The following is a 131,756-nucleotide window of genomic DNA, read 5'->3' as shown; positions in this document are numbered from 1 at the left end:
TGTTTGAAAGTGCTTAATTTTTTGTACCAGTCGCGAAGCCGTGTATCTCTAAACGTTTAGGAGATATCGAAGGTTAAAGTTTCCAACATTTCTCCGTCGATAATCACAGCCTTCACTCGTCGAATATCTCCGCTTTCTATTGGGAGTAGAGGGTCGTCCATGTAGTCAAATCGTGGTTTTGAAAGGGGCTTTTTAATTTTTTGGACTGTCCGAAGCCTTATCTTAACCGTTTAGGAGATATCGAAGGTAAAGTTTTCATACCCTTTCTCCGTCGACACTTCATGGTATCTCCGCTTCTATGTGAGTGAGAGTCAGTAATGTCAGTCCAAAATGTGGGTTGAAAAGGGCTTTAATCGAAACCTCCGAAGCCTAAAGTATCATATAACCGTTTGAGAGAATATCAAGTTAAGTTTCTAACATTTCTCCGTCGAATCCAGCCTCATCACAGACAGAAATACTCCCTTCATAATTGGGAGGTTCAAGGTCTTGTACGTCCAAGTGGGGTTTTGAGAGCTTAATTCTCGTACTCGAGCCTGTACTCTACCGTTAGGAGCTAATCGAAGGTTAAAGTTTTCCAACCTTTCTCCTACGTTATCACCGTATCCTATCTCACGCTTCTATGGGAGTAGAGAGTAGTCATGTAGTCCATAAAGAGGTTTTGATAAGGGCCTTTAATTGTACCTTGTCCGAAGCCTGTATCTCTAACCGTTTGGAGAATCGAAGAGTAAAAGATATTTCACCTTCTCAGTCGAATCCAGCCATTCTATCACGATACACGATAATTCCCGCTTCATATTGGGAGTAGAGGTCCGTATGTGTAAGTCCAAATGTAGCGGGTCTTGAAAGGGCTTTAATTTGGCGTAACCTGTCCGAAGCCTGTCTCTAACCGTTTTTAGGAGATCATCGAAGGTTAAGTTTTCTAACCTTTCTCGTCAGAATGCACTTCAATTCCGACGATTACTCTCTCCGCTTTTATTGGGGAGTAGAGGAGTCGTCACATGTAGTTCCAAAAGTACGGTTATTTGTGAAAAGGGCTTTAAATTTCGTTACCTGTCGAAGCCTAGTAATCTAACCTTTAGGATATCGAAGGTTAAAGTTTTCTAACTTCTCTCCGTCCTCGAATACCCAGCCCTTCATATCCGTCGATATCTCCGCTTCTATTGGGAGTAGCAGTTCCGTCATTGTAGTCAAACATTGTAGGGTTTTGAAAGGGCTTTAATTTTGGTACCCTGTCCCGAGAGCCGCGTTCTCTAAACTCGTATTAGGAGATATCGAAGTGTTAAAGTTTTCAACTTCTCCGTCGATATAGCCTCCCGTCGATATCCCGCTTCTACTGGAGTAGAGAGGTCGTCCATTGTAGTGCAAAATGTAGGGTTTTGAAAGGGCTTTAAATTGGTACTGTCCGACAGCCTGATCGTATAACCCGTTAGGAGATATCAAAGGTAATTACAGTTTTCAACCTTTCTCCGTCGATAATCAACGCTTATCCGTCGATATCTCACGCTTCTATTGGAGCAGATGCGGTCGTCCATTGTAGTCACAAAATGTAGGCTTTGAAGGGCTTTTAATTGGACACTGTCCGAAGCCTGTATCTCTACAACCGTTAGGAGATATCGAGGTTAAAATTTCTAAGCCTTCGCTCATCGATATCCATATCTCACCGTCATATCCATTTCCGCATTCTACTGGGAGTTAGGAGTCTGTCCATGTAGTCCAAATGTAGGGTTTCTTGAATGGCTTATGGTACCTTCGAAGCCTGTTCCCTAACCCGTTTAGGAGATATCGAAGGTTAAATTTCCAACCTTTCCCGTCGTATCTCCGCTTCAGCTGGGAGTAAGAGTCGTCATGTAGTCCAAAATGTAGGCTTTTGGAAAAGGGCTTAATTGGACCAGCCGATCCATCGATATCCAGCCTGTATCTCTAACCGTTTAGGAGATATCGAAGGTTAAAGTTTTCTAACCTTTCTCCGTCGATATCCAGCCTTCATCCGTCGATATCTCCGCTTCTATTGGGAGTAGAGGGTCGTCCATGTAGTCCAAAATGTAGGGTTTTGAAAGGGCTTTAATTTGGTACCTGTCCGAAGCCTGTATCTCTAACCGTTTAGGAGATATCGAAGGTTAAAGTTTTCCAACCTTTCTCCGTCGATATCTCCGCTTCTATTGGGAGTAGAGGTCGTCATTGTAGTCCAAAATGTAGGGTTTTGAAAGGGCTTTAATTTGGTACCTGTCCGAAGCCTGTATCTCTAACCGTTTAGGAGATATCGAAGGTTAAAGTTTTCTAACCTTTCTCCGTCGATATCCAGCCTTCATCCGTCGATATCTCCGCTTCTATTGGGAGTAGAGGGTCGTCATTGTAGTCCAAAATGTAGGGTTTTGAAAGGGCTTTAATTTGGTACCTGTCCGAAGCCTGTATCTCTAACCGTTTAGGAGATATCGAAGGTTAAAGTTTTCTAACCTTTCTCCGTCGATATCCAGCCTTCATCCGTCGATATCTCCGCTTCTATTGGGAGTAGAGGTCGTCCATTGTAGTCCAAAATGTAGGGTTTTGAAAGGGCTTTAATTTGGTACCTGTCCGAAGCCTGTATCTCTAACCGTTTAGGAGATATCGAAGGTTAAAGTTTTCTAACCTTTCTCCGTCGATATCCAGCCTTCATCCGTCGATATCTCCGCTTCTATTGGGAGTAGAGGGTCCATTGTAGTCCAAAATGTAGGGTTTTGAAAGGGCTTTAATTTGGTACCTGTCCGAAGCCTGTATCTCTAACCGTTTAGGAGATATCGAAGGTTAAAGTTTTCTAACCTTTCTCCGTCGATATCCAGCCTTCATTCGTCGATATCTCCGCTTCTATTGGGAGTAGAGGGTCGTCATGTAGTCCAAAATGTAGGGTTTTGAAAGGGCTTTAATTTGGTACCTGTCCGAAGCCTGTATCTCTAACCGTTTAGGAGATATCGAAGGTTAAAGTTTTCTAACCTTTCTCCGTCGATATCCAGCCTTCATCCGTCGATATCTCCGCTTCTATTGGGAGTAGAGGGTCGTCCATGTAGTCCAAAATGTAGGGTTTTGAAAGGGCTTTAATTTGGTACCTGTCCGAAGCCTGTATCTCTAACCGTTTAGGAGATATCGAAGGTTAAAGTTTTCTAACCTTCTCCGTCGATATCCAGCTTCATCCGTCGATATCTCCGCTTCTATGGGAGTAGAGGGTCGTCATGTAGTCCAAAATGTAGGGTTTTGAAAGGGCTTTAATTTGGTACCTGTCCGAAGCCTGTATCCTAACCGTTTAGGAGATATCGAAGGTTAAAAGTTTTCTAACCTTTCTCCGTCGATATCCAGCCTTCATCCGTCGATATCTCCGCTTCTATTGGGAGTAGAGGGTGGTCCATTGTAGTCCAAAATGTAGGTTTTGAAGGGCTTTAATTTGGTACCTGTCCGAAGCCTGTATCTCTAACCGTTTAGGAGATATCGAAGGTTAAAGTTTTCTAACCTTTCTCCGTCGATATCCAGCCTTCATCCGTCGATATCTCCGCTTCTATTGGGAGTAGAGGGTCGTCATTGTAGTCCAAAATGTAGGGTTTTGAAGGGCTTTAATTTGGTACCTGTCCGAAGCCTGTATCTCTAACCGTTTAGGAGATATCGAAGGTTAAAGTTTTCAACCTTTCTCCGTCGATATCTCCGCTTGTACTGGGAGTAGAGAGTCGTCCATGTAGTCCAAAATGTAGGGTTTGAAAGGGCTTTAATTTGGTACCGTCGATTGTCCGAAGCCTGTATCTCTAACCGTTTAGGAGATATCGAAGGTTAAAGTTTTCCAACTTTCTCCGTCGATATCCAGCCTTCATCCGTCGATATCTCCGCTTCTATTGGGAGTAGAGGGTCGTCATGTAGTCCAAAATGTAGGGTTTTGAAAGGGCTTTAATTTGGTACCTGTCCGAAGCCTGTATCTCTAACCGTTTAGGAGATATCGAAGGTTAAAGTTTTCTAACCTTTCTCCGTCGATATCCAGCCTTCATTCGTCGATATCTCCGCTTCTATTGGGAGTAGAGGGTCGTACATGTAGTCCAAAATGTAGGGTTTTGAAAGGGCTTTAATTTGGTACCTGTCCGAAGCCTGTATCTCTAACCGTTTAGGAGATATCGAAGGTTAAAGTTTTCTAACCTTTCTCCGTCGATATCCAGCCTTCATCCGTCGATATCTCCGCTTCTATTGGGAGTAGAGGGTCGTATTGTAGTCCAAAATGTAGGGTTTTGAAAGGGCTTTAATTTGGTACCTGTCCGAAGCCTGTATCTCTAACCGTTTAGGAGATATCGAAGGTTAAAGTTTTCCAACCTTTCTCCGTCGATATCTCCGCTTCTACTGGGAGTAGAGAGTCGTCCATGTAGTCCAAAATGTAGGGTTTTGAAAGGGCTTTAATTTGGTACCTGTCCGAAGCCTGTATCTCTAACCGTTTAGGAGATATCGAAGGTTAAAGTTTTCTAACCTTTCTCCGTCGATATCCAGCCTTCATCCGTCGATATCTCCGCTTCTATTGGGAGTAGAGGGTCGTCATTGTAGTCCAAAATGTAGGGTTTTGAAAGGGCTTTAATTTGGTACCTGTCCGAAGCCTGTATCTCTAACCGTTTAGGAGATATCGAAGGTTAAAGTTTTCTAACCTTTCTCCGTCGATATCCAGCCTTCAGTCGTCGTCGATATCTCCGCTTCTATTGGGAGTAGAGGGTCGTCCATGTAGTCCAAAATGTAGGGTTTTGAAAGGGCTTTAATTTGGTACCTGTCCGAAGCCTGTATCTCTAACCGTTTAGGAGATATCGAAGGTTAAAGTTTTCTAACCTTTCTCCGTCGATATCCAGCCTTCATTCGTCGATATCTCCGCTTCTATTGGGAGTAGAGGGTCGTCATGTAGTCCAAAATGTAGGGTTTTGAAAGGGCTTTAATTTGGTACCTGTCCGAAGCCTGTATCTCTAACCGTTTAGGAGATATCGAAGGTTAAAGTTTTCCAACCTTTCTCCGTCGATATCTCCGCTTCTACTGGGAGTAGAGAGTCGTCCATGTAGTCCAAAATGTAGGGTTTTGAAAGGGCTTTAATCTGGTACCTGTCCGAAGCCTGTATCTCTAACCGTTTAGGAGATATCGAAGGTTTAAGTTTTCCAACCTTTCTCCGTCGATATCCAGCCTTCATCCGTCGATATCTCCGCTTCTATTGGGAGCAGAGGGTCGTCCATGTAGTCCAAAATGTAGGGTTTTGAAAGGGCTTTAATTTGGTACCTGTCCGAAGCCTGTATCTCTAACCGTTTAGGAGATATCGAAGGTTAAATTTTTCCAGCCTCGCTCTATCGATATCCAGACTTCATCCGTCGATATCTCCGCTTCTACTGGGAGTAGAGAGTCGTCCATGTAGTCCAAAATGTAGGGTTTTGAAAGGGCTCTAATTTGGTACCTGTCCGAAGCCTGTAACCGTTTAGGAGATATCGAAGGTTAAAGTTTTCCAACCTTTCTCCGTCGATATCTCCGCTTCCACTGGGAGTAGAGAGTCGTCCATGTAGTCCAAAATGTAGGGTTTTGAAAGGGCTTTAATTTGGTACCACTCCGAAGCCTGTATCTCTAACCGTTTAGGAGATATCGAGGGTTAAAGTTTTCCAACCTTTCTCCGTCGATATCCAGCCCTCCTCCGTCGATATCTCCGCTTCTACTGGGAGTAGAGAGTCGTCCATGTAGTCGAAAATGTAGGGTTTTGAGAGGACTTTAATTTGGTGCCAGACCGAGGCCTGTATCTCTAACCGTTTAGGAAATATCGAAGGTTAAAATTTTCCAACATTTCTCCGTTGATATCTCCGCTTCTACTGGGAATAGAGAGTCGCCATTTACGGCAAAATGTAGGGTTTTGAAAGGACTTTAATTTGGTACCAGAGCCAGGCCTGTATCTCTAACCGTTTAGGAGATATCGAAGGTTAAAGTTTTCCAGCCTTTCTCCGTCGATATGCAACCTTTCTCCGTTGATATCTCCGCTTCTACTGGGAGTAGAGAGTCGTCCATGTAGTCGAAAATGTTGGGTTTTGAGAGGACTTTAATTTGGTGCCAGACCGAGGCCTGTATCTCTAACCGTTTAGGAGATATCGAAGGTTAAAGTTTTCCAACCTTTCTCCGTTGATATCTCCGCTTCTACTGGGAGTAGAGAGTCGCCATTTACGGCAAAATGTAGGGTTTTGAGAGGACTTTAATTTGGTTCCAGAACAAGGCAGTATTTTATTGCAGCAAGCAGGCCAACGCGAAAACAAGCACCGTATGCCGCTGACTTTAGAGAAAGCAGAAATGTAACAAAAAGTTGATCTGTTCTTTTTAGCTGCACTGCTGAACTAATTAATTAACTGAATTCGTGCAGAGAGGAACGTGAGAGCGTCTAACACGGCGTTTTCGGCAACACCGACTTTCCGCATTGGGAAAGGGCGCAATCTGCATATATTTTGAGAGAGGAACTACGTTGCTACATCCACTTTCATGTTTCAGCGGTAAAACCTGCATGCGGTGACAGTCCGTGCTGCATCTACTTTCAGACGGTTTATGTCCGTGCTGCAACCATAATAGCGTACTTGACAAGCACGGTCCCGCACATTGTTACGCGTTTATATAACACTAGAACACTATGTAAGTGTTTTATGGTCGAGCTTTATAGGGTTTTTATGAGGATAGGGTTGATATAGGATTATATTGTGACAAAAGCGCGTTCCTGTATCTTGAGCCATTCCCGCGAAGAAACTAGTTGGTGGTGAAATTTAACGCAGCCGCAGTGAAATTTAATGCTCGCGTTCGGAAGTGCCTAACATTCTACTCGCGAAGGGACGCCATCGCCCCCCTCACCCTCTTTTCACAACGATGCGGATATTTAATTCCTTATAATTTTTCGCGACAACGCCTGCCGTGACGAGGCCCGAACGAGGCAAGTTCGTTTATATCAAGAGCGCTTCTCGAGAACATTCCGCTCGAGGGGTTAGTCCACGATAGAAAATTTCCTGCGACCGGAGGTCTGTGGTTTAAAATTAAATTGCAGCACGAGCATTATTATCGGGCAGCCCTGAGACGGGATGCTGTCATCCGTCCGTGACATTTGCCTCGCGCGCCTTTCCGATTATCGGTAAATTCAGTTTTCTCGATTGATTGCGCGATTTCAAGTGGCCATAATATATGGCGATAATACATGGCAATATGTAATAATAATATATGGCAATAATATGCGGCAACAATATATGACAACAATATATGGCAACAATATATGGCAACAATATATGGCAACAATATATGGCAACAATATATGGCAATAATATATGGCAATAATTCATGGAATATATTTTTCGTTACAAAAGTCAATGCAAATTTGCGGCATGCACAATGTAATAATAAAAGAGCTCTCTGCGAGCAAGTTTGAGTCAAACGCTCACCGATGATGATATTGATGATGTCCCGTTGCATCCAACTAGATTCACCGAAAGTCCGTCCATGTCCGCTACCGCTCTCCATGTCGCGCAGCATCCATCTTGCAGCGCGTCCCACGTTGATTGCTACACTTTCGCGACGCGGTCGATACGCGGTATTAGAGCGGCGATACTTGTGTCAATTAACGAACGTTTTACGTCGACATCGGTGGAAACTTTTTACGCGCTGCAAAATGTACTTTATAAACTCGATCGGCGAAGAGCAAGAACCGTGAAAATTTATCGACTCGTCCAACGGATTTTTACGGCGCTTTTCACGATCGCGTCTGAAAAGTCACGAAAATGCGGGAGTATCGATATCTACGAGAATATTCGCGAATATATGCGAGGAAAGATTAGACAATTAGAAACTGGTCGCTCCGAGGGAGCGCAAAGAGAGAGAGAGAGCGGGGCAAAATTTTCATACATGATAGTTCCATCACGACGAAGCTTACGTTCGCGATACTTTGGCGAAATGAGAATTTAAGCTTTCTTTGTTAGCAGCGCGGGTAAAAACGCGTATATTGATAACCGCGGTCACGATATTCAAAGGCACGCGAGCGAGGATACCTCAAGCTCGGCGTGCGCTGGCGCAATTTCTGCGCACATTATACGCTACTCGAGACAATAGGGATCGTGATGAATGGACAATATTGCCAAATAATTCCACAGCCTGTTTTGCAAATAAAAGAAAGGTAGCCAACCGTATCGGCATTTATGCGTATGAATATATTTTACACGGACAATTGAATATTGTCAAATAAATTAAATCGTTTAATAATTCTGCGGCCCGCTTGAAAAATAAAAATAAAGCAGCTGATGACGCGTATCGCGTTTGTACATATGAATATCTCTTATTCAGATGACTGAACATCAAAAGAGAATCATTCAGTATTTTAAATCTTGTATGTAATGCAGGCTGTCGATCAAGTAATGCCCTAATTGTTTCGAGCAATGTATTTTATTCAACGTCACAAACACACACATGCAAGAATCTATTTGCAATTCGCATTGACTCGAACGATATTTTTTAGTCCCACATCCGTCATGCAGAATTTTGTTTCTCTTTTTATTTTGACTCACCGAAACGACTTGCAGTGAGAGCCGGCCACGTTCCGCTTCAACTCTGTAACAAAACATTCACATTCGCTCATCAGATTTGTACCAACGAGTGCGGGCGAGTAAAAGAGTAGTTTACCCTCTGCGATCGTAATTCAAGTCGAGCCAGAAATTATATCCCAACTCTAGATCGTCAAAGGTCAAACAGAGGACTATAGTAAACTTGTAAACTTACCTTCAAGCCGACTCTGCTTGGCCCGAACCGGATCCTCCGGTGCGGCATCCGCGTTCGCCAGAATGCTGTTGCTTTCCGCAACAACTGAAACAGAAAAATAATTTTCCCAGTTAATAATCTGCGGGAGAGAGAAAATATCTCTGATCGGGACGAATCGAAAATACGGAAATATTTTGATACGGAATTTTTATCTTTACATTTTTGTTCCAATATTGAAAATTTAAATGAGACATGAAGCTTTCAAGAGAGCTGATGAGGAACAAGTTGCAAAGGCAAAGATTGTAAAGGGTTGAACACAGCTGTGTAGGAAACTTGTAAACTTTACCTTCCGGCCGACCCTGCTGTGCCCGAACCGGATCCTCCGGTGCGGCATCCGCGTCCGCTGGACTTGCTTCTCGCAACGTCTAAAACGAAAATTTAGCGTTCTTGGTTGGTAAGCTGCGGTAGAGAAAGAATGTTTGGTCGGGATGAGTGGAGGATATTCACTACGGTTTTTTTTCTTTATTGACATTGAAAGTCTAGATAAGACTTGGAGCTCTTGAAAGAGCTGACGAAAAAAAGATGACAACAAGAAGCGGAGACAACAGTTGTGTGCTCTCGAAAATACTCTTTTACGAATGGGCATTTAAATTTAAATCCCGTAACGAGAGTAAACAGACTTGAAAGAAGCGCTGACCGAAAACAAAAAGGTCACAGTCTAAGAAGCGATATGACGTTGAATAATATTCTACACAAGACCGGTATATTCATACAGTTCGGAATTATTCAGAATGTTTAATTGAGGACATAATGAATTAGAGATCCGCGTTCATGGACCGTTACCAGTCTCTGGCTGAATCAATATATCTCTTGTATACAACAACGCAATAAATAGACAGACAGAGATTGACGAGAGTAATTGCAAATTGCTGCATAAAGTCATGATTACTCGGATTAGTCGGATAATGACGGATTGTGAATGCCGAGCGCGAAATTCCGACTTCTTGTTCCCGGAAAATTCGTCAAACGTCCGCTCTCGTTATCGGAGACCTCCCACATAATAAATGATTCCACATACCTGGAAACGTATCGGTGCCGGCGTCCTGCTTCCCGGCTGCTGGAGTCCTCCGGATTGCACTCACTCACGCTTCTAATGCTGATACTCGCGATTCGATCGTGCGGTTAATCAACGCGACGCCGACGCGATGCCGATTGAGTATCTCGAGGACCGACGAGATACATTTCTTTGAATTACACGAGACGGAAGTGACGAGCGCGTCGCGCACGGCTGCTGTTGATGGAATGAGATCGAATACACGAGGTGCGCGAGTATTATAATACGAAGGGCAAAAAGTGTCGTCGCTCGCGAGCCGATCAACACAATCGGCTCGCGATGTAAACATTGCGGGCCCGCGTTGAGGCGAGAGAGACTTGCCCTTGGGCGTCTTTTCTCTTTCTTTTCTCGAAGGTTCCGGGACGACGAGGAGAATGCGAGGAGGCCTTTCAACTGTACGCGACATTGATTTACCATTTATTGATTACTGAAAATAATTTATTGATTACTGAAAATAAAGAAAATTATTCTGTCGAAGCATCGGACATTTGTTAGCTTTATGTTAATTAAAGAGGAATGTGTACGATTAGAAAATGTATTAGCAACTAATTGTACAGAGTGTCAAAGTTGTTGTGACGCCGTTTTCGGAGAATAATTAAAGGTCATGATAGCGTTAAAGAGTGAAATTTCATCCCATGCGAATTTTGTCTCGTTCTTATTAAATGTTAGATTATCCGCTGCGGACAATAAAACTCTTCTACTTTTCACCTAATATTCAATGATGATGAATAACATTTAATTGCATTCGTTTGGCTCTTTTTGTTTCGAAAATAAAAAAGATATATACCAGGGTGAGATTTCACCCATGACAACATCAACGTGATTTTCTTTGATACTTTTTTTAAAAGTTCAAATATTTCGTTGACTCGCGGGATACTTACAATCGGAGTCTCGTCGCGTTAATTAACATGTGCTCCTCCGAGCGGATCGAATGCTCACCGACGGCCATTGTCAGTGCCACGAGCGAATGTCCGGAGCGGACGGGATGCTGAATTGAGAAGCAGGAACGAAGAAGGGAACGGGACGCGGGCAACGATACATCATGCGTCTCCAGACGTATCAAATTATTTATTATTATAGGAGATTTTGATACAGCAACATGTATGTAGAGGATTTAATATTTAATATGTATTTAATATGTACTTTTATTTTTCCTGCTCCCCCCTTCCCGCTCTTTTCAGACCTTCGGGCATAGTCTGGCATAGAGATAGTAACTATGATTGCAGCACGGACATAAATCGCCTGAAAGTGGATGTAGCACGGACTTCCACCACATGCAGATTTTACCACCAAGACCTAAAAGTGGATGTAGCATCGTAGTTCTCCTCTCAAAATGGATGCAGATGGCGCCCATTTCCGGTGCGAAAAATCGGTGTCGCCGAAAACGCCGTGTTGGCCGCTCTCAGCTTCCTCTCTGCTTTAGTAAAAAATTGAGAACGTGATAAGAGTCAACTATAAGTCAAACGAATCTTACTTACCGAACAGTAAAACTTGAATAATAAAATAAAGTAATAATAAAATTTGTAATAATAAAATGTAATAACATCTAATTCAAAGATCTAAGTCAAAAATTAATATGCTGATTTGAAACATAATGCAAAAAGCTCGAAAATAAATACGAAGCAGAGAAGAGATTAACAATGAATGATTATTATTTAATATGCAACTTACATTAACATGGAATGTCTAATTGACTTAATGTCTCGAAGCTACTGAATATGAATTTCTGCTCAAATCTCTTCCTTTCTGTAGGAGGTTTTTAGCTGTTTCGGTTACTTTCCTCTACATTTATATTGATGAGTTGAAACACTTGTTTCTACGAGATGTTTAAAATTCAGCTGACTTTATGAGTGTTAACACTCGTAACTGGACCTAAGTAAGACTTACGTTTAAGCGAATGTTCTCTTGAAACTGAAAACATTAATAATAATAATAATGATAATTATATTTCTATTTATCTTTTTTTCTATACTATCTAACTATCTATCTATTTCTCTATATCTATCTATCCATCTATCTATTTATCTATCTATCTATCTATCTGTCTATCTATTTATCCATCTATATCTATCTATCTATCTATCTATCTATTTATCCATCTATCTTTTTTCTTCCTATGTATCATTGCAACCTATCTTGTTCTATCCATATTTCTTGCAAATGCAAACAATTAATATTACATTAATTTTTATATTAAAATATATTTTTTATACTATAACATGCTGAATTAATAATTAATAAAATTCAACAGGTTATACTATAAAAACAAACACTTACGTAAAAAAATTATTATATTATTAAAAAGTTTGCATTTATTTTTTGACGGAGATCACCATTTTCTCGCGGTTTCTGTCGAGCAACAATATGCACGTTATCTATTCGTAAAATTAAATAATAAAGTCGTAATTGAAATATGATAATAAAACTAATTTCTTTTTTTACTAGACTAAATTTATTTTTGCTACGAAAAGAAAAATGTAACAATGGAATATCTTTTACAAAACAAATAACATTTAATTTAATTTTTAATTAAAATTTATTAGCATAAATAAATTATTCTGTCATATACTTTAATAACAAATCATTTTTAAAAGATGTATATATTGGCTAAGAGTGGATTTCTATTAATTTTTCGTCTCTCATTATAATTCTCTCTTCTTTATTTGTGCATTAATACTAAATATTCTTTATATACATATACACTATATATGTGTCATTTATTTATATATATATTGTCATGTAATTAATATATTTAATCAAGCCGTAAGAACACGAGAAGAGAGGAAGTGCGAGCAAGTGCGCGAGAGAGAGAAAGAACGAGCGTGAGAGAGAAAGAGCGAGGTATAGGAGTAGCGAAAAAAATCTCGCGGCTCACGCAGTCAATAAGCTAGACGAGCGGGAAAGAAACAGATAATATGTCGACGCTCGTCTAGTCTCCCATGTGCTACCTCGCGTGCGTGAAAAATAATTCCTCGCTTCGCACGTTCCCTTGACACGAGACGCTACCGCGTCTTTTGATGTCTCTGGAGCGTGAAAGATGAAAAAAAAACGGAGAGATGTTCGCTTAGCGATAAGATCGCCGCTACCTCGTCTCGTGTTTACTGCCGCGCGCCGCTCAGTAGTGAGACAAAAACGGAACGATTGTCTGTCGTCTGTCTTTTTCTAATCTACTATCCATTGTATGGAAGTAGTACGGACACGAACCTAGGCGCATTTTAGTTTTATCACCGCGAAAGTGCGCCTAGCGGACGTAGTTTAGGCGCATTTTGGTCAGATGGCGTATCTAAAATGCGCCTAGCCGTCCCCCGAAATACGGCCGGTGGCCGCTCTCATTTTTCTCTCTGATTATAACCAGGAGAAATGGATTATAAAGTACGTTGTCGTCAGACGATTATTGCGGAAACGAGTGACTTTAAAGACAATTATGCTCATGATATTCAGATGTATGATGTGCCACCAATGGGTGAAATGTCATTGGAGGATTTTCAAGAGTTGGGATTTGACAGATTGAAAGGTATGCGATACTCTGGGCCCTTAAGTCATATACTGTATTAGAATTGTAATACAAGTGCAACTCCATTGCAGTACTACGTCTGATAGAGACAACAAATTGCAGAGGCGACTTGAAAACATTGGAGGATCGCAAAAAAGCTCTATATGATTCTTTGAAAAGTGATGGGCTGAAGTACTATGCGAATCTTTTGTTTGCTGATGGATCCAACTCACAATCCGAAGAACACTCACTGAGCAGAATGAAGGATCATATATCTCATTTTATTTTGAGACTTGTATATTGCCATGATCCAGAACAAAGTAAATGGTTTATGAATCAAGAAGTTGAATTCTTCAAGTTAAGATTTAGCTCGTTGGATAAGAAGGGTGTTGAACACTTGTTAAGCATCAACAACTTGGATTGTATACCAGTATGTCAAATTATAATGTACTTGATAAGGTTACAAGGTGCAAAATTATTTATCTTTGAATATATATCTTCAGATCTCGCTAGATGAAAAACTAGATTTGGTGGAAGAGCTTACTTCTTCATCAGGAAAGGTTACAAATATTGATATCATTGATATTTATAAAGTGAATTTTGAAAAAGTCATTGATTTAGTCAGAGGACGTAAAATATATCTCAAAGCAGGAATGGCTTATATCACCCATATGGACATAATCTCTGTATTTGTTTCATATTTTAGAGAAATTCTAGTTGCAGGACTAGAGGTATAAATCTCTTCCCATGATATTCCATCATTTCCATAGCACTTGTATAGTTTAAAACAGAGAAATTGAATTATACTCAATTGATTCTTGGTTTATGTTCTTTGCAGAGCGCAAAGAGCATGTATTATAACATATCTGATGATGAACGACTAACCAGATACCTGACAGGTCTTCCTTCAGCCTTCTCAGGGATGGCACGTGTCGTATGGTCGACCACAGCAACACCTATTGATAAACTAAATGATGTATGTATTGATTATCACTCTAATTGAAAATCTAATCCAAATCTTCATTGCTTTTGTTCTTTTTGTTTGATACATAAGCATTATAAACAAATTTTCAGTTGTCGAAATCGTCTTATCCTTTGTGCATGAGAACACTTCACGAGGCACTTTGCAATAATAGTCATCTAAAAAATTCAGGACGCATGCAGTATGGCTTATTCCTAAAAGGCATAGGTGTGACCTTGGAAGATGCTCTGCGTTTCTGGAGTCACGCATTCGCCAAGAAGATCGATGGAGTCGCGTTTGAGAAGAAATATGCGTACTCTATCAGGCATTATTTTGGTAAAGAGGGAAGACAAACGAATTATACGCCGTATGGCTGTCAGAAAATCATATCCAGTGCAGTCGGACCTGGAGAATATCATGGGTGTCCTTTTAGACACATGGATCGCGACTCGCTGTGCCAAAAGTTAACTAGTTATGGCATATTCGCCACTAGTAAGAGAATTAGTCTTTTCTTGTCTTTAAAAAGAACAATACACTGTTTGGACACTCAACTTACAATCAATAATGTACATTAGATACAACGGAGATATTGGACTTGGCCAAAGATGGACAATATCATTTAGCGTGCGCGAAGTACTTTGAAGTTGTGCATAACAAACCAGCCAGCAAGCCTCTTCTGCATCCAAATGCATACTTTGCTGAAAGTCGCGTAATTTTAACCGAAGACGATGATGCTAACAAAGGTAAAGGAAGAAAAGGAAATGGAAACTCTGGAAAAAAAAATAAACACAACACAGCGTTTATTTCATCACATACACATCATTTTTTCTTTTTTTTCAGACATAGATAAAGATAGATTCCCTCAAGGTACAACTGGAACTCCCAGTAATGGATCTTCAAGAAGGAACGACAGGTATTCGACACCTTCTAGAAACACAGACTTCACCGGCACACCAAAGAGAAACGACAGATACTCCACGCCGTCGAGAAATGCAGACGGTACAAACACACCTCTGAGAAAAGTTCAAAGAACGAATTACCAGACACCTTCGCGAGACATCAAAATGACTCCGGTGAATATCGCGGAGCTGCTGAACGACGACGATCTCGCGGAGTTCATGAACACGGAGTGAATAACAGTCAATGGATGACTACCTTTATACCGTCATGTAATAAGAATTTATTTATATTCCGCAGATTTGATCCACATGAAAGTTCAGCGTTTAAAATTAAGTCAAATAATGTGAAATAAATATTGCATTTGTTATTTGTAAGTACACGCTTACAATGCTGATTGTACAATGATACTAGCGGTTGATCTGTTTCAACTGTCTTAATTTCGGCAGATGATTCACGTTGACATCCCGCACCATCGATTCCACCAGCCTCTCCAAGTTGTACTTGTGTTGCCAGCCCCAGTCCCGTCGCGCCTCACTGTCGTCGAAGACCTGCGGCCAGTCCTCGGCTGGAAAAAAAACGGATAACGACGACATTTCCCATTTGATATATCCTCTCCTCCAATACTTCCTCTCTCATTGAGCGCGCGATAACATTACGCGGGATATATAAAGTGCACTTACCGATGTGTTGTCGCGCGTCTGGCTTGTAAGAGATCTTCAAGTCCGGAATATACTTGAGAACTTCGTTGAACAGCTCCTCAGGCGTGAAGCTCATGGCTGTGACATTGTACACCCGCCTTTGCAATAGCTCGTTAGGCGTGTTAAGAAATTGCAAGAGCGCTGACAGACAGTCCTCGATGTACATCATTGGTAGCCTGGTATTGGGCTCCAAGTAGCACTCGTATCTTTTATTTAACAGTCCTTCGTGGAACACCGCTACGGCATAATCTGCGATAATAGATGGATATTTTAAAATAGATATTTTAACGAGGGAAATCAAATCTTTCAAAAAAAAAAGTAAGATTAAAAATACATTTCAATCACAGTTCACATCATTCGCGGAAGAAGTCGCTAGTCTCTTTAACGACTTTTCAACTCGTTTTCTCTTTGGACTTTGGATTATTAAAATGAAGTCGGCGATATTTTCAACTTTTGAAACAAATTTTCCACTCTTAAACGCCGACTGAGATCTACAAGCTATTTTTCCTCATTAATATACTCGGTAATTATTCGGTAATTATACGAAAATTACTGTTTTTCTCGGATGAACATGAGACATGAGATGAGACATGAGGTTTTACCGACTGCTTTATGCATCAGAAGCTGAGGAAAATGCAAAAGTCGACCTCACGAACCGACGATCAAGGCTCGCCGCATTATTTGCCGGTAGCATTGTCCTTGAGAGAGACGATATATTCCGTCATTATGTAGTTACCTTAATCGCGGTTAGTGCTCCAGTTATTCGCGAAACGGGAGCCTACCTCCTCGCGACTCAAAGTGCACACATTGAAAGAGAAAGAAAAAAGGAGAAGGAGAAGAAAAAGAAGAAAAAGAAGAAAAGAAGAAGAAATAGCTCTATCAATTTTCAGTTGTCTGCCTATTTCCGTGGAAACCGTAGCGCGACATTAAGCGCTCCTCGAACACGAAGACGATCATCTCGCTTGCGTCAGGTTCAAGAAATTCCGCGAAACTCCTTCCGTGACAACGCGAACGCTCAGGACATAAAAGAAAAGAAGGTGCGTGATCATAATCGTACGAGAAAGAGAAAGAAGCGCGCATATACGGCGCGAGAAATCGAGTTTATGGAGAAATCCTTATGAGAAGGATAAAACTAATATGTAGACAGTCTGACGCCCGAATAGTTCAGAGAAATTAAAGATTATAGGCAATTTGTAATTGCCTATAGTAGGATAAATCACTCGGTTTCCGTTAGTCCCGCGCGAAGTTAATCGAGTGTTGAGACGTATGGGGGTTTACTAATTATTTTTAATTATCTATTAATTATCATTTATTTCTCTTTAAAGCCCACACATCTGAATACTCGATAAAATTCGAGCAAAGGTGCTCAAAACTGGCGACAAATGCAAAGAATACTGGCTACTGAATATTTTATCTTATCTTCACATTGGACAGTCGTATTTTACTAGCCGATAACAATAAGGAGCGGTGAGATGTAACAAGAAAGTCTTACCGGTTGTGCCACCGCCAGGTGGGTCACTACTGATTACTCCGGGGAATCGAAGGCATCGGAAGTCGAGGCCGAATCGATGGTGATAATATTCCCCTAAAAGCTCCGCGTGCACTTTGCTGACGCCGTAGATGGTGCGCGGTCGTTGCACCGTGACGTTCGGCGTGGGGTTCCTCGGCGAGTCCGGGCCGAATGCGCCGATTGTGGAAGGAATGAAAATCTTCAGCTTGTACTGCTTCGCCAGCTCGATGACATTGTGCATACCTGCGGCGAAGAGCAACAGCAGATTCTCAAATTGACGAACGGAAAATTGCAAGAGCGAAGAATGTTCTCGGTGGACATGCATTGTCGCGAAAATTGAAATATCGAAGCACGGATAGTTAAACGATTTCCTGAAAAGTAGTCTGAAGTTTGGATATTGCGGATATTCTCAAGTTTTCCAGAGTATTGAAAGCAATTTTCCTAATAAGATGTTACATTAGAATTGATACAACGACGCGATATCGACGGGAAACGATATTTCATTATATTATTATTTTATTTTATTTTATATATTTTTCTTATATATTTATATATTATATATATTTTTTGGGAAAGTTATACTTTTCTGTACTGACGTCGATATTACAATATTCCTCAGGATCTCGATATTCAGAATTTCATACTTTCAGACAATTATCTTTCTTTTCAAGGTTGAATATATTGTTTCTTGATACAAAGTCGCCGGAAGAAGCCCACAGAGCTTCAGAGGCAGATAAAAAGGTTGCGTTTACAACTTTGCTTCAAGATACAAGTATTAAGCAAATTAATCGACCACCACTAATTATTTTTCTTACTTAATTATTTTTCATTTTCCACGAATGAACGATTGTGATTGGTCAATTTGTTACTGCTTACGTCTCGAAGCAAAGTTGTGGACCCAGAGAAATTTATCTCCGACGGCACCTCGAAGCTCGTGCCGTTACTTTCCGACAGCTGCCGACAATCGCACATACAATCCTCATTTGCGTGAAAAAATCGCTCTGAATAAATTGAAGAAGAAAATTGGAAAACAAACGACACGACTGGTCGCAACGTTTCGACCGTATGACTCGTCTGCTTTCTCCCGAGCACTTTCTTCTCGAAGCGAGTAAGCGCGATTGCGACGTAATTATCAACGCAATAACCAAGCCACTGCCTGCCGACGCAGCATTCCATTTCACTCGGACGTAGTTTGCAGGAAAACGCGTGTTTTTGTATAGAACAGAATAAAAAAAGGACCACTACCGTTTCGTCAAACGCGTTGCACCGGCGTGCTCGTCAAAACGAGCATGACGAATGATTGCGAGCTCGAGGGTACCGCGGTGTTGCGGTGCACGTGGTAAAGATATGTAATTGAAGCTGGCACAACATCTAACGCGGATACCAACATGATCGTTTGGGAGGAGTATCAGGCGAGTATCAGGCACTTTCGCTCGCCTATGCGGACAAAATCCAAGGCTCCGTATAATTTTTGTAACGCAATATACAAACACGCACGTGTGCTTTGGTTTCTAGCAACAGTGACACGTTGAGAAATTCGTGATACGGCCGGAAAAACAAGTACTCTTCACGAAAAAGGGTCTTGATTGAAATAAATAAATTCGCCTCCCGCGAGGAAAGAAGTAACACAATCTCGATTTTTTCCTTACACGTTGACTATCACTGTGATCATCAGTGATCGCCATTATGATCACTGCGTTTCCACCAATAAAACTGGAAACGAATGCGTGTAACAAATATAACACATGGCCGGAGAATCTGTAGGACGAACTCCAACACGATCACGCATCGTGAATTGCATTTACCGTGTCTTCGGTGGTTCAAAGTTGAGTTGAGCATAATCAGTGGAAATAATGAGATCAGTGTCGAAGCAACCAGTGAAAATCGACGGTCCATGTGTCAGCTGACCAGCGATCGATATCATATAATAATATTAAACGCATTCGTACTTAAAACATGCCGGTTTATCAAGTTCGCCGTATAGAGGCTCGTTAATGCAATATTTCCACTCCTTTTGAAACGCAACGTTTCCCGATATGGCTGCCGATAATCATTTAGGCCACAGAGATACATAGCTTTATTGCCCTCCATTACCTTCGATATTAACTCTGACGGCCAACGGTACGTTCTGTTCGCCGACGGCGCTTAGCAGAGCGCTGAAGTGGATGAGCCAGTCGATTCTGTAGTCCACGACGATTTTTTGCAGGCCCTTGAAGTCGAGGATGTCGGCGAAGATGAAAGGCCCGTATGACAGGCTCTCCTCCGTCGGCTTGATGATGTCGGACAGTATGACGTTCTCGTTGCCGTAATGCCGTCGTAGCATTTTTGCGCACTCCGTGCCCAATTGTCCGAGGCCGCCTACACAGGAGAAAAGCGTGAGGAAAAATGTGAGAGTATTCATTGGACGGCGATGACGAAGAAGAGGCCCCGCAAGGGTCTCTCCCGCTGCGCTGAACGCGCGACGTATCATTATCCTTGTAACACTTTCCCACCCACTTTGCGATTGAACGATCTGCGAAGGATTTGCATACGATGTGTTGTTGGTACATTATGTAGCATTGCGAGTCGCGAGAAACGCGATCGAATTAGAAACTCGAGATGTGACTTAATAGCGCAGCGAGAAACGCCGCATCGAATGACTAATGAGGTAACCCGTCGTCCACTTTGTCGTAAACACCGTCGAGAATTCTGCAACTCATTCCCTGAATAAATTTCTGGAAAATTTTTTTGTAAGATTCCTCCCTTTCCGACTGTTTTAATAATCTCTAAATTTTAAATGAGGCGCGCCGTTAAATTAATCGCCGTTAAATTAGTCGATTAATATCGACCGGCGCCGATTTCTTAATTTGCCAATTCATCGAATCGTAAGAAAGGAAGAAACGACGAGAGCCGGTTTGAGTCGAATCGCTCACCTGTTATAAGAATCCGTGGCGATTTTATGTCTTCCTTGTTCAGCCTGGCATCCTCCCTGTTCGCCTTGCAGAGAGGATTAGCGGAGACTTGGTAGTTCCTGTGGACGTTCCTGGTGACAGATCGCGAAAACTGAATGATATTTTTAAACAGCATAGTGTCTGTCGCAAATTCGAGCACTGATTATCGATGAGCAGATGAGCGCGTTTCATGCGCCTGAAAAATACTTCACAGTGTATTATTCTTCTTTCTGACCGTTTTCTTCGCGAACGAAAGTTCTCAATGACGATGATTACAAGGGATGAAGGTAAAAAAAATAAGCGAAATTAAAATCGTTCACAGTGGTGCAAATTGTCACGAGTAAATGATGAGAGAATAACACAGAGTGCCTTCCTCTTTTCTTTCTCTCTCGAAGGACTCGATCCTTGCTTGCTCGTGGCTGATGAATAACTGATGGAGCTTCACCTGACAATTCTACATTATATCACAGTTCATTGGTAAAACCAGTTCGAGCACAGATGCGTGTCGATGTGTCGGTACGACCAACACAGACGGAACTCTGCTCGGAGTATATAGGCGCAATTACGATAAACTTTACGTAACGGGACGCGAAGTGACGTGGAACGTGAAGTGACGTAACGTGAATTTGGCGTTTGAAGTTATATTTTGGTCTGTTCTTTTCAGCTGCACTGCGGAACTAGTGCAATAAATTAGAATGAGACAACTATATTTTTTCTCACTTTAACTTATTGCAGCAGTTCAGTAGTGCAGCTGAAAAGAACAGACCATTTGATATTACGATCACCGTAACGTAATAATGAATTCTGCTGTGAGGCATTATCAATTTGTAAATTTAATTTTGGCCAGGTATTTGTATCTTCAACTGTGGAAGAGGAAACAAATACGAACCATTGCACAGTGGGCCAAGTGCTGGACAAAAAATCAATTTTTGCACTCATTTCCAAATTTGTTTTCTAATACATTTTTGTTTTCTTTACTTCTTGAAATAATAATTTGTATAAGCATAACGTCTTCTATAATGTTTTCCTTTTTATTTAATACTATTAACGTAGATTGAAACTCAAATTCTGTAACTTTCACATGGTATCTTATATAGAATATATATGTATGTACTTGACAATTAAATGCCTTGAAATTGATATTTAACAATATTTTCAATATAACTAAGTATTTTTAATATATAAAGTTATAACTTATGTGGTCATATTAAAAGAAAAACTTTAGTTTCTTAATGTAATACATAATAAAAAGAACATTTATCATTTTTCTTTTAATATATTTTGAGTATTCAACATCCTTCAATTTAGCGACCTTCAATTTATGCGCATTTTGTCAGGTGAGACCTAAAATCACGTCTTCAAAATCACGTCTTCGTTGCGTGCGTTTACGTGCGTTTTTAGAAATAACAATAATAACATGATAATTAATCCATTAGAGCCCATGACTAACTAGAATATCATGCAAATGACATATGAAATTCTCTAGTATGATAAGAATAACAAATTCGGCGAAAAAAAGTTGAAAAAAAAATTTGTTTATAACAAAATTGTTTAAATAATTTATTTAAAAAATGAGTTGTGAAAATCTAATGCTGCCAATCGATTCCGCTTTGGGAATTATGTTAAAAACAATCATTTTTTAAATAAATTGTTTAAACAATTTTGTTATAAACAAATTCTTTTTGTAACTTTTTCTGCCGAATTTGTTACTTTTATTATACTAGAGGATTCCATATATCATTTGAATGATATCCTAGCTGAGTTAGGCATAGGTTCAAATGGGCTAAGAAAGCGGTGAAAACAAACGGATGACTATCGGTCTCTATTGCCACTTGTTTTTTTTTCTTCAAAGTAGTCTCTGCCCACTACCTTTTTCTCACTATAAAGCTCATATGTACACAGCACGCGATTCATTTGGGTGACGAGAGAACCTCCTCTCCGCTTGATATAAATTCGTCAGAATTCGGCAGCTCTGAGGACGGCTCGTTGTATCTTGTTTTGTCTAAACAAGAATTCTGTCTGATGATATCTGATAGTACTCGCATATTTTTGTAAAACTCAATATCTCGAGAGCAGTATTCAATAGCTCTTGCACAATAACTCTTCAGCCGCAAGAGTCAAACGCTCAAGCTCATTGCACAGAACATAATTCCAGGTTCTGGCTCCTTGTATAGCCTACCGTTATTTTTAGTCGCGATTTTTAACTTTCACACGTTTTCCCATCCGTTAAAAGATAGCTTTATATAAAATGGACTTTAATCTTACAAGAAAAGATTTATTTCTATTTTTGTATTAAAAAAAAAAATCAGTCAACGTCATTTGATTTTAAGAAAAAGCAGTTACAAAATTATGTAATTAAAAATTTGAAGTTAGAAAATTCTCCTAAAGAGGTAAGAGAAAAGATTTTGCAAATTGTTAGAAATTTCTGTAGGGATATTTCTAAAAAATTACGTCAAACTGAAAGGGATTGGGATTTGGTTTCAAAATAGATTGAATCATGGTTAAATACAAAAATTCAATTTCCATCCATTAAAACTGATTCTATAGTTGAAACAACTTCTGTAAGTGCTTGTAAGAGAGGACGACCACAAAAAGCTTTTGACGACTCTTGCAATCGCACAAAACATAGAAAAACACTAGAATTACGAAAATCCAGTGGAACTGAATTAGCATATGCTGCATCAGTAAATCTTCGTTTAGAGGGAAACATTGCAAGTGTGAAGGGATAAGGGAAGTAGCATTTTCACTTTCTAAAAATATTGATGGCAATGTAAAACGTACATTGACATTTACACCTTACTCTGCTGATGAAGCATTAGCTATGATTGTTACTAACAAGTTGACTAAACATCAATATCTTAATATTAGATTAGGAGCAAAAGTAAGAGGAGTTAACTTATATCCTTCTTATCATAAAATAAGGGAAGTCAAAATAGAATGTTATCCTGAAAATATTACCCAAGTAGAGCTTAAAGTTTTAAAACAGCTGCGATAACGTTGTTACAGCTCAAATCGCAGCATTTTTGTCCAGCACAGTTACTGCCACAACGTTATTATAACGTTTTGACAACGTTGTACCAGCAAAAATGGGACAACATTTTTAAGCTTTAAAAATGTTGTTGCAGCTATTTGGCTGCACAGCTATTTTGCTGTAAAGAAGTTATGACAGCCTCTTTGAAAAAAAGATAAAAATAGCTAATAAACGGAGAACGTTTTTTTTTATACGTAAGTTAATATCTAATAAATTTAAATTTTAAGATTTGCTTAAATTTTAAAATATTAAAAAGAGAAAAAAAATTGTATTCAACTAGAATTGAACCTGTGACCGTACAGAATCTTTGTTACAATAAACTAAGATTAAATTTCGAGATTACCTAATCATTGCAAATTGTTACACTTTATGACATACAAGTATACTAGCGCGGACGCAAACTTATAAGTATACTTGATTATAGAACTACACGCAGATCTTTTAGTAATAATTTTAAAGCCATATAGCCTGACGCTTAGATCCGCTTGACCAATGCTGATACATGCTAAGCTTAATGTCAAATTAATAATCCTATTATTTCGTTGTAGCTGTGACATACAAATTACAGCAAGATTACAGCTATTTTGGCTGTTTCTAGCTTCATTCGATAGGCATGCGCGGTCACGACTCATGGTGCACGTGCGTGATAATTTTTCACCTCGTGCACATATACATACATTCGATTATGATATAATCTAAGAAACAGAGCTGACAAGTGGTGTGTAGTAAAGGAAAAATTTTAAGATGTTTGTAATAGTAGAAACGATTGAGGATGGCGAAATTAATTTATGTGTTGTGCCCGAGAGTTGGGAAAAAACGGCGTTTTATTTTGGCAACCAGGAAGAAAGGGATTGAACCTTCGCAAAAATGACAAAATTTTGCCAGACTTTAATAATTAGTCTAAACAAAAGTGTACTGTGAAGAGGAGGAATTTTACAACATTTTAAGCTGCTATTAAAGCTGAAAAATATTTGAGTCAGTTTGATGATACTGAAGACGAGCAAAAATAAGTAGCAAAATGCCCAAAGAAAATTTTGGTTTTTCTAGAAGCTGGTGCAACTTTACAGCTACAATAGTTGCGGCTGTATTTTGACTTTTTTATTAACTGTCACAACTACTTTACAGTTATTGATATAGCTAAAATAGGTAGGGCTGCATTTGGATTTTCTCATTAGCCATGGCAACGTTTTTACAGCTAAAAATCCAGCGAAATAGCTTTTGTTGTCAAATAGCTGTAATTAAGGTTGGTGGGACGTTATTCCAGCCACATTTTTGCTGTTACAGCGAATATTGCCAGACTGTGTTACTTGGGTATAATGACTGAGCAGAAAGCAGAAATAAATATATACACCTTCTAATTACATGTTGAGATATTCACTCGTGTGGACGTTACGTATATTGGATGGATTTCCTTTTCAACGAAGATTCCTACCGCAATTCTAGTTGTGCTCATTTCATTCTGATGCTGCAAAAGTTGCAACTTGATTTGGCTAAAAAGAATAGATTTTTGTTAAGAATCATACCGTGTTCACTCATTCGCATATTCGAAAAAACGAAAAAGACTGAGTCAAGGATCGACATAAATCGAGCGCAGGATATTGATGCGATGCGTGACGTCGACTAATGCGTTATATCGAGAGATTGTATTCCGAAATTCTCAAATAGGTTTTTATAACAAAGGCTAAACGAAAGGCTTTTATAACAAAGTTCTCATGTGCAACACGCAATAGTTTTACAAGGAAAAAGTTTCAACTTGGACAGGTTCATTTTCTAGATATATCTAAGGATCGACACAGTAATAAACTAATGGCTTGAGGATCGAAAGCAACAGTCTGATTCGAGAGTGAATTTGTTATTTATCATGAACGTCATTTTGCATGCTCGATCCTGATCCTGACCTTCGTTTCGTCCTCACTTCACGATTTATCGCTTAGCGCTGGAGAGATCTCGCCAATATATTTACGATACATATAGAGTGTTTTAGAAAGAGGGTTCAGGATTTTAAGGCAAATATTCACAAAATGGAAGAAAAAAGTTCTAACAAACATGGATCGAAAAATGAATAGTTATTTATTTTAATTAAAGCAACGTATTCGCTTCTAATGCTTAAAAAAAGAAGATTTTCTACATATCTTCCTTCCCACAAAAACGCCCAGGGGTTTTAAATCAGAAGAGCTGGGGATACTTTACACCAATAAATGACAGACGAATTACATCAGAGAATACAAAATGCTTGTAAAATAATTAGAGCAAAGCCGGGAATTTTTGAAAGAGTTAGCAATTTTATTGTACGAAGATGTAAAATGTATGCAGAAATAGGAGGAGGACATGTGTAGAAAATCTTCTGTAAACTTTATAAACAACAGAAGCGACTAGGTTGCTCACTTGCTTTAATTAAAATAAATAATTATTCATAATTCCGACAATATTAATTTTTCGACATATTTAGTACTTTTTTCTCTATTTTGTGAATATTATCTGTCCTTAAAATCTTGAATCCTTTTTTCTAAACACCCTGTGTACTTAAAAATATTCATTACACATTAATAAAAGCTGCCATGTTGTTATTGGAAACTTAGGATATAGTTCTTGCGTCATTTTATACATTCAAGTTTTTTATAGTCATCGAGGGCTTGATCACGCCAACCAATAGCGAGGCCGATTCCTTTCTCGTACGATCTCAAAACCGGTTATTACTAAATCCTTCATCTCAAGAGCGAATAGCTCAGAATATCATACAAATAATACTAGAAAATCTTATTTAGAGAAAAGAATTTTTTATAACGTAGTTACCCAGAATGCACATTGGCTCAAAATTGTTTTAAAAACGCCTATTATAAAAAAGAGAAAATTGTCAATGTTTTTAAGACATTGTAAAAAGACGTTATAAAGCCGTCCATTATGAAAACTATATTTATGATTATGAATACTGTTTACATTATCGAGATTAAACACTTATGCGTGCGTCACTATTGCAAATATTACGACACCTCTTAGTCTTTGTGAGCGTCGTGTATGCAAGATCTTGTGTGGAAGTTTGAAAATATTTTACAATTGGACGATGAATTTTTACGCACATCACCTGATTGATTTTCTGTTTGAGTTGCTGTGCCGTATATATTCTCTTCTATGTTACGTCCTGCGGACTCCGCGTACTCTAAATTCGTTATTAAGTAAGGCAAATTAAATTTTATATTATACGGCCAAATGTTCATGTTCCGCGACCCTCCGAGCACAGTGACATCACACACACACACACAGATTTCTCTTTTTTTCTCTCTGTTTTAATCAGCGAAGTTTCACTATTTCTGTCAGAAAGATCCGCTGAGTTATTTTAGCCAGATGTTTCCTCTCCAAATAACCTTGAATCCGAATATTGGAAATTAACCTTTCCAAAGAGTTTTCAATATTCGGAAACTCATGCGTTTTCCCACGTTTGTTCATAAATTTTTATTGCGCGCAATAAACCTCTGACTAGACCTAGCAAAACTTTGAAGATACTCGATCCTTTATAATATTAGACCTCCCTAAAACCCCACTTCCGAAAAGTTTTGCAACAAAATCCAATACCCATATTTGGACATAAACTTTAGAGCCCTGATGCAACTTCCAAAACCCCACCCTCTCGACCGAAGTGACGTTTTGAGTAAAATGAAAAGACTATGACACTTCTATTTCTCCTCCCGATCGACCCGCAGCCAGGACAGAATTTTCTTTTCAGCACCCCTTCAGGGTCTCTTAACAACCTAGTCTCCTATTGGCTTAGACAGATCAGAGTTTCGCCAGTTGTTAATTATTCCGTGCAACGACCTCGTGCATTTTTGGACCATCGTAAACAATCCAGCGGAAACCAGCTTCCTATTCTTGGCGCAAACTTGGGTCATCCATTCTCACCGACACGCAGTAATTACACTCTTCATTTTCGACAAATAGCATAGACCCAGCAGTAAGTTATTTATACTTTCTTTTGCCTGAGCGATCCCTGTCTTTTCATTTTCTTCTTTTCTTCTCTCTCTTTTCTTTTCCTTTCCTTTGCTTCCCTTTTTCTAGTCCTTTGGCATTCCGCCTCAATTGTTAAATCAGGTACCAGTGGCCCAATCTTTTCGATCACAGTCGGACATAACGAACACGGAATTTTGCTCAGACCACGATTGTTTATACATATATGTATACGTACACATTTATAAATCTTACAAATTCTCTTTCATTGTGAACTTCTGCTTAATCATCAATAAAACAAGTTATTTGTAATTGTAAGCCAATCACGTTTTCCAACTAATTATTCTCAACAAAAAATTCTCCCTTTCCTCAACTGTCGCTCACGGTCCTATCCCAGGTAAAAGGATTCAGTTCCTTGACCTAAATAAAGGACCACCGATGTACGTCCACGCCAGATAAAGCGGTCATTCCGATCCTTGATCTGCACCGTAGACTTGCGAGTACGTTGGAGCTTGTGGAAGCAAGCGTCAAGTTGCGTTCCTCCTCCAGGACGTAACATCTATATAGGTGCGGTTTTTCTAAACATATTCCACTCGCATTTGTCGTTTAATTTTAATCGGAAGAGGGCTGATGGATAAACGCTGGGACGATCTAATTATAATTTATCGCTGACTGCAGCTCGATAAATGGCACCAAACAAAGCATATTTTTCCTTGATGTTCAAATAATTTGAGGAATCTATACGAATATCGTACACGCACACACACACACACACTGAAACGTCTAAAAGTAGTCTAAGACGGGACATCTTAAAACAATATCTCAAAACGTCTCAAATCAGGATATAAGATCAGGATATTCTAAAAGCTCATCTTCCTCTGTGTGACGCCTTTTAGTTGTCTTTGCGACGTATAATGTTGCCTGCGTATTTGTTTTCTCGAGGCACCATGCAGTTTCTCATCGACTACCTCAACGATGACGTAACTTGCCTCGTAATGTGCATAAAGCGCAACAATACCGTGCGAGTTTAATTTTATGATTGATCGTTACCTCGATACGGTGTTAACACAATGCGATACGTTGAATTCTGGGTAATGATTTAACTCACGATTTAACGTCGCTTTACGATCGCCAAGCTCTCTCGCTTCTTTTCTCTTTTTTGCATTTATTCCCCCCCCCTTCCTTCCCCTCTCTCTCTTTCTCTCCCTCTGGATATCTATCACGACAAAAACTCGCCGCGATTTGATTCGAGTATTATTAGTTTATAACTAGATATGCTCGATCGCGAAGTCACTGATAGGCATGGATACGACAACGAGACGGCGCGCGTCGAGATTGCGCGGAGAATGCAATCCGCTGACTCCACAACGCGAGACACACAACGCGACCGCAACATTCCGCGATTAACATAGATGTATAAAATACTAATGCATTCCACGCTTTATCCCGCTTATTTTAGCTTTAAACTAGTTCGTTGTGGTGTAGCGCTGCTATTACACTATTATCGACAATATTACATTAAGCTATATTGCTGGTATAAAGTACCTGCAACGAACGGCGGCGAACAGCCGCCGTTTCATTGCCGTAAAATTTCATTGCTCTCGGAGATCCTCGACGTCATTATGAGAGATACGGCGGTTGAGAGAACGCCCAATCTCGTCCTTCTGCGTATCTTTCTTCAGTCGAGCGCGATTCGATCGGGACAATCGCGCCTAGACTCGCACTAGAGGCGAACGAAAGGGAGGCGAATCCTCGCCGACGCCGAATTACGTCGGTACCGCGGCGAGACTCGTGGGGAAAGGGAAGAGTATCCTGGAAGCGTGTCTTCACGGTGGTTGGCCACCGGCACTTCGCAATTCTCTCCTGCGTCCCACCCGCCATTGCCCAAGTCAGCCACCGTCGTCTTCTCCCCTCGGGTTTGTGCAGGCCACGCTTTTGCGAACAACTCCTTCGGTGCATTTAGTACGTGTCCGTAACGAGACCACGAAGAGTCGCGCGGCTGGGTGTCGGAAGAAAGAGCCGTGACGCGCGTTACTCGCCTTCGTGAAAAAAAAAAAGAAAGGAACAAACAGAGATATCGACGCCGTTGGTTTTACGCGCGGGAAAGTCGAGTGGAAGTAAATTTCCAGGAAGTCATCTCGCACAACCCCTGTGGATTTCGCCTTCGCCAGGAATCGTGCGAGGATCTCTTCAGGATCCCACGGGAGAGACTTTCGCTGGCTGGGTGAACGGCGCTCACGCAGAAGGTAAAGCTCCTACAAGGTCGGAAAGTGCAACCTTTCATCGAGTACCCTGAACGACACTCTTTCCACCCCCCTTGAACCCCTGCCGTTTCTTCTGATGTCCTTTTTCAATCTACTCTCGATAATTATACAATGTCGACAACGAAATTACCGGACGCTGGAAGAATCTCAGAAAGGTCACAAGGTAGATTTTCCCGAGGACAAACGCGGGAGCTGGTTTTTCGCGCACATGCTCAAGGTGAAACAGGGTGAAGTAAAATCGTCGGTCGCTTCAGAGTGAAAAGGAACCATCGAGGATCCATCAATCGCGCTCTTGGAGATCCGTTGCTCGATCCGCGCAGAGGTGCACGACCTTTCTCATTGTTGCACGTTGCATAACGACGCGCGGCCCGAAAATACTCGCGGCAGAAAATGAGATGTACGCGCACGGCATATCTGACTGACTGTCCGACTGACTGACGGCGAAACATCCAGGAAGTCGGAATCACTTTCACTGCAATCGCGTCTGGCCGCTCCGTCGGATCGTTCGGTCGGGACCGAGCCAGACGGCTGCGACCGCGACGACGACGATGATGACGGTAATGAAACTCGGGAGGCAATTAACGAGCGCTTCTCTCCGTAATATCGCCAAATGGGCCATTCCGTGAAGCAAGCATGTGCCGTATGTTAAGCGCTTAATTAAACGCGGCTCGAGCCGAGTGAAATCTCCCCGCACCGCCTGCGCGACTCCTCGCTCCGGTTTGCCGCTAAAGTTTTCTTTTACCTTCCATTCAGAATGTAGTTCCGAAGAAGAGAGATACCGTCGGAGCAATGAATGCGCTAATTTCCTAATATTACGAATAAATAAATAAACTTACGTGTTGGTGCAAAGCGATCCTTAAGATGTGTTGCACAGAGACCGACGTGTCCCGTTAATTAAATGAAGATTGCTTTTGACACGCGAAATAGATTATTTGAACTTATTTCAATTCTTTCACAGGCGTATCCTCTGCTGCAAAACGAGCGTGGTCTCATTTCTCGAAATTCCGAGTTATGAAAGGCGAAAAATTTGATCGATAAGTCAGAATCTCACGTAAAAATCCAGAGATTTTCTCAGACATTTATTCGCGTTATAGCAACACCGGGCGACGGGGGGGGCGGAGGGGAAAGGAGGGGGGAGGAGAGGGGAGGGGAGACTACTTGGCCGAGTTTCATGAGAATCGCAAGGATCTTGCCGGAACTTTATTTATCCCGGAGCAGTCTTTATCTTATCGATCGGTCTCGAGCGAGACGACACGGGACATGTAGGAGAGCGTGTCGCCTCCTTCAAGTGCCGTAATCCTTATCCGGAAGTGGAGCCGGCCGCACCGTTCCCCGGCGCACGTGTTCACCGCATCGCGCATCGTGCTTTCTCGCGAATCGCGGCTGTATCGACGTCACGTTCACGTGCGAATGACTTTTCAGGCCGGCCGATTGTTCGCTGCTCTCTTGCGGCCGCGCTGCGCCGCTTACGAAATCCACGTGTTTACGCGTGACAAGATCCCCGCGATCACGGTGAGCGCAAGGCGTTATCCTTGCGGGCGTCGCGCGTCGCGTAATTGCGACGAGCGCGCTCAGCCGCACGAATAATGAAGCGAATCGCAGGAGCGATCGCTCCTGCGAGACATACGCAAAAGTTTCGCAAACGAGAGCGTCGCGAGAAGGACGAAAGGCCGCGAGATCTCTCGCGTACTTTCTCGGCGGTGTGCGGCCGCCTCGCGCGCTCTGCGAATTTTTCATTTTGCCCGGCTCGCGTCCTGCGCCTCTCGTCCTTCCGGAGCACAAGCGCGCCCAGTGCGGCGGCAATTATTACGGACGACGATTGTCCTAGCGGTCTTTAGCTTTTGCTTACGGTACGGGGCATCAATTTTGTCGTCTGTGACCGTGACGTGCGCTACACGCGCGCACACAGATGGACACGTCTAGCCTGGCGTCAGGGTACGTACGTATCCTGACACCGCACCGTGACAAACCGTCCAAGGGCTCGCGAAATGCTCACGAGATCCGACCATCATCGGCCGCCTCGTTTCGTCCCGTTTCATCCCGAGCGGGTGCTCGTGCGACACGCCTCGTCACCTCCTCGCACGCGTCACCTCGCCCACGCGGAAGCGCGTGCAATTAGCTAGCTGCGGTTCGCGCGCTCGCGACCCTCATCTCGGCTCATGTGTCATGTGTCGAAACGAACGTACAACGCGGACTTGTTCTTGCGCTGGACAAGCATTGTTTCGACAAAAATGCAGGGAAATTTAAAAAGAGAGTCCGTTTCCTTGAGAAGTCCCCCGTATGATTTTTATTTTCTTTTTATTTTTAATCATTAATAATATTAATAATATACAGGGTCTGTGACCCCTTTGGTGTACAAGATTGAGACAGTGGTATACGAGTAAGAAAATTCTCATACAATGAAAAGTGAAAGAAAGTAATAAAAAAGAAGAAAAAGAAAGAAAAAGAAGGAAAGGAAGAAAGAAAGTAAGCGGGAAAAAGGATGATTATAATTTAAAATATTGAAGCTATCTCGTTGTTCATTTGGCTTGGTATTATCAGTGGAGGTGCACTGTCTCGAAGAGAAGCACCGAAATTTAACCCTTTGCGCTCGAGAGGAGAGCGACTTTCAGTCGCCACTGGGTTTTATGTTAGCTGTAAGAAGTTTGTCGAATATTCGCAAAATCGTCGAGAGTCAGCTCTCAAGTGCAAAAGGTTAAATTCTAGACAACTTTTTCGTTAAGGCGAAGTAGTAAGACGATTTAACGATTTAACTCTAGACGATTTTACGAATATTTGACGAACTTCCTGGAGCTAACATAAAACCAGCAGAGTCGCCTCTTGAGCGCAAAAGATTAATTTGAAATTGTCTTATTGCTCAGCTGGATCTTTCAGGGCGACACGTGTCCAGTCGTTTACAGAAAGTTTATGACGTTAATGACTGGTGTTAATTCTGCTCGTGAATAGCTTCTGTACATGTCGTATTTCAAGGTGTGACAGTTCTCTCGAAAACTGCTCGAGAATGCGCAAACTCAACGCTCAGATTCGCGCAATCTCGTTAACTTCCCGCGGGCTCACTATCTCGTCAGCCGAGAAAAAGAAAATGTAGCGAGCTTTGTGCCTAATAACATTGCCGACGCGCGTCATTCAGCGACGATAAATCACGCACGGCGCTGCGCGGCACGACGCTCAGAGCCGCGCAGCGCCGCGCAGCGGGCTGTTGTCGGCCGGCTGAAGGAAATGAGGAAAGTCCGGATATGCTCCTGAGTATCGGCCTACCTAATCTAGAAAAGGACGGTCTGAAAAAGCTTCGAATGTGGACGCTTAATTGCATGACTTTCGGTGCTTGCGTGCACGATCGAAGCGATACTCTCTAGTTGACGAGCGTTAGTTGACGAACGCTCCTGTTCTCCTGGCTCTCCTTCAGATTCGCACCCCCGCCACGCGCGGCGGGATACATGTTGCAGAAGATGTGGAAGTGCTGCTCGTGCTGGTCGTAAACTACGGTCCAAATGCGCGATGGTCAGGCCATCGGAAGGCGGTGGGCTTCTGATAGTCGGCTGGCTTCTGGCGTTGCGCTCCATCGGCGCCGGCGCCCAACTGGACCCCGATTACGGATGTCCGCCTCAGGAGAGGATACTGCCATGCAGGTGCTCGACGCGCGACATGGAGGTTCAGATATGGCAAGTGGACAAACGCGCACGAGACGAGTCGAGCGTCTTCTTATTTTTTTTTTAGGATCCTATAAAAGAGCAAATTTCATTGTAATTTTGGAAGCATTTATTTCTTGATATTATCTTATTACGACAAATTACTGACACGTCAATGGAGACTCGTATTCACTCGGCTTCACGTATGACTTCACGTAGGTGTAGTCATAGCGAGCTACCGAAGGTACTGGAGGGTCTCAAGGCGGTGAGCCACTACGTGGACCGACCGGTGGATGAGCTGATCCTGGAGAACAACAACTTGCCGAGTCTACCCGGCAAAGTGTTCGCGACCCTGCGCGTCTTGCGCCTGATGTTGCGTAACAATCGTCTCGAAAGGGTGTCGTCCGGCTGGCTGGAGGGACTGCACGACTCGCTGCTGGAGCTCTTCATCGTCGAGCCAGACTTACGGTCCTTGCCCGTGGACAGTCTGGAGAACCTGCAGGGTCTCGAGGCGGTGACGCTGCAGAGCCGCGTAATGAAGCGGCTGCCAAGGTTTTCCAGTCTACCAAAGCTCAGGTACTTGCAGATCAACTCGCCCGCCTTGCTGGAGCTCGCGCCCAGGAACTTCCGTGACATCCCAAATCTGGAGCAGCTGCACGTGTTTGGTAGTCCAAGGCTGACCAGGCTGGAAGCCGGTCTCCTTCGAAGTCTACCGCGGCTGGAACTGATCAACGTCACCGACTCCGGCATCCACTGGATCCACCCGCGGGCGGCGATCGATCTGCCGGACCTGAAGGAGGTCTCCTTGGCGGGCAACGCGATAGTCGACGCCGCCATGGTCGGTCGTGCGTGCGTCGACCTGCCGTCGTTGTCGATCATACGTCTGGACCGTAACCGTATCAATCGCCTCGGTGAAGGCTCGTTCGTCGATCTGCCGGTGTTGTCGCGCCTCTACCTGTCGCGCAACGTCATCACGGAGATATTCGCCGGAGCGTTCCAACGGGTGCCGCTCCTCAAATCGGTGGACTTGAATCACAACCTGATTCACCGGATCCACCCGGAGTTCTTCCCGCGCCGTGCGGTGAACGTGCTGGAGGAGATGTGGCTGATCAACAACGACCTGAGCCACGTGGCCGAGATACGCTCGGTGCTTGAGGCCTTGCCGCGGTTGAAGTTCCTAGATGCCAGTCACAACCAGCTGGAAGAGATACCGTTTGGCACTCTGAGAGGCCATCCTACTTTGGAGAGGCTGCATCTCAATCACAACCGACTGGCGTTCCTGCAGAGGGAGACGTTCACAGCGATGCCGGCGCTCAGGGAGCTCCGGCTGAAGAACAATTCCCTGTCAAACCTGCTGGAAGCTCCCTTTTGGAATTTGCCGGCGTTGAAGGTAAAAACATCGTCGCCTACGATTTCACCGCATCAGCAGATTCTTCTAGAGACTCTGAAGAACACCATTTCTTCTCTCCAATTTTCTGCTCTCCAATTGATTTAATTTCCAGTTGAATTAATCCTTAACGCTCTCACGCTTCGTTTCATCAATCGCACGTGATGATCGTGCGTTCAGATCAAGTTCTGCTATTTGTGACTATATGACAGCGTAATAATTGGTGTTTTATATAATTCGATTCGATGTGTTTATTTATTTTGTATAATTTTACATTTGCACCCTGATCGAGACATTGCTTTCAGGGCCTCGATCTCTCGGAGAACTACTTCCGTCACATAGAGCCGCATCTGCTGACGAATCTGCCGAGTCTCAGGCGACTGGATCTCAGCGGTAACGCGATCAGCCTGATCGAGCCCGAGTCCTTTCTCAACACACCAGCGTTGGAGCACGTGAACGTGTCGGGCAACGCCTTGTCCATCCTTCATCCTCTCACCTTTCGTCACCTAACAAACCTGTACGAGCTGGACGTCGGCTGGAACCGCATGCTGGAGGTGGTGCCCGGTCTGCCGAAGGACATCGAACACCTTCACATGCCGATGAACCGCATCGTCGCTTTGCCGGTGGTATCCTCGCAGGATTTAGCCCTGCCCGCTTTGCGATCGCTGGATCTTAGCGCGAACGGTATCGAAAGGATTCCGCCCGGCACGCTCGCCGATCTGCCGAACCTGAGGAGACTGAATCTGGGCTACAACGCGTTGCGGCTTCTCGAAGACGGCGTCTTCGACGGGCTCGGCCGATTGGAACAGTTGGACCTGAGGTACAATCGATTAGTCACGTTGCATGGACGAAGCTTCCGGCCGCTCAAATCGTTGATGGACGTGAATCTGCGCGGCAATCGAGTGGAGGTCCTCCGGCCGGACATCTTTCAAGAAAACGTACGGCTGCAGAGAATCGACTTTAGCAGAAACAATCTTGCCCAAATTCCTCACGCCACCTTCACCAATACCAGGTAAGAAACGTATCGAAATATTCGATAAAAGCTTTTCCTGCGTAAAAGAATAGGATTTTCACGGCGTAATTCGGGTGAAGTGAGAAGTAGGATTTTCGCAATTATATTTTGTGACAAAAATATGAAGTAATATTATTTTGACGAATATTCTCGAAAAAATATCCAGAATATAAATTTGTCGTTATATAAATATATTAAAAAAAGGTTTTTATATAATATAATGTAATACATAAAAGTTGTACTGCATTCCTCTTTGGTTATCGTGATAAATTTCAGCTTAATTTTATTAATCATTAAAGCCCGCTCTCTCTCTCTCTCTCTCTCTTAAATTTGATCCCGACATTATACGACGCTCGGTTCTCATTTCCGTGTGCTGCCGTGTGAGAAGGAAAATATTAATTTACCGCGGCATATCTTGATTAAGAAAATGACTCGAAATCTAATATCGAGCCCGCAGTTTTCCCCGCGTTTTCGTTACCTCGCGCTCGTCTCGTGTTCTAGTGGAAAAGCAGTTTCACTCGCGGTTACTTGATTGCATCACTCGCAAATTGGTACCTAGAAAGTTCTTCGTGCGCACGCTAATATCTCTTTCACGTCGTTGTATAGCATCGGTCTGGCGTGTCGCCTAATTCGCGGTATCTCGACTCGTTTTCGCACACGCGGTTTCATTACGTCTCTTCGAATTTTTTCGAATTTCGATTGTGCGCAGACGATATGTATTCTCTCTTGTTTTCTTCTCACGTTATACGCGAAAAATGTCTCGTCCCATCTGTCTCGTCGGAAGAGAACTCGTTTTCCGGGTTTAACTCGAATAAAACGCGTGTGCGTGAAAACGGCGAGCGTCAAGACGACGAGCGACATCGCGAGCGAATTGAAAGCGCACGTCTGAATCTCTCACGCGTCCCTAAATTCTTCCTCGCGCTGGCGCGTTTGAGAAAGGCGAGGGACACAGTTTCTAATGATTCCGTGCGGACAAAACGGCGACAATGTCAAAACTCGTTACAGAGACCTTCGCGAACTGTACGCGTCGCACAATACTTTGACCGAGTTACCCGGATCGCTGCACGGCTTAACAGCTCTTCGGGTCCTCGACTTGAGCTTCAACAAGCTGAACATCCTATCTCCGGAAACGCTGAGCAGCCTGTCGTCCTTGCTGGAACTGAAGCTGGTCAGAAACCGTATACGAGAACTGCGGGAGGGCGCGTTCGATGGCTTACCGCGGCTGTCCCTAATCGATCTGGAGAACAATGATCTGCGAGTAATCGAAAGAAATGCGATCAGGGCGTTACCGGAACTGCAGGCCGTCAGGCTCGGCAGTAACCGATTGCAGGTTACGAAATTTCGAGATAGTTTACATCGCAATATCTCGGTTTTCAATAAGAACGTTATTAACAATAACAATTTTTTCCTCAAATACTTCTTACGTACCGTAAAAGATTCTTAAAACTAGAAAATAATATTGCCAAATATATTTATTTTTGAAAAACTTTTATATTAAGCTTTTTTATTAAGATCTTTAAGAAATATCAAGTGCACCATCATATAAATTTATTCTCGTAGCCTGGTCAGGCTCGGCAGGAACCGACTGCAGGTTACAAAATTTCGAGATAGTTTACATCGCAATATCTCGATTTTCAATAAGGACGTCGTTGATGATAACACATTTTTCCTCAAATACTTCTTATCGTATCGTAAAAGATTCTTAAAATTAGAAAATAATATTGCAAAACATATTTCTGAAAAATTTTTATATTAAGCTTTTTTATTAAGATCTTTAGAAGAAATATCAAGCGTATCGTCATGTAAATTTATTCTCGTATAAATATCACACGCATAAGAATGTTATTTACATTTATCACATAACGTAAGAGTGCGTACAAGTTGCACGAAACACGGTAACATATTCCGCTTCATTATCGTTCGATCTCTGCATATATCGCGAGTCTCGTAGAATCGGAGCAACAAATGACGTTCCGATGCGTGATTTTACAGTCCATCCCCAGCGGCGCTTTCACCGAGCTGCCGTTGCTGCAGAGCGCAGAGCTCCAGGAAAACCGCATTCAGGAAATCGCCGGTAATGCCTTCATTAACGTACCACACCTGCTGTTCCTTAATCTAAGTCACAATCATCTTTCCGGACTGGAGTACGTCGGTCTGGAGAGCCTCCGTTCGTTAGAGGTCCTTGATCTCAGCCATAATCGACTGTCCAGGGTCTCCAGCAATAGTCTGGCGGCTATGGAGTGGCTGGTCGAGCTGAAGGTACGCGCTCTTCTCTCGATTAATTTGCGGCTAATTAATTAGCGTTAATGAGATTAACCGCTCCGATGCCTCACGATGGAATGCAACGTCGCGCTTTCTATATTTCGCTGCACCGATTCCTGGTGCACATCATTACAGGCATCCTTGAAATACGCGCTCGAATTGTGCGCGGACGCGCAGGATAATTCGATTAGGCGCGTAATAACGCGTAAAGGAAAAACAACGTGGAACAACAATACAGGGCCTGTTTTTCTCTTTTTCTTTTTTTCGCTATGATAGAATCGAATACTTTCTCGTCGAGAGTGAAACTCGACGCGCGAACCGCGATGCGAAACGGACCGCTCTCTGCCGGCGGAGCAATTATTCGTACACCCGTCGCATCGTTAATTAGGTGAGAGATAGCCGAGCCGCTTTACATACGTTTCCCTTTCTATGTGCGCAGATGGACAATAATCGCATATGTGCGGTGCACGGCTCGCCTTTCGACGACATGCCGAGGCTACGGGTGTTGAGTCTGCGAAGCAATCGCATGACCGCGGTCTCCGAGAGCGCCTTCAAGAGACTGCGATCGAACATCGCAGTTTTGGACATCGACGGTAGGAAAACCGTCGTAGATTTAAGTCAATTGACACAAATATAATTGGAGGGATGAATGAAAAAGAAAGACGAATTAAAAGAGACCGGTAAATTCAAGGAAGCTACATAACGGTTGATTTTATACTTTCTCGGTAATCGTTCATTTCGGAATAAAAAAAAGAAAATGAAAGAGAAATTGATGAAGAAGAAAGATAGATTAAAGGAACCAGTAAACTCGGCTATATAACGGTCGATTTTATACCTTTTTGGTAATCGTCCATATTTTTTTCCGTTTCTCTTGCAAAAGGAAACCCGTTATCCTGCTCTTGCGGCATGCTCTGGCTGCGAGGATGGCTGCAGCAGGCTTCCACGGAAGGACCCCGTTGTGCCGATGGTTCTCTCTTCAAGGAACTCCGACTGTCGCGTCAGGACTGCCAGCGTGAGAGATACGCGGAACCGGTTCATCCAGGTTGCGAAACCGAAATGATTAACGTCGCTACGCCGTCGGTTTCTTCATCCGGTAAATAAATATTAAACAAGGAGATAGACAAGAGGAGATAAACCGTCGATCTTCTGTTCTGAGGAGGGGGAGAGAGAGAGAGAGAGAGAGAGAGAGAGAGAGAGAGAGAGAGAGAGAGAGCGAGAGAGAGAGAGAGAGAGAGAGAGAGAGAGAGAGAGAGAGAGAGAGAGAGAATTTCGATTCTACTGTTGGTTTTATTATTGAAATTTCTTTACTATAAATTTGCGTCTTTTTATCTGCCCGAGAAAAGAACGATATATAATTATATATGAATCTTGTCTTTTTTCATATAGAAAAAATGCTGTTGTATAAATACAATTAAAGTGACTGCTTATGTTTGTGGCAATCCGTGATGTTTAATCCGTGAATGAAACTAAATTTTCTTTTACTTCATAGCTTTAATAGCATCTTTTCCATTTGGATATGTATGTATAATTACATTTGATATGGTCATACAAAGACAAGATTTATGTAGGAGCCATATATTATTATATATAATTTTACATAATTATGTATAATCTCCTTTCCGCCTGGATGACCGCTTCGATTAACACCCTGATTTACCTAAAAATCAATTAACGACACATCGATATTTCGCAGCGTTCGGCATCACGGAGACGGTGCCACTCTGGATGAACCTCAAGGACTCTTCGACGCAGAAGCCGTCCATTTCTCAGGACCCCGATTACTTCTACGAGTACTTGGATTACCAGCAGGATAACACGAGCATGTCACCACCCGGCGTGTCCACCGCCAGCGTGCCCACACAGACCGTGAAGATCATTCAGCCGCCGTCGCCGCCGCCGCCGCCGCCGTCGCCGTCGCAGACGCAGAAGCAGCATCAGAGTCAACAGAAGAACGCGACGTCGCCGGTGAAGAAGCATCCGGCGATGCCACCGTCGCCCAGTAGCTCCGGCTTTACCTTCTTTGGCGTGCCGTTACCGAGCCTGAATTTCAACCTTTGGGGACACTCGGGCAGGAAAGCCGAGAGGAAGGAATCCTCGTCGTCGTCGGGCAGACCAGGTCGCGGACGTTACCGATTCTTCCCGCCGACGGAGCCCGAGATTCACCGGGGTGGCTTCGTACCCCTGCCACGCGCTCAGAGTGGCTTCGTGCCGATTGTCGATCCCAGGTTGATGTATGAGAAACGCGCGAAGTACGAGAACGTCACGAAGTCGTCGAACGCGAGCGGCACTGTCATGCCGCAGGAGGAACGCGTTCGAAAGAGCGGCAACAGCACTGTGATCAAGGTGGAGAAAAACACCGTTCCTAGAACTACCAATAAATCGCAAACGGAGCGGGAGCGGGAAGAACTATCGACCGCGTCGACGTTGGACCGATCGGCCGTGCTGATGAGCTCCTTCGAGTCCCGCAAAATCTCGACTGACGTTAACAAAATTAGGTGACCAGCCGAATTTTACTGACGATCCTCTTTGTCAGCCTTTGAACATTCAGATACTCAGATACAAATTTGTTGAATAAATGCCAACGCAAATGGTTCATAGTTCATAGTTTTCGACATAGTTTTCGTTGCTTAGAAAGCGCGCTTTTCTTTGAATTACTTTTCTTCAAGTTCGAAGTCCCTATATCGTTATCTACTTTTCCGACTGATCTTTCTTTTTGGTTTAACTAGCTCTAGCACACCGAGCACAACGAAAAATATAGAGCCAATAGTCGTGGAGGAGACATCACAAGAGGCTCATGAGACGTCGGTGTCCACGAAAATTTACGACAGTGAGAGTCTAGAGGTGAGCACGGAAAACGTTAAGTTCATCGAGAAACCGCAGGTACAAACCGCCAGCAGAATCATTTGGACGACACCCAAAGTGACGATGACAGAGTCGAGGAAAGCAACGACCGCCAAGGAAATCGTAACGACGACGATGGAGGTAGCGCCAAAAGGAAGCAGCACTGCAAAGTGGGACCTTGAAGTCTCCGAATACGAAGGAGACTCGAGTCACTTAAGCAGCACGACCGATTTCTACGACGAAGGTGAGTCTGTTTCGTTCGCATCTTTACGAATTAGCCAATGAATCTTGAAGTCTTCGAGTTGACATAAATAGCGAACGCCACTGCAAAATCAGAATCTAGAAATTTGAAAAGCGAGACAATTTCCCGACAATAACCCCAAAATCTAAGTACCAAGAATTCAACAGCGTCCTGAAAGAGAGAGAGAGAGAGAGAGAGAGAGAGAGAGAGAGAGAGAGAGAGAGAGAGAGAGAAATACAACTTTCCCAAAAAGTTATGCTAAAATCTGTATAACGATATAATGTACAGAAAAACATAGCTTTCTCTAACAACAAAAGCCAATAAACGTCAGCTAACAGTAACATAATATCAACAAGTACAAGCTTCAAAAATCGTGTAAGACACATCGCAACAAAGTTCCATTCATTGCAGACGATTCGTACACGACGAAGGCGAACCCGCCGATTTCGCGCTTCTTAACGTCCGTGACGACCCCGGCGCTAAGTCGTCCCAAGGAAACCACAACCATGATGATCTCGCACACTTCTCGAGGCACGGAAGCGTCCGCCTTATCCGCGTTTCTGATCCCAGGCGGGCAAGTGCCATCCTCAGGACCAACAGTGAATTTTCGTCCCCTCGGCAGATCCACGATCACAAAGGTCGCCTCGCCACATCTCGACCGAAATCTCGGCGAGCCGTCGAGAGAGAGGCAGAAGTTCGTCACGGGTAGCACTCTGAAAAACACCGAGATCGTTGACGACAGGACACTAGGCCAGAACGAGGCGTTCATCGTCGATGAGGAAGCCAGAGTGACGGACGACGGTCCTTTCAATTGGTATTTCCAACATTACAACGACACGAACTTGGAACCTTACGTGGGCGTAGTTTACGGCGGTGTCGCGAAGATCGACGCTAGTCCATGGCTATTCGTGCTCGTTTGGAGTGTCCTGCTGTAAGGATACCTGGAGCTCGCCGACTCCGTCGTTTTCTCGTTTCTTCTGTCTTGGGGACAACCGTAACGAAGCGTAAGGACGGTTCGTGTTCGTCGGATTTGTTTCGTAAAAGACAATTAAACACAATGCAAGCGAAGTCTGCCAATGAATATTCTTGTATGTGAGTGCTGAAATCGCACACTGCGTGTGCAGGCATGCTCTTATGACGAACAATGTATACAGTTGCGCGGTACGTTATACCTGTCCCGTCCGGGAATCAACGATGCAGGTATTATAAAAGTCGCGTGTGTATGTGTGTGTGTGTGTGTACTCATGTTTTTATAATATTTACTTCCCTTTTTTTTTGCTAAAGTATTACATATGAAATATATATATATATATATATAAATAGAGAGCATTTGTATATTAACGATAAATAAAACGATATAAGTAAACGGTCATTTTATTAGTGATGCGTTCTTCTTCATAGGCAGATTTGAGTTTCCGAAAAAAAAATATACCTTCCACTATCATGCTCCTTATATCATCACTATCATGTTCCTTATATCATGCGCGTTGTTATACGAGAATCTCAAATGCAATATTGTTCGAAATGATCGAGGAAAGCGCGTCGCAGAGATTGACTGACAATCGCGACAATATATCGAGTCGTTCAATAATATCAAAATCAATAAAATTGTGTCACATTTTCTTATATAGATTACTATTGTTGTTTATATAGATATATTAACGGATTGTTACAATAAAAACGCCGAAAATATTGTAATAGTTACAATGATGATCTGTAAAAATGTCTTAATCCTAAATCTCTCACGTGATACATATATTACCATTTATCACACTCGAAGGACTGAAGTGCCGAATTTATCGTTTTCCTTTTTCCTTTTTTATGTCTAATCAGAGGTATTCTCATGAATTCTCAGAAACAATTTCGAGAGCCAGTTTGTAGTGCTCGTGGTACTTACTTCAAGTATCGTTGTAAATGCGAGTGCGACTTTCTGTACAAACCATAGACACGTTTGACTATTACACACGGATTCAATAATACATTTCCAACTTTAACAGTCTCGATCGCGTAGATTGAGCGAGTTCAAAATTACTTCGATCACTGACTCTTGGTTTTCGTCTTCTCTTCTTTTTTTTCTTCTTCCTTCTTCTCTTCCTTCTTTGTTTCTTTCTTATCCGTTTCCTTTTTCTCAGCATCACGATTGGTCAACTTATTGTTAATTAAATTGTGTAATGCTACTATGGACCTAACAAGAGCCGCTAAATATACAACCAACATTTGATCATTCGTTTTAATATATAGCGAATCGACAAAGCTGCTTTGGGTCATATCTGGCAACAGATTAAATATATCCTGAAGCTGATAGACAATTTGATGATTTATTGGTAATTTTCCACTGCCAACCTGTCAGAGCAGAACTTGTGTGAACAATTGGTAACTAATGAAATACTAAAACTGCTATGGCTATATACCACAAATAGAGATATATATACCTGAAGCAGATAATCTCTAATTTCCCGGATTTGCTCATGAAGACCTTTCAAACCAAGTAGTTGGTTTGTAATTCTTTGACTTAGTGTACCAACTGTGGTATCTTTAATATCTCTCAGTAAATGTTCTACTCCAACCTCTTCAGCTTCCTCTGCGCCAATTTCACTAGGAATATGCTCAAAAGTTTTAGAAGTTGGAGAACCATCCTATGTGAATAAAAAAAATATACATATATATATATATGTATGTGTATATGTATATATATATGTATATATATATGTGTATGTATATGTATATATATATGTGTATGTATATGTATGTTACTTAAAAAAAATATATATATATGTATATAAACATACATCGTGTACTTCTTCAACTGCCTGATATGCCTCTGTAGGAAGACCAAGATCTTTTGGTTTGGCATCAATGATTACCAAAACTGAATTGGGGCAGTATCTTCTTATCAGTTCATTAATGGCAACATCATTTTGATGTAATTTGGGCCCTGTATGATACCAACCTACTACCTTTTCACGAGCTAAAAAGATGACAAAGCGTAACAATCAAAATTCTCGTTTTACCTTGTAAAACTTGTATGTACTAATCATCTGTAAATCTATACCATTAACTTTCTTGAACATCCCATACATGTTTTCGAGGTAATCATGGTCCAAGAACCATACACTTTTGTCCTTGTCATCCTCATCAAAAGGTACTGAAACATCAAGATTTATTCTTTTAATACGTGTAAACATTATTATAACGTGTAAACATTATTATAAATATAAATGTATCAAGATACATTCAAACTTTTTTAAGACCAGATCCCTAACCTGCAAAGCTGTTTGACACATCCAAGATACCCTTAGCTCTCCAGCAGCCTAAAAGTACACCAACCACTCTTTTTTGATTTCCGATTTTTCCCATACGATTAAAGTGATCCACTACGCTTAACAGCACCAGCGGGTGCACCACAACCTTCGTTGTCACGACCTCTTGACTCGGCATTTTTGGATAAACTTAAATGGACTCGAATAAAGCGGGGTCTACAATGCTTTCGTGGAATCGTCTAGGCTATGTTCTAACACATACTACCAGTGCTGAAAAGATGTTCCAGTTATTAGCGTTCAGTGCACTGCGGCAGCATCTAGTTCCTTCAATGACGTCATAATTGGCAGCCATATTGCTACTGCACTACTGCAGTTAAAGGCCATCACACATACTTTCTGTAATGGCCTTCTACAATAAACTATTAATCATAAGTTGTAACCAAATTGACCGACCACAGTCGATTATTTTTGAAATAATCAATTGTGATTGGTCAATTTGCTTATAGCTTATGACTAATTGCTTATTGTAGAAGGCCTCTAAGATGAAACACTAAGGTTTCGACACAATTGTATCATTCATTTCAAATAATCATGGTTACGGACGGTCGAATCGAAACGAGGAAAGTATGTGTGATGGCCTCAAATTTTTTCCCTGATTAGAAAATAATTAGTACTCGCATCGAAGACTTAATGTATTTTAAAGTAATGGCAATTAAGTAAAGTTATAATACGAAAGACTAAAAATTAAAAATTAAATATGTCAAAAAACGGAACACAAAAAAGCCAAGGGATAGAGAAGCTCTTTCTTGTTCATTTTTATAGATTCTCTGTATCGGGTCTTGCCAAAATTGCTTTTTTAATTAGCTGGTATCATGGAGAACTGTCCAATTAATAATTTATGACGAGATACTAATAGTATTACATTGTTAATGGCAAAACTCAGTCGGAACGTTACAAACATTTTAATAACATCAGACGAAGAGCTATCGTCTAGAAAATAATCGAGATATATCGAGATAATAATGCAGAAGCTTCATACGATAATCGAATTTGTAAGATAAAATAATCGATATCAAAATAATCGATATCAAAATAATCGAGATGTATCGTCCATTCCTAGTTTCCAGTTTTACCGTTTCAGTTTTGTTGGTTAGGAGCATTCGCGAGTTTTAGTGCAGTTTATTCGCAAAGTAATATATCGTTATCGTGTACCAAAGGTATATCTGATCGTATTTTGTCACGTGAAACATCTCGTGTTTTCATTCTTTCGAAGAAATAATGCACTGTGACAAGAATGTAACGTTAGAATTCACTGTACACGTCAACATTAGACGACCTTCTCTCGCCTTCTTCTTTGTTATTGACTGAGATAGCGAGGGAGAGCCCTCTGTACCACGCTTCCAACACACAAAACGACTTTCTCGAGTGACGATAATGTCAATTGTTGAATGTTGTCAACCTGACAGATGCTATAAAATGCGCGAAATTGGAAAGATAAAGAAAGGAAGATACATTTTATTTATCGCATCAGAAACAACACGAAGAACAACATTCAGAAATGAAAATATCTCTTTAATAACTCTGAGATGTAATTCTGGATATAAATGAGAGTAAAAAGAAGTAGATAAAGCTAAAAATGAGTAAACGCTCTTGTGTTTTGAAGATACTGACGACAGTGTTTTACCTATGCCTATGCAAAACATATTTGACATTTGTAATTTTGCAAAGGGAAGCAATGAATTGATTTGCGACATCGATACAATTAATAATATGCAACTGTTGATTTTTGCAGTTTATCTTTTAACTGTATTAGCTTTTAACTGAAAAATTTAACCGTGCATCCCTACTGCCTTGATAAAGTCCAAGTAGTTAAGAAATTGCGAGCCAAGACGTGATACATAATAACATTATCGTTATAAATATTCTTCTAATCACGGATTTTCCACTTATGAAATAACTTATTACACTTCGTGTTGTATAAAACATAGGGGTGTCATTATTTTTATCACCTTTGCGATAAGATAATATCGCGGTTACGTCTTTAATTTGTTAGGCGACAATCCGGCGTGGAAATGGATTTTCTCAGAGATTTTCTCAGACTCGCCGATGTGTTATCGAGGACGATACGTGCCGCATATTGATGCATCCTGCGAAAGATAATATACTTGCTTTTTATTGTTGCAGATAACGGAAGAAAGAGCGAGAGAGCGAGAGTGTGAGAACAAGATAAGAGACCATGTCCAAGCCCATAGTGTTCGTGACAGGTAACACGAAGAAGCTGGAGGAGTTCGTGGCCATACTGGGCAAGAACTTCCCTCGGCAGATCACGAGCAGGAAGATCGACCTGCCGGAATATCAGGGTGAGATAAACGACATATGTCGGGACAAGTGCCGGGTCGCGGCGGAGGCGGTGAAAGGTCCGGTGATCATCGAGGACACTTGCCTTTGCTTCAACGCGCTCCAGGGTCTTCCGGGGCCGTACATCAAGTGGTTCCTCGAGAAGTTGGGTCCTGAGGGTCTTCACAGGTTGTTGGACGGATGGCAAGATAAATCTGCGGAGGCGGTATGCACGTTCGCCTATAGCTCCGGTGGAACTGATGCTGAGATCCAACTGTTCCAAGGTCGCACCCAGGGCACCATCGTGAGTCCACGAGGTCCCCGGGATTTCGGCTGGGACCCGTGCTTCCAACCATTGGGCATGGACAAGACCTACGCAGAGTTGCCAAAGGAGGAGAAGAACAAGATCTCCCATCGTAGTCAGGCGCTGGAGAAGTTGAAGGATTACTTCATGAAAAACGACAAGATTTAACTTATCGTATATGAATACAATGAAATTCCTAATCTCTTCTTATAGTTTTCGACTGTCTTCTTTGAACATCTTCTCTCCTGAAAACGTATTTAATTCCTTGTTTGTCGCAAAAAAAAAAAAAATGAAAAAAAGCTCTTTATTTTTTCTATATAATATAATAATTCTATATAATTCTGATTTAATAACAATTTTCTTCAGACGCATATTAATTAGGAAACAATAACTACAATATAACAAATAAATGCGAAACACATTAACTCCTTAATACAGCTAAGTGTTTTGTTCACTTGGCACTGTTAATTCTTCTCTTTCTTTTCTTCATGAAAGTTATACGTTCGCTGCAAAATATTATTGAAATCGTACTTTCACGAAAAAAAAAACATTTGAATCTTTGCATTACCACTTCGTCGAACGATAATTATCCGCTTATGTTCGTATTAAAATTTTGTGACAAAATATCAAGGAGGCATTTAGTAGCAACCAAGCTGCAATAACTCCAATCAGGATTACTGACCTTGCTACGATCGCGTTTATTATCAATTTTTAATCGGACGGGGCGAGCGTACGGCTTGTTGTTTTGTCTTCATGTTATAACTTGTTCTCTGACCTATAATGTTAACGTTCGATATCCGTTCAATTTATCAAAGGTGATTCGCCGTCGAAAATAACGCACATAGTTCGGCGTGCAACACTCGGCGGCGATATATAGCGTGTGATCGCGAAACCAACATCTGGAATTATTTTCCGGGCCGCAGAGGGAGAGAGAGAGAGAGAGAGTCTTGACGTTGATATGACGTCTTGCGCTCTGCGATCTGATTACAATCGATCGCGTGAGAAGATCGCGCGCCGCACGCCACGATTCTCCGTCTCACGCGGATCTTACGTGACGCGACAAATCGAAATATGCGACCATCTACATTGTAATCGCCCGGTGACACGATATTGTTAATCGCGCGGATACCGATACCACCCCGTGCACGAGCACTGGTAATTAAAACTGTAAATCATGTACAATAATAGCATTCCGCCGCTACGGAATCAGCGGGCCGGGATCGCCCGATTGCTTTTATTTAATGGCGCGATTACGTGCTCGTTTAAACGGTTGTGTAAACGGTAGGAACGTGGAAGAGGTAACGCGGAGAGTAAGAACAGGCTCGTGGAGGACGAAACAGATGAGATGCGCGTTGTACCGCCTGTAACGTCGATCAAAGGATTTTTTCCCGTAATTTTATTTTATTTATTTACAAAGCACTCGCACTCACAATCGTTATCGCTGATGGTGAGGGAAGATAACGTGGTGGAGTAAGGATAAGGTGTAATCAATAGATAGCTCGCGAAGAAGGTAAACCCAGGAACTAACAAAGGGATGTAATGCATCATCTTGTTCAACTTTAATTGTCAATTCAAGGATTCTTCCTTCATTTTATTTTACGGCGAATACGATTTTCAGCCTGTAACATCTTCTTTCCTCCGCACGAAAAACCAGGATTAAAGCAAGCTTTGAGATGAAAAGCCTTGAGATGCACGAATAGTCCAAAAATTAAGACTAGTATAATCGGAAAATACAATCTTCTAACATTATAATGTAATAATGCGAAGATATCAATATGTATATACATGTTGTATTTTTTCCGTTTTACACGCTGACTAACGTTTGACTCTTAAGGTCGTTCTACAATGCGTGTCGTAAATTGTAAGTCGTAAGAATTGACCAACTATAGCCGATTATTTTTGTAATAATCGACTGTGATTCGCCAATTCTTACGGCTTACAACTTACGACACGTATTGTAGAAATGACCTTTACTAGCCTATTGCGTTATTTCGTGTTATTCCTTCGTCAGGTAATTTTGCGTCAAAGACGCGATTCTTTCGCTTTCCTCCGTAACGGCGACGCTGGAACACGTCGAGCGCCACAACAGATAAATTCCGAAGTTAAACCGTCATGATTACGCGAACTCGCCGGTAAACATTCGCGAACAGTCTTTCGGTTTTCTCCTTCGGCCTTATCGAAGCGCCGATGATTACTGAATTCATTCTCGATCGCTTGCACCCGATCGCTCGGAAAAGTTGTTGATTCTCTTGAGCGCGTCCGCACTTGCTCGTCGTATCATATTCGTGACGTGAACGTATTATTTAGAGACACGGCTTAAAAAATAGCGGCCGCTACAACGGAGGTTCATCGCATCGTGATGTGTTAACCGATCAATGAGAAAAACGCTTTAACAGCGAGCGACTAGCATCTGTCGAATCCGCAGAATCGAATCCACCTTTTCATTCTCGATCGCTCTGTTCGATCAATAACAACAGGTTTTCCGCGTGTTTTGCGTCTGCGTTCTTAATATTAATGACTCACGGTCTAAAATTAATAAATGCTCATCCGCGCACTGCAAACCCGAGTGTGTGTTATTTCGACTCGTATAAGCTGAAGCTTCCTTTACGCGTATCTTGTCTTGTCTTAAATCACGTCGTTTAACGCGTTTAAACGCGTCAAGTGACACCGAAATGCATCAAATGACGTGATTTCAGACGACAAGAAATGCGTGAAGAAAGCTTCAGCTTATACGTGTCAAAATAACACACTCGGGTTTGCAGTGCGTACTCGATGTACTCGCATAGGCGTTGGCAAGCACCGTTTTCTCTCATCCGGGGGCTTTCTTCTCTTCTATTCTCCTCTCTCTCTCTCTCTCTCTCTCTCTCTCTCTCTCTCTCTTTCCTCTCGCATCTTCCTTTTCGCTTTCATCCCGGCTATTCAAGCCTCATCATTGTCCTCGCAAAGTCGATCCGCTTTGACGAGCGACGAGCTCTCTTCGCAAAACGCCTCTCATCCGGCGGCACAGGCCCATGTGATTATCTCATGATCGCCGATGCGACGCTCTCTGGATCGCAGTAGCATCTCAGGAACGCTCGACGCTCGAGCTCTTCCGGTGCGTGTGAATCACCGGGAGCGGTTACGCGCGGCGTGCATACGTGCCGAAACGCAAATACGCGATCTTGAGAATAGACGGGCGCGAATTGTGTTCTCCGGCATGAGGAAGATGGGCGTGGAATCTGAAATGAAAATGCGGAATTTTTCCGCAAGGAAACCACGCGCGACGAATCGCGCTCGCTCGCTCGCTCGCTCGCTCGTTCGCTCGCTCGCGCGCGAGTGAGCGCGGGAGCTTGATTATCCTCGCAGCGCACGCTAGTCGGATACGATCAATTATTTTCAATAATGCGCGTGTGCGTCGGTGCGCGTTAAAAAGCGCGACAGAGCCCGATGCCCGAAAGGGGTTATCTCTCCTTTGATTATACCGATGCGGTCCACCTTCTCTCTCTCCCTCTCCCTCTCGTCCCGTCTCTCGCTCTCCCTCTCAGACGTGTAACACCCTTGAGTTAAGGGGTTATCGGCTCTTGTCTACATTTGTGCATTTTGCCGACAATTGCACAGCTTGCTCCTATAAAAGCCGGAGTGCCTTGCGTACGCCACCAGTCTTGCTTCAGGGGCCATGCTATGATGAATGCCTTTAACGGTAAGTCGCTTTCCGGATGACGGCGAAGTGTCCACTCGCGCGAATTCTTCGTCTTCGATCGGATCTCGAATAACGTGCCGAACGTGCCGGATAGTGGAATAATTCGTTCAATACCGTTATTTTCCACGGGAAAGTGAAAGAGCGAACGGGGGAGAGAGAGAGAGAGAGAGAGAGAGAGAGAGAGAGAGAGAGAGAGGGAGACGGAGGGATTTTACAAAAGTTGACAGACAGTCAATGGAGTTTCACATTTCTTTGCAAGATCCTCGGCTTTGTTTCTTATTCTTTACGAATTTTGTTTTCTATGTATTTCGTTCTTACGTATTACATGCATTTTCTTTTTAATTTCTTACGTTTAACGCATGATATTAATTATGTTTCCAGCATTGTTGCTGTGTCTGACGGCCGCGTGTGCGGTGCCAGGTAAGTTGCACCTCGTTGAAATCGTTTGCCGATGAAACGTCGGGACGGATTTTTCGCGGGAAACGGATTAAACGAGTGTTCGACGAACGAACGCGATTTAATGTTGCGTTGCTTATGTTGCTATTATGCTGCTCACACGCGCGTTCGTGTTATGTTATTTAATGATTTCTCACACTACGAGGTACTCGGGAAGGAAAAACCGTAGAAAATATCGGAGTAGTTTATCTGCGTCACGACGTATTTCTTTTTCCTGATGACACGCAGCTCGGGAAACGCGAGTGTCAAGGCCGGAAATATTGAGATCGTTTTCCTGAAGGGGCCTTTCAATCAATTCTGCTCACCAATCAACTACGTCGCGCGGATCCGAAACGGACATCCGTCGCGCGACACTGTGCATAATGCAAGAATCATACGATAGAGCGCAGAGTTCTCAACATCAATCGAATGCAAAAGTCGGCTCAGCGTCATCCGCGACTCGTAACGACTCGTATCGACCTGCGTAATCGACGGAGCGCGCGTTTGCTGTAATCGTCGAGCAATTAACATGTACCTGAGGAGGATGTAGGCGCGGAGCTTGACCGGTTTGCGGGCCGGAGATCGGTTTGCGAGTAGTAGTACACTCGCGAAAATATTCTATTCCAGTGCACTTCCCTATTGAGAAAACTTTGATTTACAAGTACCATGCCGACGTGAAAGCCGGAATTATCGAGCCGGCGCAATATGCCTCGCAGTTCGCTCTCTCCGGACAGCTTCACATAAAGAAGGACGTCAGCGATTCGACTTTGAACAATGCCTACTATGTCAAACTGCAAGACGTGAAATACGGCATGCACAATGGCATGGCCGTGGATCACCAACCGGTCGAAGTGGTTCATGAGCTCGATGAGACCGCGCAGCAGATCCACGACCCGTTCTTGATCGTCTACGACGACGAGAACGGCAAGGTAAGGGCACGAAGAGGCGAGAAATCAGGCTGAGAATCAATCGCGGGGACTGCGGGTCGTTTGTGCGGAGGACGTTTGTCACTCGCCTCGTCTGTTTCTCGATTCAGTTCCAGGGCATCAAAGTGCCGGAGACCGAGAGCGGATGGTCACGGAACATCAAGCAGGGTATCGCCTCGATGCTGCAGCTCGACCTGTCGCAGGTCCAACTGCAAACCCCGATGAAGAAGCACGCTTTCGTCACGACCGAGGTAGGTAACGACTGATGGGAACATCCAACGAAACATTTCTAGTGTTCTCTTTGGTTGTTACCACTAGAACACCATCCATGGCACCTGCCGCGTCGCCTACGATGTGCACCCGGTGCAATCGGGAACCACCAACGTCTTCGTGGTCACAAAACTGCACGATCTCAAAAACTGCAGCCATTTCGTTCAGCGTGTTTTCGACCATGACGAGTGCGAGAAATGCCACGTGGAGTCGGTAGTAAGTACTTCGTACTTCAAGTTTTCTATCTTTATGCACGGGTGATACTCCTCGATTAACCGACGATGCTTTGCTTCTCGACAGGACGACATGTCCGCCGCCGTTAGGAGAGTCTTCCAGATGGAGCAACAGGATGATGGAATTCTCATCAAGCACTTGGCCGCCCACTCGGTCATCAATTACCTCCCCTACAACGCTCGATCTGAAGCTCATCAGCTCTTGACCAAGTAATCCTTCACGCGATAATGATCATATACCCTGTGAAATTTTATTGATTCTGCTTGCTTGCTACTAATTCTACTTACTTCTTTACCAGCACTACCTTGAGTTTGGAAAATGTGGTGCCGACGACCGAGACCCACTTGCCGGTCGTAAATTTCCAGAGCGTGCCTTTGGTGCGTGATGTGACCTTTAACAAGCCCATAAGAAATTACGCTATTCATGCCGCGGAGGATCTCACTCACGGTCGACATATCGTCAAACTGGATATGCTGATCCCCAAACTCAAGAAGATGTTGGCCGAAGCCGCCGATTACCTCGACGAGAATCACTTGGAGGCTAAAGAACCCGACTGGAAGCACGGACAAACCATCAACCGACTGCAGCATACCATGAGCTACATGGACTTGGGTTCGTTGGAGCAGGTCTTCAATACCATTCAAGATCCGAAGACTCCTAAGGAAGTCACGATAAAGTGAGTGTGATACATTCGATTTTAAAATCGACTATTAACGTCGACTGAGCGAGAGGCTAACGATTCGTTGTGACTTCGAAGGAACATCTTCCTGCAAATGATCCCGACCGCCGGCACCACCGCCGCTTGCCACTTCACACGAAACGTCATTCGCAAGCACAAGGTGACCGACGTAACCGCCGTAAAGATGCTGGCGAAGCTGCCGATGTACGTAAAAGTACCGTCCGAGAGATTGCTCTTGGAAATGGAAGATCTGTTGAAACTGGACAACATAGTGTCGCCGCAAATCCACAAGGCCAGCATCCTCTGCTTCTCTACTCTGATTCACAAGACGTTCATGCACCAATTCAACGAAATCGTCAATCCTCTGCTTAGCAGATACCTTCAGCGTTTCTTTGACCATGTGAAAAGTAAGTTGAGGGGGACTCGTACGACAAATGAATTCTAATCCCTGAGATTTGCGACTGCCTACTTGAAGAGGACTTCGCAAGTTGCCGACTAGCTCTGCAGTCTGCGTCGGGTGGGTTTAACCGTTGCTCGATTTTTCGAATATTTCAGACGACCAATCGTACGAGATGAAGATAGTCTATCTAATGGCGATCAAGAACGTCCAAGTGGGCAACATCGAGAAGCTTTTGGAGCCGATTATCCGCGGCGACATCATGGTGTCCGAGCATCCGCACCACATTCGTGTACAGGCGATCTGGGCCATCAAGAAGGCCGTCGCCGACAAAGTCGAATACACCCACAACTTGCTCTCGCCTATCCTCGCTGACATCACCCAACCACTCACCATCAGGATTGCGGCTTATGACGTGTTGATCAGCCAGCTACCGAACATGCAACGAATGATGAACATGCACTGGCTCATGTCCTACGAGCAGAACAGTCACCTGTACAACTACCACCTCACCACGATGAAGGGTCTCGCCAACTCCGTGGACCCTTGCCTCAGGCCAATTCGCGAAATGGCTAGGAAGATAATGCGTTACACGAAGATCAGGCCGATCACCACCCCATTATCGGCCAAGCACTTCTACGATTATGTCGATCCTGTATACGAACACGGCAAATCCTGGACTAATGCGTTGGTCTTGGAGGAAGTTACTGGTCTGCCGCAAGCAGGATATGTAGAGCTTCGCACATCGGTCGCTCGCAAACCCGTCGAAAAGATTGGCGTAAGTATACGGTACATACAACACGGTAATGCTGTAATATGATATTGACTTGATGTGAAACCTTCAATATACGAAATATCAACGAAACTCAGGCAACACAAACTGTTAAAGGATGTCTTTGGGACGTTGAAAAGATGTTTCACTTTTTTAAAACATCTCTTAAATATCTTTAAGACGTCTTTTAGAACTTTGCGTTGTCTGGAACATTTTCCGAAGGAAAATCTTAATGTTCCTATTCGGATTTACATGTAATCCGATCTTTATTTAGAGCACGGAAATAATAACACTCACATTCGGACGGAACTTTTCCAGATCTACTGGAGCGCCCAAGGCGTCGACGAGATCATGAAGATCCTGAAGAAAGAGTTGCTGGGCGGCAAGATCGAGAATCTCACCAACAGGAATGTGCAGAACATCCTGAACCGCGCCGCGCACGACATGCCCGTTAAGAAGAACATCCACGTCGACATCTGCATCACGCTGCACGGTCACGTGATCATTGCTAACCACTACGACCGCACTCACATCAGCAAGTTGCCAGAGGAACTACTGCACGCCGTGAAACAGGCCGTCGGCAACCTCCAATATATCGACTACGATACCCTCTTCGAGATGCAGGTACCTACTGACATGGGTCTGCAGGCGGTCTTCAGCACTAAGATGCCGCACCTGTGGTCGTTGAGGTTCAACAATGTTCACACCGACACCCAGAACCCGTCCATCAACATGAAGTTCGAGGTTGACTCGCGTCTGTGGAGACACGGCGAGTACGTCATGTCCGTCTACAACCCGATCGTCGACGTCTGGCACTCGATACGCAAGTCCACCACCCAGGACGTCGCACTGCCGTTGGAAATGAGTATCAGCTACAATCACGAGGCCAAGAGTATCAAGATCAGTATGCCGAGATTGCCCGCCACTAAGCTGTCCTACAGTGGAATGCGATACCACGCGAAGAACCTGGTAACCATCACCGAGGACGAGCAGGACGTGCTCAAGAAATGCTGCTCCAACTGCCAGCATCATACGGTCGTCACTACCGGTGAGAAGAAGATCCATCACTTTGCCGTAGACTCCAGAGACATTGGTCTCAAGTATATCACGTCGATCTTCGACTGCGAGAGCGGCGTCACGCCGACCTCCAACGCTAAAGAATTTGAACGTGCGTTCTCTCCGGAACATAAGAATACTGGGTAAGTCGATGCTACCGAGCTACTGTGACATTCCGCTTGCATCGATTTCTAATTCGATTCGATCTTCCTCTTCTTGTTCCATCAAGTTAATTTCGAAGTATTTTTCCTTCAAGTGATTATTCCATTTGTCGACATATTTCTATTTGGAAGGCACTTTTCCCATATCGACACCTACTTAGTAAATTGAAATGCAATCTTGAAACAAAGAACTTTTGATTTGATTACTTTCGATGATCGATGCAAGTTTTCGTAAAGCGATCAGCTCTAGTGGACCTGGAAGAAATCCGTCGAAGCAATGCAATTCTCACTCTTCAATTTGCTCGATAGGAACTTGAAAAGATTGCAATATTTCATGGGCATCCATCAGAAATTGTACAATGATTACATCTCGCCGGATATGGGAAGCTGCGGACGTCTGATAAAGATAGAACCGAGCATCGTCTATCCCACGTCTCACGTGAGTACATGAAGATTCCGACCAAAGACAGATATCAATCTTCACTCTTCTTCACTTCTTTTTCGTCCTTCTTCTGCAGGTCGAACTGAACCTACGAGTCAACATGGATGACGTCGATCACATTTACGACAAGATGCACATTCTTAACGGCAAGAAGATCAACATTCGCGGCACCCTTGACGCTAAAGCGGCCTCCACGAACGCATCTGTACGCTCATGGGACGTAAACATGAATGTCGACATGTCTCAAGGACACTTGGTCAACAATGTCAAGATTCAAGTGACAAGAGTGACACCAGGAGAGAAGAAACTCAAGGTACTTCTGATCATTTCGGTTCAAACTAATGATAACCTAGCGATCGATCGAATCGAACAGCGAGATGACGAATGCTTTCTAGATCTGCGTAGACGCTCAGAAGAACTATCCGGACACGCAAATCCCCTACCCGAAAGTCAGTAACAGCAAAGTGGAGACCAACACGAAAATGACCATCAGCGCAGGCTACACGGACGAGGACAAATGCGTTCGCGACGAGATGCTGATCATTATGACGATGAAAGGCGAGATGACGGAGGAGCAGAAGAACCAACTGGCGCATGACAACGTGCACGGAGCCTGCGTCAAGGACATGACAAACCCACAGTTCGTAGAGAAGGAGAACCACATTCCAAAGACCCAGAACTGCATCCATGAGACCGTACTGTACACGACCATGAGGAAGTACACCATCAACGCATTCTACAAGAAGGTAAACCTGAAGAAGATGCATGACATGAATCACGTCGTTGCCACGTTCTCCTATCATTATGTTAACGTTAACGGGCTTTCAGCTACCTGTGGGAATATACTCGTACCTTGCCATGATCGACGACCACTTCCGCGCCACCCACTTGTCGCACGTGCAATACCTCACCGAACGTGTCGAGAGCGGCAACGCGAAGATCGTCATCGAATTTCCTTCTGATATGAACTACATCAATGCAACCGTCATCACTCCGGTTAATGGATACGAATACATCCAGATTCCGCTGCATCCCCAACACGAAGCCCTCTTCGAGGGCGTGTTGATGGAAAAACCGGCACATTCGGGCTGGCATTATGTCACGGACAACACTCATTTCTCTGCGCCCGTCTTGAACAAAGTGACGCAAGAACTGATCAGTAAGTCGCTATATGCGGGTGCATATAGTGTTAAATTTTCTTTTCAACGCTAATGCTTATTTCAAGGCAAGGTAGATTAAATTTGAAACTTGCTTCTCGCGTTTGTTCCTCCGCGTATGAGCGTCCCTCTCCCCCCCGTCTTCAGGAAAATTTTCTATGTTTTATATGTTTTCTATAACCTCGTGGAACATGAGATTTCTCAGGATGGGAGAAGAGATGCTTTTGCAGATAATTTCTCTCATATATTTAATTTTCTACAATTAGACATTCTCTCATAGAGAATCTCTGATTATTAAAAGAATGAGCAACAGTTTCACTGAGCGTGCGCTTCTCTTCTTCCCGCAGAAATTTGCACCGTCTACCCGCAGGTCTTGATTACCTTGGACAACGGCTTGATTCCATTCACGGTGCCTGACCAGTGGACCCTTGTGTCCGGCGATCACGTCGACCAGACGTACGCTGTCTTCATAAAAAACGTACAACCTAACACGATCGCTGTGAAGGTTTACGTCGCTGGTCATGAGATAGAGATCATACCGTCCAGCCCGAGTCATATTGTTACCGTCGACGGCAACATGATCGACCAATACGAGAAGGGAGTGATGGTGCCTGAGGACGAATCGAAGTCTTACGCGTTCAAGTGAGTGATCTCGCGAATGATCCGTTGCTCGAATCGATCAGTTCGAAAAGTTTCGATCATAACCGAATGCATCTGCTCGTAGGCTCACCGTGCACAACGAGCACCTTGTGGTCCAGTCGCAGCGCGTACCGGTGATGGTACTGTGGACTCCCAACAGCGTGAGCGTGATGGTGGAGACCGTGCTGCAGGGTCACGTGACCGGCGTATGCGGACACATGGACGATACGCACAAAGAGAGAATGCCCAAGATTTATACTGGCACGCATCTTTAAATCCTAATTGAATCGCACGCGGAGCCCATTTTTCCGTTTTTTAGGACGGTCTATAGGAAGTCCTATATATATACTAATACTAATACTAATTTTCTGAGTTTGCCGACGTAACTCTCCGCAAACGCAAATCTCTGTTCGATAACTAGAAACACAGCCAAACGGCAATGTAGAAGAAGCAAAAAGAGAAATAACATACAATAAATCTTTATTTTTTAATTTATACGCATATAAGTTCTAAAGATCCTTCCGACGGCTAAAAAACCTCGGCCAATTGTTCAATTATTATTGTTTTTTATGCACAACAAATACCGTGATGAAATGTGTTGTTGTTGCGAAATGTCATCAAGACGTCGTCGCGTTACTTGGAATATCGATATTTATTGATATACGTTGAGTCTTCATTCGGTAATCATCGACGTGACACATTGCGTTGATATACGTACAAAATGCTATTAATAGTTTCGCAAGAGTTGCGCATATTGCGGCTCGGTACTCGATTCGGCGAGATAATTTTGCGATTTGCAAAATATTGCATTCACTTCAAAGCGATATCTGCCATGTTTTTTGTAAAGTTCATCGCGATCCGTGCAAACTGTCAATGTGTTAATCAAATTAAAGATATTTTTTATCAATATTTCTCGTGCATCGGAGGTACACTTTGATATTTGATGCTGCGTGTTGAAACAGTTTATCGGTATCAAAATACGGTAAATAACTATCGATTATTTTGAATAAAATATTAAATTTATGTTCACTACAATAGTCAGTGTATAAGACGGCGATGAAAACAACTTCGCCTTCGTGGCGCAATCGGCTAGCGCGTTCGGCTGTTAACCGAAAGGTTGGTGGTTCGAGCCCACCCGGGGGCGTGTGTTTTTTTTATTGCGTTATTGTTAATTATAGCAATAACCAAATTATCTTTGTCATAATGCTTTTGACGATGACCTCGCGCAAGCGCGAATACAAAATTTAGTTAATATTAAACAAATATTTTATCGAGCGACGTTCGACGAGTAGGCGGACATTTGAAACGACGTTGATGTTACTTACGCGATATTTTAATGCATATTAAACTTATAAAACTGTTACGATAGCGACAATGTGTGATATACTCTTTTGCAAAATAATGCAATTGCATGTCTTTGAACACATTTTTGTGATTTCGTCAATTGCCACTTTTAAAACCGCCGCGCGAGGTTCCACCGATCTGCCGTGTCGCCTTCATCGTCTCCATTTTCGAATTATTGCGGTATCCATTTTCTTCTTATCATCACAGTCGCCGCGTGAACGCCGCACGAGGAGAAAACGATTATTTCAATCCCAAAGCCACGATTTATTACGTAAGTAATAATTGTCCCGCTATAAGTCGATTGTCCCACTATAAGAAACTGCAATAAACTTTAATCATAGCCTCATCTTACGACAGTATATAATGAGAATGTGCGAACAATATTAAATTAAGATAATAAATGTCCGGCTTAACCGGTTGAACTATACTCCATTTAAGGAATACAATGTAGTATGCAGTTATAGAGCGTAGTGTGTGTGTTGTGATTAAAATTTATACATATTATTCAGTTTCACCAAAGAATCCATGTAAATGAGTTTCTTACCATCGAGTTTTAGGTTAGGTCAATGTCAGGAAACTATCAGGCAATAACTGTCATGATATTACATCCAGTTACATCATCTATTGTATTACTTTACATATATTGTTTTATGTTTACAGCTAATACATATTTAAACATGGCAGCCCAGTTCTTTAACCGAATAGGTCAGCTTGGCCTAGGTGTAGCTCTCGCAGGTGGTGTTATTAACTCGGCACTATACAATGGTAAGTCTAATCGTTATCTTCTTTTATATATGACAATTAGTTTTAAAATATTTTTCTGAATTAATACAATCATCTTTTTTATAGTTGATGGAGGACATAGAGCTGTTATATTTGATAGATTTGCAGGAATAAAAAATGTTGTGGTTGGGGAAGGAACACATTTTTTCATTCCTTGGGTGCAAAAGCCAATCCTATTTGACATCCGTTCACGACCGCGAAACGTTCCAGTCATTACAGGAAGCAAAGATTTGCAAAATGTAAATATTACTCTCCGTATTCTCTTCAGACCTGTACCAGATTCATTACCTAAGATATACACAATCCTTGGTGTGGACTATGATGAAAGGGTACTGCCATCTATCACTACTGAAGTGCTGAAAGCTGTTGTCGCACAATTTGATGCTGGTGAATTAATCACGCAAAGAGAAGTTGTGTCTCAAAAGGTCAGTGAAGAACTAACAGATAGAGCTTCGCAGTTTGGCCTTATTCTGGATGATATCTCTCTTGTAAGTGCATGGATATTACATTTCATGTTAATGCTTACATATATCTTGAATAATTTAAGTACACTCTAATAATTGAATTTGAAATTCTTTCAGACACATTTAACGTTTGGTAAAGAGTTTACCCAAGCTGTAGAATTGAAGCAAGTGGCGCAACAAGAAGCTGAGAAGGCTCGTTTTTTGGTAGAAAAAGCTGAGCAACAGAAGAAAGCAGCTATTATCAGCGCTGAGGGTGATGCGCAGGCTGCAAGTTTATTAGCAAAGTCCCTCGCTGAAGCGGGAGATGGTCTTGTCGAGCTCAGGAGAATCGAAGCTGCAGAAGACATTGCGCACAACTTATCCAAATCGCGACAAGTGGCGTATCTGCCGCCAGGCCAAAATGTGCTGCTCAATTTGCCACAGTAGAATGAAAAACTGGTACAGTGTATCAACGTAAATTGTGCATTTACATACAATTGGAGAGTATGATACTGTAATAGAGTGTAAAAAATGCATATGGCAGAAACTTCCCCGAAAGTGTTGCATAGCAGGAATATATAGTATTTCATAACATTTATTACGTTTTCAGCCATGAATCTGCCTCCTTTTAAAAATGCATATGTTCCTATTCCTTTAACTATTGGGGAAACGTTTAACTTTAAATCATTGTTTAACGTTCAGTGCTCGCCGCGTATTTTTGTAACATTGTTGCTGGGTGCAATCCATCATCAGTGAACTACATTAACGACATATATAATGCAGTACAAATTTAATGCAAACAATAAAACGATGCCTTTTCTTATAGTTACATAAGAAGTGAAATTTGTGTCTTGAACGATTGTTCTTTCAGCTAGATGGTTGCACATGGTCCAGAGAGCAGAAATATATTGGATATGTAGCGATTCGTTCCACCCAAAAATATAGAAAGATTATGTTTATTATTGCATCTTATCATATAGTTGATTCTTTATCCTGCAGTTCTTACATTGTTGAGTTAAACGTTGTTTCTTTCAGTATGCAGCTCATACGAGACGTTCTTACACTCTTTTATTTGTTCCTGTTCAATTTTTAATTTTTAATAAGATTATTGTAATAATTTATACGTTCGGCAGAATTGGAATGAAACGGAGAAATCAATTTTCTATTGCTAAACCAAACTCGACATTGTTTTTAAATGTGTGATAAGGAGAAAGTTCTTGGACAGAAAGATGATCTGGCTCGTTCGTTCCGGACGAACCGTTCGGATGAGCCGTCCGATGAACTGCCATGATCAATCGAGGAAGTCGAAATTGGTGGAAGATTATCTCGGTCGGGGTGCCCGCGTCTCGCCTCTGTCGGCACAGGCTGTTAATAGAGAAAACAATTCATCATAATTTGGCGAGCACCGCGGGGCGCCCGTATACCTTGGTGGTCCGCGGTAAAAATGTAAAATATACACGGTGATGTTGGTTGCACTTACACGTGTTCTGGTGTTACCGGGTTATCGATTAATATCCCCACAGATTCATTACATATCTACCAGGACAGCGGATAATTAACGAGCGCGCTCGTCCTTTTTTTGGGACCCTAGCAACTCGATGCTTTCCGACTTTTTGTAAATGATCGAAGCATTGAGCGATGCATCATTTTATGATATATTACGATATATTGATAATATTTTACTTTATATGTTATACACTAATTTCTCGAAAATTCTTTATAAACTAATGTAGAAATATTTTAATTTACCCGCGTATTTTTTTTTTTACATATAGTCAATAAGAGAGTTACGGTTTCCGCGGAAAAGAAATATAGACCGGGTTGCAGAATAACAAGTAAAGTTGATAGCTGATCTATGAGAGCTGTAGTGTGAACGTGTACAATTTATCTAAAAATTTCTCAAACAAAACGTTAATATGTTCAAACATGTCAACATTTTATTTAAGGGCAGGTATCAACTTTATCTTAACAGGAGATCTCGTGCGACTTTATCAAATCTGAAGATACCAGACGCATATCAACTAGCACGTGCCATTGCTTCATAGTTGCGTCGCACTATAATAATATAATTTGCGCAAAGTGCTCTCTCTCTCTCTTTCTCTCCCTCTCCCTCTCTCTCTCTTTTGTTCTCTCTATGGAGAGACGCGAGTGAGAACGAGAAAGAGAGAGAGAGAGAGAGAGAGAGAGAGAGAGAGAGAGAGAGAGAAAGGAGGAACAGGACGAGAGAGCACCAAGGAGGGTTTGCGGTGGCAGCAGCACGAGGCGAAAGCAGATTAGCGTGAATAATGAAGACACGACCCCGTGAAAGCCTAAGCGGGCCTCCTTAAGTCTGTTCCTTCGAGTAGAAGCCGAAGCCGGAAAGGAGGGATGCTGGGAGGGAGGTGAGGCGGACAGAAAGGAGGTAGAAGCAGTTAATTACTCCTCCCATCCACGGGATAACGACTTCCCCTTATTTGTCGAGAGGCGCAAACAGCCAACCCTCTGCGAAATCCCTCGCCAAGACGCTTTCTCCACTGTATACACATATATATTTGGCTTCATATATATATATATATATACACATACATATACATGTGCATCCATATTTGCATGTACGCGCGTCTAACACGTGTAACACAAACTCTGTATGTGTGTGTGCACGCGCGTATTACGCGCATAAGGTAGACACGTCGAAAAACCCGGTCCATTTTGGAACCCTTGAAACCTCGTATCAACCGACCGCTCGTTGATCGATCCAGCGATCGATCAATCGATCGTTCAGTCGGTCGGCCGGTCGATCGGTCTCACGACGAGGTAAGTCCGACGCTGTCTCGTTACGTCGCGTACGAAGCTGCAAGCTGCAACTTTACTCCGAGATGGATCGGATGTAGGACACATCGCTAAGACGATTGCAAGAGCGCAGGACGTTTCGCGGGAGGTATACGGTACGCCCAAATGATTTCAACGCTGATGGACTTATGCACGCTCTTTGGCGCTCAAACGTTGGGTGCAACGCGAGCGACAAGAACGCGAGGTGATTCATGCGAAAGGAGTCAGTTTATGAAGTGACATCGACGTAAGAATATACGAGCGAAGCGTTAATTTAGACGTAAGGTAAGGAATTCATCGAAGAGAAATATCGCAGCCGTCTGACCGTAATACATCTTACAACACATTGACAGGTTACAATAAATTGACGTGGCAAATTTCGAGATTTGCTACTTCGATTGCTCGCGAATATCGGGGGGCTGTAGAGCTAGTAGGTACAAAGCCGAACACAGCCGAAGAAGCCGCGGCGGAAAAAGCCGAACCGTGTACCGACTATAACCTCTCCTCTTCACCGCCAATTAGCCTTTCCCCTTCAGGAGCTCCCTTCAGGAGGACGCTTCGTCCAGGTATTCTTGCGTCAATGATAATAACTGATTAGCTCGGATTAACTCGTCGTTTGTCCGTACAACTCGTCCCGAGCGTGATGCGCACGTCCGTGTTCATTCCTTCGCTGAACTTTTGCTCAAGCGACGCATATTCTTCCGCCGAAAAAGGTTCATCCCAGTCGCGGGCAAGGCGAGGCAGGCGCAAAAAGTCGCGTCGTCAACCGCCGCGGCGTTCCTCGGCCGCAGGAGAGTCAAGGAGGGCCCATCGACAGCTCTACGCCGGAGGACGACGCGGTGCGGTGGTAGCAGCGGCACATGTTACCGGGGCCGCGCATGCAACGAAACAAATGTTAGGTACGCCCGAATACACGGTATATACGAGAGACACGGGAGCGAGAGAGAGACTAATTACGAAAGAAATCATAATAGGCGCACATGCACCGCGGGCTGTCGGGCTAACGATCGGGCTTCCTCCGCATCTGCACCTGTTACCTCGTGGATCCTATGGTCGTGCCACGGTGCACGCGAGCCGCATATGCCGACGGCCTTCCTTCGAGACAAACCGCCCGAGGCCGTCCCGGTCCTTCTCCCCCCCCCCCCGCTCCCATAGATCCCGATCGTCCGCAGGGGTGAGTTTTTATCCTCGAGATCCACCGACTTCTCGGCGAGATCTCGCGAGAGAAGAAGACGAAAAGAAAGAAGCGAAAAGAGGCACCGATCGACCGTTCGGAATCGATCTCGCAAAAGAAGCGGCGCACGGAAGGACGGAGCGCACGGAGAAAAATGTTTGGTCGGATTAACGCGACAGTGTGAACGAGCCGGACGCATTTCGACCGAAGGGACCTGCATTTCTGGCTCTTGCGGACGAAATTCAGCCGTGAGAATGAGCGATTCTGTTTCCTTCGATCGAAACGCACGCGTCCGATTCGCTCATTGTCGCATCAATTCGCCCGAACTCTTCCCTCCGCGCCGAACTTGCGTGCGAATTCCATTAGTAAATCCGTACGAGTGCGTTATCTGTTTTGCAATTAATATACTCTCTCTCTCTCTCTCTCTCTCTCTCTCTCTCTCTCTCTCTCTCTCTCTCGGCATCAACGCGTTATCACGCTGGCGTAAATCACGGGGGATCGTGTACTTGAAGTAGCGACACACACGCGCGAAAACTCTCGGTGCCGGGCACTATTACTATTAGCGGGTCCAGACGCCGCCGGGTCGGCTATCGCGTGTATCACACATCTCGACGCGATTAGTTATTAGACATGCGAGTAGCTACATCATCGATATTAATGGCAGTGAGTGGCGGGCTATAAAATTTCCATCGATTAGAAGAGGTTCGCCGGGGCGCGCGAAACGCGCTCGCACAGCCTCGCGGGCTCGCGCTCGTTCGCGCGCACGCGCGCGCGCGCGCGCGTTCCCTATCTCGCCGCAGCTCGTAATCGTAATTAACATCTCGACCGTTCCGTTTTACTGTGTTACTCCGCTTAGGCGAGTCCCATCGTGGAGTCGCTCACGCACGACGAGTCAGCGTAATAACGCTGCCGCTTTGAACTGACCACGACGACGAGATAAACGGCGGCGAGCAGCGGTCCCGCTCGTTACAGAAACCTCGTTAATTAAGGCGGAAAACGCGCGAGCGAAAACCGCCCGTCCGCCCGCTCGACCGACCGGCCGGTTGGCTGCTGCCGGCCGCGCGTTGCGCTGCGCCTAAGGCTACGAACAATTTCTTTTTGTCCGATACGCAGTCCGAAGGGCGCGCGGAACCGACCGACTCGCTATTTGCATTAATGCTCCTGACGACGACGAAATTGGATGAACCGCGATTTTAAATATGCCGGCCGCTCGGCGTTCGTCTCCGCGCATTCGACACTCGGCTCTTCCCATTCTGCCGACGAGCCGTGCGTATGATTACTACTTTGTCCGTCATTCTCGAGTAATCAACGTCGGACATTTACGTTCACGCACCGCGATGCCCCGCCGCGCTAATCGTCGTTCAATAAGAGGCAAACGGAGCAGAGCGAAAATGCGTTACCGTTATAGTGATGAAAGTTGAATTGAGAATTAAATTGCGGGTAAGTGCGTGATATTTTCCACGCGACGGCGTCGGCCTTGAAATTTGGTTCCACGATGACCCGGCGAGTTTTCCTTCAGGCTCCAGAGGCTAATGGAGGATCGCGAGGTAACCCGAGACGAAATTTTGCCTGTATGTTAGCCCTGCAAATACCGTCAAACTTGAAGGATCGATACAGAAGATCGCGAGATATAACACTGTACAGGCCATTGTTCTACGCTTCGGCGCTGCAAATGGTTGCCGGCTGACGTTTTCTATATGTGAGAGTTTTGAGTGTATGAGAGTACGAGGAGTTCTTCAAGAATTATTTGATATTCGATTGTCTCAATATTTTATCTGCATTCTATTTTTGTTCTTAATTCTACGATATTATCTATATTATCAATTTCATAATAATTGCATAATGTATAAGCAATAATCAAACATTAAATAATTAATTAAAAATTAATTAAAAATAAATATTTGATATGCTCTTAAGTAAAGCATAAATAGATATATAAGGATAAGTAAGATATAAAAAGATAGAAGTAGTAAAATAAGATAGGAAAAAATAAAAAAGTTAAATCTTCGTTTATTACATTTTTATTGGATCTAAAGTTTTTTAACAGATTTTGGGTATTTAAGAGAGGTGAATTACATAACGAACGATTGTCGCGGTATGTGTGTATGTGTGTGCGCGGTTGATCGGCCTGAGACATAACGACTCTGTGAAGGAAAAATAGACGACCAGAAGTGCCAAAATAATCAGCACCTGTAAAAAAGGCGCAAAGTCACCCGCCGACAATCGCCAGCTGAGAAAGCAATGACCTGCGTAGTGTTATATATTTTGATATTTTCTACCGGTTCTGCAAATTCGACGGAATTCGCGAAGTTAACACGTTGACTGCCATGTCACCCACATCTGAATGACACGCGAGTTTCTGCCAAGGTCCTACCACTTTTTTGTGGGTGTCGATTATTTGCTTCATCAGAGGTGATCTTGCCGAATATTCAGAAGAATACAAATCGATAAATAATAATATAAAAATCAAGAAGAAAATGAAAAATATCCAAATAATAAATGCATCGAATTGAAAGTAAAAAAAAATATCATGAACGTGACGACGAGAATTTAGGCCTACTGATGGGCACAGGTGAACTCAAAGCGGCACTCGACATGTTGACGTGGAACCAAAATTTCGTCTCAGGATATGTTTTGCTTGCTCGAGTTGGAAACGTTCCCTTCTATCTCTGAGGAACTGCATTCGCCAATATCGCTCGCCTCGAAAATACTCAGTGTTTTTATAAATTGATACATATATATAAAGGTTAAATAAAAGGAATAGAGAGAGAGAGAGAGAGAGAGAGAGAGAGAGAGAGAGAGAGAGAGAGAGAGAGAATGTGTGTATGTGTAAATGGAACTCGTTCGCGTCGCTACTAGAACCATGTTGCGGCTGCAGTCGTTGCCTCCGTTCGTTAGCGCTTCGGTTGCACGCGAGCAACAATTTAGAGTCAAGGAAAAAGAGAGAGAGAGAGAGAGAGAGTCATCCTTCTAGATACTCCACTGTAAAAATTTCTCCCGGGCCGAAAGTTCTTTTCGAGCCCGAGGCGAGGCCCGCCGCGGCAATCTTCGTCATGGACACCGGATGGTCGAGCTGTGAAGATATTACGCTCTAAAGCGTTTTAACCCGTCAAAGCAAACGCCGTTCGCCTCCTGCAGTCGCAATTTTGAAGAGAGACCGTCGAGCCGTCTGGTTTTATCTTTTCCCTCTCGCTCTCTCTTTTTCTCCCTCTTTCCCCTCGATCATCACTCGAAACTTTGCACGCGAGGAATAATTTTCAATAAGTGTGCCGCGCGCGATCCGTCTCGTCGTCGGCGAGAACGTGTCTCCTAGATAAACGTAACACGCTCAAAACAGATTATAAAGAGGACGCTGAAAAATAAGTCATTGACAATTCTAAGCGAAAAGCCGCGCAGAAGTGGCGTATGATACGCAACAAAACATGTTTAGGTGTCAAAGGATTCAAACGGCAAGTTTCTTTCTCGGCAGACGGAAGTCTCATATCAATGTTCGTCGTATGTTTACGTTTCTCGCAGTCAATGGCAAAAACATCTTTATGCACAATGTCGATGACGTGCATTTGTCGCGTATTCCTCGCTCGATGGCGAGATCGATTATCGCGATGGCTGCGTACTCGACCGGCGTCTGACGAAATTAGGCAACGCGCGAGTCTGTTAGACGAAGAAGAAGATGATGACGAAAAGATAGCCAAGGCGGCCATGCATCGCGTTTGCCATTCACCTTCGGTGAACGGGCGGCTACACAGCTGAGAGCCCGAGGGGGCTTTTCTCTCTCTCTCTCTCTCTCTCTCTCTCTCTCTCTCTCTGTTTTGCTTTTTCTTTCTCTACTCGGCACTTCTCGCGATTGATTTAGATCGAGGTAAGTCCTGAGCAGGCCCTGTAATCTCGCTAGCATGCCGGTGCGTACACACGCGAACGTGACCCCGGGGGGCATATTAGGATCCAGCAGGGACTGCGGAAGGGGTGTTGTCCAAGTCTTCTCCGTGCTTATGCGTGTCTCGGTGTCCCTCGAATTTATGAGCTCGTCCGGATTGGATTGAACGGGCTTGCACGGCGGCTCGCGGCAGTAGAACGAATTAAACGCGATCGTGCACAGTTCGCTAGATCATAGAGGCACGAAGAGAAATCATGATCGGGGGATGGTCAGAGCGGAAACGGATATGACCGGTAAACATGCGGAGAAAAGAGATTGGTCGAGTTGACGCGATGTTGAACGAACCACACACGTGTTTGGAGGGAAGGAAACAGAATTTCTAGTTATTTGAAATGAATATTTCATTCGTAGAGGCATCATTTCTGTTTCCTTCAACTGAGACACGTTCGGTTCGTTCGTTAATTCGATTAATTCTGTTTTTTTTCGATTCATTCATGGTTGCTTCAATTCGAGCAATTTCTTGTTCCCCGTGTACCACGAGGAGAACGACTCGCGTGAGGACACGAATAGAGTGGAGGAGAATTACGACGGATCGACAGTCATGTCTGATTTGTCTTTGAAAATTGCACCTTCGACTTCGCTTGCGATTTCTTGTACAGTTACGTTCGACGGATACTCGCTCGTGTCTTGCGACAATGACGCACCTGCTACTTTGCGCACGTCACTCTGTAACGTGGACAAATTGTATGTTGTTAAAATTAGATGTAAATTTGTGAGTGGAAAGTAGAATGGTGCTCCCGTTAGGAAGTTCCCTCCTCGCGAGTATCCTCAGGAAGTACCGAGGTCATCGCGTGCAGACTCGTATGAGACGATCGCGAATTTCTATTGTCGACGGCATAACAGGAGGTTTTACGGCTACGAGAGGTCATGTGGATGCATAGGGTTAGGTGATGATGTCACGTTAGGTGTTTAGTAGTCGATGGCCGTTCGCAGCGAATCTACGCGAGCGCGTATTCGAGCGAAAGTGGAGCAGCGACCGCATGGGGTTGTCATTCCTCTGTAAAGCTGAAGAAGAGACGCACGAAAACTCCGGAAATGTCTTTTCCCAGTACGCGATTGTCAGGGGACGCTTGAGTCGTGTGAATCTCCCGTGATTTTGAATTTCCAGCGATCGAAGTGGCACGGAAGATTTTTCTCCCAACGAGAAACGAAGAAAGGGAATCTTAGAGATTCCGAAGAAAGTCCGAATCGGGAAACTGGAAAATTCTAATAGTTGGCTTGAACTTTACGATCCCGTCGCAGTTTACAATCGCTTCCACGTGGACACGATTCTCTCGGGTGGGAATGTTTATTGATGTTTATCAGGTGAAAATTTATTTAAGACTCCGTGCGCAGCATGCGCAGTGGACGCGAATACAGCGCGGCGGGACGACACGCACAACGCGGAATACTCGCGTGACAAGAACGATCGACACATTTTGCGCGACGTTCGGCTAACGGTCGAGTTTCTTCTCGGTGCTTCCTGCGCGCGACATTTTATCTGCTGCGTGATAACCATTTGCCTCACTGCCTCTCTCCCTTTTTCTCTCTCTCTCTCTTTCTTCCTCGAACGTTCAAGTTGTCCGAAATGGGTTCATTTCTTCGCATTTTCGACCACTTTTCGACGTGTCACGCGACTTTGTCCGGGCAGGAAACCATTTTGCATCTGAGGTCGCTTAATTTCTTCAGGTTGGTCCTCGCGAGGCAAACAAGAAGACTTGGTCGTGTTAAAAAGACTTGCTCTCGGTAAAAAAGGAAATTTCTCGAACTCCTTGACGATTTTTTTCGTAAAATTTTGTTTATATAATATAAACGACTTGTTTGAAGTCGAAAGGATAAAGTGAAAAAGATACCACGCGAATATGACAAAGAATAAGAGAGAGAGAGAGAGAGAGAGAAGGAGAAAGAGAGAGTTATCATCAGGCCTCATGATGCTTTCTTGCGACTTTGTTGCAACTTTACCGATACAAGTTCTCGCTCGATTTTCAAACCGGCCGCCAGGCTTCTCTTTCCGTCTTTCTCCAGCCTATCTCTCGGCTGCCTCCATTTCCACGCTCGGGCTCTTGATAACCGTCTCCGGCGACGACCTCGTGACGAACACGACGACAGGTAAATGACGTTTGCCCTGACCCTTGTGTGCATCCAACGGCTTCCAGGATCGGCCGCGGAGGACGACGCTGCGGCACAAAAGCGGAGCGCGGCTTGGTTCCCACAGGAGCCGCTCTTCCGTGCTACACGGATGTTAATTCGCGGAGAGGTCGCGCGGGCTGAAGGGACACATCGCCTGCCGGAGGATCATCGCCGGTGGAAGGAGGACCGCCAGGCACAACATATGTGTAACGCGAGGGGCGTTTCGTGGCTGCGGTCCCGTCCGTCCGTCCGTTCGCCCGTCTGCGGCAAGGAGCCCGGCCAACGTAATTGCTACATCCTCAGATGCTGCCGGTGTGTATGCCCGCGTTGCGCGTTGCGTTGTGGCATCACCACCACCACCACCACCACCACCATCGCCACCGCCAGCACCATCTTCACCACCACCACCATCACCACCGTCGCCGGAACCTGAAAATCGTCCCACTACCACCACCTCGAGGTAAGTCGTACACGATGCGCGCTGCAACCTGCTAGCGAAAGCTATTAACGAGGACGTGGAGATAGAATCGAAAGAGCGAGGTCTACTCGTCCTTCGCGTCCGCTCTGCGGAGATATCAATGAAAATATTCGCGAAGTATCCCCCCCGTCACGTTCAGCGACGGCGACGGTGATTCACGAAGGCGCTCGTTCTAACTGCGCGCGCTTTCCCTAGTGGAGGATATGGGCCTCCGACGTGTTTCACTTTTTTTTTTGTGCGCACATATCATGGCTGATAATCGCGGCCGTACCGAGAGCATCCTCGGCGTATTTCGAGCATGTTAATGTGTCGAATACATATTTAAAGAGACGTATCCCGCGAGACATTCTCGCGTCCTCACCGAGGCAAGGGAATACTCATCGGCGTGTCGGCTCAGGTAAAAGGTCCGCCGTATCGCGCGAAAGCGCGAGCGATCACTCGCGAACGACAATTCGCCCGCGGTATCTGCGCGCGTGCGATACGCGCGCAGAGAAAGGCGCGTCGAAAGCGCCACGCTCAATTTATTCGCTACTAGGCCGCGGTCGGCCGCTATTATTATAAAGTCTCGCGGTTGTACAAAACGACCCTCGCCGCCCCGGTCGTCTACGTACGTGTGCACGCGCGTGCAAGATGCAAAATACGCAATGTGCGTGTTCGCGAGGTGCTTCCGTCACGCGACCTGCTGTGCGACCATCGTGCGCGCTCCTTCTCTCCCTTTCTCCCTCGCCCCCATCTCTTTCGCTCTTTCTCTCTTTTTCTTACCAGCTCTCTTTTTCTTTTCGACTTCCCCCTCTCTCTCTCCCTCTCTCTTTCTCCCGGGAATGAGAAGGTCCTCGAAGCCCCCCGACCATCCGTCGTGGATTTCGATGGACGGTGACTCTCTCGCATGAGAGGACAAATTCCCGCGGATGCGGATCCGCAGGAAGGACGGATGCGCCCGGCGAAAATTGCCGCTTGAGGTGAAATTAATTTTCGACCAGGACATCGCCGTTGCCTCCTACCCCTCCCCCCCCTACGCTCCCCGTGAGCTTCTTCTTTGTCATCGGAAACGCGTCCTCGGGAACGTTCGTACTGACTTCGCGACTTGCGTCGCGATAACGCGACTTTTTAGAAATCGGAATGTTTGTCGACGAGAGGCTGCCGTTCGCGCGAGATGTATTTCGAGGCGGTCGCTCGATGTCGATGTTAATATATCCGAATTAATAAGGCTGGCTATCGGCGGAAGCTCGCGGCGAGATTATCGGGTATGAGATTACTTATCAGTTGGAGGTTAATAAAGCAGCTGGTGAGAGATCACATCCCCTTGCGCGGATGGTTAAATGCGAGCGGTGGCGAGAAGCCTTTCATCACTTGGACGTCGAATGTGCCGCGGCGAGCGCGCGCGCGCGCATGGATACCGGCAATAAAGGCAAACAATTATCGCGTTATCTCGGCGTCTTAGCTTTATACGCGGCGGTTGTTAAATTTCTCGCTTTCACGATGGTTAAAGCGACGCCGGCTACTTCGACCTGAGAACTTAAACGGAGAACAATCCGCCCGACTCTCTCCCTTCCGGCCTTAACAATGTTTTTGTCCCGGGGCGTAACCACGATTTCGCCGTAGCTCACTTTTTACACCGCGGTAACGATACCGGCAAGATTAACCGGCAACGTCAAATAAAAGCGCCGGAGAAGAGATAACGTAATAAATCTTCATTAGGACGGAAAAAGGCGCCCGGTGCACATATACACGCAGATAATACGACGATAAATGGCTGGGCGCCAGGCGTTTCCCTTTCTTTCCACCGGGAAATCGCGGGCAAAAGTAAAGATATCCGACGCGAAGAACGAGTAATTTGCAAAATTAGCTAATCTGATAAAGCCGCGTTCATCGCCGAAGCAACGTACGCGGCACGTGACTATGGATCCCGTTGAAGCACGTTTTTCAGGGAAAAATTTCAGGGAGGGGGGCGGAGAGAATACTTTTCATGCGTAAGAGAAAAAGAATCCTTCGATGTAATACAGTGAGACGTGAGAAAAAATATTACACACACACACACACAGGAACACGTTGTTTCATCGTCTTCGAGTAAACATCAGCGAGGGGCATTCGTTCGGGACATTTCGAAATGAAGGGTTTCCCTCGGTAAGTAGCAGGTCAACTACGGGCCCGCGTCGCGAGCCCTCGGAATCCTTCTAATTCAATCAGACCCGCTACCACAATGTGCACCCACGACGAGCGGATGAATCGACCCCAATTTAACTCACGCATTTCGCTTGTCAATCATTATACTTCGACGCTTGAGAACCATGCTGCGTCTCCGATCGTTTCCGCTACCGCCGGAAGCCAAGCCTGTAATTTCCCGCATAATTTGAACGGGACTTTCGCCAAAATCCACGGCGCGGGGGGGGGGGAATCCACCGAGTCACCCCTTAATCGCGCGCGTTTTTTCGCGGGTGTACCTCCCCGAAATTCCTTTCGCGACCGCTCTAGTACTCTTGAGAGACATAAAATCAATATACTCCGCGGATCTCGCACTCACACACGAAACGGTAAATACAGAAAAAGAACAGTTCCAGTAGACGCGGTTATATTAATTGCGCGCTATCGCACTTCTCTCGGCCAGCAAGAACCACGCATTTTCGCATCCCCGACGATAAGAGAAATCGATTTCGGAGAGTTTCTCTGAAGAACGCGATTGATTGTTGTCTAAACAATTTTTGTTGCTGGTTTGACAATTTAGTTTATCAGCTAAAGATCCAAGGTAGAAACGGTTTCCCACGAATTCCTTTCGGGCCAAGCGCCAACGATTAAACTTGAACCTAAACGAGCATCAACGTCACATTTCTACACACATGACTCGCATACAAAGTGAGACTGAAGGGAAAATTGTTCTGGCAATCGTTGGGGCAGTGATTTCATTACGGTGACGTTAATTAATCCATTCTCTCTCGCTGCAATCGCCGCGCTAGTTCTCTCTTCCGTCATCTTCCAGCTCCCAATCGTGTACCTGACCCTTTCCAAGTTCCGGAAACGTACGGTCGTGGGTCTGAAGGATGGATCGTAATTTTCCGTGCGAGTTTCGGAATGTATCCGTCCAGGTTAACGAGAGAATTAGTCTTCTAATGGGAAAATTCTCCCGTTGGGCAAGACACGGATGCGTTCCAAGACTCACACAAAAAGGACGACGGAAGGACAACACCTTTCGCTTGTCGACACTACCACAACAACATACAGCAGTTCAGCGAAAGACAATGCTGACAGACCTGGCGTATTCCCGTGTGTGATAAGGATTTCGCGCGCGCGCGCGTGATTAGGCCAACTTGCGGACGAGCTGGAGGACAGGGACAAAGAGAAAAACGCGCGCAGTGCGACGCGCGTGCGGAAGCGACTTTCCGCGACGGGCGCGATACTCTAGCCGGGTGAACTTCGCGTCCATTACCGCGGGCCCGAGCGGCTCGTCGGTGTCGTGAGAGACGCGCAGCGGCAGCCCCCGTAGCCGAGTCTGTGAAAGCAGCATCCGCGATGGTGTGCGACCGCGGGCCGGTCGCCCTTGCGCGTCTCTCTCTCTCTCTCTCTCTCTCTCTCTCTCTCTCTCTCTCTCTCTCTCTTTCTCTCTCTCTCTCTCTCTCTCTCTCTCTCACCTCGACCGGCCGGCACAAGTAGCCGGTAGTAACGACGAGATTTACAGTGGCGCTTGTAGGCAATAAGTCATGTCCGACGAACATGTCGCCTACCGCAGACCTTCGCGCGTGGCCCGTGGCCGCATGCATAAAGATGGGACCCGGGTATATGAAACGCGATACGCGCTGTGCACGGCGCGGCCACTCCTTCCCGATAATATCGCGCCAATGTGCCGCTACGCCTTCGCGATGCGCGTTCGAGACACGGCTGTACGCAGGTACGCGTGCGTATCTACGCACCGGTGTTGCATCGCGACGTGACGCGACGCGACGCGCACGATCCCCGTGACCCCCTCGCCGCGGCGGCGTTCGCGCTCAGCTCGCGCCGTGGGCGAAAAAAGCGGGTAATTAATTAACTCGGTGCTTAATTATGAGACTACTTAGCATCGAAAGCGGAAGAAGTTCCGTTCGCGGGGCGTTTGAAGCGGAACTTCGCTTAATACGCGAGCAGCGGACTTCGCTCGTGTAAAACTTCAACCTCTGAGAGACCGGGAAAAGACGGACGGCAGGAGCGGGCGGGGGGAGAAATGTATGCGCGGCTTCTTCTCGCTCGAAGCATTCGAGGGAATTTGTATTCGCGCGCGTACGCGTATGTCGTTATTAGCCGACTTCCACACGCTCCGTCGACACGCCGGTGGTTATCGTTATCATGAATCGTTATCGCTCGATCTCGGCGGGTCTCGATATCGGGCATTCTCGATACCGCGAGCAGGGAGTGCGTCGGGATAATTCGCGGGCGTTTTCGGAAATTCGGCGCGGCCGCGCCGATCTCCTTTCTTCTCTTTCTCTCATAGCGATCCTCCGTCCCTCCCGCTGCGACCGTCGCGTCCCGCTGACGATATTGAGTAGAAGATTGCGCGCCGGCCTCTGCATGTAATGATGATTGTCCGGAATAATTTCGGTGGCGCGCCGCTCTTTGAGTGTCACGCCATTCGGGGCAGCGGGCCTGCGACCGCATCAGGAGAGTGACGGAGGGCTGGAGGACGCGGCCGGGCTAAATCTTTCGATGTAAATTTTCGCCCGGTGCCTCTTCTTCCCGCTTTCTTCGTCCTCTCGCCCATCGTCGCTGCCGACGATAAAATTGACTGGCGTGTAATTTTTTGGTAATTCGTACGCCTGACGCCGCGCCGCGCTCGGTTTTGCATCCGGCTTGGATGGTCCTCTCTCTTTTTTGCTCCAATTCGCGGGCTTCTTCTCGCGTGCGAAATTTCGTAGCCATCGAGCGGCTGACCGTTCGCCCGGAGATAGACGGATAGGCAAGCTGAGACGCAAAACATCTCCCCTTGGCATTTCGCCCGGTGTAGTCAGAGTAATAATAATAACAATCGCGGCAACAAGAATAATTCGATTTTTTTTCTCCTTACGGAGCGTCCGATGGAAAATCTAGATTATGTGAAATACGACCGAAGGAAGAGAATTATTATTCGAGCAATCGTGGCAGCGATAATTCGATCACGACGATATTAATAACTCGTTATGATCGCGCGCGCGAGAAATAAAGAAGCCGAGCCCGGATCTCTCGAATGCTTATCCTAAGCCTAAACGCGAAATTTATCCCTTTCGCTGAGCCACGGAAGAAAGGACCATCATTTTGCTCGCGCGCGCGCGCCGAGATCTTTGCCACACGACGCACTTCTCCTTCTCTCTCTCTCTCTCTCTCTCTCTCTCTCTCTCTCTCTCTCTCTCTCTCTCTCTCTCTCTCTCTCACTCACTCACTCACTCACTCACTCACTCACTCACTCACTCTCTCTCTCTCTTTCTCTCTCTCTCTCTCTCTCTCTCTCTCTCTCTCACACTCACTCACTCACTCACTCACTCACTCACTCACTCACTCACTCACTCACTCACTCTCGTGCTCTCTCGCTTTGCTTTTCTCGCTCTCCAGCAGGAGAGCTTCGAGATATCAATGTGTCTATCTTATTCAGTTTCAGATCAGTCGGATACTCAATATCCCGATATCTTATCGCCCACATGATTTCTGGACCGCTTGTCTAGGTATAAGAGAGAGATATATATTCGTCGAGAGCCCGGTGAGCTCCCCCGTGCCCGGCTAACCCGACCTCTTTCTCCCTCCTCCCTGCCTTCCTCCGCCGCCCCCGCGAGCGTCGGGAGTCTCGCTCGCACTCGCGTCGCTCGCGTCCCGGCCTCTCGCTCTCTTCTCGCTTACCATCTCAATAACGCGAATGACTGAATGGTCCGAGTCGAAATCCCGTCGAGATAACCTTTATTGTAATTACAATGAAGCATTATACGTAGTCCACGAAGGGTCGGAGGTCATCCCGCCCCAGCTGAGGTCTTCACTCGAGACTTTGCTCGCGCGTCTCACCGTTTCTCGCGCGCGTCTCTAGGCGTCCGTTTTTCACGTTCACCACTCGTCCGTTCTCGAATCTCGAGCGTGAGATAATGCAGGCATTTCTGTGACATAATATGGACGGTGTTTTTCGGTAAACAGGCGCGCAGATGGGCACGTGAACGGCGGGGATTGATTGGAGGATCGATAAGAGACGTTAGGATCGGACGGTATTATTATTTTAATAATCGGTCGCTGTTTAGCGACGCGTCCTAGATATACGATCGATAGACGGCCGACAAAAGTCTAAAATCGCTACGTAAGCGATTTTCTGTAGAACGGCACGAACTGCTTGGATTAATTAAATCGAGGAAAATTGATGTATTTTCCGCAAGAACCTGTCGTGTCGATCGCTCGTAGTAGATATAGATCTCGTCTTAACTGTCATTGATTCTAATATTAAATGTACATTTAATGACCTGCGTTATTGACTTGCCTTACGTTCATCTCGTGTTGAACATTATCGACCGTCTCGCACGTAATCTTTTTTACCGCGATATAATTTTTATCCTCATGCAAATATCGGCACGCTTCGATTCGCGTTGCACGTGAACCGAAAACACACCGCACCTTTCGCTTTACTTCAGGATCATTTTATTTGCTTGTCGAGACGTTGTTACTACCATGTATAATAATTACGCGATAATCTCACGGCCAGATTTACGTTTGGTTAATATCCGCTAATTAATAACGTCTTGTCCGTGTCTGATTATCTTTGCATCTTCTACGAATCACTGACCTCCCTCGAAATTGGACGGAGAACGGAAATAGCGAGGTAGAAGAAGGAGAAAGAAAGAGAGGGAGGGAAGAGAGAGAGAGAGAGAGAGAGAGAGAGAGAAGAGAGGGGGAGAAAGAGCGGGAGAGAGGCAGGACTTACTCTTTCGATTAATTTGTTTGCGCGTGAACGCCTCTTCCTGTCGATGATTTACGAATTTTCGATCGATGGATCTTCCCGCAAGCTGGAACGCGCTGCAAATGAGTCGCGAAACTCGCGTGTCTTCGAGCGTGCGTCTCGCGAACGGATAGCAACGCATACCAGAGCGTGATATCGCGTCCTATCTCGAGTGCCGAATCAAAGAGATTTACTGTCTCACTGTTGCGATCATTCCAACGGGGTGTGTATCTCGTGAGTAATAATTATGCTAAAACAACTATAAAGTATTCATGGCGTTGGACTTATATATCTCTTCGTCAGTAATAATTTAGCGCGATAAAGAAGGAAGACTCTTTCTCGAGCATCAGCGCGATAGCCGGATCCGGGCATAATTCACGCGCGAAAATTTAATGTGTAATTGAAAACCGGATGTGGCTGGCATTTCGCGCGTAACACTGACGATCGGACACTCGCCGCGAGATATCGCGAGAGGAGATATATATTACTTAGGGAGTCTTAGCCGATTTCTTTATGGAGTCTCGCGTTCTGGAGGGACGACGACCGGGCGTACCTGGATGGTATAATTATCCGAATATTAATAATTCAATAACGCATAATTAACAGGTGCCGCGCGATCGTCGAGTATCTCTCACTCTCTCTCTCTCTCTCTCTCTCTCTCTCTCTCTCTCTCTCTCTCTCTCTCTTTCCGCCTTGCCCTCTCGTTTCTTTTTTTCACCTGCTAGTACCGAGGGTTGGGTACTCGATGAAGGCGGTACCGACGACCACACAGAGTGCCGATGAGAGACATGTCTCTACTCTAAAATTACTTTATACGGGGTGTTCCGGCGTACATGCGTTATTGCGTTTAATTGCGCGCGAACGCGGTGCACACGCCGTCCGATGCGAGGAGGAACGCGCGATCTCATCGGTGATTCGTGGTCTTCTTCTCGCGCTCGCGCTGTCAGACACGTCTGGCTTCACGCGTACGTTATTCCTCATTTTAGGAAACTCTTCCCCCGACGCTACCCAGAAAAGTCGACGTAGATATTTTTCCCACTTCCCACTTCATTTTTGTACTTTTATCATCTTTCTCTCTAACAGGTCTCAGTTGGTCAGCATTAAATTTAGTTAGACAATCTTGACGAATGACTCATGCGATTACTGAAGAAAGAATGCCGATCTTCTCCATCGATTGCCCACATTTTCGAAACGTTTCTTTAACATAGCTGCGAGAACGCCCCCCTCCCCCTCCCCCTAAAGAGTACAAAAATGCCGCAGCAGAAAAACGGTTTAAATTCGCCCGAACGTTCGAATTCGCCGGCTATTTCCGACTGTCCGACCGTGCCAAATTCGTCTTGTCACGAGGCAAATTCGCGTTTCGTGATTAAGCGGAGGGAACGTGAGCACACCGATCGAGGCGATTTCAAGCGTTTCGCGGGCCGAAAGATCGCGGAGCGCACGGCACGGCACGACACGACGCGGAGCGGCCGAGCCGCTCGTTCTTTCGCGTACAGGTTACACCACCCGTTAGAGAGGCTGTTACCGCACCGGGTGTGATTTACGCGTCCCCTGATTTACACTGATTACGGGCCCCGCCACATCGCAAAGCAAATACAGCCTCCTACCAGTCTCTCCCCCTCGTGGCTCGGCTCGCCGCGCCGTCGGACGGCCGGTTGCAGGTCGTCGGGCACCCACTCGCCCAGGCAACATCAATTCCCGCTGATTGATTTTACTCAGGTATTAAATTAATCCCCCGGGGACCGGGCGCACGCGGGGAGCGGGGGCCGCCCGATCCGCGCTCGCCGTAAACGCCTTTGCCGTATGCCGCAAAAGGGGCACCCGCGAGCGCGCTTTATTCGCGCATTACCGACCTTATTATCGACGGCCCTCCGCGAGCTCCGGATTCGTTTTGTCTCTCCCTCCCCTCTCCTCTCATATATGTATGTCCAACATGTCGTTCGTTCGCGCCCATGTGGAAGCATATTCTTCGGTCTCCGTCGCGCCATGGGAAACGATTATTGGTTTGTTCTTCTTTGCTTCTGTGCTCTTTGTAAGGAAAAAGATAAATTGTAAATAAGAGAATAAAAGTATCAATGTCGCTAACACGTTTTCAACTTTGGACGTTCTTATTATTTTGGTCTTTAAACGTGCGAATTGTGAAAAACCATGACAACCAGACTGATCAGATCAGGCTTGGCATTTTTATCGTACCTTGCGTCAGAGAGATTCTCTTTCTTTCTTTTCCTTTTTTTTTCCACTTAGTTTCGACTATTGTTTTTAAGTTGCTCAAACAACGAGCGACGATACAAAGTGAAAGGCGGTTGACAGATTCGAGGGGCACGCTCGAGGAATTCGCTTCCACAGCCAGCGCAGCGCGACATAGTACGCACTGTCTTGAAAAATTGTCGTGTCACAAAGTTGCAATTTTTGAAAGAGCCGTCGCTCGCTCTTTCTACTGTCTCATTAGTACAATTAATTTTTCAACGAATATCGCGATCGCGGACGCACGATGCACGCGACTTTGCAGCGGCGCATATTTAGCGAAATCGGGTAGCCTGATAACCGTGATAAAAGGAACAAGAATGCGGGGTCATACGTAATTATGAAGTACACGCAACATAGCACGTATGTGTACAACCATATATATATATATATGGGTGTGTGTGTGTGTGTGTGTGTGTCGTGACGAAAAGCAAAGCAGCAACGAGCGGCTGAATCGGATCGGTCTGAATCCCCGAAAGCAACAGCGAACTTGCTCGAAATTGCAACCGGTTCTCCATCATGCGACGACTCTCTCGCACGATTCCCGATCTCGTCCTTTTCTATTTCCCCCGTCCTTCGGCCGGGCAGAGCGAGCCGGAGCGATACTCGTTAAGGGCCGATCCTTTCGTGCCTCGCATCAACCGGACGAGCCTGTACGAGCTGGCGTTTATATCCGAATCCGTCCGGTATTTATCACCTCGTGGACACGCCGTGGCAAATTGGTTCGCGAGGCATTTAAGAGCCCCCGTTTGTACTGTTCCCCCCTGTCTCCCTCCCCTCTCTCTCTCTTTCTCGAGAACTCCCGCACGCCTTATCCCGCGCGCGATCCTCACAGCGCGACGCTTTTTCACTTCCACACTGGAGAATGACGACAAACACACAGTCAAATCTCCGATTCTTTCGAGGTTGCCTTCCATACAGATCAATGCTGCAGCTTACATTTCGTTTACTTTCCGTCCGTGCGGTTGCTCGTACGCTCAATTGCAATTAAATCGATCGGCGCGCGTAACAAAGGACAAAACGACGATCGCGCGATACGCTTCTCGAGATGGACGAGCGTGAAATTTATTCCCACGGCGATCGCAGGGACACGCGTACGCGTTCGCGGGACGATCCCGAGGCGAGACGGATTCGCCCCGGCCGCTGCCTCGAATTCGCCTAATATTTATCGTCCCGTGGACACGCCGTGGCAAATTGGTTCGCGAACCGTTTAAAAGCCTCCTCTTCGTACGAGACACATCCCTCTAACCGCTTCACTTTTTTTCATCCTTCCACAGCCGCCTCCTCCCTCCCTTCTCTCTCTCTCTCTCTCTCTCTCTCTCTCTCTCTCTCTCTCTCTCTCTCGTACCTGGTTCGGTCCATCCAACGTTGTCTCGCGCGTCGTCCCCACCGTCCGTCGCCCCGGCGTTCTTTTTGCTCTTCCGGACCGTCTTCGGGCACGAGGAGAGAAGCCCTCCGGCAAACGTGACCGGACGGGCCCGAATCATAAATTCCGCCGGGTAATGTAACGTCCGACGCGATTATTTACTGATACTTACCCGACGGCCTGCAACCCACCGGCGCTACCTACCCAGTGTTCCACGAGACTTTTCCTCGGTGCGAGAGCTTCATGCGCGCGACGTTCCTCCGGCGCCACGACGCGCATCCGTGCGACGTGTCTTTACGCGCGCGATCGGGCGGATTTGGACGATGTTCGACACATGACGTACCAACGTCGTGTCCGAACCGTGTGAATTAATTAAAAATTCCAGTAGAATTCTGCTGAGGGGAGACAAGCACCGTGAAACTATTCGAGATTTTCGCTCGAAATCGTTCCGTTATTCGCTAGATTTCTCGATCGTGTTTCTCTTTTTGCTAATGACGAAAAAACGGGATTATCCTATGACGACCGTAAATCACTGCGGAAAAATTCCGCAATATCTACTTGGTCTGGGACAAAACACTCGGACGGGTGAAATGTTCCTCGCGTTACGTAGCAAATTAAGAATCGCGGACTCTGCGAATTCGTAGATCCGCAGGATTTGCGCTTCCCCAGCTGTGGGACGCAACGCGACATTTATTCGCGCAATAAAATCTCCCCCCGCGGTTTACCGCGGCCCTTATGAATTATAAAGCTTCTAATACTTTGCGGAGGGAGAGCGGCGTAACCGACGTTATAATATACGTCCCAACTTTGGCCTTTGTGCGTCTCGCGAGGAGAATGTCGCTCCTGCATTTAGGGAGACGATAACGAGCGACTCCGAGACTCCTAGACCGAGCAGCCGCGCGAGCGAGCGCGGCGGTGAGGAGCGGGAAAGAATCGGGAGAATCTTTTCACGCCTCTTTCAAACGTACGCGCGTGCACGCCGTACGAACGTTCTGCGTGAAAAGCGCGGAGAGCCCGAATTACTCGCCGTTCTCTCCGCGCATACTCTTCAATACATTCTCCGATTAAATGTGTCGCATTGACGGGCGCGCGGAGTGACTTCCTCCGCGACGGTGCTTGGGAAACGAAAGAGAACAAGAAAAGGAGAAGCAGAGAGACAATAAACAGAGAACGCGTCAGCAAGTTCGCGCATCCGAGTTCTTTTTCGGCAACGCAACGGCGTTGCCAGTGATGATGGCGGTGCCAGTGATGGTGGTGCTGCTGATGGTCGGGCAGAAGGTAGTAGACGGGGTAAGCCGAAGATACACCGCGGGGGATGAGTCCTCGCGCGTCTCTCCGGCGCTCCCCGGTGCCCCGCGCGCTGCCCACCCTATCCTTTCTCCGCCACGGGCAGCCCCTCTCCCCTCTCGCTTTCTCTCCCCTGTTTTCTTCCTGCGCTCTTCGCGCAGAGCCGTGGACGCGCACCCGCAGTATTTCGCGGGAGAAAGAGCAAATATCTCATCGCCGCGGAGAGAGCTCGGAGGGCGAGGCCGGGGCCTCCTTCCTCTCTTTCTCTCGCTTTCGCGAAGCGTCCCTCTGCACCCACCCCGTTCTCGCCTCCCTCCCCCTCCCTCCGCCGCCCCCAGCCGCCCACGTCGTTGCAGCTCCCGTGCCCACTCGGCGCGCAAATGAGGTGGAAAAGATAAAGGCCGCGGCGGGCGATCATTAACATGCACGCTCCGCTTTCGAGGAGTCGCTGAAGGATCGGCTGCCGGCGGATGGGTAGATTTGGAACCGCGGCTCTGTGTGTGTGTGCGCGCGCGTGCGCGCGCGTGTGTGTGTGGTATATGCGCGTATGCATATAGACATCGCGAGAACGTAGAGACAGAAAGAAGCGGAGCAAGCCCGGGGGGAAGAAGCTGGCGGTGCGGGGTAGAGCGAGGGTGGAGAGCCTAGCCGAGGTGGAGATGCCAACCTAATGGCGGCAGCAATTAACAACAAACACGCTCATTAATCGAGAGAGAATCTTCGCTTTCTCCCGCCGTTCTCCACCGGCCGTATTTTCTCCCGCTCTTTCTCTCTTCCTCTATCTATCTATCTATCGTCCTCTCTCCCTCCCTCTCTCTCTCTCTCTCTCTCTCTCTCTCTCTCTCTCTCTCTCTCTCTCTCTCTTGCTCTCTCTGGTTCGCTCTTTTTTTTACTTTCTATCTCTTCCTCCCTTTCCGCTATCATCCGACCACCCTCGGCCGCGTTCTCCTTGCGAGCATCGTTTACCCCTTTCACCACTCACGCGACTCCACTCCCTTCTGCCCGCGCGACGTCAAGTTTCCCATTAAAAATAAAAAGTAGGAGAGAGAGAGAGAGAGAGAGAGAGGGAGGCGCGAGGGAGAGGTGTGTACAATAACACCGCGGTCTTTTCATACACCGAACGATCGGTGTGTGTACCGACGTTACCGTGGAACAGCGGACGTGTTAAGTTTACAAGGGTCGCGCTTCATTTATCCGCGAGGACTGTTTAAACCGGCGAGAAAAGCGGGAAAGCGATGGCGAGAGCCGCGAGAGTTACGCTCGTCTCCGTTGCGTGTCGAAGAGCTTGCGAGTGGCATCCACAATCGGCTTCGCGTTGTGTTACACGCGCGAATGTGGGAGTATTGCGACGTAATATTAAATGTAGGGAACGAAACAGTTCGAGACGCGGAATTCTCCGCGATGGGTGTTTCATCCTCGAGCTAGTGCGCGAGATATGTCTCTCGAGAGCGACGAGAGAACGAGAACTAACTATAACATTCGAAGGTTGGTCTTCGTGCCAATACAAGTTATGATATTTGCAATGAATATAAACAATCTTAATAAGATCGAGAGACTTCTCGCTACGACTTCGCTAAAAATTTGCAAGATTGCCCAGATGCATCTTTGGACAGAACCATCGAGAACGAAAGTCATCAGCGGAGAGGACTCGGGAGCAAAAAATTTTTGGGAGACTACATGATGTATGAGAGCCGTTGCTGGAGTTGAACGCAATAATTTAAATCTTTAGAGGGGGAAGAACATATTCGGTAGCATGATTTATTTTACAATTTAGCCATTTTCCACGTTGAATCGATCTTTTATCCCGCGATTGATATTCCAAATAATTATTAATCCCTTCCGCAGATTAGGATTTCAGTAAATTCGCACACGAAAAATTCAAGGACCTGCCTCGCGGCATATTACCGATAATTTCCACAAAATCGAAACGGTACAATTAGCGTTTATCATAATAAGAACTCTCGCGGGACGCGCCCGCTCGTGCGTTTTAAAGTGATCGCGCTCGATGCGAATAAAGAGCGTCGTCCTCAGCACGCGCAGAAGGACGAGACATCGCGCGGACTTTTCTTTGGTGTTCGGGCTGCCAGCGAATTAGAGTAGACGAGCGAGACGTCGCGTTCGTGACTTTGACGCCTATTTGTCATACACGACTCTCTCGTGGAGCCGCTTTCGCCGTCGCCGATTCTTAGGAGCGAGCCGAAACAGGGGTGGCTCGTAAATTAAATCAGATTATTCCGGCGGTTATCGCCATTGAGAGGCCCCGAGCGAGATAGTAATCGGCGAGAATTGTTGTGACACGAAGGTCCCCTTGTGTATACCTCGCGTGTGGCGAGAAATTTCAGTCTCGTCTTTGCTCGCTCGTTCGCTCGCTCGCTCGCGTTTTTGTGTCGCTTTGCTGTGACGTTTGTCGGGAGAGAGAGACCGGCCGACGGATATTAATAAGATATTATTACAGAGCAGTCCGGATAAGGGGGTAATTAACGGGTAATTATGCAATGCACGTTTTAGTTTTCGCGCAATAATCTTTCATATTATGATGACTATTCAAGATAAAGGCCGATATTCTTCTACCAAAAGTCCTCTCAAGTTGATCTTTCGAAGCTTCGTAGCCAGTGTAAACGGTGTGTCTTGAAATGAATTTTAAACCATTTCACATACAAGAGCTGATTATGAATATCGCCGAAGATGTAAATCCGCGACATCGAGATGAGATCTCTCAGAAAAGGAATATATAAAATAATATAATAAAATAATAACAAAAGTTGCACCTCTCGGTGTTGTCGAGTGGAGAAGAGGGAGAGCGACCATATCAAACACACGATCGAACGACCGAAGAAATTAGCGTACACTCGGAATCGGCCTTGGAGCGTCGAGGTGGACCTTCGACGCTTCACACGTGACGGACGGCGCGGCGGCCCGCTCGTGTCTTCATGTACCTTTTTGCGTAAAATATTCGTGGGGGACGTTTCTACGTGAGACGTGTGCGAGGAAAAGAGAAAGAGAGAGAGAGAGAGAGAGAGAGAGAGAGGGAGAAAGGGTGAGATGGAACACGGAGACGGGCGAGGCAGAGGGAGGGAAAATCGCGCGACCAAGCGGAGAAGAAGTCGTGCTACCAGTCGATCCAGAGAGAGGCGCGAAAAAGGAACGGGAGACGAGGGACAGCAAACTGCGACGAGACATGCGAGCCCAAAGATGAATCCCGATCACGCACGCTCCTCCCCCCGAATCCTCCATCCTTTCCGTCGGTGTCGATGCCGCTGTCGCCGCGATTCTCGTTGGTTCGTTCGTTCTCTCGTTCGCGCGTTCGTTCGTTCGTATATCTCCGATAATTGGAAATCGGTTTGAATATAAATAACCTCGCACGAGCGAACGGTCTGCGCCTGCTTCCCTCCCATCCTCTTCATCGACTTTTCCCCCTTGTGCCCCTTCCGAGACGCTCGGCCCGATTTCGCGGAGATTCCCTCCTTGATCAGGTGCATCCTCATTTGCATAATGACTGCTCGCGAGAAAAGATAGAGGACACCGAGAGAGTAAGAGAGAGCCAGGTAGAAGTGGAGAAAGAAAGAGACAGAGAGAGAGAGAAAGAGACTGCGCGCTAAGAGGTCGGGGTTGCAGGAAAGCAGATCCGCGACGAGGTCGCAGACAACGCCAAGTAGACCGACAGTGTTTGCGCGGACTTATGCAGCCGGTATCGTTGCGCTGGAATGTATTGGTGATATTCACTATTTTCTCTCTCTTTCTCTCTCTCTCTCTCTCTCTCTCTCTCTCTCTCCCCCTCTCTCCCTCCCTCTCCCTCTTCCTCTCTTTTTTTATTAGAGAGAAAATTCAAGCAATGAGGATATTTTGCTGCTATTAATCGGGAATGGTATATCAGGAGTCCGAGAGAAACCTCACGCGTGTTACTCTCGACTCTTCTTTCTGTACAATGTAGTTCATTTGGGCAATTGCGAGTATGTTAGTCGGATGTCCTGAAGTAGTTTGTGGGGAACTAGGATAACATTTGAATAATGGATATCTCCCGACGCGTTTGGGGCGCCTCGAGGTGATGGCGCATCGCTGCTCCTCCGGTGACTTTTTAATAGAGTCTTCCTCAGCCGAAAAACGAAAAATAAATAAACGGCGGCTCGGGATGTGTGTCGGAACACACAATAATATATCGATGAAACACGGCGGCGGTCGCGCGACGGCGAAGGATACGTATCTGGTAACGTTGGCGGTTTTGAAAGGTGGTGGAGCTACCATTTTTTAATGCCACGTTATTCGCCAAGGGAGCAAGTGGGCGGGCACCGGGCTCGAGCGTCGGTGCATCCGGTGACAAATTATGCGGAAAAATGCGCGAAAAGGATCCCAGCACGAAGGAGACGGCGGTGACTACCGCTATTCAGAAGGAAGTTTCAATGCGCATACACGGCGAACGGCGGGGGAGGGAGAGGGACAGAGAGAAAGAGAGAGAGAGAGAGAGAGAGAGAGAGAGAGAGAGAGAGAGAGAGAGAGAGGGAGGGAGAGAGAGAGAGAGAGAGAGAGAGAGTGAGAGAGAGGGAGAAAGGGAGCGAGTGAGAAGGAGACAAGAGTAGAGGAAGGGAAAGAGAAAGAGAGGTTCGTTTAATGAGTTTCGCGCAGGCCGTGAGGCGAGAAGCGAATGTAATTTACGAGGATCGCGCCACTTCACCGAGAGTCTCTCTCTCTCTCTCTCTCTCTCTCTCTTTCTTTCTTTCTTTCTCACTCACTCTGCCTCTCTTTCTCTTTCTCAGTGAAGTGTCGCGACACCGAGAAAAATTTATAAAAACGGTATCGAAAAACGTCAAGGCGCGGCGGCGCGCATTTTCGACGCCCGGCCTGGGTGCATCGGAAACGCGAACTCAATTTCCGCGCGGTAACTTTTTCGTTCTTCGGCAATACGCGACTTTGATCGGCCGCCTCTCGCGGAAGTACCGGCGGGAAGTAGAACATGCGCTATCAAAGTCGCGTATAAAGAGGTCGGAGGGCCGCTGCTGTTCGACGCTCTTAAATCGAGCCGAATCTCGGCCGAGGTCGAAGTCTGGCGAGGTGATCTGCAGCTAAATGGATGGTCTCACGAAAGGACCGCAATTGCGAACAACAAGCGAATGTCGATGGCGATGACGATCGAAGAAGTCTCGGTCGAGATGGCAATGTCAAAGAAGAAGAACGCGTCGGTTTTATTACAATATAACTCGCTTATCCGGCTTAATCTTCAAACTCGTTCGCTACTCGCGCCCGTCTCGTCGACCATAAACCGAAAACGTAGCTGGGTCTCCCCCTCTCTCTCTCTCTCTCTCTCTCTCTCTCTCTCTCTCTCTCTGTCTGTCTGTCTCTTTCGCTTTCGTCGGAGAATCCGGACTTACCGCGGGCGCGCGACACATCCACGGTCTAGCGAGACGATTTTTCACGCGGCTGCAGACGTGTTTCCCCTTCGCACGCAAGTTTACGCGCAATCCCGTCCCACGCGGCCTCGCAGAGACGGATAGACTGCGGCGGCGGCGGTGGCGGCGTTGGCGGTGGCACGGATTTCCAGCAGCTGGTCCAGGGGGTTGCCGGGGATGTAACGTTGTAATTTCAGATAAGCGTCTCCCAGGAGACACGCATTGTGCGCCGCTAGCCGCCTCCACCCTCCGGCTTCCTTCGACGTGAGCGCGTGTCGCACGATGTTCACGCACACGCACGAAACGCAAGCGCGCGTCACGTCCCCCTTGTTACCGTTCATTACGTGGCGAATCGCGATATCTCGCCGGGACACCACCCTCCGACATCAAGACTTGGTGTGTCGCGAACTCGCAACTTGTCGGCCACACTTTCTCGCTCGCGCTTAATCGTTACTCGCGCGGTAACCGTCCCCATTGAGAAAGAGAGACAGAAAAGTCGCACTTTAATTTCGAGACTCTCCGCGTCGATTCGCACCCTCGGTAAAAATGTCACTATCGCTAGACCATGAAGATGAGGATGGTTTTCCTCGAAATAATTTCTTAGTTGGGGGCGTGGAACTGCACTTGTTTGCTTAATTTCGGGAGCTTTGATCGAATGAAAGTCAGTTAATCAAAAGTCAGCATGTTGAAGTTTACTTTAACTTGGTTTTACTTTAACGTTGCAAATTCCAGTGAACTTGAGAGACAAATGCAGGACTTTAACATTACTGTGTGTTATTGTCCTCAACGTAAAAATTCAATTGAAAAGTCAACGTTCGTATTTACATTTATTAAAAATCTTTGATTGAGACCTTAATTAATTGCAGATTGCAGTATTCATTGATTGCTATTCTATTTGGGTCAATATCTTGATCTCCCCTAAAATGAGTACAGATATAGGTTGACGATTAATCAAGGACTTGTAATTTATTAAACGATGCCGGATTATGAATGCCAGACTTAAATTCCGATTCGGCTGTTTCCTTATTTTCCGTAAGTGTGTCAACCGTTTGTTATAAATAGGAAGCAGCTTGAATAATAAAGGAATTGGCAATACATCTGGCAATATATGATGTTGCCCGCGTACTCTGTCCTGGCTTCTGTTCCTGATTGCTCCGGATACTCCATCGTGGCATACCTGGCACTGACACTCGCTGCAGATTCTCTTCGATCGGAGAAATACGCATATTAACCCTCTTTGACTCACGATCGGTCTCTCAGACCGACGAGACGCAAAATCGATGCTTCGCCGAAACCATCAACTTGGTCGAGCGCGACTAGAAATCAAAGTTCAACGGGAACTTTAACTAGAAACCAAAGTTCACGACGAGAACGAACTTCCAACATACTTCTTATTCCCATTATTTAAAAATTAGACCGAGCACGGGTCTTTGTGTGTTAGGCAATCACGCGAGTCTACGAGAAGGTTAATAAACGCGGTGTCGACGAGAGCCTGATGAAATATTTTAAGGGTCAACGAGAATAATTCATTCAGCGACACATACACCGCGGCACGCTCGTCGCTTGTCGGTCAGATACATAACGCCGATTCGGCCGCGAAAATTTGCGTGGCGCATCTCGGATACCGGAAAATCTGCAAGAGAAGCAAGGTCACTCGATATTTACGTTCAACCGCCGTCGTCCGTGCCATCGCGAATTTTCCGATTGTTGCGTCACATTTCGAGCCGGCGAGCAATCCGCGCATGTGCGTGTGTGTGTCGTGTATTATTTATCATTGCCGCCGGCTGATCAAAATATTTAGTCGGCTCGTGAAATATGCGATCGACGGTCGGTCTCGTCGTCGTACCGCGTTACTTAACACGCGTTTCTCCGGTCGAATTCAACCTACGCGAGTGCCAGTGCCACGACGAGCGAGCGCAGTCGAGGGCCAGGATACTACGTCGGGAAGCCAGGACAGCAGCAAATAAGAGGCCGAGATGCTGGCAATGATACATCTTGTATTAACAGGTATGTCATATATACCGGTATAAATTATTTATCACACATCGGCGTTTTCGATTCTGATTAACGGTCGACAAGTTTGCCGGGTATAAGCGGATACCCAAGTCGGAATTTAGACTGACACTCGTGGTCTGTTATCATTTGACAAATTATAGCTTGACAATTATAAATTTATAAATCCCCGATTATTCATGAACCTGTACATGTGCGCTTGTACTTGTTTTGTACAATGCGGAATATTTGTCCAAACAGCCGGATAACGGCTCATGAGCACCGATCCATCTAACTTGTATTAATCGTGTCCTCAATCGGAGATAGCAGGATAGCAATTTACAATATTATGAATACTGACCTTAAAAACTGGTTCAAGTCCCGCAAATGCTGCTTTATAAGTTTAACAATGCAATTCTAAACACGAGTCTCACTCTGTTGACCTGCTTTCTTTTTACTTCGTTTACGGAGTTTTTGTCATCGATCAAATCCGAAATGTAAATATTTATTGGACGTACAACTCTACTGTTTACGACGTTTTTCTCATCTCTTTGAACCTTCAAATCTTATAAAATTTGCCAAGACCTCTCAATCTTATTACATTTATAATTCAATATTCGCTTGTCGCAAATAACATATTTGCAGTTAAGTATATTACACAATGAAAACACATATACACGTTGCTGACTAAAATTACAAGTGGATCAACCGCAAGTACAGAAGATTAAAATAATTGAACATTAAATAATCTTGAAATATGTCTTTTCTGAAAAATCAACATGGAAAAACGGCAGTAAACAATCATTTATCGTCCTTAAGATAGGACAGTAGTTTGTTACCGTACATCCTCCATTGGTCCTTCAGATCCTTCAGGTCCTTCAGATTCGACGGAATTCGCAGGATTAATGGAGGAACAAAACTTGGGCGTATCTCGCGTCGACGGTCGATTTTTCACGCGCGGGGAATGACGAGAATTCAACAAGAGAATCGATGAGAGTCGTGCGCGCGCGAGTGGAACACCAGCGGCAGCAATTCTATCGACGTTACAACCGTAGATCGTAAGGTCCCTGTGTTTGCCGCGTGTGGGCTGTCCGATCAATTCGAACACCATCTCGTATTTCTCATCGTCCTCAGTTTATGGGATCCGCCCGTGTTGGTGCGTTGTAAGGGACTCTCCGTGTCCTCGCCCTAAACCAGTCGGCGCGACACGGCGCGACGCGACGCGACGCGACGCGACGAAGGTGGGACGAGAAAAAGAGAGCGGGGTAGGACAGTGACGGAGAAAATGACGAGCCGATGATCTTCCCCGGGGACGACGATGGAGCGTGCGGACGCCCACGTGGGGACAAGACAGAATGGGTTTCTTAATTAATCTTTGCATTTCCATTAGGATTTACGATATTGCCCCGACCGAGCGTGCGCACCAAATCAATTCCAAATAATTGTCCGGGAGATAAAACGGGCACCCGTTCCGACCCGTTCCGTTGCATCTCGAAGCGCACTGTGCCGTTTTCTCTCTTTCTCTCTCTCTCTCTCTCTCTCTCTCTCTCTCTCTCTCTCTCTCTCTCTCTCTCTCTCTCTCTCTCTCTCTCTCCCTCTCTTTCTCCCCTGTCGTAGGCGGAAGGACTAACGAACAAGCATGTCTAGGATCAACATTTATCGCGAATAACAACAACAACAACAACAACAACGCGAAGAGGATTCTCTCGCTGTGTGAGCACCGCGCAGAGGCGCGTATTTAATTAATACAATTGCAAATCGCGAGCGCACACATGCACGCGCGCGTGCGCGCGCGCATGTGAATGCACACAGGTGAAATTTCGATCATTACCGAGGAAACAGGCTTATATCGTCGATCTTAATTCGCCAACTCGGCACTTAGATCAACGACCGGCGGATGGGAATCGCGCGGGGCACACGTGGCAGATTGAAAGCCAACGGCGCGCGGTGTCAGTTCTGCTTATCACTGCGCGTCGCTGTAGACTACGCGCGTAACGAAGCATCACGCCGAACTACTCGAAAACGTACGCTATTTGCTGCCTGGTAGGCAGACGGTAAGTGCCCCTCGGTATCCGGTACCAATTGACGGACCACTTAACGCCGCGGTTTAACACCCATAACGTTAGAACGATGTTTGACTTCTCAATGCGTTTAGGTGGGCGGCGAGCGCGTGGGCGAGACCCACGAGCTTCTTACTTATGCATTCTGGTTAGCTCGTGAGCGCGCGCTCGCGCGGGGAGAGAGGAAATTAATGCTCACCGTGCGCTCTCTCGCACACGGGATACCGAAAACACCACGGAGCGCGCTTGCCGCACTTGCCGATGCGATCGAGACTTTGCATTCGAGTTGCTCCCTCGCCGTGTGAGATTAATCTCCGGCCGCGCAGGAACGCGCGATCGGCCGGCGTCTCTCTCTCTCTCTCTCTCTCTCTCTCTCTCTCTCTCTCTCTCTCTCTCTCTCTCTCTCTCTCTCTCTCTCTCTCTCTCTCCTCGTCTTGAGCAAATAGTCGGTCGAATCGCGAAATGTATGCGATTCGCGCGCGATCTTGACGTTAGCAGCGTCAGCGACGTAAGCGATCCGCTAATACTCTCGCGAGTACGCTAATTGTGGATTCTATAACGTTTGCATTCGCGTCGCGCGATAAAAAGCTCGCGCGCCGCAAGATACGTGCGCCTCGTGAGCCTCGGCTTCTCTCTTCCGGGGAAAGTTTTTTTTAAATTCCAAGAGAGCAAGAGTCTTCGCGAGCTGCTCGAGACGTTACGAACGCGGACTCGTTGAACTGTGTTGGAGTTAACGGTGCGACGGCTGGTCGAACTTTTTAAGACAGACCCAGTGAAATGTCTTGAAGCAAATTGCCAGTCGATTCGTTTGACTTGAGCATATCTCGAGAGGGGCGTGACCGAGCGGTCGTTTAACCGAGAAAATAATTAAGAGGATCTGCCGTTCTCTCTCTCTCTCTCTCTCTCTCTCTCTCTCTCTCTCTTCCTCCTTCCTTCTTTCTTCTTCATTCTGGCCGAGGCCACGCGATTATACGGGGCGTGAATTATCCTACTATATTGCTCGAAAAATTTCACCTCGTTGATTACACGTAAGCACCTCGGATGAAGCTCGACGTTGGCGCCGACATATCGCCGACAAAGTTCACTCTCGACAAACTGCTTCGCCCGACGGAAAAGGAAAAGGGGAAATTTGGGAATCGTGCTCGTTCGCCGGAAATTCGCGTTTCACATTTCCGCGTTTCGCGAATATTAAGAAAATATTCCGGTTTCCGAGAAGCATCTATCTCCAACAGAGAGGAAAGAAATCCTTGACGTGTCAAGAGAGAAGAAAAATTCGTCGGGTTAAAAATCAATTGACCAGGTTTCGAAGATCCAAGCGTCCATTTGTTCCGGCTGGACGAAACAATTTGTCCTTCTGTCTCGCACGAAGTTATGTTCCTACCTCATTCGTCTCGTTTTTCTCGAGAGGCGTTTCGATTAGCGGCCGTTGGTACAACGCGATCTTGTTTGTTGGGTATTTTGCGCATTTGCGCTCGCGCATAATTGCTCGGCCGCGTGTGTATTTCACGTGAAATTTTTCTCCCCCTTCCTCCCGCCGACAGGGAAGAAGGAAGAGTCGAGAGAAAAGAAGAGAAAAAGAGGGAGAGAAAAAAAAGGGAAAAACGTTTCCACCGGACTAAAGTATGCATTACTTCATTATACTTAAAGGCTCTCTCGACTCTCTCTCCCCGCAATATATTACGGACCGCGCGGCACTCGGCGCACCTGCGCGCGCGCGCGCGCGCGCGCGAGTGTGCGAAGTCGTAGGCGATCCTGATGCAAAGTGTGAGGCCACGAGGCCACCTATGAGGACCCCCTTCTCGTATTTTTCTTTACGCGACTCGCACCAGGCCCGCTGGAATGCGGCCGAGATGGGCTTTACTCTCTATTTTACCGCGACGTTTATCGATACTTATTTAGGGATACGGTCGCGCTTACTCCCGCGATAAAGTTACGCCGGGGGGCGTTTATATCTCCGCGTGTTCGCAAATAGTAGCGCCGATAGTCCCGCTAATGACTCGCGAAAATACGCGCGGGCTCGGCGCGAGCTCGGAGAACTCCCTCTCCCGCCGCGACCCCGTCGTCCCCAGTGGCGTACCCCGCCGTTTACCGAGATTTAACGAGGGGCGCGGGCGAGCGGCCCCGAGTAACTCCGCGGAATGTCCAGGCTGGCATTCTTTATCCTTTTTAGCGACGTAGCGTGTGGCCCGCGCCGAAGCGGTGTCGCGCCTCTCTCTCTCTCTCTCTCTCTCTCTCTCTCTCTCTCTCTCTCTCTCTCTCTCTCTCTCTCTCTCTCTCTCTCTCTCTCTCTCTCTGTCTGCTTTTCGGACACGACGGCGGCGATCGCTGTACGCGAGGCTCGACTCGCTCGCTAATGTCATTCGCATAAGTTGACCGCGCGTCCTTGAACCTCGCGTAATTCGATTTCACCCCGGAGTCGAGCGCTTGAAGTGGACCGGATCGAAAGCAGCTGCACGGACCGAGAGAGGCCGTGCCTCCCGTTCCCCTTTGCCACTCCTTCCCCGTAAACAGGGGTGTTTTAGAATCCGACGAGAGGACGACTGGTAAGGGAGCGGCGAGTGAGGGGGTGGTTCGCGGCGATGCTGGCGTTAGAGGGTAGCAAACAACCACCAAACGTGCCACCCTCCTTGCAATACGACCACTTCGGTGGCTCCCCGCGTTTCATCCTCGAGAGGAATTTGGCTTCAAATTAAAAGATCTCGGCCCGAGCCCGGAATGAAATCTCATCGCGCGAGGGGTAGATACGTTCGCGCACTACGGTGTACCATAATCTGCACACGGGGTGTCCGAAAGTCTCTTTCTCTTTCTCTCGCGCGTACGCGGGTGTCCGTCAGACACGCTCGCGATGCCGCGGATATCTCTCGCGAAGCCGCTCGGTCGAGTGTGAAGCGGAGAAATTCGATGAAACATAATTGTCGGCTCCATCGTGATTTCTATCGAGAAGAATTCTTTCCGGCTTGTTTTCTTCGCGTCCGCGGCTAACTGAAATAAATAATGAGTGAGATAATCGACAGAGCACACGCGATACATTTCCTGGGATCACGTAATCGTCGAGGAATTAGCGTCTGAAATTTCCGCCGAATGACAAAGAGGGAAGGAGTATCTGGCACACCCTGTATATGAAGCATGCAACCACGGAGAATACCATCCGTCCTCACGGGCTTAACGCTACCAATATCCCAAAATTAAAACGCGCCACCGGCTTCGCAAATCATTCGTGCGACAGTATACCGCGAATAAAAGTAACAATGGCCCGACGAGAGAAGGAAGACGGAAGGAAGGACAGGAAAACAGCACGCATATCCCTTGTACGTTACACACATACATACACACACACACACACATATATATATAGAGTGCATAGTGTTGCGCGTAGGTTGTCCGATACATCGACCTCCAGCCGTCTCTTTCTCTGGCTTTCTGCGTTTGCTCTCCTCGTCGCACTACGCGGCCATATATTCTGCGTGAATCAGCTACTCGAAACCGAAGAAATGTTTTCTACTACTTGTCTCTTCTTTCCCTTTCTCTCTCTCTCTCTCTCTCTCTCTCTCTCTCTCTCTCTCTCTCTCTCTCTCTCTCTCTCTCTCTCTCTCCCTTTCTCGGCACTATGAATCGGCCGTGTTGGCGCGCGTGGTATGTCATTTTTAGCCTGCTGGTGCATGCTTACGCGTACGCGCCTGCGACATACATTTTCGGGTGTTATTGTCGAGATACGCTATTGACGCACGTGGATTGCTACGCAGATTTCCACGGATTATTTCTACGCTCGACTCGAGTTTTTGAATCGCAAGGATTGGCTATATATTTAATTTAATTAGTAAGCAGTTGGTTGCGTTTGATGTGTAAATTAAAGATAGTACTATTTCTGATATACTCGAAGCTTCGGAGCTTCGAAGAACCAAAGCTTCAAATATCATCTATAGCCCTGGTCTAAAATTGATGAGAGGCGGCAATATGATAACATTAACGACCAGGGCAACGGTCAACGTGTATTGACAACATTTATAACTCGATTGTCTCTTCCTCCGAGAGAAGGAGAAATCGAGGAGAGGCGTCGAAGAAACGCAGAAATGCGCGAGACGATATGGCGGTCGCGCGAATTAAAGAGTGATAAATAGTCCCGTCGGCGCGATAACGAAATTTCGAATCGGCGATCCCGAGCCGACCCTCGATTCGGTCGCCAGGAGGAGCTTAAGAATTTCAATCTGCGGTCAGAAGGGTGACGTCGGCGAAGGGTGGATGGAGCGACGAACCCCCGCGGCACCGTGCCCTCTTAGGGTGCGACGTGATTTCATCGCCGCCCCTTCGCCGCAGAGATCAAGTTAAAAAATGATCCTTGCGGTAGGAGCCGGGCCGCCAATTGTTTTCCACCGGGCAAAGGAGCTAATGGAGAGAGATCGGTCTCTCGTACGGCCGACTGGCGACGAAATTGTACGCGCGAACGAAGAATCGCGTATTACTGAATACGCGTGTTTAACTCCCGATAAAATTGCGCGCAATTAACAAAACCGTTTCGTGACCGCCGTGGGAAACTCCGATGCCTCCGATGGACAAGGATAGAACATTTAATCGCAATCTATCTTGATCAATATCTTGAGCAGCTCAAGGATTCCGGTAGCGAGTAATGTTTGAGGAAGGATAATGACAACGTAACGAACTTTTAGTCACACACAACAAATTAATACGTATTTTTTTTGTAGCGCGAGGACAGAAGTAAAAAGTAGCGAATGGTAAGAAATAATAATAGTTATTCCAACGACGCAAAGAAAAATACAAAAATAAATAAGTACTTGTTTGCTACCAACGTCGCGTCATGCGTCGAGCAAAATTAATTACAAGCACGACATTTGGAGTGGCAATGTCGCGTGATGCGACGTTTTACGTGTTTTTTCTCAAAGTCGTTAGAATTATTATATTTGCGACACGCGTACAATATTCACGTGAATATATCAGCTGCATTCACCAGCGATTCGTCCGCAGTCGGTGTTATTTAGCGCACATGCGCGCGCGTGCGTACAATGTAGCATGGAAATCGCGGAAAAGTAAAGACTGCTGGGAGGAGGAAAGAGTGGAGCCGACTGGTCGCGACGATAGCGGCTATCGGAGGCGGCCAAGCGGCCTGTTGCACGCTGACAAGCTGAATTCGCATTTCCTCCCGGTTGGCCCGTTCGCTGAATTTCGGATTTCGTCTGGAAAAACAGTCCGTCTCTCGACGAAGATGTCGGTCGGCGCGCGCGGGCATCAATTACCGTCTAGATCATCGCGACTCGTTGCACTTCTCCGTCTCGACTGATGCTCGTTTCATGCCTCAAAGATAATCGACGTCGTCGTTGCTTCGCGATTTCATCGGCGATTCCCCTCGCCTCGCCTCGCCTCGCCTCGCCTCGTCGTAACTCCTCCGTCGAAATCCGGCGGAATCCGTCGCCCCGACATTCGAAGGAGGAGTAATACGCAGATTTAGTTTCGCACTCGGTTGGCCGACTCGCTGAGGGCTGCGGTGCGGAGCGGTGTGAAGGCGGAGGACGGCGGCGGGAGGGAAGGGGAGGAGAGTAGAGTGACTTCCCTTTGCGTCGCGGCTTTGAAAATTTCAAATGAAACCCGCGATTCCCTAAGCAAGCCCAATTTGGATAGCCACGGGCTGTAAATCGCGTGACCATCTGACCGGGGCCGAATTCTCAAGCGGCGCGAAAGCAATGACCGAGCGGAGAGAGATGGTGGAGACGCTCGCGTGTCGCGCGAACGCTCCTGTTTAACCACGACATCCTTTCACACGTGAGTAAACAAATAGACGAACAAAGAGCGAGAGAGAGGCGGCGGTGAGGCGCGGCGCGTATATCCGCGCCCTGCTACAAATGGGCCCGACAAACGGGCCCGCCGAATATTTAATGCCACGGTAGACGCGCGGCGAGGTCTCATTACTATGAACCCGTGATCATATGAGCGTATTGTGCCCGCTTCGCGCGTAACCCCGTTCTTTTGATTTTCGCACACTACTGCGCCGAGTTTGTTGGCGTGTCGCCGTGGTCTTCCTGTCGTGCGAGCATATGTCGGGGATGCATGCGCGTTCGGCGCGACGCGATGAGCGGAAATCTGTCCTGGCGATTTCGCGATTTACGGCCTGGCCGCGGGCAGAGAGATCGGCCCGAGTTGGTCCGGTATTTATACCGGCCACTGTGCGGGCTTGGTCCATCCACTTATCGAGAGAAACAACGAAAAAGATTATCGCAAAATAGTTCTTTAATTAAGTAATTTTTTGCTCTATAATACTCGTGTCGCGTCGTCGATAGAAGAAGAAGCTCTCTTGGGAAAAGGGAGAAGCGCTCTTGGGAAGAGGGGTGAAAGATGTGTATTCTACGTTGATTAAGAGCGTACAACGCTCGTCATTATCACGGTAGTTTACAAGATGAACGAATTAATTGTCAATCGCCGGTAATCGCATTTAAAATACCCCGAGAAAAGAACCCCCGCGCTCTGTCTCTCTCTCTCTCTCTCTCTCTCTCTCTCTCTCTCTCTCTCTCTCTCTCTCTCTCTCTCTCTCGAGTACGCAGATTGCAGTTTAATTGTCATTTCACCCCGCGCGTCGTCGAGAGAAGAAGAGGAGATTCGCCGGGCGGCTAAACGCCGCGAGCGAATCGAGAGAGTGCCATTGCGAGTGCTCCCACCGCGCCATGTTTCACATCCTACCCTCTTTCTTCTCTCGTGAGGCGATCCACCTTAATTAATGAGTTTATCGGAAACTCTCGCGAGTCGATGTTGGTCTTGGCGGAGCCACGTTAACCACCCTCGAGGGCAGAAAAAGGGGGAGTGAGATACGGGAGTATATATGTAACCGGTGGATGCTGCCGCTACCATCGCCGCGCTGCGCTGCGCTGCCGCTGCCGTTGCCGTTGCCGTTGCCGTTGCTGCTGCTGCTGCTGCTGGGGCCCGGAGGAGGGTTTTAGACGAAGCCACCGCCGACTCGCTCCGTCACTCCCCGCCATTTTAATTTCGCCAAGAAACTTTCTAATTACGAACTTTTCTGATTAATCACAGTAATTAATTAGTAGCCCTCGTGGAAAGAGGGAAAATACGAACCTCCGGGATGTAGATGCGCTCCCTCCACCACCTCCTCCTCTTCTTCCTCCCGTTGCTACTTCACCACCACCCCTTTTCGCTACCCTTCTCGCTTTCTGTAGTCCGTGCTGCCGCTCTCGCAGTCGCTTTCGGTCCGTTCTACCCTCTCTCGTCCTTTCCCTGTTCCTCTCTCTCTCTCTCTCTCTCTCTCTCATTTTCTCTCTTCCTTCGCGTTTCTCATTCTCGCATTTTTATCTCTCTTCTTCGTTCCGCCACTCTCGCGCTTCTCGCCGAGCTTTAGCAGCCCCTGATTCTCCCACGTCGCCATTTCGTTTCTTTCACATCCTCCCGACGCGCTTTTCCTCTGTCTCTTTTTCTCCTGCTCTCTCCCTTTCTCTCGGCTGAATTCCTCATAATTGAATCCCGAAGGGATCGCGAACGATTGGCTCGCACGTGGAGGATGCTTACGCTCCATTCTCTCTCTCTCTCTCTCTCTTTCGTTGGCGTTTTCGCGGCACGCAGTTGTACCTAATTTGCGTCCCGCGACTCTTCGCTCGTTTTATCGAACCGTTGACTTTGATGGATTCATCCGGACACTTTATTCACAGTCGCTTTATTCGCAGGATCTTAAATCGTTAATTATAGGAGCCGCGACGAGAGCGGCGGCGGCGGCGGCGGCGGCGGCGGCAAGCCAGCTCTGCTAGGAGAGAGAATTATGAAAAGAGAGACACGGCGGGGCCACGGAGGAAGAAGAAGCGGGAGAAAGGGGGGAGTAGGAGCGGATGAGAAGGAAGGACGAAGGCGATTAATGTCCGCCAAAGCGTACGTCGGGCCGGTGATTAATTTACGGAAACGCGCGTCTTATCTGGAAAGTTGCGCGACGCCGCTCTTTATTTTTAGCAAATTTCTCCGATTAACGGGTCTCAGCGCTTTTCGTTATCGTTCGCCAAGTTGCGCGAGCGGCGCCTCCGGGGCGCGCCTCTGCCCTTTAAGAAGGGGACGAACTTTGAACATCGATTACTTCTGCGAGTAACTCCCGATTACTTTCCTAATAAAAACGCAGCACTAGGAAAATCCAATGATGGACGGCCGCTAATGCGGAAGGAGCCGAGAGAGAGAGAGAGAGAGAGAGAGAGAGAGAGAACGCGTGAGGAGAGCAGAAGAAGAGGGGGGAGAGAGAACGGATTGCCCGAAGCGCAATGAATTAAGGCGACCTCGAAGAAAAGAATCGTGCGCTCGATGTCATTTGTATGAATTAAGTGCGAATGTGTCGGGGCCGGAGCGAAGTCCAGTCGTTGGCTTTCGCGTTGTGAATGATTAAACATTGCGATCGAGAGTGAGGCAGTTAAGCGCGGATTTTTGAGGTTGCGAGTAGACCAAGTTACGTCGAATTACTCGTGCGCGATTTTCTTCACGTTTCCGCGGGGACGAGCGAGGTGCGGGAGATGCGGGGAAAGATGACGTTCTCTTGTGAATCTTCGTCGGAGGAATCTTCGGAACGCCGAAAATTGAAAATATGCGAGTAAAACATTCGTGTATAGACGCGTGAGAAAATGGAAAAAGGGATAGGAAACATTTACCTGTTTTGTGGTTAAGAGTCAGTCGGGCGACAGCGCGTCTCCTCCGCTTCTACGATCGGCCCTATGATAAGTTATTGGTTCAGATTGGTCAGACGAGTTCCCGCGGCGTGCATGGTCGCTTATGGTTTCGTAAAGTTTGCAACCAGGTAGCCAATGACTCAACGATACCACAAAGTGTAGTGTCTGCCGGCCGATGGCTCGTCAGATCAGTGAACAAACAATCGTATGGACCGCTTGGTGATTACAACGCCGTCGTATTCCAAGACTCGTTAGATCAAAATCGACGATTGCGCCTGATCGCGTACAACATGACAGATTACATTGTGAAACGTTCCCCGAAGATATCTGGACGCTTATTAGTGACGGCCGTACCACCCGGTACAGCCCTTGAGCTCTCTCTCTCTCTCTCTCTCTCTCTCCCTTTCGTCGAGAAGAGGAGCGGCACCTGTAACTATCCTCGCATTCCGTGACTGGTTCTAATTTGGAAATTGCCGGTTTCCTAACAGTCGTAATGGCGCGTCCAGATCCATTTCGATTTTATCTCGCAGGACGATGGAATGGCCGGGACGGACGCACACATGGAGAGAAAGAGAGAGAGAGAGAGAGAGAGAGAGAGAGAGAGCGTGCGCGTGCGCCGCGAGGAAGTTTATCCATTTCTGTGTTGAGCACGAGCACGCTGGACTATTTCCTAGGATTTTGAGGAACGAGAGATAACGTGAATGCATATATCCTCGCGTGGCGGAGCGCAGCGGACGGTCCCGCTCGCTTAATAGCAGCACGCGCAGCAGCGATTTCGCGATTAATCATCTCCCGTGTTAAAGATCGCCCCGCGCGATTTTAACACCTCCAGCCGGTTCTTCCAAATTTCCCACCTCATCACCACCCAAACCTATCAATCTCCGACTCGCAGACTCGCACAGAAACTCTCTTTCTCTTTTTCTTATTCTATTCTTTACTATTACTCTCTTACTATTACTCTCCTCGTCTTACTCTGAGATGTCACAAAGTTTAAGAAATTATCGAACTTCTCACAATATAAATAAAGTCTGTTCCACTCTGCTGTTCCTCTCTCTTTTACCTCCTCTCTTTTTCTTTCTCTCTCTTTTTTCCCGCCGGCGTGTTTCCTCGAGGTATGCGCAGGACGCGCATCCTCGCGGAATCCTGCACACCCACTCCCTTTCTCTCTCTCTCTCTCTCTCTCTCTCTCTCTTCTTCGTTTCTCTCCCCCGCGGGATCATCATCCCTCGTCGCCTTTCCGTTCCTCCGGGTGTTGGCGCGATCGCCGAGTCATCGTGTAATAACGTGCCGGCTGTCAGACCTCGCGAGAGAGGCGAGGCGGCGCGATTCGAGCCACGAAACGAAACGAAACGATCGGCATCGTCGGCTCGAAGACGAAGAAAAAGACGAGGTGGGACGCAGGGGGGAGGGGTGCGAGAGGCCAGAACGCGAGCGAGACAGAAGGTGGACTGGAGTGAGACGGTGCGAGGGAGGTGAGCCTCCTAAGGACTCAATATCTCGAACGTCATCTCCGAGGAGAACCGGACGCATCGGACGCAGCTTCTCGGAATCCTCGCGAGGACCTCGCGCTCTCGGCGGCCGCGGGAGATCGATACAGTTATGGGCGAGAGGAGATCCTCTCTCCCTCTGCCTCTCTCTCTCTCTCTCTCTCTCTCTCTCTCTCATCTTCTCTTTTTTTTCTCTCTCTCTCTCTCTCTTGCTCGTCGGCTGAAACTTTCTTCGGTCGGTGGTCCGCGATCTCGAGAATTTAATTTTATCCCGCTTCTCGACATTCGTATATATTATTGTTTGCGATGTTGCAATTTCAAGTTGTGGAAGTTTACGCAGTGTTAGCGGAGAGTTCTTAGTCTCGCGAAGCACCGAGTGTATCTCCGGCTCTCCATGTGACGCGTCTCTCTCTCCCTTGTGTGTATATTTTACTCTCTAGATCTCTACTCTCTTTGTGTCTTTGGCACTCGCGCGACGCCCGTTACGACGTTAGGATACACGAGGATTTTCTTTTGATTCCCTCGCTCGCTCGTTGCGCGCACGCTCGGCCGTGCCTTGTCCTCAGACCGACGTCCGTCAGAGAACGTCTAAACACTTAAGTCGTTTTTTTGCCGCGCCAAGCGTTTCTAATTTAATCGGAGGCGTGTCCAAAGATCGGGATCGTGGTATTTATGTCTACGCACTATTGTCCGCACGTCATCGCCATTACGGATAATCGTTTTCTAGAGGTCTCCCGGTGTACGCGTCCGGAGACACACGCGCCTCAGGTACGTCTATAAAATTAGATTAGGATTATAAAAGCCGCCAAGGACGCGCCGCGGTCGACCGACGCGCACGCCTCGGTATACCTGTGCGCGATCAATTATTTATCCTCTCGCTCCCTCCGCGATCCTTCCGTTTCGCTCTTACCTTTCGTCTATCCTACGTCGCGTACGTTTCCGAGCAAAACTTCGTGCAAAATCGGTGCGAACTCCTCTTACACACATTGAAAAGAGAAGTGTCAGTCCAATGGGCTGCTCTTGAAATTTCACTCGAACTTCGGACCGGGAGAGATGGATCGGATGCGTTTGAGTGCTTGTAACTTTGCTAGAAAGAAACGTCGACCATGTTTGCTCGTGTCTACTGCTGTCTCCCTGTGAAACGTGTTAATTGCCCACCACAGTGGATAATTGTTTGCGAGATCGTTATGCAAATGAGCTGGACCCTTTCTCTCCAAGCTCACAGCGACTGAAGAAGTCGCTTGATACGTGCGTGAGTTAACGCATCGATATACTGTCCGAGCGTTTTGCTTTTGTCCCCTGCTACCGCAAAATTGTAAACCCATTAATATACAACGCCGCGCTTGAAATACGTAGTTGCGACACGACGCGGCGCAGGGTGAGTCGGCCGATCCGCGAGTGCGCGACACGCATTCCCCGCGCCGCGATCGCTCACGCGAGGGTGTCTCGCTCTCGAGCGAGCCCGCGAGAGATACGAAAGAAAGAAAGAAAGAAAGAAAGAAAGTGAGCGAGCGGAGGAGAAAGAGAGACGAGCGGATATAGAGAGGCGAGCGGGTCGCGTCCGAGGAGTCACGATAATTCGTGTGATCAAAGCGACCGACTCGGTGGTGTCTCTCGCGCTGGCATCTTCTCACCTTTAATAAAGCTATCTCGCATCTCTAATATCTCCTCGCGCCAACGCGCGAGAGGTAGACAAAGACAGATGAGGAGGAACGCAAGGGCGAGGAGGAGGAGGAGGAGGAGGAGGAGGACAAGAAGGGGGAGGTGGCGCGGTGAGGAGCTCAGGAGGAGGGAGGAGGGAGCGGATCTCGAGGCTCTTTGCTCGGTGCCCCGACACCTTTCTACAACGAGGCCTTGTTCGCCAGGAGAAAAGACACGTCAGCCGACACCACGTACACACCTCGTCTCTTCGGGGCCATCGATATGACGGTACTCCTTTCCTCCCGCTCCCTCTCCCCCCCTCTCTCTCTCTTTCTCTCTCTCTCTCTCTCTCTCACTCTGTCTCTCCTTTCGTCCTTCTCTGTCCTCCTCTCGCTTTCACAACATGGTCCTCCTCCGATACCTGTCGTCCTCCCCCTCCCCACCCCGCGCGTTTCCGTCTCTCCTGCCGTGAGCGTCTCTCGGAGGAGATATCGGCATGCCGCTAGAGAGAGGAGAGACTCACGAAGATATTACACTTACCATTCGCAGCCACGCGATGGCGATGCTTATCGGCGACCGCCGTCAATTAAGCAATTATCGCCACCTCCGCTGATCGCGGGCGCGCGCAAGATGTATAATGCAGCTACGCCACGGCCGATGCTGTGTGAGTGTTAATGAACAACTCCGCGTTAATAGGAACGTCGTTGTTTTCCCGACACCGGACACTCGTCCGTTTTAATCAAAGCGCGAGGCATCGCGCGGCGTTAACGCGGCCGTTCTCTCTCGTTCTGCCGTACGACGTGCCGGGGGTGGTCGAGAGGGTACTGGAGGAGGACCGCCGAGGCCCGCTGGAAAGTCGAATCAATCGGCGCGTACGGTGATAACGGAACACGACGAGCGTCGCGATTTTTCCGCGGTGACTCGCTGATGAGGCCCATAATGACGCGCGTCACGTCGCTCCAGGAAGAGAGACGCTCGTCGTGTTCGCGCGAGCTGGGAAGATTCCTATCGACGTTGCGCCGCGTCAATTAAGCGATTAAGCGATTATCGATCGCTGAACAGCGATCGTCGTGGAACGGAACTCCGATAAGTCCGCGGTCGCCGTGCCGCGCCGCGCCGCGCCGCGCTGCGCTGCGCGCCCCGTGTTCGGGAAATCGTAAGAAGCGGCTCTCTCGGTTTATTGACCGCGCGAATATTCGCGCGTTGATCTCACGTGCTCGAAGTAAGCAAGATCGTTCTGCGAGACGAACGCTAAAGCGGTGAGCGAGCGGTCGATGAGCGAAGGAAATGGGATGGTCCACGAAAATGACAATTTCTTGTTCAAGATTTTCCAACAGATACGGCCTATATTTTATTCGGAATTTTCAAATAGTTTTGACTCGGTTGATTGTAATCTTATTGTTGTTAGAAAGTTGTAATCTTGTCGATTCTCTTGTCAAATATGGGTTACCTATTAGGGATCGAGATAACACGAAGCTGTACAACTGGGAATATATTTTTCTTTCGGCCAATAACATCGATCCACTCTTATGATACGAAGTAAGGAATTCCATTTCTGCAGCCCAATTATTACCTTTGACAAAATAAAAGAAAAAAAATTAAGGTTTAACATAAACATTGTTTGTAATATACTAAAATGGAAGGCAGAAAAAATATTGAAGAAGCTTTGGACATTCCACCTAAAATATTTCGCATATTTGAAGTATCACACTTGTATCAGGTAGACATTTTTAAAAATTCTTCCAGATGTAAATTTCGTTTCAAACTCCCCAGTTTGCCCCAGAATTGGTTATTCGATTTTAAGGTCCTAATTGAGAATCTTATCTCAAACATAATTTCTCTGTTAAAAACCGAAAAATCGAAATAAAGAATAGAAAAGAAATAAGTTTCTCGTGTGAAATAAGGACTCCGTCATTTGGGATCCACTTGAAACATCGCACTCTTAACTCGAGTCTACGTAGACTTCGGGAATTCGCAGCTTTCGTCCGGACGGCAATTAGATCGCGAGCCATTTTTCACACAGGGGGCGTTTACGCCCTGTGCTTCACCGCGCGCAAATTAATCGTGCACAACAGGCATGAATATTTATTTCTTGAATCACGATCGACGGGAGAAAAAAAGTTCGCGGCGGCATTGTTCGGCGACGGTGTTTAGCTTCGATTGTGCCAGCGCGGTTATGTTTAATTACTTCGGGCCGGCGTAATAATTGAACCGGACGCGCGACGAAATCACACGCTCGTGTTTCATTACAACGTCACTCGCGTCGGCACGCGCGAAGCCCGGACACAAGGCGGAGAGGAGGACGGGGGCGGGGGTGTTAAATAATTCGGGCGCCGTTCGTTTCGCGAACCCGTTCCGTTCCTCGGTGACATTTCAATTTCTGGATAGCGGGCCGCCTTCTCGCGCGCACGTTTCAAGGTGGAAAATCGCGCTCTCGGTATCGTCGCCGTCGCGAGACGGCTTCTCGCGCTCGCCTCTCTGGCCTTCCCTCGCCCTCGCCCTCGTGGCCCTCTCTCGTCGTCCTTTCTCTCAGTCTTACCTGCCGTCGCCGTCGCGGCTGCCGCGGGCCGGCGACCGCATCGCAGCCAGCCGTGTGCATGTAAACGAATTCCAGACATAAATTTCGCGACTTCCGCTCCGCGTGCATTCAGCGGTGGCGCGGGGAACGCGTCTCGCGCGGCATATCGATATATTCGACGGTGCTTCCGGCAATTCCCTCGCAGCTCCTCCTACCCCTGTCGCGCCGTATGATAAAGTCATCGATGTCGCGCGCGATAAATAGCGCCGCTAGCCGGTCCTTTCTCCTCCCCGGCAGACTCTCTTCCGTAGACGTTCTCTTATCGCCGCTCGGAATTTCACGTGTCGTAGCTATTACTTTTATCGCCTACGCGCGCGTCTCCTTATGCGCGCAGCGCGACTCGATTCTTTCCGAGTGAGAAACGCGTTCGCCGGCCAAGGAGAGAAAGGATCCGCGCGCGCGCGCGCGGGCCGCTGAATTTTAGCCGCTCAAAGGCGGTATCGGTGTTATCAACGGTGCACTTAACGGCGCATTGATTCGCCTCGCTTCGCGCTATCTCTTCTCCGATCTTCGTTCCTTGATCGATCGTCGACGTCGGTAATCAGTTATTAGTTATCAGATCTCTCGTATCAGATCGCAGCGTCGATCTTGCCTCTGTTGAAGTGAAACGTAGAACGCGCTTTGAATAATACTTTAGGACCGCGGAGATATGAGAGAAAGGGAGGGAAAGAGAGAGAGAGAGAGAGAGAGAGAGAGGAAGAGACAGGGAGAGAAAGAGAGGAGGGAAGGAAGAAGACGCAATGACAAATCGCCGGCGGTGAGATCGGGGATCAACGTTGAAGTTTTGGAAGCATCCACGATAATTAATTGACAATAGAGCACCGGATTTCGAGGGCTCCTCCCGGGCTGAGAGAGGACCCACCGCGATGTTCCGTCTTCTTCCGTTATTTATGTTTCGGGATCCGGGGAGACCGAGGTCCCACGGCACCCTCCGTTTCTCCCAGGAAGACGGCAATTTCGACCTCGCCGCCGATTAATTAAACGATTACTCGCGTACCTCTCGCTATCTACTCGTGCTACTGCTGTTGCTACTACAACTACTTTTTTTTTCGGTTAATTGCCGAAACGAAAAAGGGGTGTTGTATCCACGGGGAAAGGTGGGAGGGGGCGGTTCGTTGCGAAAAAGAGAAGAAGAGTGCGGTTTGTTTTCATCAAGGATTTATTTCTGCTGAAAATATAAAATGGGAAAGTAACGTCGGTAAAACGTCGCGGTATCATCTCGCGCTACGCAAATGTCGGCTTTTCTTTCTTTCTCCCCGTATAACCAGCATTTACAAGACTAATGAGAGATACGATACAGAAATCGCGCAACGAGAGAGAGAGAGAGAGAGAGAGAGGGAGAGAGAGAGAGAGAGAGAGAGGAGAAATGCCTACGTATGTAGGTAAGAAGATGATTTACAACAGAGGACAGGTTATCTGCGAATATTCTCATATTTCTAGAAACTTTCCCTTATTTATGCATACCGAGCCACCAAAAAGAGCAGCAGGGCGCCTCGAACGCTTCCGAGCGAGCGGCATGAATTATTCAGGCGCCTGCACTTATCGCAGGTGCGATAATGATAATTGACGACGCAAAGTGACGATAATCGCGCGTGATCTTACATCTAGCCGTAATAACAATTATCGACTATGCGCCTGGTAACAAATGTACACGCGGGACGCCGTTCCAATTTTCACTCGAGAACACTCCGCACGCGCCCGTGCAATTCCAGGAGATCCCTCAGCTTCGCGTCACACGTCATTTCTAACCGCTGATACCTGAAACAGAAATATTTCAACGGACTCGTGACACGTTTCGAGCTGGGCAGATGCAAAGCGGAGAAATTGACAGAAATTCGAAAAACATTCTGCGGAATTGGGTTTTAATTCTCCATCATGCCGTGTAACTTGCAGAAAATAGTCACACACACGCGTGCATCTATGTTTTTAGAGTTCTGATTTTGCTTATCGTCGCGTGTCATTACGATTTTAAGGCAATAATATTGCCACCAAACAGCTGTTTATAGTAGTCGTTCGTTTCTATTTTTTATGTATACAAGTGTACAACTGTTTAAAATTAATTAAATATTTATAAGTATACTGAAATATTCACACACGACGTGTGTCAATCAAATATAATCAAATATTAATCGTCCCATATTTCTAAAATACGTTGAAATTTTGCCTATTAATTTACATCTCACAATCGGTGTTTCACGGGTTGTCATGTGCCGTTAATTCTTTTATAAACAAAAGTCACAATCGCAGAAGTTAACTCTCGGCATACTATTACAGCGTCAATTAAATTGAAGAAGAGACAAATTTTTCTTTCTCACTAAAAAAAAGTCAATCCTCTCTTCATTCTTCGGAAAATTTCTGAGAAAAAGTAAAAGCAGCGACTCCTCCTTATACGCGGCTAAAATTGTTCAAAGAACCAACTCAGAAGCCAAAGTTAGGTTCAACGAACTCGAACGCGGCACACGTAGAGCTAATCGGCCATTGCAGATAGCGAGGAGGAAACGCGGCAGGCAGAGTCAACAGGTCTTCAGAAACTTGGGAACAATTACAGAGTCTCTTTCGACGAAACTTTCGGAATTATAACAAGGCTCTTTTGATACGAACCCGATAAAAATTCAGTGAAACGAGCCGGAAGGATGCCTGCGACATGTTCGTTGTTTTCTCGCACAAATAAATCAGACGCCCTGAATCCTAGCTGGCTTGTTTCGCTGGCTCCTCGTCTCTTCTTTCGCGCGCTCTAATTCTTCGTTGTCTACCTTAACACGTATATCTCTCCACGCGAATAACACGCTGCGTCAATTTTGGATTGCAGTCGCACCGAGCGCACACAGTACTACAGCTATTCCGGGCCCGGTGTTCCTTCACGGTGGTGGACGCGAGAACGCGGCACCGGAAGAGCCCACAAGCGAGCGAGAGAGCGAACGTGCCTGATCTGCATCGCAAGCGCGAGGACCGCAGCAGCAGCGTATGCCGGTACACACCAACCACCGCAGGTAAGCCGTATCCAGCGCGTTTCCTCTCCCTGTGATCGCCACCGTGCGACGGCGACGGCGGCGGCGGTGGCGGTGGCGACGGTGGCGGCGGCGAGCATAACAGGGTGGACGTTTAACATATGAGTGGCTACCAGTGTTATTAATGCGACGGTAGCGTCGTGCTCGGTTTCTTCCTCGGCGAGCCCACGTACTGGGCCTTAGATCCAGACGGCGTGCGGCGGGACTAGGGGCCACCCGCGGGTCCTACGCTGGCCGAGGCCGACGACTGTGTGCGCGTTCGCGGCAGGCCAGAGAAACAGAGAGACAGAGAGAGAGAGAGAGAGAGAGAGAGAGAGAGAGAGAGAGAGAGAGAGAGAGAGAGAGAGAGAGAGGAGGACGAGAGGGTGAGAGGAAGGGCCTCGGGGTCCGGCGCGGGGTGTAGGATGGTAACACGACACTCGGAAACCGCGGCCCGGCACGACCGCGTCGTCGTGCAACGGCCTCGAACCATCCCCGAGGGAGTTATGCCTTCCTGCCGGCGCGCCGCCTAATTAATATGTGCTTAGCCCGGAATGCTGCCTCGCGCGCTCGCGTCTTTGGAAGCCGCGCACGTCCCTGGGCTTTCCAGGGGGTGAGCGGCTGCGACAGCAACAACGGCGGGAGGTAGAGTGGAAAATGTGTGTCCGCGATCTGTTCCTCGTGGCTTGGTATCCCGAGGATCTCGACGAATTTCGTTCGTATCTGTCGTGTCTTAGCCGATGAAAATTTGTCAATCTTCCCTCCGGAACCCTCCGGATGATCCTCCCGGAAATTCGTTGATACTTCTGTTACCGTGAACGCAAACACGCTTTTGTCATGTTTCATTTTTGTCATGGCTGCATCAAAGCTCGCCGAAAGCAGCTGACCGAATGGGAACCTCCCACAGGAACTTTCTTCTGTCCCTGCAACAGGAGCTTCCCGTTTGGTCTCTTCATTTCTCCGGCGGTCAACGCAAAATTCAATTACAGTGAATTTTTTTTGCGTGCGCGTGCAACCAAGAGAGTTGAAACTAGATGGGGGAGAATTCAATCCAGTAGCCGACATTCTTTGCACTCTGCCAGTGCTTATCAAAGATTTGTTAATTAAATTATAATAAATAAATAATAATTATAATAAATAAAAATTAATTTATTAATAAAAATTAAAACGTGTGCGAATAACAATGAACAAACAGTGAATAACTTCTCACTCATCTCGACATCGGACGAAACGCGGGCAAACCCGTGCCGAAAACCTGGCCGAGCGTCGGCCACTATTCGGGACGTTCCACCCTGGTCTCCTCTCCTCACGCGCGATCGCACGAAATAAGAACCGCGCGCAATCTCGCAGATAACACGATGCGATCTGCACGACACGATAACGTACGCGCCCGCGTGGCGGCTGAAAAACCGCACCGCTCTCTAGCGCGGCCGCCGTCTCACGGCCGCGCGCGACTCTCACCGGGTGAGTACACGCGAGAAAATTCGTCGTGGGTGTGCCCACCTGTTCCACGTGTCCGGCAGAAAGAGAGAGATAGAGGGAGAGAAACAAGAGAAAAGAAGAGCCGAGAGACGCGACTCTCTGCTCTCTCCTGTATCTGCCGCGATCGCTCGCTGAAGGCAGAAAGGGAGGGGGTGAGAGAGAGAGAGAGAGAGAGAGAGAGAGAGAGAGAGAGAGAGAGAGAGAGAGAGAGAGAACAGACGTATAGGCAAATATCTCTCGCTCGGCCGGGACATTAGGAGTTCTCCGGCGTCCAGAGGATTATAAATCCTTAATACAGATCGGCACGCGATGCCCGGCTCGTTAGGGTGATGCATGGCCGACTCTGGTGTCCCGGGGTGTACGGTAGCCGGTACCAATACATGCGTACGCCGGCCACATACGCGCACACACGCGCGGTCCGGTTCCTGCGGGAACAACTACACCCACATGCATCGGCAGACGCCAGGTAATAATGAGAGATCGGAGATACGGCCCGATATTAATTGTGCGCATCGAGTGTGGCGGTGCTACGGCTGCTGCTTCTGCTGCTGCTGCTGCTGCTGCTGCTGCTGCTGCTGCTGCTGCTGCTGCTGCTGCTGCTGCTGCTGCTGCGGTTGTTGCTGTTGCATCCGCGCCGGAGAGGGAACAGGCCGCTACCGGCTTACACCGATCCTTCGGCGCGATATGTGCGATATACGATACAGGAACGAGCGTGGTGGACCTGACCCTGACGCCTCTCGGTCCCCTCCGATCTCGCCGGTCGCGGCGGCGGTCGCGAAGAAAACGCGCGCCGAAGGATTTCCCGAGGAATCATTACTCGCGCGCCTATCGCGCCGCGCGCGTACCGCCTCGGGATCGGTAGCCTTGGTATCCTGCGGTAATTGCGATCTGTTATCGGGATGTATTAGCGTCGCTGTCGCGGTGCCCAGCGGAGATCCGCTCCGCTGTCTCGGAGACGTTCTATCCCAGGGGCTTGCGCAAGTTCGCGGGACTTTCGGCCGTGTTTCTAACAGGTTAATAACAGCGGAACGTCTGGTCGAAATGTCTGCTATTGTTGTCCATCTGCCTTTAAATAATTGTCCGACTACCCGTCTGTAAAACGACTCATCTCCCGAATCATTGAAATCATCGGCGATCTCTCGCGCAAGCCCCAGATATAGATAAATGAATTCAATGTACGCTCTTTGGAGAAGTTCCCTTCAGGCACAGTTAAGGGCTAATAAACAAAAGAGTAAGGCAAGCGATATTTGCACAGAGTGAGAAAGGAAAGGGTGAATACACAGATTATACGAGAGAATATAAAAGAAAGATATTTTGGTTGGATTAAGGATGCTTGATTAAAGGGGACGGCATCTTTAGACGGCTTATAAGTCAATCTTAATTCAAAGTTCCGTTTTCTTCGAGCTAAACGCATTCGGTGCATTTATTGTCACGTCGATTCAATCGATCTTTCTCCGTGTGGGGAGAAAAAAGAGAGAAAGAAACGGTATTAATCCCTCCACGAGAGACGCATACATCGCAGTCGGTCGTAGCATCGAAATATTCGTATTCGCCAAAGTTCGTAGCAAAAGGACTCTTGACTAGTCGCATATTCGTGACGCGTCGCGTCAGGATAAAAGCGGAAGAGGTCAGGATACCGCGCGCGGTAGAACACTGAAAGACAAGGGGACGTAGTCGCCAATCCGGGTCGTTTCGCCGGTGATTACGAGGAGTGGACAGATTGAGACGGTCCTAGGGCTCCTCCCTTTCGTCCTTCTGCCGGCGATCTCTATGCGGGCTTCTGCCAAGCGTACGACCCACGCCCAGGACATCCTATTCCTCGTGCGCCGGAGAGAATATTTTCCCTCTCTCATCGGCCCACTACGACCAGCCACTTTGAAGATACGATCTCGAAACAAATTACGAGTCCCGCTCGGAGAGAAAGAGAGAGAAAGACCGAGAGGGAGAGAGAGAGAGAGAGAGAGAGCTCCCTAGCCGGCTGAATTAAAATAATCGCGAGCGTTAGCGGTCGGTGTGCTTTTCCTTCTTTTTTTTCTTACTTTCAATTGGTCCGCACGAATCGCTCCTACCCTCTCGGATCCTTTTGTCAAAGGATGCGACAGCCGCTTATCGATGCACTCGCGCCATTAGGATCGCGCACAGCCGCGGCACGCGGTAACGAAGCTTCGAATTAATTGATATCGAGGCGTGTTTATCTTGGCGTGAAAACCCCCTCTCGGCTACTCCGTCAGTTATTCCAGCTTGATTTCCTTCTGTCTTGTGAAATTTCAAGCCGGCTCAATTAATCTTCTTCAGTCATATTTTCTTTCCGATCGTTTCCACCGGCACGTTCGTCAAATCTTAATCTGAGCTCGGGTCTTAATTCGGTTGGAGTTCAAATTGAAAGGCTCAACAATCGACGTTAATACCTGGGCACCGAAATTCTGAACCTACTTTCGACTTCAATATTACTTTTAACGTTAATTTAATGCTCCGAAGCCTCTTGATTGTATCTAACTTACAGCCTTGCTGTGGAAAGAAAACCTCCAAGAACCCGTAAGCGACAAATTGTGTGCAAATTTTCTGTCATTCAGAGCTCACGCCGAGTTTCTGTGTAAACTAAATTACCAGTGGTCCTCCGGAATATCTACAAATATTCGAGGTGAAAAATAGAATAAAAATTTCGACTTGGCTAAAAACGCGCGTTCGTGTCTTTCACTCGCACGTTGACGCAACCACGCGAAGGGGTGACATCGAGACGCAACAGCCCTGAATTCGGATCCCGCGGTGCATCGTGCGAAATTTTGCCGTCTCGACGCACATCCCCGTCGAAGCGGAGCGATCGATACCGATGGATACGATCGGTATCGATGTTGAGCTTCCCGAGCCAGGGAAGCCGCGAGCGACGGAGGTGCACGAGTGTGTGCGCAGCCCGTATATAACGTCGCAGGGAGGAAGGAGATGCGCGCACGTACCACTCGGCCGTTGCTCGTCTCAATCTGGATTACGGTAACACCTGACCATCCGCAATTTTATCATCCTCCGTTCCGGAAGGATTCCAATTTTCTTCTCCCGCCGCGTAGCTTTCTTTCTCGCTCTCCTCCCTCGCTCTCTCTCTCTCTCTCTCTCTCTCTCTCTCTCTCTCTCTCTCTCTCTCTCTCTCTCTCTCTGTCTCCTATTCCGCACTCTCTTTCTCTCACTCTCTTTCTCTCTCTCGTCCCAGCCTCCGTCGCCGCCGCCGCCGCCGTCGCTTTCTCCTCTATTCCTCTCCTCGCCGTGCGCTTTTTTCCGACCGTCCATGGACTCAATCTGTGTCTCATCGCGGATTATTGGGATTTCGCGAGGATGAGGCAGGAAAGGAGACCGTGGCTCGCTCGACCGTCTGAGCTCCTGGGATCGGCTCCAGCCTCGGGAAGCTGGAAGACTGCCGACAAGGACGAGTCTTTAATTCCTTCCGTCGTCAGCCGATCCCCGTCGCCGGGCTCTTCTTCGCGACTCGGAGTGCCTTCCGGATAAGTGAATTCGCCCGGTTATATTCGCGATGTGGGACAGGCAAAAACGCGAACGACGGACGTTCCCGAGTATATTAAACTGCCGCCAGAACTGGCCGATAATAACGGACAAACGCGACGGCGGCGGATGATGATCCGGCGCGAAGAATTACTCGGTGACCCCGTCGTTACGTCGACAACGACGAGGACGACGATGTCGTTTTCGATGATCGAAATCGTGTACGGTTGCGAGGAAAGCGCCGAGCGTAAGCGCATATTCGCGCTGAGATTTGCACCGACAGAGAAAGAAATAATTAATCACGAAAATATAGTCATTTTCCGCGCACTAATTCAATGTATCTTCTTGTTTTTTGTTCCGACGAAAAAATCGTAATGGTGATGCGGATTTATCGTCGACAATGCAGCAACACTTGCTACAGAGATCGTTCTGCTGACGATAATTCTTCCACCGTGTGATTACGATCACAGATAATGGACATGAAAAATAAAACCGTAGAAAAGAATCCCTTGAATGTTTAACGAAACTGTGCGGAATATCAGGTCGAGCTGGCATTCTCCGCCATCGCGGTAGGCAGATATTCCTTCTGTCCAGTATATCAGTTCGGAAAGGATCAGTTCGGCTAATGGCCACAGTCACCAGGTATATTCCCTTGCGATATGGTTGGCAACTCCTTTTAAGAGGCGATGTCTCTTTTAAGTGAGCGCGTTTTTAACATCGCCGGCACATAGACGTGGCGTCGTTCGGCCGGGCGACGATTCTATAGGGTCGTCCTATCTTCAAATCCTCTTACGCGCCGATGAGAGACATAGAGTGAAAGAGGGATGTGGGGGAGGAGCAGGGGAGCACAATCCGCGGTAGGAATAAACTACCGCTGCTGGGACACAAAAATAATGATCCTCGTGGGCGTGAGATAATTGGCGCAAGGAGCTTGCGCGTCCCGCAGAGCGGTGAGAGTCGGAGACAGTGGGAGGAAGGGGGGGAGAGAGATGCCCCGCGAGATCAAAGGACCTTCACCTTCATCCAGCTCCCGGCGTTCGTCCCGATGTTCCCGGGGGTGGATGGGCGGGAGACGCCTTTTTATCGTTCCTTCCGCGGAGAGGAGTCGCAAGCGACGCCGACGCACGAAATCGATCCACGATGATTAATTTTCAATCGCGGCTTAATTACGCCGGGCGGCTAAGCCCGATTGAAGAGGCGTCCCCGGATAGTGAAAGGGCGGCCTGTGTGGTGCAAGGAAAAAGAAAAAAAGGAGATCACATGAAGATAGAGAGGAAGAGAGAGTGATAGAGAAAGAGAGAGAGAGAGAGAGAGAGAGAGAGAGAGGAGGGGGGGGAAGGGGGAGAGAGAAATAGAGAGAACGAGAGGCACTGTGTCCCGATCGACCCTACGGCCGTCGAATAAAAGGCCCTTCGTTCTCTCTAGAAGAGGATTGTGTCGAAGGATGAGGATACGCGGGCGGGAGGACGGCGGGTCGGGGGCAGGAGCGCGCGTGGGGTAGCCAGGATCGACGCGGAACACGATTGCCAGGAACACGTGATTAGATGGCCCTCCTTCCACGCGATTCTCCAGATTGGACACCCCCGTCGTGCAGAGAGAGCGAGAGAGAGAAAGAGAGAGACGTAAAAAAATGCAATCGGCTCTTACCGTAATGAAAAAGTCCCGACCCAGGGTAATACTCGGAGCGGGTACGAGTGTACGTGTGTGTGTGGGTGGGTGTGTGTGTGTGTGGTGTGGGTGGGTGGGTGGTGTGTGGGTGGGTGGGTGGGTGGGTGGGTGTTTGCGCTCGCTCACTCGCTCGCTCGCTCTCGTCTCAACAGGAGACGAGAGCGCAGCATTCGGAGCATGCACGGGACCGTGACGTCGTCGAGCTGCTCTTGCCCAGCAGCTCCTGCCGCAGGATCGCAGCTGTCGCGTCGGCCAGGGTGACGTACATTCACAGGACACAGGCGATCCCAATATTCCGAGAGTGATCTCGGAATATGCGCTCGCTCCGTTGTGTTTCAAATCGCGCGCGATTGTTCGATCAGAGACCTCTCGCTATGTCCCAGTCTCGGTCTCTGATCTGAAGGATAAATCGTGGGATGCAATTAAAAATAAGGGAAGCGACGATGCGACGGCGGGAGTGTATCTTTATCCGGCGCGAAGATTACGGCCGGCGGAGGAGCGAGAGACGGTAACGAGCGCGTTGCTCTCTCGAGGAGGGACGAAAGATCGTCGTGAGATCGAGCTTAAGAGGCCGTAGGACAAGATACAACGTCATCGGGAGCAAGAACCCCGTTACGCCCGTGATTCATCGGTCTTTTTACGCCGGGTGGCCAGAATAATTCACCCTAATGCCCCACCTAACTGCCACCGACCCTCGCGTCTGATTGTTTATTGCCAAAAAGCATCTCTTTAATATATATCATTCCACCTCTAAAGAGGATCGCCTCCTCCTCCTCCTTCTCCAGGGAGCGGAGGGGGTAAGCGGGGGAGGAGAAAGATGCTGGCATGAGGCCGGCGAGAGATTTACCTTCGCGAGACTTCAATTTCTTCCCCGACGACGATGACGACAACGACGGCAACGACAACGAGGACGAGGACGACGACGAGGCTCTCTCGCGAAAAACGGGACAAATACGGAGAGGCAGACGCGAAGCAATATTGCAAAAAAGTCGAGAATGACGCTCCCTCGTCGCTGTAAACCCACGTAAATTCGCGCGATAGCATCGACGAATTTTCCAAAATTATCTCGTGGATTGATACGATGGAGGAAAAGAAAGAAAAAATTAGAGATGGACGCGCGTCTCTCGCGCGTGTTTACTTCGCTACGCTTCTGCGAGGGATTTCGTCAAAAATTATCAGCTCGAAATAGCCGAGGAGAGTCATCATTCGCTTATTCTCTCTCTCTCTCTCTCTCTCTCTCTCTCTCTCTCTCTCTCTCTCTCTCTTTTCCTCTTTGTCTCTCCAACTTACCGCTCGCATCCTCCCGCGGCCGTCGCTAATTTACGCATCGGTCTTTCAATTACCGATTCGCAACGAATTTGCGTCCATCTCCATTAATATGCCCGCGGGTATCGATTCGCGTCCCGCTCGCTCGCTACCATCGCAAATACCTCCGAAAAATATAGCTTCCTCTTTTTCGTCGATGGCCGTCGTATATCAGGATGGATCGGGCGGCGAGAAAGGGCGAAGGGCTGCGGGAGGGAGGGGGGAGGAAGAGAGGGAAAGAGAAAGAGGGAGGGAGGGAGAGAGAAAGAGAGAGAGAGAGAGAGAGAGAGGGGGGGAGCGAGAGAGAGAGAGGCGGTGGAACTGTCGAATTGACGTACGATGCGAGGTGTATTAATTAGCGGCGGTAGAAAATTGCGACTGAGGATAGCCTCCGGGGTTGAAATCGTTATCGAGGGGTTTACCTCGCGATTTTGATTTAGCCCCAGCCTACCACGTCAATTCTAATTGCGTTTGACAGTAATTTGGCAAGGGAGAGAGGGCTGATTGACGGCCAAGCCGCGCGGCCACGTTCGCCTCACCCCGTTCCTCTTACATTTTCTGCACCCTCCTTTTTTTTTACCAATTTAACAATGATACTCCTCGCGCGCGCGCGCGCGCGTGCGTGTGCGTGCGTGCGTGTGCGTACGTGAGCGCAAGCGAACGACACGAGCGCGCGTTCGTGTGTCAGCGCGTACGCTTGGTAAGGAGACAGTTCGAAACACATATATCCGATGTACAGCCGCGGCCAATTAAATTAATGCCGATGTTAATTAAGCCGCATGCCGATCATATCATATGACGTGCGCGAAATATGCCGTCGCTTCGACCATCATTATGGAAATGAGAGCATTCGCCGAGAGTCGCACGTAATCCGATCCCGAGACGTGTTTGAGAAAAATAGGTCTCGATCGCCCGCTAAAGTAACGGATGCAATATTTGACTTCAGAAAAGCAAAAGATCGAAGATATAAAACGGGATCGCGCGCGAGGAAGAGAGAGAAAGAGCAGCACCTCTTCGCTGGAGCCGAAGAAGGATAAATAATATCTATCGAAGTCTCGTATTCGTCTCATTTTCTCTGTCGTCACTCCGCCATTTTGAAGAAGAGCTCAGATTACGTGATCATCTTGTGTGCGTTAACGTTTTGTCTTTCTTTTTCTAATTGGGGTAGCTTCGAAAATTCGAAGATCACCATCCCATTGTTTAATCCCATTGTTTGTTGGGTATATTTTTTGTCGGTGCTTTTATGCTAGGAAATTTAAACGATTTTCGTGTTAACCAAATATAATAGCTGGCAGCAATTCGCCGCTCTGTGCGCGAGGAGACTGTTACTGTCAGTTATATTATATTTGTCCCGGAAACACGTAGGTCTCGAATTCTTCGTTTAACGCTGCATGTATCCTTCATCAGCGCAGGAAATATGACACATTGTTTGCGCCGCGCGGGATACACGGCGCGTGTAAACAGATTTTCTGACACGAAAGTGAAAGTAATGACGTACAACTCTTAAGTAAAAATCATCGTCTAGGCGAACTGTATTTCCAACGCAGTCGGGAAGACAAAATGTATCGGGCCTCGCGACAATTTTCGCAATTCTACGAACGCCCAATATTGTTAAGTCAAGCGTACCAAAAAGTATAGAAAAGTATAGAAAGTTCTTTTTTTTATCATTGACGTAGCTCGGAAATACAGTTGTACGCAAAGTTAGCTTGCTTAAAAGTCAGTACGCCCTAAAATTGCAACGCGAGAAACGTGTCTCTCGGACTTTTGCCTTCGTCAATCGCGCGTCGCGCGCGCGACTTAAAACGCGGAAGCGCGCGCGCGGAGATGGCAGGATCGGGCCGTGGCTTGCCGAGGTGTCGGTGCGAGCGAATTAATTAAGCCATTAGCCGCTGCTGATGCACGCCTGTTAATCGTCGGTCACTAATTATGCTAAGCAGTCGAGATGCAGCGGGGAGACGTACGGTATGCAGGTGAACGCAGTGTATTACAAGCCGGTAGCACGTGCAGCATCATCATCGATCCGCGAGGAAAGCGAGAATGCGAGCGCAACGCGCGTTCTCCCCGGCGGCGCGCCGGTTGCTGTGACGCCGACGTGCAGTTTGCATGCGCCGCGCTCCTGCGGCTCGCTCCTGCGCTCGCCTCGGCCTCGAGTTTCCTTTTCCTTTTCTGTTTACTGCACGTCGCGACGACGACTGATAATTTTGGGAGCACACATTCGTCATTCAATGCCCGTTTCTACCGACGACGACGGTTAAAAAGTCGGCGATCTGAGTCTCAGTCTTTGAGTACGAGCACGAATGAAGGCTGCACGTGCGGGGTTAATTAACGAAAAAATCATACAACGTTATTAGCATAAAATTTTATGCGCACTGAGAGAGAAAAGATGTCTTGAGATAAAAATATATTCATTTGATGGGTTCTAACGACGTATTTAATTAAGTGCGTATTTCTGCACACCAAAATCGTTAAGGCGCTTCACCGACGTTGATAGAAACGAGCTCAATTCTATATTCGCGCCGTTGTAGTATATTTTTTTATTTATAATTAACATTTTTACCTACGCTTTCCTCCGCGGAATTGGCCCTCGTGCATTTCGGACTACTGAGTGTTAGACAAAAGAATCCGAGATCAGAAGATGTTTTTAAATTGCTATGATGTGACCTGCCGATAAATTCAGGAAGTCTACGCAGCGTCGATTTCTCTCTCCTTTTCTTTATAATTGATTCATTTTTTTCGTTTACATCGGCGTGGCTTCGCGTCTCCCGTTATCGTGAAAATATTCCGGAATATCGAACGATAGAAGCTGTGATCGCGATTCCGCGAAGCACACATCGCGTACGTGCGTGTGCGTTTCTTCATCCGGAAGAGGATGCCGCGCGGAATTTATCGATCGCGATCGCGACGTCGACGTCGTTTCTTCGCGGCGCGATCTCCGTGTTGTTTCTCCTTCTCGTTGTTTCTTTTCATTTCCCTCCTCCCGCCGGCTTCCTTCCTTTGTATCGTGCAGGCCGACCGAAATCTCATGGGCGTTCAATGACCCGACTTTAAGTCGGATATACCCTCAGTACCGCCAAGGGTGGTGGCTAAAACAAAGGGCTGGTCTCGGGTTGGTCGATAGTCCACGGCCGCCAATCAGGCGAGACCTCGCCGGCAACCCTCGTCCTTGCGATCCTCCGCCGTGAGCGGCGAGGGTGGGTTAGATTCCAGAGAGGGTTCGCTCGTCCATGTAGGAGACAGACTCCGAGATCGAGAATCCAGGAGAGCACCCACGGCTCCCGTCTCCACGGTGACGACTGGATGGAAAAGACGGGCCAATATCTTTCCCTTCTTATGGCGAGCGTTTTCCCCTTTGTCGGCCGGATCGCGAGTGGCCCACTCGATTCTATCGAAAATACACGAGGACGTGCGCGTCGGCTGCGCGCCGCGAAATGAAATGTATATTGCCCGTTCCGCGCGCCGACGTTCACAGAGGCATTACTTATTAGGTGTATTAGATAAAAGAAAAGGAAGAAAGAAAGAACTAGAAGAGAAACGCATGAAATGACACTCTCTGCAAACTCGATGAGGAAGCAACGTCGCGTTTTGTTCCGAGGTACTTCAGCAGCGCAAACAGCAATAGCGAGAGATCGCAAGATATCCAAATTACACAAATGCGAGTGCAGGAAAATTTACACTGGCATGACGTTTTTATAACTGACTGCGCAAAATTATAATATAAGGAGTCGAAGATACCACGACATAAATCTCTTCATCCCGGCGGCAGGTGCGTTCTCCTTCGACAAGTATTCCTTCCTCCTTGCCGTCGCGATACATTCGTCCGGATCTGAAAATTGCACGCGAACGCCAAACTTCCGACAGAGAGCAGCCATGCTCTCACTCGTTTGCTCGCTCTCTCTCTCTCTCTCTCTCTCTCTCTCTCTCTCCTCTCTCTCTCTCTCTCTCTCTCTCTCTCTCTCTCTCTCATATCTCCACGGTGACGAGGAGCGTTGGCAGTGCGAAGACGGGCCAAGATCCGCCCTTCCTTCGTACGTCGACCCTCTTCGCTCGCGTCAGAAAATTAAACGCGGTCGGCCATTCGTCTTTATCCGAGGCGATGGCGGAATCCATCGTGGAAACGGCGATCTCTCCTTGAGAAAGTGTAAGCCCTCGACTAGTCGCGACTCTCGCGCAAATTTGTTGCCGCGATCAGCGAAGGGAATCCCAGATTTCGTCCGACTCGGTAATCGCGAATCTATGCAAGCGGGAAAGCAAGGGCGGGAAAATGGGAGATAGAGAGGGTGTGAGAGAGAGAGAGAGAGAGAGAGAGAGAGAGAGAGAGAGAGAGAGAGAGAGAGGGGGGAAGAAATTGTAACACTGTCCTCCCGACTGTAATTAGAGAAGTTAAGGAGCGAACTTAGTTAGTTAGCCACCTCGGAGTATCGTCCTTTGCACTTGTCGCTCCGACGGCGAACCTCAATCATGGCGTTTCGCCGTACGTTCGTCCCTGCCGCCACCGCCGCCGCCGCTCTGTTGTCCAGCTTTAATTTCCGATTATCGCGTACCCCCGGTAGTTTCGAGTCTCGACACACCGACGCATAACACGGCAATTGAAAGGCGACGCGCATCGCGGAAGAGAAGAGGGTCGCGGCCGCTTTGTCTCAACGTATCTCGTTTATTCAACACTTATTTTTATTATACATCCTTACGCGTACGGTCTACATAAAAACTTATTAAAACGAGCTTATTCATATGTTCATAACTGGTTCTGGGCTGGGGCAGTCCCGCGCGGCCGCTCGATGCACAGTCGCCCGGCTCTAGAAAAAATAAATAGGATATATTATGTAAAATCTGTCGGGCTATAGTAGATTCCCTTAAGACTATTATCTTGTTACACGTATTACGTGCGGGCACACACACACACACCCACACACACACACACACACACACACACACACACACACACACACACACACACACACACACACACACACACACACACACACACATACACACATTCGGCGAGAGTCGGCGAGTGTGATCGGGATTGGAAAGTGAATCGAACTCGAGCAAGCGACTTGCGTAAACGGTTCAATGCGCGGACGCCATTGCTAATTATCCCCTTGAAAAAAGGCAAATCGATTTCATTTTTATCAAAGTGTGGCTGCACGACATTTTAACGTTTCTTTCTTCGGGGAATTTTTAATTTAACGGCCCGATATCGAGCGCTGCCAATTATATTCACAAGCGCAGATCCGTTGAATTTTTACTATACCTTTTAGCACTTTCTTTCTTTGAGGAAACTTTAATTTAAAATTCGATTTCACCTCTAGAATCTTGCAAATCTCACTGAATTGGGAGGGATAACAGAAAATCTCAAAATTCTACGTAACATTATAATAACATTATACAGACTATTATCAAATATTTGATGCTAAAAATACTTTTTTCCGTGTTAAAAAAACAGGACAAGTTTATTTAATATTTCGTTATTTCGATATTCTACCGATATTTAACTTCTCCTGAATCTCAATTTTAATAAGCAATGTATTCATTATTTTATTTACTCGATGAAAAATATGTAATAAGCAAATATCAAATAGTTAATCTCTAGAATACACAATGAAGTTAACGATTGAATAATAGAAATAAATATAACAGCAAACTTTTCTTTTCATAACACGTTATTATTTTTTTTATCGACATTGGAAGTTTCGATAGAGTTAAAGATTCCGAAGAAGTAAAAACGAAAGAATTGCCAGGACAAAGATAATGCTTGCGCGTGTAGGGACCAATAGGGATGATTAAATTTGTATCCTGTACGATAATAATATCCTTTTAAACGTGAATGACGAGACAAGAAGTATATTTAACGGACGTTCGAGAAAATCAACGAGAATAAGAACACCCGAGTCGAAATCTCGGACGAGATTCAGAGTTTGACATTATTTAGCAAATAATTATAACTTTACGGATCTCCGATTATCCGTCAATCAATCTTTATGCTATAATATTTCATGCGATAAGTAATATCGATCGACGACTGAATATGATTTACGACCGAACACGAAGCTGTAATTAATTATGTTTTGAAAGATCATAAGCAATTTATAACTGTGATTATTGGCCTTAGAATCTAACGTGAATCGCACAAGCGCCGTCTCTTGCGTCTAATAATACTCTTTGGACAGCAAGTTCCGTCTTATCGACATCTGCTGACGTCTTTCTTCTATTTCTTCTATTTCTGTGTTTATCCTTGTTGCGGAATGTATATTTAAATCTCTGTTGGTGCGCACGGCATTACGTATTGAGTGCGTAACTGTTACTTTTGCCCTTGCAATTCCTTCCTTCTCATCCCTTTCGAATCTCGAAAACCCGTTGAAATTTCCAATGTCGATATAAAAGAAAGAAAATGTAATAACGAAGGAATTATGAATTAAAGGGGTTTGCTCTTTCGTTAACGAATTTCGTTTATGAATTATTTATTTATTCATATTAAATACTTCATATATTCCTTTCTCTCTCACGCTCACGTTTCCACACCCAACGTATTGGCATTTAGAATTAATTAAAATAACAGAAAAATCCGTACCCCGCGGGGAGAGCAACAGGAGAGAAAAAATCGTCCAGTTTCGTGCAGTTTAGTGTTTCTTCTAAACGCGTGGCTCGTCCTTATTTTAATGACCATCGCGAAACGACATTAGTTGTTTCAGTTTGCGCAACAGTAATGTATTTATCACACCGATCAAATCCAATGCCACGCCGTACTTGTTACGTCGAGAGTTGTTTAAAGTTGGGCAAAAAAAGGGTAACGATCCGCTTTTGTAAATGACGAACAAAAACCGAATGTAAATGGCTGTCGACGGTCGCGTTGATGAAGAGGGTGGCATCGTCGACGAAGTGGTAATATAAACTTACTGATTGCAATTGCTACCGCGCGCGAGCACGGTCGGTCTTTTGGGGATATATGCTAAAAGAAAAAAAAGAAAAAAGACAACAACGACAGCGCGCGCGTGCGCGCACCGGGCCACTGTTTTCGCAGATCGATGATCGTTTGTCACAGCGTGTCGAAGCGGAGCGATTGCGAACTTTTTATTAACCCCGCGTATCCCACGAGCTTTCAGCTCCTCCTCCCCCCCCTCTCTCTCTCTCTCTCTCTCTCTCTCTCTCTGTACGCGTTACGTATGCCCCGCTGTTAATAATCGACGAGTAATTATCTGACGCGGCATCTCGATATCCGATATACTCTCTGTTTTATGAGATACGCCTTTCTCGAGCACGGCCGACTATGAGCCGCGGAATGTGTCGCGCGTAAAGTCGAGCCTTTAATATTATTATTAGCGTAATTATTAGCAGCGTAACATCGAGCGATAGAATCAATCCTTCGTTGACACGCACACGCATGTCTCTCGTTGCAATTTGCTTCTGTGGTGCCCGGTAATTTCGCCCTTTATTATCCGCAAATGTGTTTATCCACTGTACAGATATTACAGTTCCGAACGCGCCGAAGGTGAATGCGAAACAGTTGCCTCGTCGTAATTCTTCAGGAAATTATCGTTATTTCATTGTCATTACTCCTTTTCATCGTCATTTTTAAAATCGTTATTTTTAAAATAGATAATTTAAGCTGTAAGAGAAGCTAGCCTATGAATTTTACATGGAAAAAAATACGTTTCTGTACGCTTTAAGAGAAGCGTTTCATATTTATGCGTAATATAATTCAAGATCATTTATCATATAATTCAAATTCATTTACGGGTGTCAAAGTAAAGAATTAATATCCTGAGCGAATTAACGCCCAACAACGATTCCACGCCCCGATTGCTGATAACTTCATTAAATGTGCGTATCTTTGAATACGCGAACACGCGCGCGGCAAATCGATAAGACGATATTCATTCTTTTCCTCCTCGGCGATCATAGCCGGATGAAATAAGAATCGGAGCAATCTCGATTCTCGCAACACGTTTCACTCAGGGAACCTCGAGTGCGTCTCGTTGTCGTCGCATTCTCCAGTCCTTGGAGTCGTCGTCGTCGTCGTCGTCGTCGTGCATTCTCAAGCCCACTTTTCGAGAATACCGATCGCGAGACATCGCGCGCGCTCACGTTTCGAAATTGGCACGATGCCGCTCGATGCTGAAGAGCGCTGCGCGTGTCGGATAAATTTTTATCGGCGCTCGCTCCGGCGTGCCGAGCTTATTAAGCCGTCCGTCGGCCCGCTCGCTCGCTCGCTCGTTCGTTCGTTCGTTCGTTCGTTGGTTCGTTGGTTCGTTCGTTCGTTCGTTCGTTCGTCTGATCCTCACAATGGCCGTCGAACGGATGGAAAGCCGCGGCTGGAGGGAGGTATGGAAGATCCGGACCGTACCAATCCTCTCTTTCAGTGTAATTATTTTTACGCGAGTCGAGAGCTCCTGTCGATGACAGCCACGACTGGAGGAGGCGGAGGTGGAGACGAGACGCGGCGACATCGGTGTGTCGGTCCGGCGAGAGGCGACATTGGTTTCAACGAAGGGAGACGAGAGACGGCAGGTGGAGTCCGGGCTCCGCTCGTCCAGACTCGCGAGTGAGCGAGCGAGCGAGCGAGCGAGCGAGCGAGTTGCAGTCCGCGCTCGGAAAGAGAACACGGGCGGAAAACGCGGATCGGAAAAGGTGGGCGCGCGCGGCGAGCGGAGATGGGACAAAGATCGGTGTCATTGGCAGCATCTCGGCGAGCTGGAAACTGACAGGCGGAATACGCGACTGAAACACCTGGCGAGCCGATGGAAAAGCTCGCGCGTCAGCCAGGCATGAACGCACACCGTCGTCGTCGTCGTCGTCGTCGTCGTCGTCGTCGACGTGTACGGCGTCGTCGACCTTGAGCGTCTTTTCGCCGCGAAAATCCGGAGCTTCTCCTCGTTTGAGGGTATCGGAAACGTCATTATTATTGTGGGGATTGTAAAAACCGCGAACACAGGTGCCTGAATCGAGGTGTCCGAGCGTTTGTGTGCAGACAGAATGCTCAGAATGTTGAATTCAATAGGAGAAGGTCTCTTCGTCATCTGGTAAACTATTAGGGCATTAAGTTTCAACTGTGCCGTTTTAACAATCGGCTCCTCTATCGGCATTTTCGTAGTTGGCCATCGACTTTGGCATCCCCTTAACATCTCGATAATTGCCATGGCGGTTTACAAAATGGCAGAGAATCTCTTCTTATGTTCGATTCGACGAGTTCTACTCGCACGAACGCGCGAATGCGTTTGGCCACCTAAATCCCCCCCCGGTCACCCCGTACAGTACTGGATGCTCGCGAGGAAGATGTGTGTACATCGCGAGAGCAACGACGTGTGTTACATTCGGCGAAGGTACAGCCCGCAAGTGAAACCCGCTGAAATTAGGCTGCGTTCGGCGCGAGAGCGTGATAATAAGGGCAGGTGAATGGGGCTGTGGGAGGGGTGAGGAGGGGTGGATCGGATCAAAGTCGAAGCTCCACGCACCGGAGAAAGTATAATCGGCCGTAAAAATAATTGCTTCCCGGCCGTGGGTGAGTAAAAAGTAAATGAAAACGAGTCGGTCGACGGTGTGGCGGGGTTCTCAATTTAAAATCCGAATCGCTCTCCGAACCCGTTCTCGCCTGTCGGCCGTCCACACTTTGCTACAAACGCCACTGTCTCTCTCTCTCTCTCTCTCTCTCCTCCCTTCCTCTCCCATCCTTTTCTCGCGGACGAGATCCAGAAGCCGTGGTCGCGCAAAGCGGAGGACACGTGAAATTCGGCGGGCACAGAAAATCGAGAGAGGCTGACGCGTCTCTCACAGAGGGACGTCGCTGTGCGTCGCGAGAGAGAGAGAGAGAGAGAGAGAGAGAGAGAGAAGAGAGAGAGAGAGAGAGAGAGAGAAAGAGAGATTCGCGACGTAATAATTTGCCCGACGGGAAAAATCGATTCCCCCTCCCGCCGCCGCCGCAGCCGCGGCTCCCTTCACGGCTCGGCGGCATAATAGAGCGGTACACCAAACTTTTTTTTTCTTCCCGTGCCGATGCACGTGTAATAAGCGAATATTCTGGGATAATAGCGCGGCGCGTCCCATCGCGAGGCAGCAACCTCGCGCGCTCGCGCTCGCGCTCGGCCGGCGGTGTAATCTTCCACTTTGCCTACAGCTTAATCCGATCCTGGACGAGGAGAACTAGCGTGGATGATTCGAGGTAGCGCGCGGAGGATGACTCTGCGAGAACGGACGCGCGGCCGACCGAGCGACCGAGCGACCGACCGACCGACCGACCGATCGACCGATCGTCCAGCCGGCTGGCCGGTCGTTCGGCCGGTCGACCGGTCGTCGGAGAGCGCTGCCTGCTCTCCGGTTCAATTTCTGGCGTCAATTAAAAAGTGACGCGGACCGAGGAAAATCAGGAATTAACGAAGCGGGCCCCGATGCCGCTCCCGCCCCTCCCACCGCCCCATTCGCCGACGACGTCGTTCCCATTCTCGCGGCGAATCGTCCTTAATCGACTGTCATTGAGGAATCTTGTGCGAAGAGCCGCGAAGGAAGAGCCCCGTCGGCGGAGTCTCGTTTACTATGCGCGAAAAATACGCGCGAGCGCGAAAGCGGTGCGCGCGCCGCGGACGCGTCGGCCGGGCGAGAAAAACAGAAAAGCTCGGCGGGATGCGCCGTGAATTCTCAAACACCGTGTATAAACTTCCGCGAGGGTCCTCGGCGGGGTGAAAAAGAAAGGTGAAGAAAGACAGCAGAGGGTTTCCTCCGAGTTTCCTCAGTCGCTTTCTATCTATCGAGACACTCGGCCGGAGGCCTCTCTCGTCGTTAGATTAAGAAGAAGCTGAGACCGAACGTCGCGGGATCCGCCGAAGGATCCAGCGCGTGTAGCCGATGATCGTCGTAAGAAAAGCACAGGGTGTCGTAGGGTTAATCATCACGCGGGCCAAGCACGCGAGCGAGCGAGCGAACCGCCGCGCCGGTGTCGTCCTGAGCGAAAGTGACCCTTGATCTTTCCCTTCGTAACGACCTTCTTCTGCGCCTTCTTCTTCTTCTTCTTCTTCTTCTTCTTCTTCTTCTTTAACTTCTTCTGCTTCTTCTGCTTCTTCTTCTTCTGCTGCTGCTGCTGCTGCTGCTGCTGCTGCTGCTGCTGCTGCTGTTGCTGTTGCCGTTGCCGTTGCTCCGCGTTTGCTCGCGCCGCGCTACGGCGTTAACGGCTAACCGCGATTCGCGCGCACTCCACTCTCGAGAAAGGAGGCTTCGGGGCAGCTCGAACTAGCGGCCAACGTTGAAGTTCGTTACACAGCGTGACTCGGCAAAGCCGATTTCTCGGACGATCTGCCTCGCCTCGCGCCTCCGACGGATCCTCTTTCGCCGCGCGCACTTTCCTCCTCGCCCTCCGCCGCTCCTCGTCCGTCGCCGCCACCTCCTCCTTTTCTTCCTCCTCTATCCCGAGACCCCGAAGAAAGCTGTCGCGAGCTACCCGTCATTAGCGCCGTAATTGCCGAATTCGCGCGATCGCACGGCCGCTAGCCGATCGAGCTCGATCCGCGAGCTCGATGTCGCTCCTGCGCCTGATCCTGCGCGCGCACGCTCGGCGAAAGCCGATCGTCCCGGCCGACGCGACGACGGCCGTCGTGGAAATCGGCTTCCGTCGTGAAAAACCGTCGACAAAGCGATGTGCACGAAAGGTGGCTCAGGAGTCAATCCCCGACGGATCCCTGCGGTTGCGTCACGCGTGTTCGCGCCGCGAATCCAACTGTGTTGTGTCTGCAACGTCCATGAAGTGACCGGGGTTCTTCTCGCGCGGCTCTTGCCGATTTACGTCACGTCACTTTACGCGTCCGAACGTATTACATTCCAAGTTAATACGCTCGAACGTGTCGAATGACGCGATTTGACACGACAAAGGTAGCTCGGGGGCAAAATAACACACTTGGCTTTCTCGAGTGCTGTCTCGCGAACTCGGCTTTTTCTTCGTGCGAAATATCGATGAGTTCTCGCGAGCGCATTCTCGCGGTGCGTGTTCTCTCCCTCCCTCCTCTCTCCCTCCCCCCCCCCTCTCTCTCTCTCTCTCTCTCGCAGAAGCGCGCAAAACCGACTCTACCTTCGAACTCGGTGCTCACGAGGCGCGCTGCAACGTCGGACTCCGGATTCGCAAGCGGGGTTGGTCCCGCGAGTTTCGCGCGCGTTGCACCGCCTGGCCGTCGCCGTAGAACATGCCATTATACGAGCGCCATTTCGTCAGTGCCGGGGACTACGAAACACCGCGACGGCGTGTTGCAACTGTGAAAGGCGCGGGGCTTTGCGATGACTGTTGCAATTCACCCTCGCGCACCGACTAGCCCCGCCTTCGCCCGCTACACAAGGTGGCCGCGAATCGCGACGACGGCGACGACGACGACGACGACGACGACGACGACGACGACGACGACGACGACGACGACGGAGACAGACGAACAGGGCGAGCCGGGCCGCGCGAAAGTAAGCCGTCGATCGCGAATGTCACCCTCGGCTGATTAAGAAAGTATCCCACCCGACGTCCTGCGGTCATTAATCGCGACACAACGGCACCGTGCAAGCGACAAGGACAGAGACAATGAGAATTCGTCCCGCTTGCGTTCTTTCGTTACTCGTAACCTACGGGGGAGCGAGCGAGAAGATGTGTGTGAGAGGAAGGAGAAGGAGGGGGAGAAGGGGGGAGAGAGAGAGAGAGAGAGAGAGAGAGGCCCTTCGCGTGGAAGGAACGACGACGCCGCGGCTAATTACCTGAAATAACCCATTAGTCCTGTATCCACCGGGAATTACGAGGCAACTGCTGAGACAGTGAGGGCGCGTCGTCTTTGACGGGTTAATCTCGCCCAAGGACCGCGCGCGCCTTCCACGCCGCCTTCTCTTACCGAGGGGCCGCGCTGCTGTTTCCATGAATCAGCACTATCGCGCACCTGAGAAAAATCGCCGGCACGGAACGAGCGAGCGAGCGAACGGGCGAGCGGGCGATGCAGATCCGTCGAATCGATTATCGTCGTAATAAGCCGTGCTATTTGGGCGACACGGATCCCGGAGCCGTTCGCAGCGACGTGAAACGCTCTGACGTGGCGCGACAAAACGTCGTGCTCGCGACGTTTATCAGGAGCCATGAGAAATCGCGATCGCCGCGCTCGGAGCCGCGATTTCAGCCGTCGAGCGGAACACCGGGCTACAGCGGTTTAATTTTCTTGACTTTGTCGTCGTTATTGATACCCATCTCCTTCTCTCTCTCTCTCTCTCTCTCTCTCTCTCTCTCGCCCCCGCGGGAGAGGACATCTGCATGCAGCTTACGTGCATCCCGCCGGAATTCCAATTTTATGATTAATTACGACGAATAATTGTCACGAGTCTCCTTTATATTATGTGACTCCGATTCGTTTCAAATTACACAGATGCCAAGGATGATTTTACTCCGATTTTAATCCTTTGCTCCCGCAAAGGACGACGTCGAAAACTACTTTGCGAGCCGGCACGATGCGCGATCGATTCCTACGGATTATTATTACGAATCTCCCTCGTGGCTCTAGTTTGTTCTTTCGAATTATACGCCGATCGTTCCGACGATCTAATCTCGGGAGACTGACGAGCGTAAAAAAGATACGCGATGCGTATCGAACGTTCTTTCAACCGGCGCGCTGTTGGCCGCGACCACGTACGATTTTCGCGAGCATCCGGAAGACGGGACGACGCGTCGTCGGTCGTGAGGCTTTTCGCCGTGTTTTTCAACCGGGAAGAAGTCGCGGAGGAAGCGATCGACGGGTATACGCCTTCGGGTAACTACTTCGTAACACCGCTGGGGCTGGGGGCCGCGAGCGAAGCGAGAGGAGCAATCACGGACGATTTCATAGCTGTCACCCTCGATGGAGGACTCCGGGTTCCATTTCGAGGTTCCCGGCCGGGGAGATCCGTGGGATGACGGGGCGCATTCCCCTCTCGCGCCTCGGAGGAGGCTTTCCCTCTCGAAAAAATTCGGGATACCTGTCGAACGGGGCGCGCGCGCGCGCACGCACGCACGCACGCACGCACGCACGCACGCACGCACGCACGCACGCACGCACGCACGTAGCTCGCACGAGAAGCCACGTCGCCGTCGAACGCAGACCCGTCCACTACCCCTCCTGACGTTTCAATTTTTAATCGATCGCGACGCGTCGCGATTATAATACACACTTGTCGTATAATCGACGAAGTCGTGCGCTCTTGGAGAAGAACGACTCGCTCTTTCCTTCCCTCCTCTCTTTCTCTCTCTCTCTCTCTCTCTCTCTCTCCTCTCTCTCTCTTCCTCTCTCTTTCTTTCTCTCCGTTACGTACACGCGATATCGAAATTGAAGCCGGTGATGTTCCCGAGGAAGCTCGAGTTTACACGTCCCGAGCGCGTCGAAAGGGCCCGTTCTTGCCGGCGGGAGCGACGACGCGGCATTTTTTCGTCGTGCTGGATACATTTTTTCGCCCCTTCGCGCCGACTTATTCTTGTAATTAAAGCAACCGCCGCATCGGAACGATCATCG

The 131,756-nt window shown here is 47.1% G+C and overlaps 8 protein-coding genes and 1 non-coding gene across 13 annotated transcripts in view; 6 read left to right on the top strand and 3 right to left on the bottom strand.

Annotated features, from left to right (window-relative positions):
• The first annotated feature begins 13,147 nt into the window (after nt 1-13,147).
• LOC105191304 (DNA primase large subunit) lies at nt 13,148-15,550 on the top strand. Its single transcript, XM_011154615.3, has 7 exons — nt 13,148-13,352; nt 13,424-13,761; nt 13,835-14,062; nt 14,170-14,307; nt 14,406-14,784; nt 14,868-15,035; nt 15,133-15,550. The coding sequence occupies exons 1-7, from the start codon at nt 13,199-13,201 to the stop codon at nt 15,423-15,425; spliced, it is 1,698 nt and encodes a 565-aa protein (XP_011152917.1). The 5' UTR covers nt 13,148-13,198; the 3' UTR covers nt 15,426-15,550.
• On the bottom strand, nt 15,532-20,781 carry Tdh (L-threonine dehydrogenase). Its single transcript, XM_011154614.3, has 5 exons — nt 20,313-20,781; nt 19,495-19,758; nt 17,383-17,643; nt 15,873-16,139; nt 15,532-15,757 (listed from the first exon to the last, which is right to left on the bottom strand). The coding sequence occupies exons 1-5, from the start codon at nt 20,464-20,466 to the stop codon at nt 15,600-15,602; spliced, it is 1,104 nt and encodes a 367-aa protein (XP_011152916.1). The 5' UTR covers nt 20,467-20,781; the 3' UTR covers nt 15,532-15,599.
• Nucleotides 20,782-29,299: 8,518 nt separating this feature from the next.
• On the top strand, nt 29,300-42,108 carry atk (artichoke). The gene is made up of 11 exons (XM_025297214.1): nt 29,300-29,546; nt 33,011-33,226; nt 33,413-34,583; nt 34,886-35,592; nt 36,598-36,922; nt 37,585-37,851; nt 38,294-38,447; nt 38,735-38,947; nt 39,548-40,349; nt 40,581-40,939; nt 41,348-42,108. The coding sequence occupies exons 2-11, from the start codon at nt 33,063-33,065 to the stop codon at nt 41,869-41,871; spliced, it is 4,686 nt and encodes a 1,561-aa protein (XP_025152999.1). The 5' UTR covers nt 29,300-29,546; nt 33,011-33,062; the 3' UTR covers nt 41,872-42,108.
• A 186-nt stretch (nt 42,109-42,294) lies between these two features.
• On the bottom strand, nt 42,295-44,466 carry Rpn8 (regulatory particle non-ATPase 8). Its single transcript, XM_011154612.3, has 5 exons — nt 44,200-44,466; nt 43,989-44,081; nt 43,726-43,904; nt 43,369-43,572; nt 42,295-43,279 (listed from the first exon to the last, which is right to left on the bottom strand). Exons 1-5 carry the CDS (start codon nt 44,372-44,374, stop codon nt 42,974-42,976), a joined length of 957 nt encoding a protein of 318 aa, XP_011152914.1. The 5' UTR covers nt 44,375-44,466; the 3' UTR covers nt 42,295-42,973.
• An 826-nt stretch (nt 44,467-45,292) lies between these two features.
• LOC105191300 (inosine triphosphate pyrophosphatase) lies at nt 45,293-47,049 on the top strand. Its single transcript, XM_011154611.3, has 2 exons — nt 45,293-45,413; nt 46,381-47,049. The coding sequence occupies exon 2, from the start codon at nt 46,433-46,435 to the stop codon at nt 47,003-47,005; it is 573 nt and encodes a 190-aa protein (XP_011152913.1). The 5' UTR covers nt 45,293-45,413; nt 46,381-46,432; the 3' UTR covers nt 47,006-47,049.
• A 2,903-nt stretch (nt 47,050-49,952) lies between these two features.
• Vhdl (larval-specific very high density lipoprotein) lies at nt 49,953-58,181 on the top strand. Of its 2 annotated transcripts, none has more exons than XM_011154609.3 (16): nt 49,953-50,516; nt 50,898-50,936; nt 51,579-51,880; nt 51,988-52,128; nt 52,196-52,363; nt 52,448-52,590; nt 52,680-53,057; nt 53,139-53,467; nt 53,616-54,235; nt 54,548-55,428; nt 55,756-55,885; nt 55,965-56,201; nt 56,284-56,634; nt 56,717-57,047; nt 57,393-57,687; nt 57,770-58,181. In XM_011154609.3, exons 1-16 carry the CDS (start codon nt 50,498-50,500, stop codon nt 57,957-57,959), a joined length of 4,554 nt encoding a protein of 1,517 aa, XP_011152911.1. In that variant the 5' UTR covers nt 49,953-50,497; the 3' UTR covers nt 57,960-58,181. The 2 variants fall into 2 exon arrangements, with proteins under 2 accessions (XP_011152911.1, XP_025152987.1); XM_025297202.1 differs by having other exon boundaries at nt 49,954-50,516; nt 51,614-51,880.
• A 573-nt stretch (nt 58,182-58,754) lies between these two features.
• Nucleotides 58,755-58,828, top strand: TRNAN-GUU (transfer RNA asparagine (anticodon GUU)). The gene has a single exon. It is a non-coding gene; the product is annotated as a tRNA-Asn (tRNA).
• Nucleotides 58,829-59,194: 366 nt separating this feature from the next.
• Phb1 (prohibitin 1) lies at nt 59,195-61,226 on the top strand. 2 transcript variants are annotated; one of them, XM_011154608.3, is made up of 5 exons: nt 59,195-59,299; nt 59,689-59,793; nt 59,878-60,299; nt 60,393-60,713; nt 61,126-61,226. In XM_011154608.3, exons 2-4 carry the CDS (start codon nt 59,706-59,708, stop codon nt 60,699-60,701), a joined length of 819 nt encoding a protein of 272 aa, XP_011152910.1. In that variant the 5' UTR covers nt 59,195-59,299; nt 59,689-59,705; the 3' UTR covers nt 60,702-60,713; nt 61,126-61,226. The 2 variants fall into 2 exon arrangements, with proteins under 2 accessions (XP_011152910.1, XP_025152988.1); XM_025297203.1 differs by lacking the exon at nt 61,126-61,226 and having other exon boundaries at nt 60,393-61,083.
• Nucleotides 61,227-121,893: 60,667 nt separating this feature from the next.
• Nucleotides 121,894-131,756, bottom strand: part of SoxN (SRY-box transcription factor soxNeuro) — a 115,380-nt gene continuing 105,517 nt past the window's right edge. For 2 of the 3 annotated variants that reach the window (XM_025297209.1, XM_011154598.3), the window contains one exon: nt 121,894-122,072. Coding sequence is in view for 1 of the 3 variants with exons in the window: in XM_011154601.3 (XP_011152903.1) it covers nt 122,072 (1 nt within the window). In the remaining 2 variants the exon portion in view is untranslated. The remainder of the gene's footprint in view (nt 122,073-131,756) is intronic. The other variant, XM_011154601.3, reaches the window with a different exon arrangement.

This window comes from Harpegnathos saltator, unplaced genomic scaffold (genome assembly GCF_003227715.2).
Source record: "Harpegnathos saltator strain DR-91 unplaced genomic scaffold, Hsal_v8.6 scaffold173, whole genome shotgun sequence".
Lineage (NCBI taxonomy): Eukaryota > Metazoa > Arthropoda > Insecta > Hymenoptera > Formicidae > Harpegnathos > Harpegnathos saltator.
The sequence above is the reverse complement of the archived record's forward strand: the minus strand, read 5'-3'. Positions and strand labels throughout refer to the sequence as shown.

Bases quoted from the DNA above. Each gene is read 5' to 3' on its own strand.
- LOC105191304 (XM_011154615.3), top strand. From the start codon at position 13,199: ATGGATTATAAAGTACGTTGTCGTCAGACGATTATTGCGGAAACGAGT. The intron at 13,762-13,834 runs GTATGTCAAATT...ATATATCTTCAG, and splicing joins ACAACTTGGATTGTATACCA to ATCTCGCTAGATGAAAAACT. The intron at 14,063-14,169 runs GTATAAATCTCT...TGTTCTTTGCAG, and splicing joins TTCTAGTTGCAGGACTAGAG to AGCGCAAAGAGCATGTATTA.
- Rpn8 (XM_011154612.3), bottom strand. From the start codon at position 44,374: ATGCCGAGTCAAGAGGTCGTGACAACGAAGGTTGTGGTGCACCCGCTG. The intron at 43,905-43,988 runs GTATAGATTTAC...TCATCTTTTTAG, and splicing joins GATGTTCAAGAAAGTTAATG to CTCGTGAAAAGGTAGTAGGT. The intron at 43,573-43,725 runs GTATGTTTATAT...TTATTCACATAG, and splicing joins CAGTTGAAGAAGTACACGAT to GATGGTTCTCCAACTTCTAA.
- Tdh (XM_011154614.3), bottom strand. From the start codon at position 20,466: ATGCTGTTTAAAAATATCATTCAGTTTTCGCGATCTGTCACCAGGAAC. The intron at 19,759-20,312 runs GTGAGCGATTCG...TCTCCTGTGTAG, and splicing joins GCCACGGATTCTTATAACAG to GCGGCCTCGGACAATTGGGC. The intron at 17,644-19,494 runs GTAATGGAGGGC...TCTTCGCCGCAG, and splicing joins CGTCAGAGTTAATATCGAAG to GTATGCACAATGTCATCGAG.
- LOC105191300 (XM_011154611.3), top strand. From the start codon at position 46,433: ATGTCCAAGCCCATAGTGTTCGTGACAGGTAACACGAAGAAGCTGGAG.
- Vhdl (XM_011154609.3), top strand. The intron at 55,429-55,755 runs GTAAGTCGATGC...TTTGCTCGATAG, and splicing joins CCGGAACATAAGAATACTGG to GAACTTGAAAAGATTGCAAT. The intron at 55,886-55,964 runs GTGAGTACATGA...CTTCTTCTGCAG, and splicing joins TCGTCTATCCCACGTCTCAC to GTCGAACTGAACCTACGAGT.
- atk (XM_025297214.1), top strand. From the start codon at position 33,063: ATGGTCAGGCCATCGGAAGGCGGTGGGCTTCTGATAGTCGGCTGGCTT. The intron at 33,227-33,412 runs GCAAGTGGACAA...GACTTCACGTAG, and splicing joins GACATGGAGGTTCAGATATG to GTGTAGTCATAGCGAGCTAC. The intron at 38,448-38,734 runs GTAGGAAAACCG...CTCTTGCAAAAG, and splicing joins CGCAGTTTTGGACATCGACG to GAAACCCGTTATCCTGCTCT.
- Phb1 (XM_011154608.3), top strand. From the start codon at position 59,706: ATGGCAGCCCAGTTCTTTAACCGAATAGGTCAGCTTGGCCTAGGTGTA. The intron at 59,794-59,877 runs GTAAGTCTAATC...TCTTTTTTATAG, and splicing joins TAACTCGGCACTATACAATG to TTGATGGAGGACATAGAGCT. The intron at 60,300-60,392 runs GTAAGTGCATGG...AAATTCTTTCAG, and splicing joins TTCTGGATGATATCTCTCTT to ACACATTTAACGTTTGGTAA.